The 124,554-nt window shown below is 41.6% G+C and overlaps 6 protein-coding genes across 7 annotated transcripts; 2 read left to right on the forward strand and 4 right to left on the reverse strand.

The window, feature by feature from the left end:
- Window positions 1-1,238: 1,238 nt before the first annotated feature.
- On the reverse strand, window positions 1,239-22,879 carry EIF4ENIF1 (eukaryotic translation initiation factor 4E nuclear import factor 1). Of its 2 annotated transcripts, XM_009813023.2 has the most exons (18): window positions 22,784-22,879; window positions 19,421-19,494; window positions 18,481-18,608; window positions 17,621-17,916; window positions 16,781-16,982; window positions 15,361-15,536; window positions 12,612-12,747; window positions 12,096-12,275; window positions 9,746-9,975; window positions 8,173-8,244; window positions 7,612-7,795; window positions 7,039-7,118; window positions 6,526-6,665; window positions 6,266-6,350; window positions 5,064-5,196; window positions 3,537-3,875; window positions 3,147-3,309; window positions 1,239-2,605 (listed from the first exon to the last, which is right to left on the reverse strand). In XM_009813023.2, exons 1-18 carry the CDS (start codon window positions 22,877-22,879, stop codon window positions 2,362-2,364), a joined length of 2,958 nt encoding a protein of 985 aa, XP_009811325.2. In that variant the 3' UTR covers window positions 1,239-2,361. The 2 variants fall into 2 exon arrangements, with proteins under 2 accessions (XP_009811325.2, XP_059683460.1); XM_059827477.1 differs by lacking the exons at window positions 16,781-16,982; window positions 17,621-17,916 and having other exon boundaries at window positions 9,782-9,975.
- A 3,923-nt stretch (window positions 22,880-26,802) lies between these two features.
- On the forward strand, window positions 26,803-55,735 carry SFI1 (SFI1 centrin binding protein). Its single transcript, XM_059827706.1, is given in 32 exon segments — window positions 26,803-26,853; window positions 26,856-26,901; window positions 28,915-28,949; window positions 28,952-29,136; window positions 30,166-30,237; window positions 32,476-32,583; window positions 32,883-32,977; window positions 34,546-34,663; window positions 34,942-35,044; window positions 35,632-35,788; window positions 36,578-36,739; window positions 37,184-37,254; window positions 38,319-38,411; window positions 38,790-38,887; window positions 42,617-42,698; window positions 43,610-43,788; window positions 44,029-44,104; window positions 44,881-44,976; window positions 45,401-45,477; window positions 46,147-46,249; window positions 46,752-46,848; window positions 47,518-47,678; window positions 48,114-48,188; window positions 48,484-48,558; window positions 48,924-49,100; window positions 49,948-50,081; window positions 51,031-51,126; window positions 52,286-52,547; window positions 53,250-53,397; window positions 54,067-54,190; window positions 54,890-54,989; window positions 55,534-55,735. Coding segments are annotated over 32 exon segments (3,564 nt in total). The 3' UTR covers window positions 55,642-55,735.
- A 263-nt stretch (window positions 55,736-55,998) lies between these two features.
- On the reverse strand, window positions 55,999-66,366 carry LOC104257574 (phosphatidylserine decarboxylase proenzyme, mitochondrial). Its single transcript, XM_059827689.1, has 7 exons — window positions 66,041-66,366; window positions 63,666-63,831; window positions 61,325-61,561; window positions 61,043-61,181; window positions 59,970-60,116; window positions 59,036-59,196; window positions 55,999-58,703 (listed from the first exon to the last, which is right to left on the reverse strand). Exons 1-7 carry the CDS (start codon window positions 66,235-66,237, stop codon window positions 58,479-58,481), a joined length of 1,272 nt encoding a protein of 423 aa, XP_059683672.1. The 5' UTR covers window positions 66,238-66,366; the 3' UTR covers window positions 55,999-58,478.
- Window positions 66,367-66,405: 39 nt separating this feature from the next.
- On the reverse strand, window positions 66,406-85,022 carry LOC132318914 (phosphatidylserine decarboxylase proenzyme, mitochondrial-like). The gene is made up of 4 exons (XM_059827909.1): window positions 84,973-85,022; window positions 81,378-81,472; window positions 75,979-76,154; window positions 66,406-66,457 (listed from the first exon to the last, which is right to left on the reverse strand). The coding sequence occupies exons 1-4, from the start codon at window positions 85,020-85,022 to the stop codon at window positions 66,443-66,445; spliced, it is 336 nt and encodes a 111-aa protein (XP_059683892.1). The 3' UTR covers window positions 66,406-66,442.
- Window positions 85,023-87,910: 2,888 nt separating this feature from the next.
- LOC104262025 (melanotransferrin-like) lies at window positions 87,911-104,722 on the forward strand. Its single transcript, XM_059827910.1, has 18 exons — window positions 87,911-87,962; window positions 90,428-90,591; window positions 91,712-91,811; window positions 92,894-93,070; window positions 93,559-93,721; window positions 93,822-93,886; window positions 94,554-94,711; window positions 95,800-95,986; window positions 96,148-96,296; window positions 96,520-96,610; window positions 96,920-96,988; window positions 97,286-97,468; window positions 97,759-97,915; window positions 98,650-98,732; window positions 99,977-100,161; window positions 100,556-100,742; window positions 101,766-101,924; window positions 104,571-104,722. Exons 1-18 carry the CDS (start codon window positions 87,911-87,913, stop codon window positions 104,720-104,722), a joined length of 2,481 nt encoding a protein of 826 aa, XP_059683893.1.
- PRR14L (proline rich 14 like) lies at window positions 103,896-117,535 on the reverse strand. Its single transcript, XM_059827657.1, has 6 exons — window positions 114,151-117,535; window positions 110,681-110,749; window positions 109,740-109,908; window positions 109,337-109,443; window positions 108,224-108,295; window positions 103,896-107,555 (listed from the first exon to the last, which is right to left on the reverse strand). Exons 1-6 carry the CDS (start codon window positions 117,504-117,506, stop codon window positions 107,279-107,281), a joined length of 4,050 nt encoding a protein of 1,349 aa, XP_059683640.1. The 5' UTR covers window positions 117,507-117,535; the 3' UTR covers window positions 103,896-107,278.
- Window positions 117,536-124,554: the final 7,019 nt, after the last annotated feature.

The raw sequence follows: 124,554 nt of genomic DNA on the forward strand, positions 1-124,554 counted from the left end.
GAAGTCAAGTAAGTTGCACAATAGAAGCAGGTTTCTATTAATACGCAATAGAACCACTGCTTTTAGAGCAAAAAGCTTACCAAATGCATTAGCCTCTAGCAGTTGCTCTCCTACAAAAAGGAAGTAGGGGTGTTTACTTCATGTGTCAAAAATGCTCCCTCTCATGTTACTACACATAGAAAAAGAGAAGTACAGTGATTTCAGACACCCATTCAAACACCAAATCCTTTCAACCGTGGTTGCTACTCAGCTTGGTAAGAAAGCATTTCCCCTAATATTTTTTCTAGCCTGGAAGCAGATTCCTGCAGAAGTGAGCTGAACTACTGCAGAGGAGCTCAGTTATCAGCCTAGATTGGAAGGGGTAGAAGCTATGAGCAGTGAACCTCATTCACCCTTTCTTTAGAGCTGGTTAGTGTTACAAGTTCTTCTAGTACACTGGAATCTCATTCCTTATGCTTAACCATGGCTGTACAAAACCATTTAAATACAGCAATTCCACTGTATGTCTTTAGTGAAGCCAGTTACCTTCAATACAGGCTGTTCTCCCCGCCCCCCCTGACCTGAGAAAATAAACTAAAGTTGAAATTTTCTGCAGGTTCAGCTCAAATCATGGTTTTAGCTTACACACAAGAACAATGCTAAAAATTAGTCAATATACCAAGACATTATAGTTCAGTTCAAGACCAGTTGATACAGACAGCTGGTAGAATCAACTTTATTTACAGAATGTTACTGGGAAAGTGTCAAGTTAAAAAAGTATGAAAACAATCTTACAAGGACAAGCTGGTGATTGCATGTTTTACACAGATTGTTTAAGGAACAACCACTAGAAGTATGGGTGACCCCCAACAGATTCCAGATTGGCGATTTCAGCTTGCTATTTCTGTACAACACTGTCTCGGCTGGACTGAAACAAACCCACCACAGCATGCTGGCAATTGTTATAATACAGTCAAGTGATTTTTTTTTTTCTGCTGCTGGTTTTGTATTCAGTGAGACCTAAGAAAGAGCAAGTCCGTGAGAATTCTGGTTTTGCTTTCACCTTTTTTAAAAGAGCACAATGGCCTAAGCTAGATAGAGGACATGACAGCAGTACTAGACTCAACACAAGTGAGAAAGTGAAGTGAGGAACCATGCAGTAGAAGGATGGAAGAGAACACTTAACTGTTCAGGAAAGTGAAACAGGCTTAAAAGGAACATAGTATTTTAAAACCAAATATACACAGTAAGATCACAAAACTACCCCATCCTCCCCCTTTCAAGCCACAGAACAAGACTCCAAAGGCAAGTTTCACAGTAACTGCATCAGTAGATGCACACTAGATTTAGGGCAGTTCTTGGGACTCCCTTCTATAAATAGAGCTGAAGGCAGTATAGAACATACCACAGCTATGACTGAGGAGTTGAAGGGTGAGGATTTAAAGGCTCCATTTTGATGACCTTTAGTAACTGGTTTGAAAGATTAAAACAAGGAAAATACTGCGGCTAAACAAGGACCAGCACCAGCCCTCTTGAAAGAGCTATGACCAGGAGGTACCTACAGTCTCTTTGCTTATGGCAGACTGAAGATCTGGCTTTATCATTACTGTACCAGGTCCCATCCTCAAGGCTGTTTGAAGACTAAACAATTCTCTCATTTGATGGCAAGAGTCATACACACAAGGAATCAGACCTTCGTTTTACAGACAGCAAGATGTGGGCTTTTTACTTTGACACTTTAGCTACACTGAGTGCACAGTATGTGACAGAAGAAGGTGAGAGAGACCTAGAAGAGATGAGCAGCAAGAAAGGCAAAGCAACTTCATCCTGTTCACTCACACTTAGGATATGCAACTTTAATCTTAAAGAAAGTCCCACATGTACAATGGAGAAAGATCCAAACCATAGGCACAACTAAAGCTCAACTGTTATCAGCTACTCTTATGTACAGCTGTATAGATTCAAAAAGGCTATTCTATGTGTATATATACAAAAGATTGTTTATACACAGGTCTGTACACAAGGGTCTATACATTTAGTTTTCTGCAGGAGGAATCCATAGCTGCTACCTCTACACTAGAGAATATCAGCACTTCATTCACATATCTTACAAAAACAAAAAATAGACACTTCCAGGATTAAACTGGCTTTGTCTTGCATCTAAATTTCTTCAGGCTTCACTATTCAAGCCATAATGGATCCTTTAGTCTTGATGCAGACATGAGACCAGGACAGGTGCCATGTGCTTTAGTCTCTCAAAAAGAAATTTTGCACAGAGTGCTAAAAATAAAAGCCCCAAAAAACAAACAGAGGTGAAGTCCTGACTATGGACATTTTTATCCAGTCTAAAGAATCACAAGTGTCCCACCCAGTGGTCACTGTTCACTGCCGGTATTCCAGTTCATCTACACTGATGACTTTGGATGGCATGGAAGGGAGAGGCTGCTGCAAGACATCTGAACCAAACCATTTTGCAAGGCCAATGGGAGAGCCACTTCTCTGGCTGGGGCGATGGTCAAGCTGCGTGTGCCCATGGGATAATCCAGTCCGAGACAGCACATTCTGAGGGGTTGTCTGCGCACCAGCGGGTGATCCCTGTGCTCCAGTGCCTGCAAAATGTAAAGCCATTAGAGGTGGAGTAATATGTTCACCCGACACAGAGATTTGCCCAGAGCTATCACCTGATAAGGCACATGAGCTGAGCGTGGCTTTTACTCATTCTATTAGTCCTGGGAAATCCAGGCCCCACATGTTTATTCTTCATTAGTACTCCCATGAACTGCTTGACACTACCAATCCTGGACACAGTATCATGCAGGTTTTAACTGGAAGACCAACTTCAAATAGCATTTTATTTGAGATAGGTGAGCAGCCTCTTACCCAGCAAGGAAGGACAGACTGCACACATCCTGCAAGGGGCAGATCTGTCAATAGCAACATTATCTTGAAACTGAACTCTTCGCTTGGACTTTCTTCTGGCATAAGAAAGCCTATAGTGGCCAAAACTGCTCTGATACTTGTAATTGCTAATCTTGTGTGGGTATCTAAACTACTAAAGTGGCTTCCTGTAAGCACAGTATACTGAAACAGGCCAACAGGTATAGTACCTGGAACAGGCTGGTCAGTGTTCTAAAATTCACACTCCTGTTCTATGTTTTAGCCTACCTGATCGTTGTAGTTGCTGTTGCATCATCGCTAGCTGCAAAGGTGTCCCAGAGCGTGGATTTAAGATGTGATGGCTGGCTGTTGGTAGTGGGTAAAAAGGTTGACCAAGTATGGGAGCAGATATTCCCTGCAAGTGAGAGAGGTCCACTCCAGGAGGAAGCATACCTGTTGAGCAAGAGCGAAGAAACTTCTTACCTAATAAGCAAAAGGAACTTAAAGCAAAACAAACATTTATATATTTAGATGGGTAGGAATTTATTACCTGGTTTTAAAAGTAAGTTTTGGTGTAATACACATTACCAGTAAGCAGTATCAATTTGTGCTGTTCCTAACACAAAGGCATTGTTACAAAGAACATGCATTAACTTCATGGAATAAAAAATATGGATTACCTGCTTGCAGTAGAGGAAGATGTTGCGGATGAACCCCCTGTGCCAGCATTCTCTGGACCAATCCTGGATGCAGTTGATGAGCAGGCCGTACAATTGGTACATGGGGAACAAGGGGTACTTGATGAACAGGACGAAGAAAAGGGCCTCCTGGTACTGGGGAGGCCATTGTAGGAGTCTTTCTACCAGTTGATTTAGGCCTGTAGTCTTGCTCTTTGGTGCAACGATTTGCTTGGGTAAGAGGTGTGGAACATGCAGAGCGTTGCAGTGCAGGTAGTTTGGTACCTAAGGTGGGCAAAGTTTCTTGATCTGCATTCTCCACAGAACTAGACAGTAGGTTATCTGTAGCTAGAATTGAATACAACTATTATAGTCCACAGCTAGAGATTACATCTAATGAAAATTAAAGCTAATCTGATAGCTAGGTTCCAGGACTAGCTGAACTGCAGTCGTATGTATTTAATAGTAAGCATCTGTCTTTCCTGGATGCTTTTGGCCAAATTATTTCAAAACAGTAATCATAAGGAATACGTTCCACAGAAATCCCTTGACAGCAACCTTAAATTAGGTCAGAATCAGCAGTAACTCCACCTTTAATTCTTATTTTTCCTCCTCCTTAGAAATTTTGACCTGGCAGCATGGATGAGTCAATCCCAAAGGAGACAGGAGGTACAGGGAGGGAACCTCCCTAGACAAGATTATAATTTGGAGTTGTACCAGATATCTAGCCCAATATGGTTTTTTGGTTTAGATGTGTCTGGGGGTTAGCAGCAGCCTTCTATGTCTGTCATCTGCTTAGGAAGATTTGGAACACTAAAGCACCTCAAGAAGCTACTTCCACAGACCATACAGGTCAGTTAGACAAGGTCTAAAATATCTTAGAGTCATCTGCTATCAGCTGAGGTAGCAGTAATAGTTGGAGTGCTAAAAGGAAAAAAGTTAACTGTATAATAGGGACTGCAAGCTACCTCTGTAGTTACCAGTATTGAAGTACAATGTCATGGCAATTAGGCACATTAGTCTTACTGGGTCAGGCAATCTGTATCGAGCATTTCCTTTTAATAGCCACTTACATCAGTTAGGGTGACAAAACACTTCCTTGATCTGCTACACTTACAAGAGCTTAATTGGTCTCAGCTTTGATTGTTCAGTTAAGGTGTCTCAAGAGAGCTGTAGTTGCTTGTATTCAATTACTGGTGTAAAGCAATATGGAAGCATTATGGTTAATATGCTTGTTCATCAAGACCAGTTGCAAAGAAATGGTTTTGGTCCAGGCCTCTTAGTGTCACTATTGCTCACAGACAGATAAAGAAAAAAATGGATTTAAACCCAGCACTGCTGGAATACTTCACTTGGAAGTGTATCCCCTCCATAGCTCTAATCCTTCCTCTTATTATAGGCTCCTTTCTACACCCTCCTCATCTCCACAAATCGGGAATGTCTAAAGTTAGCCTGGGCGTATTATGTGCTGAAGCTCTTTGACTCTATTCCAAATATCTTTTGTGTTTTATTTTAAAGGCATTACAATACCTTCATTTGGCCTCTGATTTTCATCTTTACCATCACTGACTTTCATTTTCCCAGAAACTGGCTCCTCTTTGCTTTTTTCCTTGCTCTCATACATCTTGCGAATCACCGAGGTAGGTGTAAAGGAAGGAGACAGCTGCAGAGAACATAGTAAGAAGCAATGCCTTACTCAGTGCTGATTATCTAGACCACACTATCTTAATTGTGGGTGGACACCGAATCTCACACATCCTTTCCATTTAAAGCTCTTTTCAATCAGCCACTGTGTGCCCATGATTTTACTTCACCTCGTTTCATAGCTTTATTCTATAGTTTTAAGTGCTTCTCTTTAGCTTTTGCCGAAGTCCAATACCTTTATTCAAACCAGCAGATGTTGTCAAAGTTAAATGTACCTTAACAGGTTTGAAACAAAATAGATGAGCTGTATTTAAGTTACAGCTGTTTCCTCTTTGCCATTCATTTAGAGCAGCAGCTCAACATGAGTTCCTACAGAGCTGCCTTATCTGTATTAACTCAGGGCTGACAGATCTGCATAAAACTATTACCTCATTTGTATTTTTCCCCCATTAAAAGTTACATAGCATGTGTGGAAGCCACTCATTTGGTATACACACAAAAGTACTTATTTGATTTAGCAGCTGATTGTGTTAGTCCTGAGCTGCAAGCAAGTACTTGACTGATTAATTGGAAAATTTAGATCAAAGCAACATTCTACATAGTGCTGAAGGCAGTGAGGCAACAGCTTGGCTTGAGATTTTATTTATTTTCAAGTGACCCTGACACTCCTAGGTAATATTTCTACCTACAGACACTTAGGTTAGGCACTTCATACCTGACAACCAGTGTTCTCTGAAGTGGCTAATGGCTTTCAGCACTTGCCTTCTGAAAACTTAGGTACCAAAATATGAGGGCCTGAGTTTTCAGTTATCTTCCTTTGGTTTCAGAAGACCAGGTTAGGGTAATATTAATGGTGCTTCTTCAGTTTTAAATAAGATAGTGTTTTAAAGGCTGTTTTCTAAAGTGAAGACATTCAGTTAAGTATGAAGGGTAATACATACTTTTATCACATGGCCACTGATAGAACATGAATGATTAACTCCTCTACAGCCTCCCTTTCTCCCATTGACTACACTTAATTGCTATAATCCAGTTACTGCAGACATTTTTACAGCTTTTCTTACAATCATTATACATTAGGTACTGACCATGCTAGTAATGGATGCTGTAGGGGCTGGAGAAGATGCATTCCCTCTGTGTCCTGGTGCAGGTGATTTAGTCACTCGCTGCTGCCTGTTAACAGATAAGAAGTTAGCTAAGAAGCAGCTCTACTCTTGGCACAGGATGGAAGGCAGGACTGCCAAGAACCAATACAAGCTTGAGTCACTAGTACTAGTATCTAGTGAAAGAAAATACATTAAAAATCATTTGACAGTGTACCCCTTGAATTCTGTAGTCAGATACTCACCTGTTTCTGTAGCCATCTCTGCTTTTGTCCATTTGTGGTTTACCAAAGCCATGCTGATAGAAGTTAGCTGCCTGTATGGCTAAGTCATGTGGTAATGCTAGTCCCTCTAACGCAGCTTGCTGTATTTCCAAGGGACTCATCTGAAGTAGAGTTGTATAAAGAAAACCACACAAATCAAAGCTTGTATTTGGTTGGGTGTTTAAGATACTGAAGATCTACTGCTATAGTTAGTAATGTCTTCACCAAGTGTCTCCCCACCAACAGCCATCTGTTTTATTGGCAGACAATTTTCAAGAAGTCTTCTACCTGAGGTACTCTAAGATGGGTCCAATTGCAATGAGGTTTTGAGATGCATTAAATTAGACTTTGCATCCTCAAACTCAGAGTGAACTTAATTAAATTAAGCATAACATCAGAATGAAACAGCTAAGTGCGTGTTTCCACCAGTTAGTTCTAGACCATGCAATATAAAAAGAGATTAATACGCTTTAAGCAAAAAGCATTTAATCTAACCTGTGCGGCAACTGGACTCATGGGCTTCCTTACACCTGGAAATGGATCACCAAGCAATTGCTGAGAACCTTGTCCAAAACCTAAACAACATTCAACAGTTGTATTTAAAAGGTTTAACAGTTTTTTTCTTTTTCAGTATGTACAGTACACATCCCTACATTAAACAATTCTACATGAATTAAGCATTGCTTGGGAAGACTCACAACTCATCCCTTTAAGTCAACACAGAGCTATGTCTCTTCCTTGTCACTAGGCTGGAGAGCCACAGGGAGGCTACTGGTAGTGTTCTGCAATACAAATGACCAAGTAGTCCCTGAAAATTGGCTTTTATACAGCAGCTGAGCACACACCAGAACTTACTGTGAGGTCTAGCTGATCTGTCAGACATCTACATTTTTTGGAGATTAATTTAACACTAGAGACTAGTAAGTAAAAAGGCATCTTGCACTCAAGAGGCAGACACGGACCTAGTTGCCCACCAAGTGCCAGGAAGTTTTTATTGTTCTGTAAAGCATTCTTTAAAACAAACTGAAGTAATAAAAAAAAAAAAAACTGTTTTGCAACCAGTCTCACCAATGGGTGAAGATATTCTATGGCGCAGGTAATCTGCGGAAGCAGCTCGAGTTGGAAACACAGGTGGAATAGGGGGAGAAGGTGCTCTCTGTGTCAGTAAAGAAGCTGCAGGTTCCAAACCACCTATCAGGCCACTTAAGACATTTGATGAAGCAGGTCTGGTAATGGGTGGACCAAGAAGTTCCTAGGAATAAGTAATGAAAGAATGTGCAGAATATCATCAATTTATACGAACGAGCTCATTTTACTACACTACAGGCTACACTATTTATAGCAAGTTAAAGAGACAAAGCGGTCTTGTGCAACTAGATACACCAATTCTGGATTGCCCTCAGAATTAGGCACTTAACCAGGCTTTTCATTTTCATGGTATTGCCCATGATTACAACTTGACAAGACATATTTCTAAGTAAACTGAACTAGTGACTAGTTCTCTTTCCTCTAAGAAGGAGATCAGTAGTCAGACATGACTAATTACCTTAAATGTCTTATTTTCAAATAATTTTTGTCTTCCTATTGGGGATGCCCTTTTAAGTACTTTCCCCCACCAGTAAGAAGTACCTGCAGAATATTCTTTGATAGAGGCTGGCCTGGCATCTCTGGAGGTGACATTAAGTGGCTCTCAAGGCTCTGCTAAGAAAATGAAAACATTATAAATTAGATGTAGATACAACAAGCATCAGACTCATGAAGGGACAAGCCACATTTGTCTCAGTGACAGAAATAATTTCACCTGTCCTGTTAGAATCATAGTTTATGCATCAGCCAAATAAAATTCCAGTAAAGTTAACGGCTGAGCTGGCTCACAGATCTTCCCCAGCTAAGAAAAAGCCTAGTGCTAGATTCCATACAGGTAGTTCAATGTACCTTATTCAAGTTTGAGTAAGATATATGAATTTATATAATTGTGTAAACTGGAGATGAAACATTGGGCCAAGTGCTCAACTGAAACTATGCACAAACTGAAAAGCATTCGTATATTGGAAAAAATATTTAAGATACTCTTCTATGCATCAGAATTACATGTCAAGGTAAAGGGACAGCCAGAAATGAGAGTCTCGATTTAAGCGTGAAATCAGTCTGCAAATTTCTCACAGGCCAAATTTACATTCTTCACTATCTTCTAGTGAAGTGGGATGAGGCCAAAAGTCCTTGGGTAGAGTGTGGCAAGAAAAACAGATGCTTTAGACTTACACAGTTAGAATTATTTTATGATGCCAGAAGTAGTTATTGATAGCTTCTGGGTCAAGCATACTGTTTAGCCAGTTGGTGGCAGGATGAAATTTCCTACTACAATCTCTTCAAGTCTAAAGCTTAGTATCATCTGTTGTTTAATATTAATCTTTCAGCTAACAAGTATTCAGTTTAGTTTTATCTTAGTACAAGTAATTTTAAAATCCAAGTTTAAAATATTAGATTGTGTACTGACATACCTCTATCAAAACAAAAGTCACTAAAGCAAGATGTCTGAGCTTCAGGTTAAGTGTTAGCTGTACCCATACTACAAGCATTTTAAACAGACATGCCTTTTAATATCAGCACGGAGGCAACCATTAAACTAACACTAGCAATTCTTCCATAAAGAGTGGACTGATGATACCTGTTATATAGACAGTACCTTTTCTACAGATGTATTTGTTTTTATTAAATAAGGTTCAGACAGGATGAATTCAAGTGTAGGAGAATCTTAGACACTAATCAAAGTGTCCTCTATAGTAGGCAACTCTTCATCATACAGGATCTTTTCTGGGGCAAGTATTTATAGTCTTCAAGTCCAGCTATGAATCAATTGGATTCGATATTCACATAGGTCCACTTTCAAGGTGACAATTATTAGGCTTCTCGCATAGCATTAGAGTTCTGGGGCTTTCAGAAACTTAACATGAGATCAACCCTGTGAACTCTAAACTGAACAAAGTCCCACTTTTAATTACTTTGGCTAGGGAAAAGTGACCAAAGCACCTCCCTTACATTTAGAATATTGTCGCTTGGAAGGGAAAGTAAGCCTATATTTAATATCATGTTACTGTATCCAGTCATGGCTCACATGTTATCAGAAGGGTCGTGTAAGGGGTTTCCAGTTCGTAACCCGTGTCTTAGAGCAGTTCAGAAGAGCCAGGTGTCTGCTACTTACATTGACTTTGGGCTGTGAAGGTAGAGTCCCACTTGCCTTCATACTGCTGACTAGTTTGTTAAATGCAGTCATATCTCCATCTTTCTTGATCTGTCTGGAGCCAGCGACATTCAGTGCTTCCTCCATTTGCTCAGCCATAAATGGAGTAGCAATTTTTCCCTCCTGATCCACTTTCAGTCCTTTTAGCCCAGCTTCGACTTCTTCCACTGAAAGTACAACTCCTGAATGTGCTGAGAAATACAGGAGAAATACTGGTAAAACCATGGTTCTCTGTTTACAAGTGAGCTAGTAATTCTTGTGCAGGTCTTGAATACAAGTCGTTTGAAAACAAGGAACAGCCAAAAACTTATCTTCTGATATTCACACTAGCTGCCAAACCATGTCTGACCTGTGTTTAGACTGATATTCTAATATCCAAATTAGGAGTATTGCCATGCTCAACTACAGACGTGTAAGATTCCACAAGAACCTGTTTAGGTTTCAACTGGTAAGTTCTTACTAGCTTTAACTTATCCTGCAAGACATGTTGTTACTACATGTTATGACTTCACCTGCTTTTAGTAGAGAATATTCATCTGAAAACCGAGCTTGTTCTTTTTCAATTAGGAAAGTTCCATTTACCTTATACTCCAGGAGACCAGATGGTCTTGCAGCCACAGTGTAAGCTATGTCAACTTGTCTGAAGCTATCACAAGCAGAGAGAATACATACCTGGAAAATTTAGATCCTTTGGAGACTCAGTTACACACTTAGTTTGGTGTGCATAAAGTTTGAAGTAGATTTTTTGCTCAGAAATTAAAGCCACTATAGAAAGATTTCACCGGCATAACCAGAATAAGGTACAAGCGTTAAACCGTACTTTTTTCCTGTGTATGCGTATATAACTATCTGTAAGTGCCTGACATCAAGGCTAGACATGCTTTATGGACCAGCTAATACACATCACAAGGTATAACACCTTAAGAGAAAAGGAAGAAGAGACAGGAGCATGCCATGGGTTGCTGTAGCAGATGTTGGCCCAAAGAAATAAGATTTACTGGAAATTTGGGCAAGAAGGTGGAGAAAAGAAACAATGATGCAGACATGCAGTATGGAACAGGAGGAAAAATATGGTGTTGGCAGAGAGGAATTGACCTGAAAACTCCACAACACTTTAAGAACTGTACAGCACTTTATGGGATTACAGAACCCACATCAGGTACTTTTGAGTGAATGGAAGCTTCCCCACAATTTTTTGTTCCTTCATCCTTGGTTTGTGAGGATCAAAGTGTAAAAAGCTTTTAGTAGGAAAGTCAGACTAAGCAGAACACAGAAAAGACTTGTAGCTCTATTTAAGTCAAATTAAGACAAAGTTCTCCACATGTTAACTGACACTCCCTATTCCCAGACTGGATGCTTAAGAGTATTTGCAGTGCTTGGATGCTTTCCTTCCTAGCTACTTCACACAAATCAGAGTAGCATTACTTTTTGTTCAGTCCAGTTTACACGGCAATACATGCTGCTTGCCAAAAAGAAACCAATTTGGAATTAGACCTTAAGACTTCAAAGAACACATGCATTTTGTACCCTCCATGCATGCTATGGACCCAAACATGCAAACCTTTAACTTGGACATGCCCTTGAATGTTAAGTTTAAAGTCAGCCCTGAGCTCTGTTTGGAACAGCTGATGCCAGCAAAAGTGAATTCTAACAGACTAAGTTCCCTGGAATCCCATGATTCTAGCCAAGTTAGCATAACTAAGACTAATCTGTTCCTATGTTGTAGCTCTATGTCAATTATTTAATTAATGCACTGAACAGCAAGCACAGACCTCTGTGCTTCAAGTGCTAGCAACAGTCTTGAGAAGTTCAAGTTTATAGTATGCACTTGAAAAAATTGACATCCTCAAGCCACTGTTCATCTTTTTAGATACTTATACGTAATGGATCAATGTGATCCATTATAGATGCTTGCAAGAATGACTTACACCTTAAGTTTTTGGTAAAGCCAGAGTTTCAATGCCACAGTTTCAGAGATGACATTACCAGTCTCCAGTGTGAAAAACTTACATAAATGCCACAGACAAAGCTAGAAACTCAGATCAAGACTTGCATCATCTTAACTTTTGATTATTACTGGCCAGTAAAGCAGTCTGATAGAGTCCTGATGTCATCCTATGGTTAGGATGAAAAGAATCAGTGATGATATTAACCCAACTGAGATCTGTTGAATATTGGGTTTTCTGTAGTGTAAGTAAACCTGTAATACTTCCTACTCCTGGAACTTGGCAGTTGAGGTTTCCAGAATACCAAGCCTCTTGCCTGAGATACTGCATCACAAGAACTCAACAATATCTGAAGAGGCACTTACTGCTCTCTCTAAGCTTTTCCTTGTTGGCTGAAAGACTTGAGAGAAGAGGTTTTAAGTCCACTTTGGCTTTCTGTAGCATTTCTAGGATGTCCACTTTGTTTTCAGAGTGGTCTTCCAATGGAATGGGAGCAAAGTAGTTTCCAGAGTTCTGGCCAGGGGAGAGAATGGCTTGCTCTAGACCTGAAACAGCAAAACCAGGAGCACTGCGACATCAGTTTACCAACCCAATGTCTCAAGATGAACATAACACTGGTAACCAACGTCATTATGTCACTGAAAAGTTATGCCTCACACCCCTTGCCCAAGATCAGCTGGAAAGTCATCAGGAGCATGATGAGAACATTTATAAAAAAAGAACTTACAGCTGCTTACTCCAAGAGCTTTCAGAAGAATGTCAAGTGCTTAAACTGTGGGAGAATTCACTATCCTAAAGCTTTATCTGCCATGTTCTTATTGAATGAGTAGGAAAGAATACGGAAGGAGGCTATCTGACCCAGCATTGTCTTATTGTCTTACCTGCTAGCCTCTCCAGTTCCTCATGTGGTGTAGATCTCAAGCTGCTTGACCGACTTCCAGAACGACTAGGATTAGAAAACCACCTGCTGAACCTGCTGGCAGACACTGAACCTTCCCCCAGCACATCCTCTATCATCTAGATTATGGGAGGAAAAAAAAAAGATAATCTTAACAGAAGCAAGATCAGCAACATCTTTGAGAAGCTTTACTGTGCAACCAAGATCCTTCTCCTACAGACCACTAGATGCTGCTCCCAGAGTTCAGAAGCTTTGAACTGCTTTTATTCCTTCCAATATGGCAGCATTTGTGTAGTCAGTTAGCATAACCCATCATACATCTTTTATTTATACCAAGTATTTGTTCAGAGTAAAACTAACTGAAACAGCATAATCAGATCATCTGAAGACCATTAACTATGCCATTTTAAAGTGGCTGTGCCAAAAAAAGTGAGAAGCATTTGCCACAAGGATTAAAACAAATTATAACAACTAGTAATTCTGACAGTCAGATGGCTCAAGGCTGGTCCCTATCACTGTACAGAAGGAGTACTCTGATCCACTGGATTTTCTGCAATCATGATTCAGTTCAGTCCCCACACTGGCCCAGGACAGTGCCTGGAAAGAAGTGCAAAGACTACTCCCTGACTTGTGAGGATCCCACAAGGGCTGGGGGAGGAGGCCAGTAGCTAAGGGCTACTTGCTTGCACTTCACATGCTGAACCATTCTGGGAATAAGAAGATGGTTGCATTCTTCAAGTCAACAGTCTGTGTCATCAGCAAAGTACTGGCAGCCAGCACCTTCTCTCTCCAGGCAGAACTGGGGTCACTAAGCAGTACTTCATAGAGTTAGTCTGTCAGAAAGCCCTACAGTTTATAGCAACTGCTCACTTCTTTGCTGATCATTACAAATATTTAAAAAACAGTGCATTATAAAATTTAACTCAAACTAAAGCTTCTACCATCTTGCAAGACAGCATCAAATTAAAAGCCTACTCAACAGGCACAGATGCAGTTTCACCATGCAGCACATTTACTTTTAGACAAAAGGAAGAACACCTTCTTTCTGCCAGAGAAGCTGTCTTCTCTGAAACAAGGGGCACTCAACACTATTTCCAACAGCAAAAACAAGATAGTATTGATCCATTTGGTTTTAATTGTTTGAATCTAACATGTTAGAAGAATTAAGACAGTTTTGTCAGGAAACGTACAAATTACTATAACACTTGTCACAGACATATCACCAATACAGATAAAGAATATTATGATACACTCTGGCTAGTCTGAAACTCACTTGTGTGACACATATCTGCTGGTGAAACTTTAGTGGGCAGATGGTATTTTGTGACTTGGGAATTCCCTGCTTTTGAAGGGAGTCACTTCTTGCAGATATGCTGAAAATGAGATTGTCAAGTCTAAAGACACATCATTTCTATCTTCTATAGAAAGAACAAACTCTCCACTACGTATTTGTTGAATTACTGCCACTGTATGATGAACCTTTTTAATGCAAGCAGCTTTTCCACATTAAAGACAGGTGAGGACTCTATTTTTTTAAACCTTAACATTTCTAAACTGTATATCAGGGTCTGTTTCTTTGCCATCAGAATATGATTAATTTTTTTAAAAAAACACATTTACCTTTCTACAACACTGAGCCTTTTCACTCAAATTCTATCTACTAGTCAGTTATACCATCTAGAATAGTCAAGAACAGCTTTTCTTCCTAATGATGGAGAGGTCAGAATAGAAACATCAGAAGTTTATGAATTAGGCCCATGCTTAGTCAGTACTTGATGGACCTGCTTACCCCTTCTTGTAGTAAAGAGGAAAAAGCATGCTAAGATACAGACCATTACCAGCTTTCAGACTAAAAACAGCGAACACCAACTATCCACTATTACCTCTAGAGATCAGATGTTCAAGAACTGTACACTACCAACAGAAGCACCAGAATCCCCATCAAATCATGGCTGGAGGTAAAAATCCACTATTGGAAGGAACTCGTGGTGCAACTGTCAGTCTTTCTTCATAGTCTTGTTACTAAGCTTCTAGGTATCAGCTACACAGAGTAGCTTGGGCTACACAGAGTATCTACTAGTCACATCAATAACATTGTTTAAAGATGTTTTTGACTGAATTAGTAGGCTGTTTTTTTTCCAACTCAGTAGTAATAGTTCTAAATAATGAAGTAACCACTATACAGAGGTTTAAGTAATAAAGACTCAAACCCTCTCAGACATACATCCTTTCAGGCACATTACTAGTATTGATAACAATGCAACTACATCTCAGAGACAGTATTCATCAGGTGTCTCCAGGCTTACTGCCCTCCAGGAAGCTTGCACAAAAATATCCATTTGCTGCAATTCCCAGACTTAGCTGCAAAAGGTTGTTTTCAGCTATACTAAGTTTGTCCAGCAAATCTTCTCTGAACATATCTATTATACTTCCAAAGAAGATCCATCCATGATACTGATTTTGAGTTTTCAAATAATGATCAAAAGAAAGAAAAAAAAATAGTCAGCTACTTTGCCTCATACACTTTCTTTGGAGATGGAGCCAGTCCCAGCGATAACATTTTTAGAAGTAACAACCTAACACTCCAAAGCTAAATCTCTGCAAATTAATCTTTGATTGACACAGTGCATAAAGCAACTTCCACAAAGCAAGAAGTTTTAGCTTTCACTGAATGCAGCAGCAGCAAAAATGCTTCTCATGAATACAGCCAGTCTTAAAAAGCAAAACCTCACCGAAGCCAGGCCAGGAACACTTTTATCCAAGTTAAAGAACTCATTGAAGTCAAACTCTCCTGGAGCTGGTTCTTGTAAAACGGCTTCCCTAGGAACTTCTTGATCAGCTGGAGTTTCATTGGCAAGGACAGTTTGCACTTCATCTTCTTCCGCCACTCCACCATTGCATTCTATCCCTTAAAAAGAAAATCAAGTGATTGCCGAGTCACTGAACTTGACCATTTCCTATAGGAACAGTGCATAACAGTCAGTGCATTTGCCTAGGAATTAGAAGCACAGGACCAAAGTAATCTAGCCACCTACGTGGTATTTCATCAGTTATATTGTGCTGGCTGCAGTCTGCCACAATAGAAACTAAGGCCCACTAGAACCCTAGCACAGTCTTAATTACAGACTAGAAGTTCTAGCTACTTCAAGGAAACAAGAACTGCCATTGAATCACGTGTAAACTGCATTCTGATCAACCCAGGAAGCACACAGAACAGATCAGGTGTTATGTCACACCAAGCAGATACAGCTGTTACAGTAGGTTAACAGCTGCTGCTCTTTTTCCATCGAGAATCCTTTAGCAGCTCCTGCTTTCTTCCTAGATAGCCCAAAAAGCAGACTCCCTGAAAGCTGGTACTTGACACATGTTTTCTTAATATTGGCAAGAGACAACAAATACTGCTCCTACTCCTCCAACAGGAGCAAAGCACGTGCCATATTAAAGACTCACCAAGCTTGCACAGGTGCTGCAAAAAAGCTGTGACATAACTACAAACCTAGTATGCTTGAAAGTGTACTACATTTTAGTTAAGTGAATCCACAACTAAACCTGTACTCCTTAGGTTTATCTTGTCCACCTACGGAATTTCTAGCATTAAGAAGTCATCTTCTCTCTTGCCTCAGAGAAGTTTATACTACAGCTTTTGCAGTGGTAATAATAGTGGTAGACTTGAAGTCCAATGACTGCAGACAAATTCAGATAGTTTCCAAACTCAGCTGAAAGCTATATTACTGGCAGCTGTATGTCCAAATCAGTGTTCCTAATGCTAGCATTACTATAACAAAAAATATTTCAAATACCTCAGAGCATTAGCTTAGCTTGAACCAAGCCTTTAGCAACAAGCAGGACAAGACCCTTTTAATAGCCTACAAATTCCTGATATCATTCAGCATCCATACAAGTTTCTTTTCCAGCCTCTCAGTCCTGTCTTTCTTTTGGAAAAACAGTATTTTATCACTCAAAGGTATTTGCAATCTGAAAGATCAATCATGGGCCTTACGTCTTGTGCTTCAGGATGACCAAAAGTTATGCAGTTTAAAATTGATAAACTACATTATTCTTTACATTTGCCTGGATCTATAAAAAGCACATCTATATCCAACAATATGCCATACAACAGACAAGCAAAGTTTTTGCTGAATTTGCCAATACCTTCTTTTAGCGAGGCTGTACGTCGCCGTGTGCGTTTTCTCCCTTTGTGGTCTTCCTCCAAAATTTTATCATCAAAGCCTGTGAGCTCAATGGTTTCAGACTGACTTGTCGGACCAGCAGAGAACCACTCAGGTTCCTCTTCAGTGTAAGAGTCATTCCTCCTTCGCTCCCCAAAGACACGTTTGCTGTCACCAAATTCCCTCTGAAGGGGGATAATAAAAACATTAACCATTAAATGCTGATTCATAAGATTCCTCCCTGACATCCAAAGCAAATGACCTTTTCACACCAGTTTTTTTTTTTAATTTAAATGCACACTCAGCATGCTCAGCAAGCTTTTAAATTTTAAGAACTTCACAGTTGAATTTCTGCTTTATTACACTGAAGGCTATTGGTCTGCAAGTGCCTATATAAACTCAGTTTTGTATCCTGAGAGGTAAGCTAGTGGTTCCTCCTTTTTTTTTCCTTAAAAATGCCTGAAAACATGGAAAGCTTCCACCTGCTGAGGTTAACGACAATGCTCACTGACAACTGCCAGGCCAAGAACTATGAACGAGCTATTAGACTTTTGAATATTTTACTATTAAGTCTACCAGAGGAGAGGTTTGTAAGGTACACAGTATTAGATGCATTCCAGTTGAGCTGTCAGAAGTATTGAAAACTAAGTTTTTGAAGTATTGAGTGCTCACCCTTTAAACCACGAAGGTACTTCTAAGAAGAAAGAGCCTACTTGCACGGAACACTCAGCTGGTGTATGCAGTTAACCTGTCCCTGTCGCTTTTAGTGCAAAGTGTCCAAAACCTCTGATTTACTATGCAATCAGGAAAAGAAAGAACAAACCCTGAAGCGTTTATCTTTGTAGTCCCTCTCACGATCTCGGTCTCTTGCATCTCTAGAATCACGTATGTCTTTTTCACCACCCCGGTGGTCTTTATCAAAGTTACGAGAAGAGATAATTCTTCCACTGCCAATCCTACGGCCACCAATAACACGGACACCATCATTCTCCTTTTCTAATGGGCTCCCTGATCGACGTGAGCTAATAGCTGCAGTTACATGACAGCCGCCTCCAAAACTTCGCCTTTGTGGACTTAAGACTACATCCAAGTCATCTTCTTTCACTCGCTCCCTTGGATCTACAAGTCAAAGATCACACAAAAAGCATTGAATTTAACGTCTTAGTAAATACAAGTTAGTTATTTGTATAACAGCCTTCTGTTCCATAGCCTTGCTGCTATCCCAGAGCTGTTTGAAAGAACACACTCATGATTTATTTTTGTGAAGCTAATCCAGCTGAGACCTCAGGAAGTGCAGAGGAAAAAAATTAAATATACAGTTGGATATTGAGGAATCATTGCTGTCTCCTAGGAAGTACCTCTTTTCCCACTATAGACTTAAGCACTCGGTCTTGAATTGCAGGGAAATTGACTCCTGCACTTGCATTATTACATACGTATTTACTATTATATAGCAAGAATAGTAAGCTATAACAACTGACTGCTACCTAAGTTTATTCTTAGATAAGTTACCAGAATAACAGGAACTAGACTATACTTGGAGCAACCAAGCTTTTCTTATTTTATGCAGTTGAACAATTTTCAGAGAGGCTTTGTTTAGTCTTACTTGTATCATCCCACAGGAAAGGTTTCACCAACAGCCTATGTTCAGTTTTGAGTTTTATGCTATAAGAATGCACTTACCAACTATCCTACGCATAAGAGAAGTCCGATCTGAATCCAAATCTTTTTTAAAGCTTTCCACTGGTGAAGTTCTTCCTGAACTCGGATATAGAGATGCATGCCACTTCTCTGGATCCCAGACACCATCACTACGAAAATAAAATTGCAGGATTGTTTACTACTTGTAGTCTAATAAATAATTCCTTATACTGCTGCTGAAAACCTAGAATTCACTGACTAGTAATTGGTACAAGTGAAACACATCTTTCATAGCCAAATTCTAAATCTTTGCCTTACTATACTTTATTACCTTATATGTGGTATTCTGAATCCCTTCTGTAACAGTAAGGAAGTATAATATCCAGCATCAGATTATAAAAGGGACAATATATGGACATATTGTCCCACTAGTTATTGCTGAAGTTTGCCTGGTACACTGAAAAATAGTTCAAGTAAATCAAATGCTGCTGTTCTTAAGCATTCATAAAATTTTACCTCAATCTCATACTTACCTGTACAATAAATTAATACTGTTGTTTAGCAAGCTTACAAACACAAGCCAAGAACACTGTCACCTTCATTTTTAAATGAGGTACACTGTCAACACGGGAGAGTAACCCATCAAGCAAGTCAGCTTGTTGCAACACGAACTAGTCAGTCTGTGCTATACAGCCACCTATAGCCTTGGTAGTTTTTCCTGCAAATCTGTAAGACTTGTGTTCTGTAAGTTGTTTTCTGCTGGATCTCACATTATAATCTTTGTTTAAAGCACAAAATCCCTAGTTAGAGCATTAAGCCTTTCCTAGTAGATTAGTACTTCTGAAAACATTGTCATACACTAAACTCTGGAGCACGTGTATCTTGCATCAACATAAGTACACTTCTTAGCTAAGAATTTTTTTCGAAACAGAAGTTTAAATTGCAAAAAATGTATATAGTTTTTGTATAATCAAGAAAATACCTGTCATATTTTTCAGAAAGACAAGAAGGTCTTTGTTTAGAGTAGGGACGCTCTTTAATATCCAGCAGTTCCTCCTAGAAAAAGGAAGAAGTTAGTTCCAATTCTCACCCAGACAAGCTTCAATTGACCCACCATATCTATTCCAGACTGCCTGTTCAATTTAGTGTTTTAATTTGACAACCAGTTTCCCAATATGTAGTTTCATTTCCTGTGAAATACTGTAGTGAAAAGTTGCCATTAGACAGCAAGTTTAAGTTATTCTACCAGTGGCCACTGAGCAAACACTTATCTGAAGTAGTAAGCCTTACTAAGTCAGGTTCAGTCCTCATTAACACTTGAAAGGCTGTTCACATCATACATGTTTACCTGTTCACTTCCCTGGACAATTCAACTTATAAGCAAGACAGACATCATTAATACTGGAGCTAGTAAGTTCAAGACGGAATCAAAATTGTTATGTTCAATGCTGTATATGATTCAGCAGGTAAAAAAGTAATACCGCAATACCAGTTACTAAGGTAGATCTGGAAATTCCAGACAAGCTTGCCATTTCTGACCACCACCAACTCCAAGATATCTAAATGTACATTATACAATTATGCACTCTACCCAACACCAATTCAATGCTGAATGATTACCTCAGTTTTCCCACTTTCTACCAGCTTTCAAATACAGTCCTTAGTTTACTATTGCACACCCCTGAGCAGTTAGTCATTTGAGGCAGACTAGTAATCAATCTACAGTCTCAGAGCAGTTTGCTACCTTTAAAAAACATTATTAATGGTGTGATCATCAGTGCTTTGAATCATCATTAACTCAGCTACAGTCAAGATGCACTTTTCTAGTTAAACTTACTCATTGTCCCTAGATTGCCTTTCTTCAATCTGCCTCACTCTCAGCTGTACTGAATTGATTCAGACCTGTGCAGAAATCAGTGGGCAACTAGAAGGATAGAGATCCTAACAGCAGACACCACACATCAGCCAAACTGAAGAAGGAAATCTCTTTACCTTTTTCCCCAGAATACAATATCCTCTAGAGCTTTTACATTATCCCCATGTGATTAAAATCAGTTCATTAGCTATGTGAGCTTGATACTTGAAAGTTTTCAGATAGCAGCTTGGTAGCTGGACAAAATCTTAATATGCATATATATATATGTATCCAAGCATCACCCTGTACTAGTCTTCAGCACAAAGAGTTCCATTAAAGGGAGGTAGACTGGCCTCTCTGCCCATAGCTTCCCAAAATAAACCTTGATGTCTGACAAACATCAGTGCTGTAACACTATCATAGCCTGATGATACATATCACAAGTATTAACAGCCCTGTTCATCACTAGACTTGAAATGGACTATTTTGCTGGCCACGAGAGGGAGTCTGTAGACTCTCAATCAGATCCTATTGCAATTCTTCCATTGAAGTGAGGAAAATCTGAATTGTTTCTTGGCTTTCACTCATTAGCTGTGCACCCTTGGAGCAACAGCTCCTAAAGAACTAGAGAAGACACAGCTTGGACTATATAACTATATCTCCTCTCATAACAGAGGGGATTAACACTGGCACTTCCAGAGTGTGTTTGAGGCTTCTTTTTTTAATCTACACACTAGTGCTTTTAAGTGTGTGTGGAATTGTGTTTTGCTGTTATTAAATAATTTTATTCAAACAGTTTAGAAGGATTCATAGTATGAACCAATTGTTTTTCCACCAGTAGTAAATGAATATAACTGTTAAAGGAAATCAGTCCCCTCTCCAAATCAGCAGCACATGTCCTGAAACAGTGTTCCTCCCATCCCTAATTAGCAGGGAATTGGATCACATGAAAATGGCTTACCATGTTGATTACACAAGCACCTTAAACCAGCTATATTTAAGACACTACTTGTAAAAACACCCTATGATGCAAGATATTTTAACACTGATTTCTGGTGTTTCTTGACTTTGGACTCCTTGGAAACCAACAGATAAAACAAGACTAGAGGCCTTCTGGCACCAATTCTGCAACTTCATCCTGATCAGAAACTACAGGTACTGTAATTAACAAAACCAAAGCTATAAATGCATCAGTTTCAGCATACAGCTACTACCAGCAGTAGCTGAATACTTCCCAAAGAAGTACACAGAATTTGGGGCTGCATTCAGTTACTCTTAAGAGGAGTTGAGCAAGACTGAGCCTGTAGAGATACTACTTTTCCAACAGCAAAAGTTTAAAGACAACTCCTCTCCTTCACTTTAGAGTTAACTGAATAACAAGGTCTGAACAATAGTATACTTTGCATCTTACAAGGTTAAGCGTACATCTTTTCTAAGAAGCTAGAGAGAACTAGAAAGCCATACTATTCCCATGTAAGTTTTGCCAATTCCAAAGTACTTGGCTCATTGTTGATGTCTAGTTAAAACAAGCTAGCCCTGCTATCTCAACAGAACAGAGCCACAATGATAATTTTTTTCTTTTACGAAAAACAACCTACTAGGAAGCTAAGAGTTCGGAATTCCTCAAGTAAGATAACACAGTCAGCAACAGTACACCATCTCACTCTGTTCCACACTTCAGGCCATTTGTTGCAAAGTATCTTAATAGATTTCCACAAAGCAATGACCACCTGTTCCCACAGCCTTCAGCAATGGGAAAATCAGCCACCATTAAAGACTCTAAAAGCATGTTTCAGCAGTGGTACCAAAACCCCAAACGAGATTTGAACCTTAAACCCCACAGCACATCAAACTCACTTAGTATTGAAAGAGTCTTTATTTGCAAGTTACTTAGTCATTGTTCTTCCACGCATACATATATTTAGGTATCACAGCTAAACAAAAGCATCTGTGTTAAAGTTTTAACACTAAGCATTGGTTGGATTCATGAGTGCTTAGGCTTCCAAGCAGCCAAATATGAGCAATTCCAAGTTTACAAAAGGCATCTTAGTAAACACATTAAAGCTCCTGACAAGACCTGGTGTGCTAGATGTTCCAAGGAAGTGGCATCTACCATAAGGAAACATTCTGGTCAACTTCTTAAAGGAACATTGCCGAAAGTAGAACTAGAACTATGAAGCGCAAGCGCTTGAGAAAGCTGGTAGAACAACATACTTCAGTCTATCATAATCTCTCCAGCACATGCTGCGAGGTGCTCAGATATTAAAATAAGGTGGTGGGAATCAAAAATGCATCAAGAACAGGATTGCACAACTACATCACATTTAACAAGCTGCTCGTTTTATACCATCTTGCAAAGCCTAATCCAGGCAAACGCTTTTCAGCCTTCACCTTACTGCTTCCCTCTCACAGAAGCCTCTACCCCCCACTCTACTTCTGTGACCAACAGCTCCACGCACAACTTTTAGGGGAAAGGGGAAGAGAGCTGACCTTTGTGTAGCGATGTGGGTATTTTGTTGTAATTCTGTTCAACTCCAGGAAAGCATCACCATTTTCAGTTTCTGTTATGCCTCCTCTTTTATCCATGATTGATTCAAAGCCTTTGACCACGGACCTAATCAAAACAAAACCGAGCCATCAGATTTCGAGACAGACGTTTCCAGCGGCTGCCGCTTTCCTTCCAGCCTAGGACTACTGGGTGCTCAGGCACACCGGATGAGGCACGCATGCCCTAACGGAGCCCTTCCTTCCACCAGCAGCTCGCCCCGCTCCGGCCGGCCGGCTCTCGCCGGAGCACTCCAGGCGCCCCGAGGCCCAGCCAGACCGCCCCACAACAGCCGCCCAGCTCCCGAGCGGCTTCAGCGCAACAAAGATCCCCCCGCGGGCACGACCGGCGGAAGAGGCGGCGAGCCTCAGGGCCCGGGGGGAGCGCGGCCGCCGGGACACCCCCCGCGGCGCCCGGAGGGGACGGGCGCCACTCGCGTGGCGGCGGGGGGCAGCGCGGCCCGCGGCGCGGCCGAGGCCCCGTCCCACAGCACCGGGGCGGCGGCGGGGCAGGTGACTCAGCGGATCCTCACCTGCACACCCCCCCCGGCCCCAGCCCCAGCCCCGCGCCCGGGTGGCGGTACTCACCGCGCCGGCGGCGGGTCTCCCGACGGCGCTCCGCTGAAGGCCTTACCGCCGCCCGCGGCGTTTCCTGCTCCCGGCCACCGGCTCCGCTTCGCCCCTGCCCGCCCTCCCGGCGGCGCCCTGCGCCGCGCTCGCCCCCCTTTCGCGCCACACGCGCACCGGGCCGGCGCCGTCCCCCGCCCGCCTCCGCTCGCGCGGCTCCGGCCCCCTCCGCGCTGGCTCGCGCGCCCGCTCCCGATTCGCCCGACTCTGTCTCTCCTCAGCCGCCGTAACCGGGGCCTTCCGCTACCCACCCCGCACCCATTTAATGGCCCGCGCGCAGGCGCGGCGGCGGGCGCGCGCACTGGGGCTCCCCCGCGCGGCGCCTGACTGGCAAAGGCGGGCGGCGGCGGGGCCGCGCTCCCCCCCGCCCCCCCGCCCCGTGTCTGGCGGCGAGTCCCCGCCGCAGGCCAGCCCGCCGAACCGTCGTCTCACCTTGCGAGCGCTGCGGTGGGTGAGGAAAGGCTCGGGGCGCCCCGAGGGCCCGCAGGCACTCGCGGCGGACAGCCCTGTGGGGGAGGCGGCCGCCGGGAGCAGCGGCGGCGGGACGTGGTGCGCGCCATGTGCCGGGCGCGGGGCACCGGGCGGCAGCGGGGCCGGGGCCGGGGCCGGGGCGGGCAGAGCCCGTGCCGCCGCAGGCCCGCGGCTGCGGGGAGGGCGCGGGGTGAAAGCAGGGCGGGAAGCGGCGGGGCGCGCGCGGCCCCCTCAGCGCTTCAGGCCGAGCCCGACACCGGCGGCGGGCGGCGCGGCTGACGGCTTCGTTAGCGCGTCCGTCGGGCTCTCCGCTTCCTCGTACCGCACGTCGGCACGGAGTCATTTACGGGCTCGGGGAAGTCTCCCCGTCAGCGCCCGCCTGCAGCCCAGCGCCTTCGCGTTCCCGCCGTGCGCGGCCCGTCCCCCGCGGGAGGGCGCGGGGCGGTCTGGCAGGGCCTCCCCCCGCTGCCGAGCCTGCCCGCGGCCCCTTCGCCTGGAGGCGGCGGCGGGGAGGTACAACGGGAACGCAGGCGGAAAATGCCGGTGCCCCGCGCCCGCCGCCCTCTCCGGGTGTATGTGGTTTAAAACGCCCTTTCACCTGTCTCCTGCCAGAAGTGAGATTTGGCATTTCCACGAGGCAGAAGGAGGGACGCGGCGTAGTGGGCAGAGCGGCTGATTCGGAGGCACTTGGGAAACCTTTCGGTTGTTGGCAATAGGGAGCAGAAGTTGTTTCCCACATCAGTTGAAGGAGTTTACTTGGTGAGCCCTGTCACTTGCTCCGTCTGCCTGCGGCGCTGTTGGGGAGCCGTGTCCCGGGCACCCACGTCCCCGGTATCGCACAGGCGCGCAGCGGAGTTTTCCAGACTCCAGTGGCGGAGAGGTCTGTGCAGGAGCGAGGCAGTACCTGCAGGATCTGGTGAACAAAATGTTTTCTTCCCTGGTCTCTAATGAAGTTGAATACCAGTATTAAAAACTGGTTGCCTGTGGAATGAAACAGAAATAAACGTTTCTTATTTTTTATTTAACTGACAAAGTGCTGTATTATAAATAAGGTAGCGTTGCAGCTATTGCGAAGTTTCTCCTAGCCAGTTTGCTTTTCAAATACACAGCGAGACTCGATAGCAAACGGCGGCCCACGAGCCTCTCGCTGAGCGGCCGTTACGAGATGCTGTAGGCACTGGCTGTGAGAGGCCCAGAGCCGTGTGGTGTTCCACTGCAGCTTTCGTGTGCATCGCTATTGTGAGCTGAAATACTGTTCTTGGTTCCTAAAGGCACATCTTTTGTAAGACCCTGGTTAGTGGACACTTGCAGCAGAAAAGCCCAGTGGCACAGAAATGGCAAAACACTTTGTTTTCCTCCACTCGCAGTGCAGCGTGAGCAGCGGGTCAGTGCCAGGGCACACTTAGCCCCTTTCCCGCTGCTCGGGACTGCGGTTTATACCTGAAGCCGACCAATATTTGTCCTGGCGATGGCTGCGCCCCCCGGGCAGCCCGAGGGCCCAAGGTCAGCGCGGCCTCGGCCGGCCCTTAACCGGCGCGGGGGCAGCGGCCCGACCGGGCAGCGCTCCCGCCGGGCCGCACGGCTCCCCGTCGCCGGGGGGCGCTGCGGCGCCGCGGCCGAGGGGAGGGGTGCGGGCGGGCGGCGCTCTGGCCCCTCTTCACGGTGGTGGGCGGGGCTTATCCTGCTGTCGCTGTGAGGGTGGGCAGAGGGCGGGCGGCGCGGCTCTGCGCGGGGGCCTGTGTCTCCCCTCCCCTCCCCTCCCTCAGGGCGCTCGGCCGCCTCTGCCCCTCCCGCGGCCTGCCGGCGGGGCTGGCGCTGCCGCTCGCCCCCCTTGGAGGCGGCTTGCGAGGGCGGCCGGAGCTGTGCAGGCGTCCGCTTGAGCAGGGACGTCTCGATTAGGGAGGGCAGAGCCCCCGGGCTGCCGCTGCTGCCCGCCGGCTTACGGGCGGCGCTGCGGGGCCGGGGCCGGGGCCCCGTGAAGCGCTGCCTTCGCCCAGCCGTTCCCGCAGCCGGCCGGTCCCGCGGGGGAGGCTGCGCCGCTTTGGCTGCGGGGCCCGCAGCGCCTTCAGCGGGGCGGGAGCCGTGCGTGGGGTGGCTGGGGAGGCGGGCACCGCGGCCGGGGCCTCCGGCGCCTCAGGGCAGGGTTCGAGCGGCACCGTGTGGTTCCTGAGGGCTGGTCCGTAAGCACGAAACGCGTTCAGGTTATAATTCCCCTCTGCCGAGAGGAATTTCCTGTAGGCAAACTCAGATTGGCTGCAGTAAGTTTTTGTTGGGTTTTTTTTCTGTCACACCTTAAACCTGGCTTACAGCAACGTCCACTTTGGCCCTCATGCTTACGAGGGGATTGCTGGTCGTAAGTCCAGGTGCTTTCACAGGGTCGTACTCTCCTCGAGACCTTTGGCAGGTGGAAGGTTCTGTGCATATAGAAGTTCTTGCTGGAGCCGGGTGGAATTCAGTGTTTTCTGTCTGCTTGTGAAGGGAGAGAAGCTTAGTGAAAAGGAGGCACTTTGATTAAGTACTGATTTTGTCACCCTTGATTATTAGTGTATTTCTAAATAGGGGAACATAACTTAGGGTCATCTTTTTAGAGCATCTTTCTAGCACAGTTTCATTTGGGTAGTCACAGTTGCCGTCTTAGGATTCAAACTGTTACGACTTTATTACCAATAAATTATGTCAGCACGCTATCGTTCGGGTCGGCAAGGCTGTGAGTGTGTAGGCAGATGCTTTTCATGTAAAACCTCTAGAATTGCATTACACTATTCGTATGCAGGTCGAGTGAGTGGAATTCCTGTCATTGTTAAGATACAGACTGCATTTAGCATAGATCATTTGATGTATTAATCACAAATAACGGGAATTAATTTATGCTTTGTCCAAAGCTAATATACAACGTTCCAGTGCAGAGAGTGCATTTGCTTACTGCAGACTTGGAACTATAGCAAAATGGAGATATCCAGAAGCAGGTAAGCAATAACAAGATGCTACCTTGTTAAAGACCTTAGCTGTAACTCATTTTTTTAATTATGACATCTTATGCATGGGACAAAAGAAAGTTGAGTTATGCTTGTATGAGGGCTTGTTAGTCTCTATAGAACATTAATATTCAGAAAGTGTTTCTCTTAAAAACAAAGCAAAAACCAACAAACAAATGCACACCCCCCAAATCCATCATGAAACACAACTTTACGTGGGTTAACATTATCATAATACCCAAATATAAAAATGATGTTCTTGAGGTTGAGGTATTAGACTGGAATGTAAGATATTTGGATATAGTAGTTGGCCTAAGCACAGATTTACTCTGTGGTGCTAGTCCGTTCTCTTATTCTTCCCATGCATTTGTTTTCTAACTTTACAAGGGGGAAATGATCCTTCTTTGACTCTTATTTTTTGTGGTTACTTGACATAAATTCTCATGGACAAGGGCTGTCATCACTACATATGTGTAGCACATACAGTGTTTCAAATTTAGGAATAATCTGTTAAAAATTACAAAATGTTGGAAAATCCTTAAGTATTCACATGCCTTAGACTTTAGTACAAAACTTTCACATGTTCTACCCGAGCTTGATTTTTTTGACCGCTTTGTGTTACATTGTCATTGTATACGGTCAGGCCAGGTTTACATTTGGAGCAGATTAGATGGTTTTAAAGGGAATTGGGCCTAATAGCCGTGTACAAGAACTAGTGCTGAAAGCTATTTTGCATAAATTTAAAACGCTTTTCTTCAAAAGTGCGTACAGTTGCCTTAACTGCACGTCTTGATGTGAACAGAATTCTTTTGTCTGCCGGACAGGCCCCAGCTCTTTCAGAAAACATTCAAATAATATTTTATAGGAGAACAAGAATTTATCTCTCTCGCATAAAATACAGGTCTTGTTTTCTTTCATTAGCTTTGTTTTAGCTCCTTGCAGCTTGCTGGAACAAGCCAAAAATACTGCATTTCCTCCTATGAGCTTTTGGGGGGTGGGGTGTTTGGGTTTTGGTTTTGTTGTTGTGGTGGTTTTTTTCCCCACAATGATTTGTTGTTAATACTGTGAGCGGTTATTCAGCTGAACTGCTGAAACTTACTGGTATGGATTGTTCCAATAACTTTGGAACCAACATTTTTTTCTGGCTGCAGCCATGTTTTTCCTAGCTCAGTTCAGGTGATTATTAGGGTGAGACTTTAGACTATCCTGTCCTCTTCTGTTGCCTGTTATGGAGTTCAAGAATGTGTTTGTGATTCTAATGTGCAAATTTTCAGGGTGGTGGCAGTATTTGTTTTGGGAAAGAAGCTTCAATACAACTGGTTCAGCAAGTTTTATCTGGTTAGGGTTTTTTTATCATTGTTTTCAGAAAATTACTGAGACAAAATACTCACAATTCATAAAAACATACTTGTTATTTTTCAGATTAGAACTACACGTGAAAGTAAACTGTATGATGGAAAAATATGCCTAATTTTCCTTTTTAATGATGAATATGTAAAAACAGAAAGGGATTTTTAATTTTTTTAAAGACACATTTAACTAAAATAGGAACAAAACTAGGAAAGAGTTCCTTGTAAAAGAACTGTATATGTAAGTGCATTTCATGTTAAAATGGAAAATTCTCACTTCAGTTCCCTAGTCATCGAGAATTTTTCAGCAATAGACAGAATACCTTGGTATGTTTGAGAATAAAAGGCAGAAAAACACATTCAAATCTTCTCTGTAAGAGCACACTGTATGTACACACATGGGAGGGGAAGCACAAATGCATTTTAGTGCCTTTTCATTTCAACTTTAGAGGAGAAAGGAATGATCTGTGATGTGATTGCACCAAAATGTCTTTCTGCTTGTCTTGGGGAAACGACTTTAAAATTCCAGATAGTGAAAAATGCCTGATAGAGAGGCAGGAAATGTGTTTTAACATCTTGTGTCTGTCAACTTCTATATGTGATTGTATACCTTTGTTACAAATTCATTTATTGAAATAATGCCACTTCTTTGCAGTTAATGTAGTTTTACACAAAATATTTCTTCTTGCCTTTTAAGTTCAAAATCTCTGAAGACGCATGAAATCCAACAACTACCTAGCTGTCAAAGGTGTGCAACTGGGCAATCTGTTGCTCCCCAATCTGCCAGACATCAATTTCAGGACAAAGGTCATGACAATCTGGATCAAGTTGGGTATACCTGGCATCAGAGAAGAAGGTTAAAAGAATTCCAAATGAGGTGATAAGTATAAACCATAATTTTCACTGAATGGAGCAGGGGGATCAGACCTGGAGAAGTCTGTTTTTAGTAGTATGAGCACAGGCTAAGGCAAAGGTTTTATTCACAGGCACACCCGACAGTTCTGAAGATGCCTTGTGGTAACTTGAGGACATGCATTGGCACAGTCAGATTTTGTACATTTTTGATTTTTTTAATGTAAAGTTAAAAAATAGCTATTTAACATTATGCTTTGATGGGGACTGCCAGGTGTAATGATTTAGTCTTGCCCTCTTCTTGTGTTTCTTTACTTCTTTTGTTTGTTGAAGGGATCTTGACAAAAGTGGGATGGTAATTGTTTAGAGATTAAAAGCCTAGTATTTGTTGAACAAGTGGGACTGATTTAGCAACTCAGACTTGCTGAAAGAGGGAGGTCCTGTTCATGGCTGTGTGCTTTAATTACCTTGTGCTGGCTTTGGTGCTTATTTGGGCTCTCTGTGAGCCAATTAACTCTTAAATCCATTTGGAAAAAAGGGTGATAATATTACAGTCACAGATTAGTGAGTTGAACTGGTACTTGGAGAAGCTTGGTGAGAAGCTGAACTGCTGTGGGGGGAGGTGGGAAGAAGGAAGATCTGGTTTCGGGGCTAAACATTAGATTGGCTCAAGTATCCTGGAAACAAGTTTGACTCAGCTGGTTGACTTAAGGGAAACAGTGGTATTATTGCTTCTAAATTACAAAAAGGCTCCCCAGTTAATCAGCAGCCTGCTCAATAGTATCACTGGGTGTAAGTGGGCTGCTTGGAAGCCATTTCAGCTGCCTAGGTTTCCTAAACAAGTATGTCCCAATTCAACTCCTGCAATGATGTGTAGGCCTCTATTAAGGCTCGATGACTAGTCCTGTTAAAGGTACTAATTTCATATATGCATTGATCTCTCTAAAACCAGACCCTTAGTTTTATTACTGAAACTAGTGTAAAAGTTCCTACTTCTACTGCTGCCTGGGAATTAACAGAGTACAAAGACAACTAACCTTTCCTTATATTCCAGATATCTAGCAAGGAAATTCTTCTATCTATGGGCAAAAAAGACATTTGGACAAGTTCTCCCTTCCAAAGTCAGGTAGATAAAAGTTCCAGAAGTCAAGGGTGGGGTTTTCTGGGTTTTTCTGTTGTTTTTTTGTTTGTTTTTCATATAGTTCAGTGCTGTATCATTGGGCTAAGAGAGTACTGGCTGCCAAGAAAATATTTGGATGTCTCTTGAGATCATTTGAAGGTTTCTTTGAATACCCTTCTTGCTCCTGCTTTTTGTTTGTTTTTAATAATCATGTTTAAGTTTTACTGACTAAATTCATAGGAATTGTGGTTGTCTTGATGAAGTTGAACTGCACAGGCATATAAATGATGGAGTACGATTGTCATATTTGCTTTAAATTTAACAATTTTTGAAAGTTATAACTAGAGATAGATCTTGAAATTCGGTTCATGTTGTTTGTGCTGCTCTTAATGTATATCTGTATATGCTTTGTATCTGTCTGACTTTGAAATACCTGTGGCAGATGATCCGTTTCTGTTGTTAGTGTTCTGTCAGCAACTGAAAACCAACACTTTGATACTCTTTTCTTGTTTTGCTTTAATTTGCGTGTTCATTCTTGTTTTACCACACCCTTGGGAACTGAAGCGGTTCCCAGTGGAAAGACCTGAATTTGTTACAGTCAGAATAAGATCAGGCCTTTAGTTCTCCAATTTCATTGTATTATATCAAATATATTCTAAGTCTGCCTTAGCTGGTAAATGGATGTTGTTCTGTGAACCTTAGCATTCTTGCTATCCCATACACTGAATTTGCACTACTTTGGCTGTGTGTAAATTCAGGACAATGATTTTTTTTTTTTTTTTAGGAGGATGGGTGGAAATACATCTTATAAAGTTGAGCAAGGAACATAAGCAATTGCCTTTTTAGATTTGAGTCCCCAGTTCTTCATAGCTTTTATTTGCAATGTTCTGTTAATGCACCAAGTCCAAAAAATTAACCTATAGCTCATTTCTTTTTTCTTTTTCTTTTCTGCTTGAGTGCTTGGAATGACTTAGCAACTTGGCTTGGGGTAGGTAGCTGTGAAATGCAACTTGTGAGAGGATTCATATGTGTTTCACTGAGGGACCTCTAGGTATTCTAGGCCTAATCCTGTTGTTACAGACATGACCAATTTCATCAAGCTAGTGGGATAGTTGTGATCAAAGGTTGTGAGTCTGGACTTGTGTGCTTTTTGTTTGTTAGCTTGTATGTTTTCCTGGGTTCTTCTATTTTCCTTCTCTCCATCACAAATACAAAGAGATGAGAAATTTTTTTGAAAGTATTCCTACTCCAGTTGATGAGACTTTCTGGTTCTTAGGCTGCGGCCCAGGTCTTCTTGACCACATGCAAAAAAATTTGAGAGAATATTTTAAAATAAAATTAATTTCTTGAAATAGCAATTATTATTATGACTGTTATTTTTTAGTTAGGTGATCAAAATCCGAATTCCCTCATTACACCCTCCTATATTTGATTTTTTAGTTGTTAACAATTCGCTGAAATGTACCATCGCTTCTTACGTGCTCAGGCGTGTTACTTAAATCTGGGTATAAAAGCAGAGACTGTTCTACTGGGGTTAAAGAATTTGAAGGTCATACGTGACTTGTGAATCCATTTCGTGCATGGCTTAGCATCCATTGGAAGGAGAATGTACATGAGCAGATGAACAGCTTTGTTTTTGGCACAGATGATGTGCAACTTGCTGAAGGAGTTCTTAAGCCTATTTAAGTATTCTTTGGGAAGATTTTAAATTTGGGATGACTTAAGATCAGCATGCTGTTTTTAAGAACGCAATGGAAATATCAAAGCATTATAAAATCTGAAGTAGCTTTTGTGTTTATTTCTATACATAAAAATATTTTGTGTTAAAATAACAAAGAGCAAAATTAGCAAGCAAAATACATGTATCATTATTTATCAACTGTTCTGGTTGTTAGAGTAAAATGCAGAACTGAGAGAACTGAGGATAAAAGATGCGAGTTGTTCATAGGACTAAAGTCAATGGGCACTCTGATGTTTCGCAAGTCAGTTAACAACATCTGCCTTTCCTTCCTTGGCTTTTTGTGAAGTATTTACAGTCAGTAAGCTGATTGCTTCTTGTCATACTTCAGAGTCTTGGAATAAAGTGTCACAGTAGGGTAGTGTTTTTTTAAAATGCAATTAAGTTATGTTAGGCTAATCAGACAAGACTGGAAAAGAGGTAGCATAATCTTCATTAAAACTGATTTGTGGTCAACCTGGAAACCTGTATGAAGTTTCCCACGTCCAAATCTTTCAACTGTTTAGATGCTTTTGTGACCAGAAGATTCTTCAAAAATCTTTTGGAGTCTGGAAGGAGTGGTGGACTGTTTGCAGAGAAAGGAAGCTCAGCCTCAGAGCGGACAGCCATTACAGGTTTGTGAAATGACTTCCTATTATTGTGCCTATATAGCAGTATCAGAAGTTTTCCTTAGCTTCTGAAAGAGTTATTAATACCAGTAAGCAAGTTACATCAACAGTTATCTCTAGGCCAAGAGCAATGTCTTCATTGCTTATTTTCATATTTTTCTTCCCCTCTTTTTTTTTTTTGTTGTTTTAGGATGAAGTAAGAATTTCCTATCCAATGGAACTTTAGAGTGCAACTGAACTTGAAAGAATTCTAATTCTACGCATTGGTAGCTATGTCACTGAATGGTGCTTTTCTCATTTTTCAGCCATTTACTCCATAATTTGATATTCAAGGCTTGGAGAGCCTATGTATGCCAGCAACAAGGGAAGAGGAACAAATATTATGTTGCAGAATCTCATGGTAAGTGAAGTGATGGTAACTACTTTTATTTGGGTGTAACTACCTTTATTTTGAGATGGGAGTTTCCAAGGGAAATACTTACATAGAATCTCTGTCCCGTGTGCATGTTTGCACATGGACCTCCCCCACCCTATGGAAGTGTAATGCTTTTAGGTACAGATGGTTGCCTGTCTAAAGCTGGCGGGGGGGGTTCCGTTAGATGCACTCCTGTATGGCTCTATAGTTACTTAGGGATGCCAGTGAATAAGCTTAAGGGCCTCTCCATCTGCTCTGGATTGTTACTTGTTTTTGGGCGGGTGGTTTGGTTTTTTTTTTGTTTGGGTTTTTTTTTACTTTATCACTATGTGTGTTCAAATAGGTATTTTTTCAATAGAGTGTGTTATTGGAATTCTCTATCAGCTGTGGCTATAGAAATTAGATAATAATTCCCTGTGGTATTAACTGCACATATTTTATCTGTATTCACTATTCCTTCCAGCTTGTGTCTTGCAATTGAAAAGAAGCCCAAGCTTTTGAAGTGCCCTCTGTCTTGTTGTATAGATTCTTTGTTCTGCAATGGATTTGTCCTAATGATGAAGTTGCCTATATTGGTTGCAACTTCCTTTGGTTTCAGGGTATATCTGTTTCCCTGAAGAGGAGGATGACCCTCTTTTAAAGATGATACTGTGGTTTTGTTCTGTCCTGATTTGGAAAATAAGTTAACTGGTTTCTTTGCATATGAATGTAGCCTCAGAACATTATATAGACTGGCACCTTTGGAAAGAAACTGATAGGCTACCTAGATTTCCTTTCTTACTGAGGCCAGAGTACTTACAGAAACAACTGTGTGTTACTTAGTCAAAAAGATAGAAAAGTGATCTCTTTTAAGGTAGGTTAATACTTGATTCACCTGATCACAAGGAAATCTTACAAAAAAAAAAAAGCGTGGTGGGTTTTTTTAGTGTAAGTGTGAAGTGGCATAAAATCAGTGATGTTTTTTCTAATACCTTTGCTTCAATAGTGTCAGTTCTGACAAGCCAGGCTGTTGTGAGGAGAAAGTGCAGTGCGCTGCATAAAGTGTTAAACTGGAATTTGTGACACCACTTCTGGTTTTAGCTGCGGGACCAGCCTGCTAAATAAACTTAACTTGTTTCTGGTTGATTTCTCTGCTTGTAATAGAGAGTAACTCTTGAAAAGCTACTGGTGAACCTGATGAACTTTTTTAAAATGAACCAAAGAAAATCCTGTCATTCTTACCCAATAAGGTTGTTACGCTGAATATTGTTATACAATTATATACCCTGTAAGCACTGAAGACAAAGCAGTGGCATTGTCTGATAATTCACGCTGCTCTGAACAAGTGGCATGATGCTGTCAGCATTTCAGAGATTCTTGTCAGTGGGACACCCTCAGCCAGGATGGATGGTCGAGGCTGAGGCTCTGGTGGCAGCTGTTTCAGGGTTTCCCACGAGGTGTCACTGCGGGTTGAGGGGATGGGAGGTTGGGGACAAGTGGTGTTACGGAGTGGTTAAAAAATGCCAGATTCTTACATGAACTTAAGATGCTGTAATTTTTTTTATTGTGCACAGCAAAGAAGCAAAAATTGCTCAGGACCTGGCAGCGTTGGCTGGTTTATGTTGATGTTCAAAGGACAAAACATGGGATGCGAACTGTGGCACTGGTATTCAGGGAAAAAAGCTGTTTGCGGTAAGAATGGAATGGAAACAGGCAGAGAGGCACTGACTACAAGGCCATAGGTTTTACTTGTGGTTTGTTATCTTTTCCTGCAGTGACTTTGTTCCAGGTTAAATTTTTATTTTTTTCTTCTTTTTGGTGTGTGTGTGTGTCTGAATTCTTCTGGTATGCTCATAGACTGTGAATTTAAAAGATTGTTGTTCACACCCTTTTCCAGAGAGAAGGTGGTGATTTTTTGCACCAAACTATGGAGCCTGCTTTTGAACATGTCTGTAACATTGTTTTGGCAGCGTATCATGGGCAGTGTGGAGAAGACGACACTACCAGAACTGCACTGGGCATAAAATGAGTATTTTGGCTCTGCAGCATTGGGCCCAGAGCCTGCAATTTCGAGTAAGTCCCAGGAGCTTCAGCTACTACCATTTCTCATGTTGAAGTTGCATGCACGTGTGACTAATATTCCAGATTAATCAAAAATAGGCCTTATACTCATTTGCTTTGCAAGTTGCAATGGAAGATGATTGGAAGAACGTATTAGGACATGAGGAAATGGAATGAAGCTGCGTGAGGGGAAGTTCAGATTGGACATTAGGAAAAGGTTCTTCACTGAGAGGGTGATTGGTCACTGGAATGGGCTCCCCAGGGAAGTGGTCACAGCACCAAGCCTCTCAGAGTTCAAGGAGCACCTGGGCGATACTCTTAGTCATATGATTTAGTTTTAGGTAGTCCTGCAAGGACCAGGGAGTTGGACTCGATGATCCTTATGGCTCCCTTCCAACTTGAGATATTCTATGACATTTCTTTGGCATTTGTTTTTGGGTTTTTCCCCCCCCCTTGTGGGGAGGAACCTCATTGCTCATGGCTTTCACCTTTAGATCTTCCATGGAATTTCCTATTGCCTGTGTGTTCTTCCTCTTCTCTTCTTTGTTCTACTTCCCCAATCTTGTCCTCTTGCCCTCCCTCCTCAATTGTTTTGTCAGGCTTGGTTGCAGTGGCGAGAGCTGTATTTATATAGCCAGAATGACAAGCAGAAGGAGACTAGGGCAGTAACTCACCATCGGCACTGGGAATTGAAGAGATGCATGGAAGCATGGCTAGGATACTTAAACCTCCACAGAGCAAAGAAACTTCAGAATGGTGAGTGAAGATTGTGAGTTAGGACAGAACAGGGCTCAGCCCCTTTGCTTAGGGCACAGTGATGTGTTTTTCTATTCTAGGAGATGCTGCAATGTTTTTGCTTGCTCAACAGATGATGAGATGCAACTTGGACTGTACACTGTTGCAGGCCTGGCTGGCTAAGGTTATATACTGAACTGTCAGGAAGATCACCTGCTTTCCATGTGATTTAAAAGAAAAAACTTTACAGTTCCTTTGACGGAAACTTGCACATTGCATATTATATTCTGACTGAGATACCTGGGAGAAGAATGTATTCAGGACTATTATCAGTCAATCCATGTGTGGATTTTCTTGATAATCAGACAAAACACAACTGGTACAGGATGGCAAAGATTATTACCATCAGTTCTTTTGTTTCTTCCCTTGAAGTCACTGGAATGAGTTCAGACATTTGTGTGAATTGCCTGTTGATCGGTGGTAGTGGAAAAGAATCCAGCTTGGATATCTGGGAACTAGTAACAGGAGCATGCTGAAATGTAAGCAAGCTTGTGTATGTTGAACAAGTGACACAGCGTCTTAGCTTCCCCTTCTTAAGTCATACAGTATGTTACTGCTTTAAAATTGCTTTTGTGATGAATAGGAAGAATATAGTCCATAGCTGATTGTTACTGTGAATTCTTACCACCGTTTTTCAGTGTTAGAGCTTCTGTCACTTCAGAACCAGCGGCTTAAATGTCATGGCCTCATCTGACATAAATGATCCCAGGATGGAACAAGGCATGAATAATTTGTGTGTTTGTTTTCTAGAGCTGGCCCAAGAGCATCATCGAAGCAGGATAGTCTGTCAGTATTTCTCTGATTGGCGGCTGTCATGGGAGTGCAGAAGAAGAATGCATGCTCACCAAAAGGACATGGAAAAACTAGCAGCAAGGATTGCCTTATGGAGAGTCTTTGCACACTGGAAGCATTGTATCCAATCTATATTTAGTCCCTAGCAGGGACAGATTAAAAGCATTCCCGTGGGGGCAAGATCTGGTTAATAAGCAGGAATGTTGTGCAGTAGTGTGGGTGGCAACAAACATGTTATCATTAAAAGATGTATGTAAGGCCATACTAACAATTAATAAAACTGTTGCAATTACAGTATGTTAGCCTGTTGACAGCTAAGAGCGTGCAGAAGATAATTTAAGGTGGGGGAGGAATTCCTTCCGTAACAGTGAATCAGAAGTGTATTGTGATAAGCCAGCAAAATCTAAAAACTTCACTGTAATCAAAACTTGTGCAGGTAATAGTGCTGGAAATTCAAATATTGAAGCAAATGTAGATGGAGATCTAGTGCCCCTCTGTGGGAGAAGATTGTGTATGTATCGGGATGGATGTTTCTGTGTAAAAGGTACTTTAACTCAGTGACAGATGTTGTACTATGTGTGGAAGAGACTCGACAGTGTGGGCTGGCTGAAAAACACTACAAGCATCATCTGTTGGTAAGAGCTCTGTTATGCGTCAGGTAGAAGAGGCTCTGGAGAGAATTTTAGTACTTCGGACTGGCAGTATGCCTTTAATTCTAACAGTGGTGTGTGGGTGTTAAGTGAGGGATGCACCATTTTCTGCCATGGTGAATTTGGATCAGGTTTCTAAATTCCAACTATTCTGGAATCTGCCGGTTGAATCCAAATGGGGAAACTGTGCTGCTCTCCAAAATAGTTATTCTTCCAATTGGGAAACTGGTGAAGTAGCAGATTAATCTTGACGGTATTGGGCTACCATGCTCCCTGGCCATTTCACCATGAGATTGCATTTTCCCTGATTTATTTTTTTTTCTTCTCACCTCTACCCCAAATGTTTCTGCTTACGCTGTTTTGCTACAAGAATTATTTTTTTTCCTGTGTAGTAATGGATACATGATGCTTTTCATAGGAGTCCAGTGATAGCTTATTGCATATGCAGGTAGTTGAAGGCTGTCTGAAAGGTGGGCACAAGCAAACCTCTAGCTTTTTCAGAACTGAATTATTTTCAAGTGTGGATCAGTACCAATCATCAAAAGAATGACAGTAAATCTGTTTGGATCGTAGATTGAAAACATTAGTGATTAAAGAGCACTTTAAGGAAGGATGTTCTTATAATGCTATTTACCATGTTCATCCCTGAATCAAGGTATTGTGGGATTGTACACCAAAAGACCTTGTGCAGAGGAGACCTTTTAAGGGAAGTGGATCTTTTCTATTTTCGATAAGGAGCAAGTTACAAGTTGAACTGAAGGAGGAGATAGATTGGGAAAGGACTTTGGTAGTGGTGTTCATAGCTGAATAAGGAGTTAGAGATCTTGCAATAAAACCCTAGGAAAGTGGAATGGAATTTTAGTTTAGTTGGAGAAGTGAGTTTGTGAGAGAAAATTGATGCATAGCTTTGATGACAAGTTTGTAAATCTTAGCTATTGCAAGGAGTAGCATCAAACATAGATTGTCTGTAAGGATCAGCCAGTTCTAAATTTATCAGTGCTTGCTGATTTGGATTACATGAAAGTTGTGTACATTTCTTGTTGTTACAGAAACTTGGGTTTAAGGGTCTTCGGCAGAATGTCATGAATGCCCATCTTCAGCGAATGAGAAAAAATCTGTCATACCGTCATCATCAAGTTACAGTGAGATTGGCTTTTTTTTATTCATGTGTTAGTTTTTCTTGATGTCCTATTGGCTTCTACTTTCACCCACAAAATACTTTTTTATTAAATCAGTGGCTTTGTTCCTAAATACTAACAGCCACAGAAAATCTCCTGTGTAAGTCAACTGTCAGTCTTAGATACATTATTTTAGTTTTCTGTTCTCCTGTGTTTATGGAGACTTTTTCTTTTACCAGAAAAATTCATAGCAGGTTATAAAACAATTTTGGTATATGAAGCAGTGCAGGAGGCAACCATTGCAGCATGCAGTTTCAGTAGGACATTTAATAACTTCTTTCATTGCATTCTTCTCCTCCCTCGATATCTATGTTTTTTCACGTCTTTGTTGTTTTGTTTCAGGTGCTGCAGAAGTTCTGGAGCCATTGGAAGTGCCGTTTGGAAGAGAAGGAGGAAGAACAGCAGCAGGCCTTAACATCAGTGGCTCATGCCCGTTATAGGTATGCAGAGAAGTATTAATACAAATTTGGGATGTGTGGGCCTCTTGTTCTCTTTTAAAATCTGGTAATACCTTTGGGGGCATGACCATCCTGATGCCAATTGCTCTTCTATTCTCTGAGTAATGGACAGTTTACCTCTGCTGCTTCTCTGTGAAATGTGAGAGGGCTCTGAGGCTTGTTTAGATTTAAGAGCTGGATGTATTGCTGGTAAGAGCAGTAGGTTGTAGCATGACCATGGACAAAACTCAAAACGCTTGCTGCTGCTTTACTGTGAGACAGAGCTGGGGGAGCTGATGGCTCACGTATGCTACCTCTGCTGCTAGAGGTACTCTAAGAGTGAAGGTAAGGCTTTTTTTGTAGAAGCTAAATTTATTTAGTCAACATAAGTCAACATTAACAAAGCAGCCAGAAGGCTTTTAAATTGGACCTGTGGAGTTTGCTGGGGAGTACATGTTTGTTATGACGAAGTTGAAAAGGTATATATTTGATTCTTATAGTTCCTCTGTCTGTTGGTTCTTAGTGCTGCTTTCAGTTGATTCCAAAATTGCAGGATGTGCAAATACCCTGTTGCCTTGGAACTTTCTTGAATTTTGGGTGAAGCCTAGCAGGAGACAAGGAAACCTCTACAGGACAGGTCTGTGCCACTTAGTACAGTGCTCAGATCCTGGGGCTAGAGTTGAGACTGAAAACACTTCAAGCACAATATTATGGTGTTGCTCTGAAGTGAAACCTGTTGAGATGTCACTATGTTAGTATATTAGTGCAACGAGCCACATAAAGTTGCTTGGTTTAAATTAGATGCAGGATAATAACGGAAGGAAGGGAAGCTTCATTCGGTCATGCAAGCTTATGTGTGATGTTCTTTATTAGCTTAGCAGAGCCTGCATTCAAAAAGGTATTTGATTTTACTGCAGCTCAGAGAACTACCTTGTGGCCTAATCAGTATCTTCCACTCAATAAAATTTCTGTCTCATTTCTTTTTATCCTCCCAGCAGAGTTTGCTTTAAGTATTAAAATTTTCTTCATTAAGAGAGGCTAATACTACAAGAGTGACTAATATACTTGGTACTGAGTTAGAGTTGATTCTTGTTTTATTTTCGGGGCATAATTACTGCACAAATCTCTCAAATTGCATGATGGCTTGGCAGCCGTATCACTTTGTTTTTGCTCAGAGATCACTGAAGAAATAATAATTACTACTCTGGTTACCTATCTTGCAGTCAGTTGCAGTATGTGCAGCTGGATTCAATATGAAACAAACAAGATGTGCCTGTAAGTTTTAATTTTGGCTCCAAGACCAGTGTGAAACTCACAGGAAAAGAACCTGGACCCACAATACCAGTTATGTTTCACAGCTTCAGTTGTGCCAAAATAAATCCATTACAACTGCTGGAGTTACTCTGATTTAAGTTTGCAATGTGCAATTGAGTGAAATTACTGGGAATCTTTCTTCTTTAGAGGTGCTTGGCATTTCTGTTTTCTGTTAAAGTAAATGGATGCAATGGGTTCTCATCACCTCTTAAAATTCAACCAGTAGCCTTTGTCTCAGGGTAATGATATATCTCACTAACTACTTTTACTGGCATGTTATGGAGGCACAGACATGTGCAGAAATTACAAGAGTGTGTACTTGTTCATTCTGGAGATCAGAGAGGGGGGAAATATTGATTGAAAGAGGAAAAAAAAGTGAGTATTTGCCTTTTTTGAGATGCCTTAAAGGCCTTGCCTGGGCTTGTATTCTTACCCATGGATTCAGTGCTGACCGTTCAGGTAGAGTTAAGATTTATGATGCTATTAAAGCCTTTTTCCCATTTTCCGTATTAGAATACTAACCAAAAAAAGTTTGCTTTCCTTGGGAAAGGGTATGTTTGGAAATAATGGTCTTACAATGAGTCCTCTCCTGGGACAATTCTTCCTGTGTAAGTTGAGAGAAAACAATGTTTTTTAACATTGAATCTTCTTTCCCAGTAGACTTGGGACCTTGCACCTTTCATTGGCAGAGGATGGTCACACCCTGTGTTCTAGCCTGATACTTCTCTGTCAACAGAAGCCTGGCTTCACTGTTAAAAAGCAAGCTGCAGAAAGTCTGTTTTGCCTTGGATATTGGCTTGCTTTTTGGGAGATTCACAGATAGATTTGGAGGGCAGGCTGAGTAATGAGGGCAGCTGCATTTCCACAAGCATTTCAGAGTTTTTCCAGCTGGTGTAAGAGTGCAGCTGTGGTGCATTAGCTTACCCTCTGGAGACAAGGAGAGAGAAAAGGCTCAAAGACTCAGGAGGTTAAGCTCAGTGAAGATGAGTTGCAGCATGCAACTGCTGCAATGTAACTTATGCCTCTCTCACCAGGGGAGGGATGAACAGATGGTTTGAAGGCTCTTGTTGGTTCTGTAGCCATACCTTGATTTCATGGGTCAGGAATGTTTTTGTGTGCAATCTTTTCTGTTTCTAAAGAGTATATATGAAGTCCTATTTCCTGAACTCAAAAGAACAAACGATAAGAAGTGTGTTCCTTGTTCAGAGGTCCAGGGCTGCTTTCCAGCCAGACCTAACTAAAACTTTCATGGCAGCTTGCCAGAACTCAGCTGCCCTGTTGGTCTCTGATGCACATATGTGCTGTCCCAAAGTCAGTGCCCCAATTGCTGTGTCTGGTGGTAAGATCTAGATGATATCCCAGAAGAGCCATCAATTGAGATTTGTGACTATCTACAGATCAAAGACACTCTTGCTGGTAACTACGCGTACCCTCCAGGAAGACTTACTTAACTCATGTTGTTTACCAACCTATAAACTTGTAATGAGCTCTAACAGCTACCTACCAAAAATTACCTGGTAAGAATCCAGAATATCTTTTAGGCCTGTTTAGACTAGAGAAGAGCTGAGACTTGCTGACATTCTAATTAGTACGCCCACATGACTGACTTCTGGAAATAACTGATGTAGTTTGAACTGTGTGCTATTTCCACTAGGCTGTAGCTCAGACTTCTGGACTAGGATGCTTCTACCATATGCTTGTTCTGTGAGAGAGATGTATAATGATCAATCACTAATATATATTAATTGCATTTTTGGGATACTATTTGGTAATGATTCTTGTGCATCTCTGGGGAGAAAGCAGACTAGCATGTATTATCTTCCTCTGGAGAGAGAGAGATGTTTTGATAATGAGGGCAACTAACCTCACCTTGTTCATAAAAGAAGGCTTCGATAGAATCCCTTCAGTGTTGACGTCAGACCACACTGTTCATTATTATTTGTTGTTATAACTTTTTTCAAGTCCTGTTACAATGTTTGTTTTGTGTTTAAATAAAAAAGGAGAGTAGGATTTTCAAAATATTTTCAAGGGAGGAGGGAGTGGACATATTTACAATGGAGAAGAAATAAAAGGTTATTATAATTTTTTCTTCGTGTGTGTTTATAAATAAAATTAGTTGGTCAGAAGTCAGAACAATCTTTTGAATGATCTGAATGAAAGCAGGAAGCTCTGATAACCTCAGAAAATTCATTAATCTTCTCATGCATTCTGGGTAAGATTTCAGGGGACAAATTGTCTGGTTTTAACCCAGAGAATAATGAGGACATACAGCTGCCTGATTTCCAAAGAAGGCTTGCATTATTTGAATAATCAAGTAACTGTTGAAGTTGTAGATGGATTGGTCTTTTGACATTCATAAAATCAATCTCTTCTGAAGGAATTCTCTCCTGTGCTGACATTCTCCCTTTTTGCTTGCAGGAGGGTGTTGATGAGACAGGTATTTGACACGTGGTTGCTGAATGCCTGCAAGCAGCGAGAATACCGAATGGGAGAGAAGAGGGTAAATGTCGCTCTTTTACCTGGCCTCATTTAGGAAATAGAGGGGATAATTTCTTAGTCACTGTCTGTGAAGATCAGTTAGTGTGAAATGGACTTGGGTGTTGTAAATTCCCTTTTCCCTGCGGGGGTGATCAAGTCAGGGGAAACAGATTACAACCAATATTTACTAATCACCTTTTTTAAGTTAAGCTGTTTATTAATAATAGAATCAAGCTGTTATTATTAGAGGATAACTATTCACACAGTTCATTCACTTATTCCCTCACACAGTAAATATGTATGTGCTCTCTTTCTCTCGCTGTTTCATAGTTACCTCGTTGAAACAGTAATAGTAATAAAGAGACAGCCCCAGCCTAATTAAGAAGTGCAGGGTTGTAGTGACAAACTAGTTGCTTCTAGGTAGGTGTCCATAAAGTCCCTTAAGGGGTTCTTCATTTCCAAAGATTTGTATATATAATCCTGTAGTCTTTATATATAGTAGCCACTGCTGCCTTTTATGTGGTCTGAGTGACACAACTCATAGTTGACGGTAGTGTGTGTGAGTGGCCTTGTGCAGATATGGCTGACGCTTGGTGTTCTGAGATTATCGGTTCTTGCGAATTCAACAGGACTGGCTCTGGAGCTTATCAGTTCTTGGGACTCTTTCACATGCTACTTATCAGCTTGCATTTTTCTTCTCTTTGTCCTGCTGTTTTCTGGTAACAGTTTATCCACATGCATATGGGTACCTGTAGAATATGTTCACATAAGCTTGCAGCAAAGGGGCTGTGATGTTGTGTCTGTTGCTTTTCAATGTGAGAAGAGGAGAATGCACATTGGACAGTTCTGTGCATGTCACCTTTAAGAAATTGTCTTCTGTTGTTTGTAACTGGCCTGTGTCATGAATTCTTTGCCACCTTCTTTCCATTATAGGCTGTACTTCATTTTGAAAGGCAACTATTGCATTGTTTCTGGTGCTTCTGGCGTAGAAGAACAGCTGCACATTTGGAGGAGCAAGAGGGCTTGGTTCGTGCAAGAGATCACTACAGTAGCCTGCTGCTGCTAAAGGCTTTCTGTCTGTGGAAGCAAAATACTCAGGAGAGAAGAACAGAGTAAGAAATTTTTTTTTAAAGGGAGAATTATTTGGATTGGTCCTGTGGTGGCCTACTTTTGACAAAGCAGCATTTAATTCACAATGATTCTGACTCCTTATTTGTGCTTTGGAATCTACTAGTTTGTCTTTCAGTAAATGACTTACTGAAAATAGCAAGTGTGGAATCAAGTCTGTGCTAGAGGGGTTCAGTAACAGGGATTGCATTGTAGGAGAAATGATTGAATTGTTTTTCTTATAGGAGGCTCAAGGAGATGCAAGCCTTAAGATTTCACTATTCAAAGTGTCTGCAGCAGACTTGGAACAAGTGGAGGGAGGTGAGAGAGTTAACAGATGGGGAAGAGCTTGAATACTTTTTGTTTATGTTCAGATTGCTTGTACCCATATGGCTAGAAATTAAATTGTTTATTTTAAACAATAGTCATTCCTAAGCTCTGCTCCCTTTCCAGGTGGATAAAAACCAGTTCAGTGTGGGCGGAACAGGAATTGTGCATGGAGGAGAGGGAATTCTTTGACTTCTTGTTCACTTGTCTAGGTATAGTGAGAATGGGACTATAGTTTAGGAGATTTACCTGAGGATGTAATCAGAGTTAGTGTAATGAAATTGTTCCTAGCCAGTACTGTGTATGTCTTTCTCAAAACTTTGCTTAAGTTAGAAGTTTGCAGCAAGACCGTGGTGTATGGTCTGTAGTTGTGTACAGATCATAGCAGGCCTTATCAGATGGTACTTCACTTTTATGCTGGCCCTCTTCCTTACCATGATGTGATGTACCAAATGTGCCTTGCAGCAATCTATGAGAAATGTCAGAGTGGACACTAGTCTGTTGGTCCAGAACTGTTAATTTGAGTGAATTGCCTCAGTCTTCAAGAGGATTCCGTAAAAGGGCAGGAAAAAAAAGCCTCAACTAGACCTCTTGGGGAATAGCAGAGTGCAGCACCGGTTTGAGTGAAAACCTGTTACAGCAAGATAAATGATTGATGTGTCCGCAGAGACTGGGGATGGTCCTTTTCCCTCTGCTCTGTGCCATTGCCTGTTTTTCCTCCATCACATGTATATATCTTTTTTTTTTTTCCCCCCCTCCCCTCCTTACAGTATGTGGGACATCAGCGTGAGAAATGGAGGAAGCTGGTGCAAGCAGACATGCATTATCAGCACACATTACTGGGCAAGACCTTGGCAGCCTGGAAGGTAGGAGGGAACATCCTTTTCTTTGAGGGACTTGTCTGTGTGTGCTTAAGTGTTTCAGTGAGAACTGAAGATCTGCCACACTGTTTCACTCTAGGCACTTACACACCAAGTGTGCAAGGTAGGATGGATGCTATTGTAGACGGCGTTGTATAAGATCTAGCATTGCTTTTTGGAGCAAAAGAACCAATGTAATCTTGTGGCTTTGGTGAAGTGTATATAATAGCTAGCATTAACTAGTGTGTAATGACTGTTCACCTCAGAAAAGCAGCATTTGATTTCAGTGGCTGTAACCTCATTATTTTTTTTCCCTATACTCTATTGCCGCTACTACTCTCTTAACCTGCTACTAAGAGTTTCCAGATAGCTCCTCTCTTCAGATGTTGGCAGTTGAAGGAAATTTTACCTCTCACTGCTTTTCTTGCAGAGTTACCAATGTAACATACAGAGCATTCAATACCAAGTAGCTGAAAAGGAGAAACAGCACAGTAAACTACTGCTGCGGTAAGCCTATGTTTCCTTGTGCAGCGTGAGAGAGAGGTGACTCCACTGTAGTCAAATCACTCTCTTTCACTGTCACCTTCGTAAATTTTTGGGTGTTCAGCGCTGGGAATTGACTCTGCCATGCATTGCTATTTCTGTGCAGGTCATCTAGCTAAAAGAAGTCAACCTCTTCCTGGATTGCCATCTGTTTTGCTTTAACTTTTTTTTATCTCTGTTTAGTCCCATGAGAGACAGCAGACAGCAAACTGTATCATTCCCTGCAGTGCATGGATTCTGACTGCTATGATATTAAAGTAGCCTGGAAGATGTAGAGGCTGTCTTGTGCTCTAGTGAGCAGAGAGATTAAAGATAATATCACTTCATATTGGTTGTAGTTGCTTTAGTTTTAATTACCTCGTTTGTTTTTTAATGCTATACAACTTGAGTCACTTGCAGAGCCTGGTTGACTCAGCTTAAGATGCTAGATTTAAGGCTGTGTTCTGTTTTAGCACTGCCTTCTCTTCAGCAGAGACCTGAAGGGGCAGAAGTTGATTTGTAAGACTGAGTTTATAAAGGTAGCCGGTTTTGGTTCCCCTGTGAGTGGGAGGGTGCCAAATGAACAAGTGAGAATCATTCTTAATGTTTTTTGTTGTTTTTTTTTTTTAATTTTTTATATATTTTTGCCTTCAGACAGCTTTTGTGTACATGGAGAGAAAATGCCCTTGCTCTTGTATGTGAAGCTAAGGCAACTACTCGGGCAGATGAGCACTACAGGAGAGCAATCCTGTCGAAGGTAGGGTCTGTATAGCAGATACCAAGGTCTAAGTACAGATGTTAGTTCAGGCAGGGGTCAGGTAATGCAATTAGAAGGACCAAAAACTTAATTTAAGAGCCACTACTAAGAAAGGTCTAAAAAGTGGGAGTCCTATCTTATTTTTACAGGCATCTTGGAAACTTGTCTCTGAGAGAGCTCATGGTTTTTCTTCTTCCTTTCTTTCTCCCCATTTCCTAAAAGGAAGGGAAAACCAGAAGTATGATACAGCATAGTAGTATTACCTGGGGGAGGCGGTGGACAGAAGGACAGAAAAGCAGAATGCCTTGAAAAATGCCAGGGGGACCCTCTGAAATACTGCTGTATTTAATATGTAGGAAATTTGCACTGTCTTGTTAAGCCTTATGTGAAAAATGAGATGGAAATGGTTTTGGTGCCAGCAATGTGGAGTACATTGCTTCCCCTTCCAAGAACATTGCAATGTCAGTCTGTATCCTGTCTCTTGTTTGCATTCTATCTTTAGGTGTTGCTACAGTGGAGATACGCTGCCTTGCTACAAGTGTGTTGCCGTCAGCGGAAGGTAACAGCTGTGATGGAGGCCCGAAAACATTTGGATATAGGTGAGCTGATGGAGATAGTAAACTCTCAAGAGACTTAGTTATCTGTGTATGATCCTTAGAAAGGCATGGCTTAGTAGGGCAGTCTTTTGTGTCATCTGGGCAGATGAAATGACTGGATGATCTATTAAGCCTACAAAGGATGTCCCCGTAGAATGGGGAATGACTTGGGACTCCAGTGATCTGCTGAAGGCTGCTTGTGTGACTTTTGCTTCTCTATTGGTTCTTTGTCTATATAGGGGATGGTAACACTTCCTTCCTCAAAGGAATTTTCCATTTCTAATTTTGAGAAGCTCAGATGTCTCTGTTTTGAGGGCAGCGCAAGTAATCTTATCAATTACTGCTTCAGTCTTTCTCTAGTAATTAATACAGAAAGGCCCTCAAACTCTGCAAGTGTTTTCATGGTACCAGCCACATTCTTGACATGAGGACTCTGAAGCACAGAGGGCAAATGATTTCCTAAAGATTATAAAGAAAGTCAATGGCAGCAGGGAAGACTTGCACGGCTCACTGTCTGTTACCTGAAGTGTTTCACGATCCTTCTTCCTAGTGCTGAGTATCGTCAGCCTTAAGTATTGCTAAAACAGTCTGGAAGAGTAGCTGATCACCTGATGCTCTCTGAGATTAATAGTCTCCTTTTGGTACACTAGCTAATTTATCTTCTCCTGACAGTGTGTTTACAGACCCTGTTTCTTCACTGGAAGGAATTAACTAGGCAGTCTCTGATGCTGAGGGCTCAGCAGCACAGGGCCGTGCAGCACCACCAGCAGCACCTACTCCAGAAGTACCTGGTGAAATGGAAGATGTATCATCAGCAGTGCCTTGGGAAAATGGTGAGAAGGATCAGCAACCTCCCCAGCCAGTGACACAAGGTGGGAAGTTATGGGTGTGGAGGAGCAGGCCGTGTCCCCTGGTGAAGAGAATAGTAGTCTTGGCTGAGGACTAGCATGACAGCCTTGTGCATTGAGGCGGAAGGAACATGCCTGTGTCTTGCCTGAAGAAGCTTTGACAGAACTGATAGACTTTACAAGAGATGACAATTGGGGCTTGCCATGTGTGGGATCATTTACTGTTAATGAAATCCTTGCTGGGCTCATAGGTATTTGCAAATGGGGTTACCCTGTAGGGCACTTAGATATTGAGGGTGGCCTCAACCGAACAAAGGGAGAGTGATAAAGGCTGTTCGGTACCTGTTCTGCTGTAGCAGCATTTAACTCAGATAAGTGGGGTTTGTCTGCAAGTGACTCACTGTTTTGGTTGCCTTACAGCTATTACAGAGACAGGGAGATCAGCTAATGACTCGTAGACTTTGTTCTGCTTCCTTCTCTTGCTGGAAGAAACAGGTAAGGAATTGTCCCCTGGGCAGGTATCTAGCTACTTGCTGTGATCCTTATCCCTTTTTTTCCTTCATATTCCATTTACACATGAGGATGAAAAAAATTTATTTAAGCATTTCCTGGATTTTTGGTTCCACTAGCGCAAGAGACACCTTGCCGTATACTAGGTGAACTGAGTAGGTTATTCTGCCATGGCTCCACCAGCACTTCCTGTTTGGTTGATGCTCTGGCTAGTGTTTTTGGTGTGGGACATATAAACTCCTAACATGGTTGCTATGTGATTTCCCCCCCCCCCCGATAGCTGTTGCAGCAGCGATGGGAAAAGCGGAAGACGGTGCAAGCATTGTGGCACTGGTCCCTTTCATTGCAAAGAAAGGTAAGAGCATGTGGGAGTCAGGGGCAGACAAGTGAATTTGCAGATGTGCAGATTTGACTGCAATCAGCAGAGTGCACATTGAATATCTGTTTCCTTTCATCTTTGGGGTGCTCTGTTATTTTAGGATGCTGGAAAACTGTCCCTAAATCCTCTTATCAGATTAAAAAATTTGCACGTGTTTTTCCCCATCCAGCCTCAGCTGACTTAAGTCCCTGCCCCTTTGTCCTTGTGGTAATGTGTTGCTGTTGCTGTAGCTCTGCCTGTTGCTATCCAGTGGAAGGGAAAGTGTTCCTGTCTGCAGGGGGAGTCCCTGGCCCGGAACCTGTCTTTGTAACACTCACAGCTATCTGCTGTTCATATTGTAGGTATTCGATGCTTGGCTCAGATTTGCCAATGGGCAACAGCGGAAGAAAGATTGCATTGAAAAAGCCACAGGAGTTTACCGCACTACTGTTCTGAGAGAAGATGTAACCCAGGTCTTGAGATGCACCGCTGGCATGAAACAGTTGGGGGCACAGCTCCAAGCCCACCGCCAGCTGAAGGTGAAAGAGACAAGTGATTGCTCAGATACATACGTACGTATGCACACACAGTAGATGAGAGCAGACCTGTCCTGGATGTATCTTGGAGCCCTACATCTCAGCTCTTGTTTGGATCTGACGTACACTTTTGCCTGTAGTTCAAAGCAAAACACCCTGTCCTTGCATTCAGCTGAGACTGGAACACTTTAGGCTTGTGTGGCTAGTTGGGAACCTTTCTTAATGAAGCTACTTCAAAACTGGCCAATTCTTACCGTAGACAATATAGCTAGATGAAACCTTTGCCTGTGGGTAAGGTCTGGGCTCTGAATTCTGTGCTGGAATGAAGAATTAGAAGCTGCATCTAATCCTGTCTTAGCTTTAGCACCACTTATACCTTAAAATATGGGTTAGTGCCACTTCTGCCTTTGAGTATCAGCCCAGCTGTGTGTGTGGAAAGGAAGATAGGGATGCCTGTATTGATTGCTCTTTTCCTGCTCCTAGGCAGCTTTCTCAGCTCTTTTCCAGGTTTTCAAGCCACTAGTTGTTCTGTTTGCTAATGTGCAGCCTGCCTTATTGCAGAAGTACCCAGCTAATTCTCTTTACCCAAACGTTACCACAGTGGAACTGCTAATTTAGCTTAGAGAGCTGGTATGGCTCTGAGAAATCTCAGTTCCTTTCTGCGGTGTTCTTCTCCCTGGGTGGTGTGCTGCTGCTTCCTACTCTCAGCCATCAAATGCTCTACTATTCTTTGTGTTGGCAGGCAGCCTACAACCTTCACCAGTCAGTGTATCGTTGTGCCATGCTGTGGAAACAGAAGGCTCTCTCCAAGAAATTAAATAAGCTTTGTTCTTTTCTGCCACCTCTGAAGAAGCAAGTGACATTTAAAATGCCTGATGTTAGCCCTGAGACAAGAGGACATTCAGCAGAGGAAGAGCCATGGCCTTCAAAATGCAGTTATCTACCATTTCACCTTGCTGATGGGGACTCAGTTCTCAGCGATCTGTGAGTGTAAAGCTCTAGTCCCTCTTGCATTTCTCTGTCATATATGTAGCTCTACGTATATGTAGTCTATCTGTCTGTGTCTCATTTTTGTCTTTCAAAGTTCTCACACTGATGACTGTTAGTTCCATGCAGTTTCCCAACTCTTTCTCTGACCCTGCATCATACAGCTGGCGTTGCAGTGTTACACAAGAGCTGCTGCATAATGCATACATCAGCCCACAAATAACGGAAGAATTTGTGACTTTATGCTTATATATCAGCGACAGGTAGAATCAGCTCAGCTATATACTTTACACTATGTGTTTCTCAGTATACAACTATGAATTCATGGAGCGTCGGTCATTTGTCATAGGAGCAGTTACACAGAGAAACATTTGAAAGATATATGTGGTGGGACTTTTACCATCATGCGAGCTTATCTTGCCCAAGTGACTAGAGCTGTCACTGAAGCTCTTCTTTTTTTTCACAGAAGTCATATATGGGGTCTGATGAAACGATGAACATCAAGATCCTGGCTGTGTAGAAACTGAACTTCTTGCCTCTTTCTTTCCCTTGGGGAAGCTATGCCTTAAAAAATTCTTACTTATTATGGGGCAATTGCAAGGAAGAATCTTCCATGAGGCTTCTCAGTCCAGGACAGGAGCCGTACAGGGAAATGAGGTGATAGCTTTGCATTTCTTTAAGCTAGCATGTGCCAAAAGTAGTTCTGCCTTGTTCAGTTCTGTCCCTTCCACTGCTCCTCGTGTTGGCACAATCATTCATATGGTAATTGCGACATTAGTACAGGTCGAAATTTAATCTTTAAAAGTTATTATTGCATGCAAGGGGAGTGTTGCAGAGCAGGGATGAATGATGGAATAGGACTGTTTCTTCAGCTGCAATGCTAGCTTACGCCAATTTAAAATAATCATGAATCTGGGGCATTATTGGTTCTGTTTGTTCTTTTCAGAAATGCTATTCGACAAGTAAGGTTACCACCACAGAGACCTGACTTCCTTCTGGAATCTCTAGAAAAGAAGGAACAGCTGGAACCTCCTTTTACTAGGTAGAAAATCTGTTTTTAAAAGTAAAGAAAAAGAGGGTGACTTACAGTGGGCCTTATGCTATGCTTATCCCCTCAAATCCCTTTACTGTCATAATACAGAACATTCAGTAATTATCGGACTGTGCATTGCTCTATATTATCAAAAGGCCATGGTGACCTTAAAAATGTCAGGTTTCTTATATGAAGTAGACAAGAATAATGGAACTTTCAAGCTAATTAAATAGCAACCAAGGCCTTTGTTTCATTAGTGAGAGATTTTGAGGGAAGGATAAGGCACATCACTTATTTCCAAAATTAATGGGCTTAGTTATTAAGTAAAGTTTCCTTTTCTGTCTGTCTTGCCACATAAACTCGGAAGTTTGAGTTGTGCAGGATGCTTTCTGGCTCATAGATCATATTTGTTCCACAACAGGTTTGGGGCTGGATTTAACTGATCTACTGGGGAATCTTTAATCATTCTGGTAATGCAGAGCCAGAACTGAATATTTCTCTCTTGGCTCAATCAACTTTGCTGCTATAAAAGGAGCTACTTCTTTATTTTTACTTTCCCCAAGCTGCTGAAATTGTTCAACTAAGCAGTGGTTTCACTGTCTTGAGTGTTCTGCTCTTGTTTTAGTTACGGTACCACTTCTTAGCCCTGAAAGTGAGGGAGCCAAAACTGCTTTTGCTGTAGAAGCTGAAATTGCTTCTAAGCAGATGTTTACAGTGAACTTTTCATGTGAAACTGTTCTGTAATTAGCTTTAGAGAAGGGAAGTATCTATCAATTTCCTGTCAAAACCTATCTGAGCTTGCTGCTTCTGCTCCCCTCTTTCTCTTGTCCCCAAACCAAAATAAGGCAGGATTTTGTTAATGTGTTGAATTCACAGCTCTAAAGAAATTCTTTCAGCCTGGATTAAGGTGGAGGATTTGGAGCAAGGCAGGTAGGAATAATGGAAACCTTAAATGCTTTTCTGCTTTTTTGGGGTTTTTTTAAACCATTGTGGTAGTTTTCTCTTTTTTTTTTTTTTTTTAAATTGGGGTTTCCCCTGCATAGTATAGCAGCTAACTGAAAAACTTTATGCAAGAGAATAACAAGATTCTCCCTTTTTTTGCACTGACTGCAAAGGACAGGACCAACAGGTTGCAATGTACAGGGACCTCATCCTTCTTCCTTTACAGATCAGAGGCACCCTTTCAGCAAACATCTGTGAACAAATGTTCTGCACAGACTGGGAACTTAATGCGAACACCTCAAATGGAACAAAGTACCTGTAAATGTTTATCTCAAATGGGCAATACCACTCATTCCTATCCATCTCTCACACATGCTGCTCTCCCGTCTGTACCACTGTGGACACATGATACGCACCGTGCGGTTCAGAGGCCAGAGCTATGGTCTCTGTCATCTTTCATGCCCCAAATGAAAGCTGGAGCAGAAATGGTGAGTGTATTGCTGAAGGAAAAAATAGTGTGCTTACTGGGCTACTGTCAACACACATGCTGCTTATTGCTGGTTTTTCCTGTGGCTCCTCTGGACTGCCCATCTGGTGGTTGAGCTATTCTTTTCTTGTTCTAGCTATCGTCTTAAAAGCTGGCCAAATTAACTGGCTCTGAATGCCCAAGAACTGTTTACCATCAGTCTGAAGCAGTATTTCACTAGCTGACCAATCCAGATGTGTGTTGTACTGTAATTCATGCCTTTTTTCCTGGTCTTGTGTCCCTCCTAGCAGGATGCTTTTCCTAGCAATTGACTTGAGTGCTGCTCTTTTATTAAGCATTCAGAGCACATAGTTTGCCAAGCAGATTACAGGGATTTAAGAATAACTCAGTTTAGTAGCAGTGGCTATGGCTGAGAGTTTCAAAAATTGAATTTACTTCCCCTGCCAGTAGGTGCTTGCATTTTAAACTCCTCTTTTCCACACAGAATGGGAGCTGTTACTCTTGGTGAAATATCTCTGTGCTAGAAATGGAAGAGCCCATTGCTTAAGCTCTGCTGCTTCTGTGGTATTTTATGAGAGGGGCTTAGCGACTATGGGGGATGTCTGAGTGGGAGTAGGGCTTAGTAGGTCAGGTGCATCCTACTTGTAGTGCTTACTCAAGAAAACCCTTTGAGGAAAAAACCAGTATCATTCTGACCTTGTAGAGAGGAGGTCAGCCTGTGAGTGGTCACAAAGGAGCCCATTCGCAAGACTCTCAGCAGGACTCTGTGGAGAAGAAGTTGCGACCAAACTTGCAGCCACATTTGGTGTCACCTGAAGACTTGGTGGGAAAATGGAGTCACCAAACTGCAGGTAGGTCCTCAGATCTAAACTGTAGCAGTTGTGTGTCCTCCTCCAATACATGCAAGACTGCAAGTCAACTCTGCAAAATGTAAGGGAGACAAGGCAGCCTTGTGTGCCTGCGTCAGGAGGTGAAGAATATCAGTTGGTAATAGTTTTATGGACTCTGCTGAATCAGGGTACTAAAGCCCTATTCTAGGGATTAAAGGATGGGAACTGCTAGGGGTGGGCTTCTTTTGGCAAGAATGTACTCAAGTGCTGGTGCATTCATGTATGCAAGGCTGAATGTACAGCAGAACTCGCTTCAGGAGGCAAGAATTCACCTAGTAAGGGTCTCTAGGTTTTCCCTGTATTTACAGTATTGTTGTAAAGGGGACCGGTGGTGTCGAAGCACCTCTCAGTATGGTGTTTTTAATGACATAAGGGCATGAAATTTGTGTTCTGCGGGACTGGACTTCCTACTTACTAGCCATTCACTAAAGCATTTATTTTTTTTGTATGTTTAAACTGAGTCTTGAGAGCTTGAAATGCTGTCAGGAGTCCTGCCTTCTCACTGTACCTGATCTTTTGGGTGAATAGGTACATGTCACAGGGTGACAAAATGTGTGAAAAGGACTCAGGGAGGGTTCCAGTGTTAGTCTGCTCTGCTTCCATTGCTTGTGCCTTGTATCTTCCATTCAGCTGAAAGGGAAGAAAGGGAGCACAGTTCCAGAGAAGAAATGGTGTTCCAGAGAAAGCTGGAAGTTGAACTCCGACACATCCAACAGCAGATGCAGTACTACTTCAGCAGGAAACAAGAACTCAAGTATGTTGCAAAGCCCCTTTAGCCAGCCTTTCTTCATGCTGTCAATACTGCATTTTTTGTATGTATCTACTTTGAAAATAACCAGTCTGTTCACAGCAGAACTGTGAATGAAACAGAAACTTTCTAGAGATTTTTATTTTCTCCTTTTAAGAGTTCACTTCAGGTGGGAGGGAGTACATATGCAACTACTTTTGTAGTCAGCAAGTGGTTTAATTATACCTTTGGCAGCCTTTGGAAAAAGCATGACAAAGGTATCATTGGGTGTAATCTGAAGGCAGTGCAAATGAACATGGCAGAGCAGCTGAAATTTAGCTTTTAGTTCTTTTATCATGAGGAGTGAAGACTTACCCTTTCCAACTGTCACTTAAAAATACGGCTGGGGTTTGACAACTTCTCTACTAGAACAAGAAGACATTTACAAAAATGCTTAAAAGAAAATGGGGCTTGGAGGGGATTCAACTGTCAGGAAAGGAAGAAATCGGGAACTAGGAGTGGGAAATGGAGACAACAGCTTTCAGACAAGATTTCTCTGCTTTCCAGCATCCTTTCTTTTTTCCTCTTTTTTTTTTAAGACTTGTATCATTCACTGGTTTGCGACAAAAAATTGGGTCTTATTGCAAGTATCAATTGCAAGTCTAAGTTGGCTTAGACTGTTGAGCTCCTAATTGGGATAAGAATCCTTCTAATCCTTTTTATCAGGTCCTGTCAGCAGCAGGCACAGATTCTACAGAAGTGGCTAGAAATGAGGATGCAACCAGAGGACCAAGATGGTATACAAGTTCAGGAAGAACTGGATCAGGTGTGTAAACAGCAAACAAATCAAAGTTAAGTAACTTTGCTATGCACTTAGCCTAAAGGCTCATGGTAGTTGTGAGGAACTGTATAGTAAGGTGTTATTAAAATGCCAACAGAAGGGAAACTTGTGATCAGAAGTGGCCTGTTGAGCAGAACAGACTGCTGTGTAGATACATCTTCCTATTTGTTCAGAAATGTAGCTCCAGCTCTAACAGACCTTTCTAAGGCTATTTCCAAGCTACATAGCAGGCTTCAGTAAATTCAGTCTCAAAATTTTTTCTGATGCCTCAAGACAGTGTAGCTAGGCTACAAGCCTGCATCTGCATTGCTCTGTCCCCATGTTCATCCAGCCATCTGTGTGGGCACTGCACCGTTACCTCTAAAGCTAGCCAGTACTTGGCTGTTCCCGAGTGACACAATCCTGTCACTTAATGGTTCTTAAGTGGGATAATAGAAAAGCTGCTAGAACTCATTCACTCTTCCTCTGTCAAAAAGACTAAATGCTGTCTTGCTGTACAAACAGCTTATGCAATTGTCTTCACTTTCAGTTGCAGGTGAGGATCAACACTCTCACCAAAGCACAACTAAAAGAGAGACATCATGTGCAGAACCTGGTTGCTCGCCTGCGTGATATCCAGATTGCTCTGGATATCTAATGCATCTGAAACAATTTTCCAGCTCACGGGTAGGACTTTTTGCCCCTTTCATAGCAGGGGAGGATGGAAGAGATGTATATGTTCTCTTAGTCTATGTATGGCATTTTGATTTTATAAATTAACTTAAATATTTTGCTTGGTTTTATTTTGTTACTGCAGCTGGTTAAAAACCAAACCAAACAGGAGCAAAACATACCTCATGCTGCACTTACAATACCTAGTTTAGGTTACCCTGACATTTCAGAAAGATAAGCAACGCTGATAAGACTCTTTATTTCAAAATGTTTGCAATTAAATGAATTAATGTCAGTAAGTCATACACTTTGACATACAAAAATACCGTGCTACTGATACAGTTGAAGAATTAAATGGATTCTCCATGCAGGAGAAATTCACAGCATTATCAGTACCCTCTAGGAACTTTGCTTTCACTTCCAGGGTGCATTGTTGACCACTGCATAACAAGTAATGTTTGTTAATCAGCTAGCTCTGCACAGTATTAAGACCACCATCACAAAAACAGCCACTTGCATGCTGAATCCTCTCCTTCTTAGATTTTTAACAAAGCAAACATCAGGTAACCTGTCGTCTATTACTAGGCCAACAGTAACCTTCAGATACTGTGGATAATGATGCTGAGTAGGAAGAAATTAAAGCTTAAAGGTGCTTTGGCTGTGTCTGGATGCCATAGGCCCCAGTGGAAAAGGGGAAAAAGATGCAGTTGTCTTTTCTCTCATCCACTGGAACAAATTTGCTTTCTACTGTTAACATGACGTTGAAGATTAGTCAAAAGGCTAGTCATTGCTTTATCCTCTTGAGGTTGATGTTTGCCTTAGTCTTTTCTCACTCTCAGTGGTTTAAAAAAGTGCACATTTCTATAACCTGTATACGGTAATATACTGCTGCAGGAGTAAACTTGCTAATGCCAAGAAGTTTAACAAGATAGGTGGCTGAGAGCCACTTCAAGCTTTCAAACTCCTCCCTGTGTAAAGTGAGGAAACATTGACTCTCGGAGCCAAATGAATTTTCTCCTGCTTGTCACCCAAGCAGCCACCATCATCGGAGTCATGGTTGGGCTACATCACTTAAGAGGCAGTTTATCATCCCTTCTTTCCTGATGACAAGCTAAGCATACAGGACTTGGCAAACTGGACATTTGTACAACAAAATTATATTCTATTGTTTTCTGCAGTGCATACAAAGAAGGTAAGTTTTTCTTTAGGAAATCAGAGCTGGTCAAAGCCTACCATCTCCTTGAAGTAGCAGAAAAAACACCCAAAGCTCAAGCAAGGAAGTAATATGAGAAATCTTTCAGAGAGTAGAAAGGCAGGTTTCATAAGCATGTCCACTCCCACCTCTGGACAGCAAAGTCAGTTCTAAATGTTTGAATGCCTGGACTTGAAACAGTTTATTCTCAAAAACAATTGATACATTGCTTTAAAACTCAGTTCCTCTTCTTCACTTTGGTGCCAGTTTCTGTTAGTGCCATGTAGTGCCACATTCAACAGATCCAAGGTGTTAGATTTTAACTCTTCTTGACATGAAGTTACAAAGAGGCTCTAATGTTTTGCTGTGGGATGAAGCTTCAGCACAGAGCTTTCAGCCCCCAGCACATTCCTAGCATTAAGTATGAGGGCAGAAGTCAGAGCAGGTGTGTGGGGTTTTTATATTTTGGATAAGATGAAATTGTTGCCAGTCCATTTTAGGATGGCCAGGTTGGCACCTGGGAGGCTACTTGGGATTGCTTCAAAGAAAGAGCTGTAATATTTTTCTACAGTCAGTGCATAGGGTATTTCACTCCGTGCAATAAAAATTGGTCCTGAAGTATCTGAAACTGTTCTGTAAGTAGAGGAATTAATTCTTCAAGAATTTAGTGACAAAGCAACAATGATGATGATACATAGCAGAAAGTAAAAAACATATTTTGGCTGCCATCTCATTGCATCACACAAGAAAAACATTCCCATGTCCTCTAACTCCTTAATCCAAGAGGTGAAGTAACTGTCTCTCATACAAACAAGATCTTTAAGGCCTGGAATAGCAAAATAAAACCACACAGCTTTGTCTGCTTGCTTGCTTTTTTTTTTTTTTTTTAAATCCCAAGATGACCAGTTTCATCCTATGGAATGTAGACACAGTGTTTTCAGGTTTAAAATACAGTGCAACGTCTATTTTTAAAGGGACAATGTCAGGTAAAAGAATTAAAGTTGTCCAACAGTAGAAAACCTGGATAAGTGTGATTTATTGTCTGTTGTACATCTTGCTTAGTTTGGACTGTGAAGCCATACTAGCCCATTTAACTGTTTGGTGCTCTATGCATTCACAGGCTGCCTTTATCTAGGAACTTCAGCAGAGTGTCTTAGAATAAAATAAATCGGAACCATTCGTTACTCAAGGTCTGAAAAAAAGATATTGCAGGTACAAGGTCTGACTGAACCTGTCACTGTCCCTTTAAATACAGCTAATCTCTACCTCCACCCTTCCCCATTGCACCTGCACAGCCTAGGAAGGCTTAAGAGAGACTTACAGGCTCTAAGAACATTATTCAGTGGCACATTGAGGGGAGAACATGAAAGACTACAGGCACAGGGTGGAACAGAAACTTCTATAGTCAAGATCTTCAAAGGCAGCTGTACCTGATACATACATGGTCATTGAATTCTCTTTCTGCATTCAGCAGCATGTAAATATAGACCAAATACTCTCAAGTTTAACATAGCAGTGACATCTGTTTTCCTCACCCAGGTCCAGCTGAGTGATACATACATGTTAAGTGAAACACTCAGTGGTGTAGTAAGAGTCCCTTTGTATAGAAAGCCTTCTTGCTGAGAGAGTTTCTATAGAGAGCCCAGCGCTTCTCCAAAGCGGATTTTCTGTCCGGCTTTGAGGTGGAATTTGAAGTCCTTGGGTGCCTCGAAGATCAGTACAATCGTAGAACCTAAGTTAAATTCCCCTAAATGTTCTCCTTTCCTCATGGGGATTCCCTCCTTGTTGTTGTTAGATATGAAGCTGAAGTCATTGTAGGAACCTTTAGAGTAACGTGGACTGTTGGTATGCAAGTCCTGTACAGAGAAGGAAGACACTGTTACTTAAGCGTTTCAGTACTCTGTGTTCATTAGCACAGCTGTAGACTGTGGCTATCCAGGCATTTTCAATGCAGGAACATACTTAGAATTCAAAAGTGCAACAGGAATATTAAACAGTCTATACTGGAGATGACTCCCTTTAAATCAGTCTTAGAATATACTAAGTCAGTGTGGAATATCAATATTGTGAAACACTGTAATTTCAGGGTAATAAGATTCTTAAAATTTTTTTTTGTAATTTTCTTTTATTATACTGTACCAACCTCACCCATCAAACCCAGAAAGCTGTCTACTACTATCTTGCTCACCTGGTCAAAGTAGATGCGGATAGAGCCCACGTTTGTTGCTCCTACAGCTGTTAAAGAGAAAAAGCCGTGTTTCCAGTCACCTGTAAGGACAACCCGTTCATTGTGGCAGAACAGTTCTTTGATCCAGCGAGCAACTCCAGGATTCACAGACATCAGAGAGCCTGCAATAGTGTGAAAATAGTCAAGTTGTCTGTTTTGTAGCAGTACTGTAATGCCATCTAAATGGTTAATTGTCATCTGATACGCCCTTAAGAGAGGGTAAGGACAAAGGCGGAGTTAGTCCCTTGTCTCTGCCATGATAGATAGGATTGAAAGAAGCCTTCTAATAAGCACGTAAGATCCATCTAACAAAAGGCTACAGGCTACTAAAAGGAAGCTAAAGAAACGTTTTACAGCTTAAGAACAGGTTTCACTGGTTAACTATCCAGTGCATGAGAGCAGCCCCTTCCAGTTCTCTTTGGTAAATGCATACAAGTGGTTACTAAAAGTGTGGCTGAAACCCAAGTAGCTAGCTAGAACTGACCAGGAAATACTAATAATACAAATCAGTTAAAAAATGAAGTTTATTACAGAAGAACCTCACAGATTTAAATCCCTACATAGTCCTTACAGTAATTTAGCAAGATTTAGCAATTTCAGTTGCAAACTGAACAAGTTGTGGTTGGGAACAAGTCAGGTGAGCATGCATCAACAGTTATTTCAAAGAATTAAAACAGCTTGAATACAGTATTGCAGTTTTTGCCATTTATGTGATTTGTTCTGCTAAACTATACTACCATAAAACCCATTACCATTTGTGACAAATCACTTTTGTCCCATTATCCATCACGAAACTGTACAACTGCTCCACTAGCGTGTCCCGTCCAGCAATGGCCCATACCAGTGCTTCCCTCCATAGCCGCTCTGCATTTGTTTTCTAGGAACAGAAACCTACCTGGGAAATGACGTCGGTGTGACACTCTCCAGTCAGTGGGTGAGTGGAAGCAGTGATAATCCCCTGGTGCAAGGTAGATTACACAATGATAGAGCTCATTTCCCTCCTTTGTGACTAGTTGTTGCTGAAAAGAGTTACCAGGTGGGGCTGCAAAGAAACCATGGAAAGAAAGGGGTTAAAGATACTCTTCATGCAGTCAGTCACCTACCATAGCCGAGCAGTCTACATTAGAACCAGTAGTAACAGCAGAGGACTAAATCTAGTCCACATGTATTGTTGAGACTACAAATAGATACACTTCGTCTAGGAATCCAGTATTTCAAAGTGTTCTTTTCCCTTTACAACAAAATGAGATCCTGTATTGTTTTAATAATTTTGGAAATACCTTAATTTTGGAGTTTGCCCTTCCCTAAACAGAAGAGCAGAAACTGAAATGCAGTGAAGCAGAATTTTTCTTAAAACTACCCTTTCAAGAACAGAATCTGTGAATAGTCCCTAGTTTTCTAAAATACATTAGTTGAATTTGTGCCCATGTTGAAAATAACCCTACTGTTTGCAGAACTCAGTCTCTCCAGTCCCCTTGCCAGTTTAGCACAATGTGTTGCTTTCATCAAAACTCAAGGCCTTGGAGACAGTGCTGGAGGTGCAGCAGAGCAGTAATAGCACAACTCCTCAGAAGTATAGTGCTTGAGCATAAATCTTGTTACTGAGTAGCTTATACAATTTTTGCTAACCAGGTGCTTGGGCACGTTTCAGTCTGACAGCAGGAGTGCTGCAGCCTCAGTATAGTAGCAGATCTTGGAGTCAATTGTAGGAACCAAGCAATTAAATTCAGATAATCAGAATGAACCAGGCAAGACACTATATAAAGCTGTTGGTGAGAAAGAGAAGAACTGCAACAGTGACAGGTTTATCCCCAAATAAAACAAAACAAAAATCAGACCTGCTTTTGTTCCTGACAATGCATGAAAGGGGCGGGGGGGAAAAACCAAACACGTAAGCTCTTTTCTCATGATCTCTGAGAACACTGAAAGAGCAGAGCAGAATAAATGCAGAACTGATGCAGAACTCACCCTGGCTAAAATGCAGTTCCTCTGTGGAAATGCGAGGTCCCAAGAAAGACTCCAGAGAATAAGTAACCCCTTTTACTTGCTCCACTTCACAGTTTTTCACCTGTCCGAAATTAAGGATCTTTCCATCAGAGGGACTAATCTACAGCGAAGAGAAAACAAATTAAACACATTAGGAGTTCATTCATTCCTCATAAAGGAGACACGTTCCTTTGGGGGGGGGGGTGTGTGGAGCTGAAGGGAAGCTGGTAGTGTAGCATAAAGCCTTCATTTCCTTTTACTCACCACACTGTGCAAACAGCAGACTGGGCGCGCTTGCGGTTTCAGCTTCCTGCGGAAGAATTCGCTGAGGTTTCTATAGTGATGCAGATCTTCAACAGCTGCCTCCTTCATGTTCACTCCAAATGTCCAGATGTACAGGCTGTAAACAGGCTTCCGGAGCCATGTAGGCAGCTCCACCTGGTTCAGGCGACCCCAGGCTCGCGAGAGCAGTCGAGTTGGTACTGATTTGTACAGAGCCACCTACAGAAAGAATTGTACCACGTCAGTCAGTTCTTCCCACTGATGGGCTTTCTCTTACTTCTCCCCATAAACCAGAAAGGATTAAACTGTTCCTGTTAACAGCTCCCTTGAATTCAGTGGGTTACACCACACACAAAGTAGCCTTTAAGTCGGGGGGGTGGGGTGGGGGGGTAGGGAATAAAATCAACACTGCACTTCATCCTCACTCCCTCCATTCTGATGAGAGCAGATGAGGGACAGGGTGAAACTTACTATAACCTTATACTGAAGCCAGAAACTCCACTCCCCTGTGGGCTTACGCTCCACATTCAAGTTAGTGGAAACTGCCCAATGTAAGGCTTACAGAGAAAAAGACATTTCACATATTCTAGTAGAACACTCACCAGAAGGGTTTAACATTACCAATGTATTCATTTTTGTGAATAACCAAATGAAAATTGACTGAAAAATAATTTCTCAGTGTTTGACGACGTGCTTCTCAGATGCATCTTACTAATGAGGGCGTTTTCCACATCCCAGTATTGTACTGCTTTAATGGTACTTCTACAATCGAAGAAACATACCCATGTGGATGCAGCTACACTGGTATAAACTTACGCCAGCCTTTCTCCTTCTCTCACAACAAAGGGAGTCGCTAATTGAAAGAGTAAAGTGCCTTTATTCCTGTAGAAATACACCTTTGGACTTAAACCAAAGCATAAGTTTTAGTAGCAAGAAAAACAAATGAACCACAGTTGGCGAGAGGAATATGCTGGTGATGTATCTGGACAGATGACAGCATCTTGCTCTTGGTCATTCCAGCAGGTAACTCTTCGGGGGTTTGTGGTACTTAGTATCAGCCAAAGAGCTGGTATGACCATGATGTAATCAGGGGGTTGGGGGTGTGTGGACCAAGGGAACTGAACCCTCTGAAACCAGTTTTGCAAAAGAAGTAATTATCTCCTGAATCTGGTACAATTTTTTTAAACAGTGCAGCTCAGCTACATTTAACTCCCAACTAAAAGTTTGGGTTTTCTTCTTAGTGAGAGTCATCATATATTCTCAATATTAATCATATCCTTCGTAATTAAGTCTTGCAAAATACAGCCATAAACACAAACAGAAGCACACACTGGCTGAGAGCCTGTCCAGCCTACCAAATACAGTGAATTAAGATTTCAGTCACAAATCGCCATCCTGCACCACATTAAAATACAGTGATATTTCAGAAAGAAAACACCAACCTAGTCTTACTTCAGATCAAAACTTCTGAATCAACAGCACCTTAGGTAATATAAGCTGAAGTACTGACAAAAAAAATGTTTAGCCATTTTATTTGACATGCCTTATACAGTGTTAATTTCTAAAATCAATTTTGCTCAGTTTTCCACAAACACTGAGAATATGCAGTTACAACTGTAGAATCACAAGAATTGTCAAAGTGATATTCCCTAGTAGCCCCTTCTCTTCAAAAGAGCCTGGTTTTCAAGCTGATGGGATCAAACATAACAGCTGCTCAATGAAACTGAACTTAAGAATGGCAATTTTGTTGCAGTTTTCAATCAAAATATTTGTGTGGTTGTTGCATTCTGAAATTGCATGGTCTGTGTCAAGAACAACCATGTGCAAGGCCTCCTCCACCTTGCTCTCAACAGTGGCAGAGCAGAGATTTGCATATCATTTGGACAGGCTGGGTTACAAATGCTCAATGAACTTGAGGAACAAACCCCCTCTCTGCAAAAATGACAAAAAGCAAGAGACCATGTCAATGTGGCCAGGAAAGGGAACCAGAGAAGCGGTTTGGTCTGCCTTATCCCAGCCCCGCTACTTTGAGTGACTGAATTAATTCAAAAGTCGCTGGTGATTTTCCTTGGGTAGACCTTTGACTGTTAGAGGACAAAAGTTCTCGGCTACTGAAAAAAATCACTTGTCTGTGAAGCGATTAGTCAACACAATTATGAACAGTAAAAACTAAAGGGAAACACGAATTGCATCTCTCTGCTTTCATACTAGTGATCATCAGCCTGTTCTGTATTAAGGATCTCTCCACCCAGTTGCTGCCAGCTCCCTTCGATATAAAACAGCTAACATACACGAAGCGCAAGAGAGACCTGCTCGCACTTACCCTGCTCATAGGCCTCCATCCCACTCTGGTCAAGGGTTTAAGAGCACCGAAAGGCAGAAGGTAATAGAGAATAGTCAGAGGCCAAGAACGGAGTTTCAGAGCAGGCCTAGACATACAGCTTAGCTGGCCCAACCTTCGCCTCAGGGCCAGCTGGGGAAATTGCAACCTGAAAGATTACATACACAACATAAGAGGGTCAGCCATCTCAGCTTCAGAACCACCAGCTTCTGACAGCTGGGTATGATTTATTCCTGCTAATCTTCACTTAAACATTGACTCTGCAAGTCTTCAGTCCTTTATTTTGGTCAGTTCTTCCCCTTTCCAAAACAGAAAACCAGTTTACCTCAAAAATAAGGAAGAGAAATCCTCTGTCCAAAAAATGGTGCTCACTCTCACAGGTCACGTTTTATGAATGACACCCTCAAAAATTAAAGGCAAGATCACTTGTAGGTGACATTTGAAAACAAAGTCACAGCTGGTTCATCCAACTAACAACATAACATGATAGTTTACAGTGGAAATAACAAAGAACAAAGGTTCTTCTTCCAAATACCAGAAGATTACATCCCCAGAAAACGTTTCTTGTGACTGCTCCAGCTGTTGGACAGCCACAGTGGAGAGCAAACAATATTCTGAAAGCTAGGAATCTGTGATGCTGGGACTTCACTAAGAATTGTATGGAGGGGCAATATTAAGGAAAGAAGTGATACTCTGATGAAAGAAATCCTTGAACCCTAAGAAACTGAGATCCCTTAGAGAGTTCATGTGTTGAAGGCATCTTGACTAGATTGTGCCTTGGAGTCAAATTTACACAGACCTCTTGGTCATTCACAAACTTCGGGAAACTAGCACTTACTTGAGAAACAACAGGAGTAGCACTCCCGAGTTAATGAATACAATTTTCAGATAACTGATTCCAAAAGACATCTTTCCAGGTCCTAAAACCTTCACTGGGTACCCTGGTTCTGAACAGAGAACGTGTGGACAAAGCCAATACTGCTAGTGCTGTGGGATGATCTAGTCTCTATAGCTCAATAACCAACTCCTCTGCCTCATAACCAACTGCATCTATGATTTTTTTTGTGATGTAGATGTCCCGCCTGAGAGCAAACTTATTTTGCACAAATGGCCATGGGCAGAAGTTGAACTTGTAACTCACCGAGAGAAAAGCTGCTCATCTTATTAGCAGAGGACATCATGGGCCTCAGTTCAGACCCTTGCAGGAGGTCTGGATGAGAGACCTTTCAGGTCCCCATTTACTTATTTGGCTTCTACTCGTGAAGAAAACACTGGCATTTCTGAGGTCACATTATCAAATGAAAGTCTGCCTACCTGAGGGCAAAATATTCAAGTCCTCTAGGCACTGACTTAAATCCTGGCTAAGAGACTGCTCTCCCCACACTGCTGAAGGCAGTATGCCTGCAACCAGGATACAGCCATGTGCGCACACAAACTGGAAGTGGTACGGTCTGGCTGCTCTGAACAGCCCTCTCTCTCACTAGATTATATGATATGAAGGATGAACTATAAAAAACTGTGTATGTCTTTCCAAGATGGAAAGAAGCTGGGAAATTAAAAGGAAATTTTCTTGCCAACATATTCTTTGCAAAACTTGGATCAGAATTAAAATATCATGCAGGCAGGTACAACTGTCACCACTTTGGGATGCAAGATGGTGCTTTTGGCTCAAGAGATTCTTTTCTGCAGTGAACACAACTTCTTTCCCCCCAAGAATTAATAAATAAAAACCAGATAATTATCTGTGTGCCACAATGCAAGGGAAAAAAAACCCAAAAAACCCTGAGGAGATCAAGTGCTGTCTCAGCAGAGGTAAAGCCGGCTTTCTCAGCAGGAGGTGGGACTGACTCAATACTGGAATAAGAAGGGACACTTCACATTCTTCCTTCCATCCTTACCACCCACCAGCCCATGGTTTGCTCCAGGGCTGGTGGGCCGGGAGCCGGGCTGCCAGCATAAAGCACGGAGGTCCCACTCCCCCTCCTGCTGCTCTCCCCCCCTTCACTGCAGTCGCTCATGGACCAATCCCTGCAGAGCTGCATCCTGGCAGCTCGCTCCAGAGCCCCTGGGCTTCTTGCTGCCTTGGCCTGGTTTCAGAGCAGTCCCTCACTAATTTTTCTATTCTCCTAGTGATGGAGAGGAGGAAGGAAAGGAATGAAAGCCTCCTCATTCCCCTTGTCATCTAACAGCATGCCCTTCTCCGCCAATTCAATGCATAAGGAGCTTTATAGTAATTAGGCCAAACAAAAGCTTTGCAGATGGCTGTCGCTCCTTCTGCCCAGAAACCCTCCCATCTTCCCTCCCTCGTTTCTCCCTTCAGTCACCATTCCTGCAAAGCAGAAAATACTGAACAGTACCTGAAACGAGTTCTCCTATTTGGTGTACCACCGGCAGAGCCAGCCGGGCCTGGACTCTCCAGTGGCGGGTGCTGGTCCCCGGCACAGCTGCTGCTGCTGCCGTTTCCTGAACGCAGCCTCCGGACATGAATTTTAACTTTGTGGAGGTTGTAGCAAGAGGGTGGAGGGTTAGATAAAGCTTTATAGCATCTCACCATTTCCCTGTGTGCAGATCTGGTCCCTGCAGGGTGTTTGACTGACACATCGTCAGGGTGACGGTTGATTGCAAGGCTCAGTCTTTTTTCCTCTACCTCTCTTTCTTTTGCTTGCTGCGGCACTGGAGAGAGGACACGGCGTCACACTTCCTAATTCTCCCGCTGGTTTGTCTCTGGATTCCCCCTCTGTTTCCCACTTGAATCTCTGCTACGAGGGTTGCAGCTATTGCAAACAAACAGGCATTGTGTCATATTTCAACATCCCACTACAAAGCCGACTCTGCACAAGATAAAAACGAGCTGTCCGTATAAGCAGTCCTTGCTTCTCGCTAGTCAGGGTGGCCATTGAAACTCAACTCTCCAAAAAACACCCTGCAGTCTCAGGCTGCTGGGCAGCGATGCACTCCAGTCAGATGAGCAGCCAGCTGGCCTTGCACAGCTAACCCCAGAGCCAGCCCGAATCCGAGGCTGGGAGGAGGAGTGGGGTGGAGAAGAGGAGGAGATAATTCCCAGCTTCAATTCTGCAGTGCAGCTGCTGCTGCTAAAAGAGCTCGGGACTGCTGGGCACTAAAAATCCTTTCCTTCTCTTAATGTCCAGCTTGCAAAGAAGAAAAGAGAAAGGAAAGGAATGTCTTTCTATTTTACAATCTTTGCCAGACACCAACATCCATCTCCTGAAGTCTCTTTCCACCTCAAAAGACTCACATAGGGAGCAGGTAAAGGATATTCTTCTAAAAATACCCAGATACATAATGAAATAAGCCAGTTTTAGGGCCAGCTTGTGGTTGGGGTGTCAAAGAAGTGTTAACATGTCTATCATGTGACTCTCGGTACTATGACAGTTTTTATGTCCAGTAGAACTAAAATACGAAACTTGAGTACAGAAAGCTGTTTCGGTTTTGTTTTTTAAAGACAAAAAGCTGCAGTATTTCTATCTGAGCATTCTGAATATACATAGAGGGAAATTTCCCTCTTTGACCCTGCAGACCACATCTCCAACGTACATTTTCTGCATCTCCTGTTGACTGGATTTGGATTGGACCCCTGGTTCAGAAAGCAGAAGTCAGCTAGCCACATCTCTCACCTCAAGATTAAGCCAAATACCCAGAACAGTTTAGGGGCTAACTCTCTAGTGGCTGTCCATTTCATTTACATTTTCTGTTGAAGTCTGGGTTTTAAAAAAAAAAAAAATCTAAAAAATTTCCTTGTTTCCAAAGCTCTCTAAGCACCATGAAAGCTGTATGCCTAACAGAGGAGATCAGAAAGAGCACTGGTGCTCTGATGTGAGGGAAAGGGTTGTATTGTATTAGGGATAAGGCAGAAGTGGGAGGGCCAGCAGGAAAACCTAGCATTAACTAGCTAATGGCATCCCACTCAGGCCTTGAAAAGAAAGTAGTCTAGCAAGAATTGTGCATTTTGATTGGCCTTCAACTCTAAATATTACAGATATTCCCTAGAAACACCTCTAGATTCCCTGCATTAGAGTATTTTTTTCAGGAAGAAAACTGCTATATGGTATTCTATATCTCAGGAAGTTCCAAGACCTGCGTGTATGTTGTTGTTTGAGCTGAACTTTAACTGCATATTTTAAAAAAATCCAGTTAATTGAGAGAAGGTAAACTTAAGATCAACTGAAAGCACGCAAAACATACTCCTTCCTCTCTGAGCCCTGTGCCAACTTCTTTTGTTTTCCTATTTAAAATATCGTTCAGTCTTTCTCTGGCTGGCACAAGAAACTCCCACACAACAAAAATGAAGCCATCTGTATAGTAAAGTGATGAAAGTAGTTACCCAAATCCCATCAAACTTCAAAGAAAAGCAACGAAGAGCACAGGGGAGCTATTTCTCTTGATTTGCCACGAACATTAGAAATTACCACTATTAAATACTAAATTTTAAATAGAAACAAGTGAAATTGACAATATCATTTCAAAAGGCACTTCATCAGACCAAAATGAAAATCATTTTCACACTGAACACACATCTTCACAAAACTGCGGAGAGTTCATTCGTTCGTTCGGCACCGGCAAAGCCAGGCAGGAGCAGGCAGAGCACCCCAACCCGCAGCACCTGGCCGTGCCCAGCTCCCGCAGGCCAGGCTGGCACCCTGCTCCCCGGTCTAAGGTCTAATCTCCTCCTTTCAGGACCTTCACCTATGCATGACTTTGCAGAAAGACAACAGAGCAAACAGAAGCCTTATCTACATTTTCTTCAGCACTCTTCCCTTAAGGGAAGTAAACCCACAAGCTCTTTCAGTAGAAATTCAACCTTATCCCCCAAAACATTTTCAAGAAATTTTTATATTCTAGATTGAACAAGCCTGATTCTATGAAAGCATGGAACAAGTTAAAGAGCACACCCGCTCCCTAAAAACAAAAGGACATTGAAATGTTCGACAGCCCAATGCAGCGGGAACTACCACCCTTCAGTTCAAAACAAAAAACATGGTGCAAGCGAAATTCCTCTCCAGGAACGGAGAAATATTGGTCTTAGAAGCTTTTTTCTTCCACTTCTTAAAAACACTGAGTTCAGATGAGTAAGACCACCTGCGTTTCTCTTAAGTTCTGTTCTACTGACCTCATTACGTTCACCAAGATGCAAATACCCGAGTCCTGCTTAAACGCTGACATATATGGCAAGTTGCCATCCCTGTTGCGGCTGCCCCAGAAGCAATCTACAGTTCCTACAGTGTAAGAAGACTGAAATGAAAAATCCACCCTGAGCTTACCTACTTTCTGTGGGGAAAGGAACAAGAACTGGTGATCAACCAGCCCGTGACAGAGGAACTCATATAATGGCATCTCAATAGTGGGACTCATCGTGATACAGGCAGTGCCACAAAGCCTGTGTTATTAGCTTAGACAAGAATCTTACGATTGTTGGTTTGTAGGAGGTTGGACATCAGCACCAAACTCCCCCTCCGCCCCTGTCTGAACTCACCCAGAATCCATGTTAGGTAAATAAAAGCAGCAGTTATCAGCAGGTATAAATCCCTAGAGAATTATTATCTAATAGAGAACTGCTAATCTGCCAGCTATGCAACACCATTCTGCTCTGTCAGCTCAAACAAGCATCAAATCTGGTGACCCCATTTAACTACTTGTCTTTTCACTATTACCTCAAGCCCTTCCCTCAAGTTTTAAAAAACAACACAGCAAGGCATTTGCAAGAAAGACTAAGATGCAACTGAGCTTCAAACCTGCAGTCTCAGTTTTAAATCATAAGCATGAATCATTAGGGTTGGAATGTGCTAGTCTGAGTGCTCAAAGCCCTCTGGTCACACTTTCTACATTTGGTAACAGTACTACCATTTAAAAAATGCACCGTATGCTTCCAAATGCTGTATTCTATTTAAGTGCCAGCAAAAATAAGGTCTTGCTATCAGGGGAAGAGGTACTCAGTGACCGTTTGTTAAAGGCTCCATTCCTTTCCCAGCAGTATCTGTTTAATTTCAGACTGCTCCCACCCAACCTTCTCCGGAGCCAGCCCAGCAAAAGAAACACTGGATGCTCCACACCCAGACAGGAACTCCTGGACTCGAGAGCAGAAGACGGCTGCTCTCATGCTGCTGGGGAGCCTGAGTGCAGAGTTAGCCTCTGCCAAGGCCACATGATTTTTGAGTAGCACTCGGGCGGGAGGAGTTGGCCAACTTCACCGCTTTCCCCAGATTTACTGGTACTGGCTAGTGAAATGTACCATGCTACTACACTTTATCCACCCTTAATTTCTAAAATTCTTTACTGTTCATATCAAGAAGGCTTTCTGTATTTTTTCTTAATTTATTAAAGAAAAAAAACTTTTGATAATTTTAATTTAATTTTACATTGCTGTTTTAGTTGCATTCTATAAAGAAAAGAAGAAAAAGTGGTATTTTAAGCTAGCCATAAAAGGTTGGGTGTTTTTTTAAACTTAAACCCGAATTCTGTGCAAAAAGCCCGTTATATAGTCTCAAAGAGCTCTTCCGTGAAGCAAGGAAAAAAGTTTTATTTACTTTGGCAAAGTGACATGAGAACTGACGACACCTTAAATACGCTGAATTATTTTACTCTCTTGTAGTTACATTTTGCATTGCACGTTTAAAAAAAAGCACATATATTTTAGCTTAAGATACCTGTAAAGCCACCTCTCTGTTCTGTAAGGAGCCTCTAACGGGGGCAAGCACATATATTTTAGCTTAAGATACCTGTAAAGCCACCTCTCTGTTCTGTAAGGAGCCTCTAACGGGGGCACAAACCCCCTCGCATCTTCCCAACAAAGCAGAACCCTGCGGAAGCTGAGCAAAGCTGCCGGCGGCTCCTCCGGCCCCGCCTGCCGCGGAGGAAGGTACCGCGGGGACTCTGATCTCCCACGACGCTGGTCCCAGAGGCTGATTGTTTAAATCTGCTACGAGGTTACTCATCAGGGAGTCGAGACTCTGGAACACCCCTCCCGGGACTCCCAGCAAGCCGGAGACCAGCGACTCATTGCCCGCGGTGGCCAGACCGCGCGCTCCCGCCCCCCAAGCCCAGAAGCCCTGACCTCATGCCGGTCCGCAGCGCCGGCGGCCGGGCGCGGTCTCCTCCTGCCCGGCTTTTTGCCTTCCCCGCCCCGCCCTTTTAAAGCGGTTTTCAGGCACGTGAACAAAGCGGCGGACCGCAGAGCCCACCAGCGCGCCGCCGGCCGCGGCTCTCCCGCCCCCGGACCCCCGCGGCGCTCCGCGCCGCCGTGCCCGGCCCAGCGGGGGGCTGTGCCCGGCCCAGCGGGGGGCTCCGTCCGGCCCGGCCAGGCTCCGCGGGCCCCTTCTCGGGGGGGCTCCACCCGCACCCCCTCCCCGGCAGGCCCCCACCTACCTCCCGGCGGTCGCGGCACGGCCCGCCCGGGCAGGGGACAGCGCCGGCCCCGCAGCCGCCCCGCGCTCCCGCCCGCTCCCCGCCGCTGGCGATGCCGGCGCCGGCCGGTCCTCGCCTTAAGGAAGCGGCGCAGGGCAGGCGGCCCTCCCCCGCCTCGCCTCCCAGCCACTGGCGCTCCAAAGCGGCTGCCTTCCCGCAGGGCCCCGGCCCCCTTCGGAGGAGGAGCCAGGGCGGGAGGCACGAAAAGGAAGAGAAACCGGAGGGGACCGGAACACGGCGACAACGCTGTCCCGCCCGGCCGCGGCCCGGCAGCACCCCGGGGCGGGGCGGGGCGGGGGTCCGCAGCCCGGCGGGCTGGGCCTCGGGCGCTCCGCGGGAGAAGGGGCCTGCCCAGGGAGGCCCCCAGGCGCTGCCCGGCGGGGTGCCGGACGCCCCCGGCGAGCGAGGAGGCCCCTGATCGCCGCTCCGGTTCCCAAGGAGCCAGCGGCCGAGGCGACAGGGAAGGCGACCGCGGCAGGGAACAGCGCGCTGTGTGCGGCCCCGCTTCCCCGGAGGCTGGGTGGTGTCTCGGTGCGTTAACGCGAGCCGACACAGGCGTTCTCGGCCAAAGCAAGAAAGTCCACTGCAGCCTCATCGAGTGCTCCTGAAACGCTCAGACAGATTGCTCCGTAATCCCAGCAAGATGCTCAGGAAGTTGTACGAGATAGAACAGACTCACACAGGCAAAAAGCCATCTCACCGGTCAGATTACAAAAATACTGATTTTACTCGGTTCAGTTTTCCAGGGCAGCTGAGAAAAACATTTACACCATCACACCCTTCACACATTTGGATGCTGTTGAAATGTCACCCCTCTTAACATTTCCTGACCATCTCTGTCACGTGCATCGGGCCACTCTAGAAGAAATTTTTTTTGTAATTGCATGTTTGCTCAAATAAAACTCTAAACATCAGAACGTGGCAGCAAGAATGAAGAGTAAGAGACCAACCAGCTGGAGATTATAGTTCATTCTTCCAAAGCTGGATTAGAAAAAAAAATAAATCAGAGATTTTTCCATTATTAGCTCTTTCCTGAACTTGATACACACCTCCTTCCATAGCACTAAATGTGTCTCCTCTGGGCCAAGAAAAGCACCTTGTGTCTTGTACTGCCAAAATAGCATCCAGTATCCTCTGTTACACAAACACGAGGGGGTTTTAGTATCAATAGGAAAGACTGCGTTGTTCTTACCTCTGAAAATCAAGATCTTAAACCTGTATTCAAGCACTTCCTCACTGATTTAAGTTGTTTTTAAAAACTGTGGCCCATCCGACCAGGACAGAACTGTGTATTAACCTGTCACCTGTATTATCAGATGTCACTACAGCTCACTTCCCTTAAAGGTTCACTGTGTTTTTCCTGGTACACGTCACTCCAACAAACACTGCTTTTTGCTTACACGAAACAGAACAAACTATGGAAGCAAAGGACAGCTACAAGAAGTTCCTCTCCCTGGAGAAAAACTCTTGTTCATCTGGTCACTCTGTTCATCCAAACTCACTCTCTGGCCAAGGTTTCCCTGAGTAATCCTTTGATCCTATGTCAACACTGCCCCGGTGCCCAGGTGAGAAGAGGCAAAATGCCTCTGGTTAGCATATGAATGGCATGCTATGCATGCAGATCCCAGCCAGGAAACGTTCTGTGACAGCAAGGATTTAAAACGATAAGCTTCCATCCATCTGATAAATATCTACCTGTCTGCCTCCAAGCCCTCTGCTTTACCTCATCTAATTAAATGAAAGCTGATCCTCACTGGTATTCACAGCAGGAGACACACTAAGGCGTTAATCGGCTCAAGCTATTAGCTACATAATGTCTCTTAAGAAAATTACAGGAAGAAAAGGCCTATGCTAAAGAAACAATAGTTTCATCTTTCCCTGTGGAAAAACTTAAGGGACACTTGATTTAAACCAGATTCTTTTTTTCCCCCCAATCTTTTACAAAGTTTGAGCAAAACAGAAACATACAGGAGTATACTCTTTTTTAATTCCATCAAAACCTATGCATACTTCTATGATGATACCAGTATGTACCTCTGCAACAGGGAGAGATTCCCTGCTTGCATAACATGATAATGATTACCTATTTCGTATCTTCTGCTCAGAAGCAAGGAAACCTGCCTCACACACAGAGCTGTCAGGTGGAAGATGGTGCTTGTTCTCACATGAACACGGGGTTGGTACTGTGGAATCAGAACTTGCAGGCTCGGCACTGAGGGCATGTGCAGCCGTTTCTTGTGCTGTATTACTCTTTCAAAGCCCATTCAATCGCACTTGGTCTCTTTTCACCTACGCAAAGGCCTATTCTGCTCTAAAAACAAGACGACACCCCTTTTTTTCCACACTCCTAAATGTGCTTCCAGTGATGCAAAAAACCAGAATAATGGAAAATGATAGGTCAGCAAAAAAGACACTCCACTTTCCAATAAAAAGGAACAATGCAGCTCTTATTTTTCTTGAATCCTTCATTGTTTGGAAATTTTCTTGCAACGTCTGAACACAGTTTCTCTTCTTCCTCATAACCATCAAGCTTCCTTTCCCTCCCACAGAAGCATTCAACAGAACTTAAGCATATCAGGAAGGACTAGGAAACTTTGCTAGTGTCTCCTACTAGTATCTGCTGCATTTGGAGCCCTGCTTATCTTTGCAATTCTGTGTGTGACTCCCCACTGCAGAAAACAAATCCTTTAGAGCTGTTACATCAAAAGCAATACTCTTAGCTTCACCAAATAATAACCATCAGATAATAACAAACCAGCATATCGGTATAATGAAAGAAAGCAAATTTAAGAAGGGAATTACCCAATTTCATACCTAAAAGTATGAACAATAACAAAAGACCATTTGTTTTCAATTATCAAAACTGAACTGACACGGCCTTTTTAAAGAAACACTCCATGGACACTTACCAGTTCTTTTTTAATCAGCACATAAAACCTGTTTGAAATAAGCTTCAGCAGGAAAAGAATATACAGAAGACAGATTTACAGTCAAATTTCTCAGGAGCTATCACAGCCTGAGCCATGAGCATCTACACTGTCCGGATCATACCCGATCTGGGTCACTAGTAAAAATGAATTTAGGGATTCCAGCCTAGACCCCCACAGGCATGTGGCCAAACCACTCACAAACTGGCAGCGTGCTCAGGAATGCAAAGAAAGGGGATGCTAAAGGTCATACTGAAGCATCTCCTACACAGTCCTACAACCCGAGAGTTTTTAACTCCTTGCCTTCAGAAATGGCACTGAAGCAGACACTCACCTGGCTGTTGGAAGAATACCACATATACTTTAAACTGTCTAACATGGAGTTGTACAATATATTTAATATTCCAAAGGAGATACAGCTGTTACAGGACATTACAAAACGTTTCTTGCTTCAATGCTGCAATGGGTATTTGACCTATGAATCTGATATACATATTGCAATTCCACATTAATTTCTAAACTACTTGGAATCCAGAAGGAAAAGGCAAAAATCCCTCAGGATCAGCAAGAGCTGTTACAGACCTAGATGTTACCTACGAAAAAAGGTCTTGCTATATATTCACAAAGAAAACAGGCAGATTTTTATTAACTAGGTATTAACACTGTCTCAGCTTTCTTGTAAAGTATAAGGCATGAAGGCATAGAGGAAGTAAGCGAAGTGTCAGAAGTTGCACAGATTGAGCAGCTAGTGAGAAGGTAAACCCTACAACTACTGCACAAGCTGTACCCAAAGCTAGAACTACTAGGACAAAAAAACCCCTCAGCACTGAATGCTTTTTGAATTTTATAATATGTAATTTTAGTCTCGCCTATTTTGATTTCTGTATTTAATTCAGTAAATAGCATAATGTGCTTAAGTTGCTACCTTGCAATGCAAGGTGAGGAAAATGAGAAAATGCATTGCACTAAGCAGAGCCACAGCTCCATCAGTTCCTGCAGATGCATGCCTTATGCTCTCTCAGGAGCACAGCTGGATAGTAGGTTGAAGATGAGTCTGCATCGTGCCTTGGCAGTGATGAAGGCCAACAGCATAGAGGAGCAGAACCCAAGGGAGGGTCATTCCCTTTTACTTTGTGCATGTTAGACCACATTTGGAATACTGCGTCCAGTTTTCTTAGGATCAAGAAAGATGTTGATAGACTTGAGCATGTCCAGTGAAGGGCCAGCAGCATGGTCAAAGGGTTGTAGCACATGATCCATGAGGATGGGCTGAGGGTACTGGGCTTGTTTAGCCTGGAGAAGACTTAGGAGGGACTTAACAACAGCCTCCCAACATCCAAGAAGAGGTTACTGAGCCGATGGAACCAGGCTCTTTACTGGGGGATTTGGAGAGACAACAGCCATAAATTGCAACAGGGAAGGTTCTAACTGGATATACGGAAAATAGTTTTCACTACGAGGATAATTAAGCATTAGAACAGGCTGCCCAGAGACTCTGTTGAATCTCTGTTCTTGGAAATTTTTAAGACCCAAGTGGACAAAGCCCTGAGTAACCCGGTCTGAATTCAGTGTTGGCCCTGCTTTAAGCAGGAGGTTGGACTACATGACTTCCGGCTGAATGATTTAACGCCTACCAAACATCTTTTTATTCAAAATACATAATATAATCACTTGATTAACTATCCCCTCTACCTCCTATTTGACAAGTATTTAAAAAAAATAAAGTGTCAGCCATACTAAAAGATGGAGGAGACGCCAGCAATTCCTAATGTATCATTATGTTGACTTCAGCCAAAATTATAGTTACTTAAGCGACAGAAACTTTTGTTCCACAATTCGTCAAAAATGCATCAGCAGTAGAGGACAAATGAAACATTCCCTTGGTGGAATGAAAGCAATGGAGCTTTGCATCAAACGTGGCAGAAGCAAAATTGCCCCAAGTTTCTTACCTCCCACTCACTTGCAAGCTTCACAGGCACCTCTATGCCCCTCTTCTCCAGCTGTTCCAACTTGTAATCCTCGTATTTTCTGTATCCTGCATATCCCCCACCTGTAGCTACCAGAACATGGAAGGGGCGCAGGCGGAAGACCTGTCCTACTGGAGCAGTATGAAGCTTCTTCCTGTCTGCAACAGAAAAACCCAGACTTCAGGAAAGAGAACAATTACACAGTAAAGAAAAAGCTATGATGTACAGCAAGGGATGTCAGCTTAGGTGATGAAATTGTGATCAGAAATCTACGATACAGAAGGTATGTATAGATTCTCCTAAGTACTCCAGTTATTGCAGCTTACCAAGTTACTGAAACTCAGCTGACGAACACTAACTGGTCATCTGTGTTTTTAACCTCATCCCCCTCCCCACCGCCCCACAGCCTTCCAACATTCTTCCCCCAAAAATATATAAAATGAGCTGCCTGAAAGCACTATCATACTTTCCAGCTATGAGATCTTCTATGTTGTTACTCTACAGAATAATCAGTTGCTGGGGAACAATCTGTAGTACTGTGAAGCTTCATGCTTCTCAGTCATTACAGCTTTCATTATAGTTAGGGAATCCCCAAATTGTACAGCTAACTGTAAGAGGGAAGGAAATGATGACCTGCTTTATTGTAGGTTTGGTAAACAGGATAATAGGCACATTTCTGCTGTAATACAGGTCACCACACGGAAAAAAACCTGACATCTAGTATTACATCTATTTCTTACTGAGAACTACCAAGCTTCTCCTGCATAACACAAGCCTTGCATGTCACCTGTGAGATACAAGTACACTGCGCTGCCACTAAGCAGCAGGACAGCCACACAGGGCAATCACAGGGGTGGGAAGTATTTCCCTTGCAAAATCTTCAAAGAAAACAAATATGTTCAGGCATAATGGGCTAAGTAAGTATTAGTCTGGGCTGCTTCTATCTGTCACTCTGAAGGTTCTCAGCAGTAAGTGTAAGTCACTACCTGACAGAGAAAATGCCCAAAGGAATTAATTCTTGGACACTGATTGGTGTTATTTCCACAACAATCATTAACATGGATGAGCTGGAATCAAAAACAATGGACTATATCTTGTTCCATCAATGTCAGGCTTAGGGTTTGACTATGAAAGGATGCATTAACAACCAAAGGAATTCAGTAAACACCAAATCTATTTCTAGGCACACACAGAGACAACGCATAATGGCTTAGCAATCTGGGAAGCTTTAGTTCTAAGTAGTAGAGTGATTAGAAGCATTCAGCTATTCTTCATCCGTGATGCTGTGAAAAAATACCCAATAAAAGTAATTCTTGCTCACATTTTGTTTTACAAAAATAATATTTTTGCTCATTTCTTTCCTACATGTGTGATTTAAAACATTGTTCAAATTTTGTATCTTAAAATGCATCATAATATGAAAACAGTTTTATTCTTACTGGAAAAAAAACCCCAACAAACAAACAAGGCAGCCACTACAGTTACAGTTAAGATTCTAGAAAATATTCTACCGTAAAGAACAACGCTCAATAAAGGACAGGGATCATTTAGAACAGCTAAATATTTATTTATAATGTATTTTATTTATTTTGAGTTTACAAAGCCTCTACAACCTTTCAACTTCACATCACTATTTCAATAGAAGCATCTGCGCAGAGACCAACAATACTTGTTAGCCCTAAAGCCTTTAACTCCCTTCCCACCACATCTTTGGTTCTAAGTTAGCAAAGCTGCTCAGGTATTTCACCAGAGCTTAGCAAATTCCCAAACGAAATCCCCTCAGTGGGAACAGCTCTTTCTGGTTTGTACCCAGGGAGAGGCTGTTTCACTTCAAGAGCCTCTATTGATTACACCGATGTGAACGTTTCTCTTCCTGTGCTAGAGACCAAACCATTTGATGTTCCACAAGCCACAGCAAACACAATTTAATTTGTTGATAAATGATTTGAAGAGTTGACTTTTCCCCATCTCCAGCATTAATGCAACAGCACTTCTCTAACTGGTATCCAAAACGCGGTCATTGGCAAAGACACCCAACACGCCGTTGTTAAGCTTTTTTTGCCCTGACAAAATAAAATTCCACACCTTTTAGACGTGAATGAAATCCACACAACAAATGTACAAATTCCAAAACAAAGCGATAAGTTACTGATTCTGGCAACAATAGCATGCTCAGGCAGTTGGTGCTGTTTAGAGATTTCAGCTGAACATCATGTTCTCTAATGATACTAACACTACTGCAGCTTTCTGGCAAGCAGCATGAGAACATGAGGAAAGCTCATGTCTTGACACGAGCCAGCAGAAATAAGTCCAGGACAAGAGGAAAAAGGCATAGGACTTTTAACATACTGTAACATACTTCTGGATGCTTTGAACCCTAGATCTGAGCTCCTCACAGCTAAGGCTAACCTGTTTCAGGTTTCTCTTAAACACTGAGTGTGTTCAGCAAATGAGAATAAAAAGAAAGTAACCGTTTCCTTCTCTGGAATGGATGAAAAAGACTCATTCCCTCAGAAACATTAAAAAAACGCAGGATGAGAAAGCAAACTGCATAACCAAAGCCATGATCTTGCAATCAGATGCAATGATACAAATACTGCTTTATTACTCTGACCAAATTAAGAATTTCTCCTAGGAAAGGATACAAACGCTTAGAGGAAGCCGTTATAAGGGGCAGAGATAAAACTAAAGAGTTATCTTCTCTTCTAATGATATCATTTGCAAGTCATCTAGATTTAAATCCAAACCAGAATCTGAAATTTCAATGGATTAGAAAATGGCTGGCTAAAAAGTTAATTTGTTCAAAACTCAAAGCTAATTTCAAATGACCTTTTCTTCCATGTGATCAACAATTTTGCATTACGTGTCTCAGCTTCCTAGATTTTTTTTTCTGTAAGGATAACTTGTATTTCTAGACAACGAAGAGCTGCTGTTTCTATTAATCTGTGTAAGCATGTTTTTCAATAATGAAATATCCATATATGACATGCTAGACAAAGGATTTGGACAGGCAAGTTAACCCAAAGAAATGATTATAGAAAATAGGATCAACACCTCAGCTGGCAAGGAAACAAAAATTGAAAACTGTATGCAGTTGTTATACTAATATATGACCACATATGTGCTACAAGTTTACAAACAAATAGTTATTAAAAACAAGAAATAGCATTTGATCTTCACAGCATTAACCAGCTAGAGTAACTTCAAGTGCATCATTTTAATCAGTTCTTAAACATTTCATGTAAACCTACTTCGATTTCCTGATTTATTACAGTTACAAGTATAGATTGAAATATAAAAGGATAATTATACCTTTTCTTTCTTACAGGCCTGTTAAACTGCTGAAGTCTGAATTCCTCAGACTTCTCACGGTGAATAGCTGATAAGAGTTGCACTACAAAGCAGGTAATACAGTTCAACAGTTTTCAACAAACTCCCAGCTGGTATGTGCTGTTACTTTCTTATTATCCATTATATATTAAGCTTGATGTTGCCGTTCTCAGTCAGTCACTTCATGTCTAGCATTATTTCACTGGCTTTCATGTTGACAACAGCTATAATTTTAGCTGTCAGGCTCGTTATTCATAGCTATGCTATTACAGAGATTCTCTCAGCCAACATCCATGCAGACTCTTTCACATCACCTTCACGACATCGTCCAGCAAAATAAAGATACAAGCATGCCTGGCCTGCTACTTCGCTGTGCTGTCCTGCTAGGAACACTCTAGAGCAACAGAACACTTAAAAAATTTCGCAGGACATGCAAAACTATTAAACTGATGTAAAAAAGTTTCAAATTTCGAAATGAAGGAGAATGATACAACGTAGGTGTGGGAAATACACGAACTATTGGCTCAGCAAGTTCATTAAAGTGGGGGGGGTTTAATATAAAAACACTGTCCTAACATCAATCTCTCTGCTAAATTGTAGCATGTCTTTACAAAAGTTATTTTTCAACTGTAGCCTCCTCAGAAAACTAAGTAACGTGCAGAAGTTAATTAAGAAAAATAAACCTATGTTTAATGGGTTTTAATTTGCTATACAGAGTTCATCTTCACTGGAAAAATTTTAGATGTTTGGAGAAGTTTAAAAGCTACATGTAAAGAGATTCCATTATATATGCTCTTCCCCAGAGTCCTTCTTCCTCTAGCACCCATTATTAGTATCACAGTCTATCTGATTAAATTTGCTTTACAAAATATTCTACTTCCTTCAGTTGTTGAGAGTAGGGAGTACAGGGAAACATGAAATCCCTCATTTTGCATACAGCTGACCTGAAGCCAAGAAAGTGACACTGTTGTTAAATGACTAGTTCCTGGTTTATGGCATGTTGTTAAGTTGTCCAGAAATGCTCACAGGGGAAAAACTTGATTCATTAGTATGCTGAGATGGATGTGATATGAGAAAGGTGCATTTGTATTGTGTTTACATACAATAAGGCACGTACGAAGGATGCAGAGCTGCCCAGCTATTGTAACGTTTAAACATACTAATTAAATAGCAACCTTGTCAAAAAACATATATTGCCAAGGAAGGTGGAAACAGATCCTAATAGAAATTTCCCTGGGGGGGGCGGGGGGGGGAGGGAAGAGAGAGAAAATAGAATCATAGCAGCCATTCACTTTATTAACCTAGCTCCTTTTCTGCTGGCCCTGTTACACAGGTTTCTTCAGAAGTGATAATCCCAGTGAAAAGGATGATTGTCGAAGTATGAAAGAAGCTTAAAAAAAGGCTAATACCCTTAAGGGGGTACATTAAAAGAGACCATTAGGGCAGCAGATGTCACAATGACAAAGCAAGCCAGTTACTTTCTGATAAAAACACAGAGGTATAGCAGAGTGTGAGAGTGAACAAAAATAATGAGGAAAAACCCCAGAAAATAAACATAGCATCTAAACCGCTCTCCAGATTTGTGTCTCTGCAAGGCTCCTATAAAATCATTGTGGAACAGATGGCACTTCTAAAAGGACAGAGAAGAAGCTTTCAACCATGGCTAGGGAAGCTACTTGTCTAAAATGCTCCTCTTTTTAAAGGAAATTATTTCTGGGCTTTTTTTTTTTTAATTTTTTATTGCTACAACATTTGATATCCAAGTATTCCAAAATAGCTGACAAACAATGAATAACACCTCATAAGGAATTTTATGAAATAGGTAAATACACTTCTTTTACTCTCTGGAAAACAAGACACCAAAGGAGTGAAGCATAATTTGCAAGCTTGTTTCCACCGAAATGCCATTAATTGAATAGGTCTCTGATGCTGGACTCCCATTTCTGCTTTAATCTCAGGAACTTCATATTCACCAATATGTGACTGTAATTTGCTTAACTTTGAGTAACCCTGAATTTAAAAACACTGGGTACATACAAGCCTTCACTTACCACTGAAAAATGTCCTAGAAGGTGGCTGCTTCCACAGGACTCCAGTTCTAACACGCAGGTTCTCATGTATAAGGAAGTTCCACCCAGTCAGCAAACTGCAAATACAACAAATGAGAAACAGTTTAATAATGCAAATGTAAGCAGTTCAATGTACTGATAATCTTATAATCAGAAACTGAATAACATAGGAGGAAAAGCCTCCTGAAAGTATCATAAAATTTTCACCGAGCCTGTTCCCTCTGGCCTATTTCTTCCCCAAAAAAACCAAAACTAAAAATCCAGCTGCTGACAATCCAACTGCTCCTGCAGATATTTATTTAATGTTGCATCTATTTTATCTTTTCTTTTTCTTACCAAATATTGACATAATGTTCCTCTTCAGCTTAATTCTATTGTAACAGTGATATTCCTCTGAGTATTGTATGTGCCGAAATTGGCAATAGCCCTCTTCAAGCAACTAGTTATGTTGTCATGATGTATCATATCTTGGCCTGTTTGGAGTTCTAAAATGTTTGTGATTGTGAATACAATCTGAGTCTTTTTAAAAAAGCAAGCTAATATCATCTATTTCCATCTTGTTTTATGCACTGCCCTGGCGTACATGTTTAGTGATCTATTTGTTACTTTTTTTTTTTTTTTTTAAATAGGCGATTCTAGAACTGATGAGGGTTACTACTCTCTAAATCTGCTTCCAGTTTAACATAGACCAATTTGATCCAACAGCATGCAAACAACTCCTTTAAGGTCAATAAATTCCTTGTATTTTGCTGGGGAAAACAAAAATGTTTAAAACAGGATTTCTCTACTTACAGGGAACATATATAGCACAAGCTTCATTATCTTCTGTAACAACACAGCTAACATGTATTTACTTCCATCCAAAGAAAATGTTTATAATCGGCAAAGCTGAATTCAGACATGCTGATCAAACCAAATTCTGCTTGCAAATGTAATGGTAAATTTTGTAATGAACCTCCTACAACAGCAGCTACCCCAAAAGACACTAACGAATTGGGTTCATGTACCTCCTTCCTCACCATGCTGGCGGGGAGGAGGAGTACGTAGAATAGTTACGGTTTCTGTGAAGAAGTAATGTCATTTATTAGACCAACTGATACAGCTGGAAAAGTAAAACGGCTGCCAGGCACAGAAGCTCTTCTTTAGAATTTGTCTTACCACTCTGTACACTGGTGAACTGTAATGCGAGCGGTTCTGCCACTCTGAAAACACATGAAATAGACTTATAACTGGCCAAAGCAGGGAAAAGGTTCAAACAGGATTTTTCATATGTTTAATATATGATATTTCACTTCATGTTTCTAATAAATCTGAAAAGGATCCATCCAATTGTACGAGAACTACCCCTGTTCAAAGTCTGTAGATAAGCACGTTTAGACAAGTACTTGAGGATGGCAACACCCACTCTGCTGTTAGAGGGTGACAGGCCCCAGCCGGGGCAGGAGAGAGGCAGTGTTCTCACACCAGCAGGCTCAGTCCCTCAGGAAGAACCAGGTCTGGCAGGTCTTTGTGCAACCCACTCATTTCCCGGCATGTCTTCATTTGGCCCTCTGACCTTTCATCTGCTCTTCATCAGATACACACTGAGTACAGAATTACTTCATGAGCTTACAAGCTACTGCATCATTTAGGATGATTCAATTCCAGGAAGTGATTATTAAGAATTTTAAGAATTAATTTCAGGTGTCTACTGAGTTACATATAGACGTTATCTCTTTAGAAAAGGAGTCTACAAATAGCAGATTTCTTGTCTAGAAATCACATAATGATACTAGTAGACACTCGCTAACAATATTTTAATGTTAGTCAAGGACAAATAGCTGTAGTTTTCACTTATCCCCACAACACGGTGTCAGTAATATTTCACTCTGCCCTTCCGCTTCATGGTCTTTACTAAAACCACTGTATGAACCCAAATGTGACAGGACAGTCCCTCCCCAAAACATAGATTCCTGTAACCAGGTGCTAAACATGCCACGCTGCTGCATCATCTCCCAGGATATTATTTTCCTTAGCAAGACAGAAAAAGCATCCCACACTGCTGCAGAACCCGTATGTTTTACATAGCAACATGATGTAATTTTATAATGAACAACGAGGTCAGGTGATCCGCTTGGGTCATACACCAGACCTACACTAATCTGCGGTATTACAAGGCCTGCTTTACAACATATTAAAACACCTGGGATAAAAGGAGTACTTGCCCATCAGCAAGCTGGGAGTCTGTGGGCTACTTCTAAGGGGTCGAAAAACTAAGAACTAATCCAGTTAGCATTAGACTTAAAGTTATCAGAAAAGTTTTAGAACCCTAAAAAGTTAGGGGGAAAAAATATTAAAACTTAGTTACAGCCTAAAGCACTAGTATTCTCAAGACATACATTAGTCTTGATACAGAATGACCTAAGAATAAAAAATGCACAGCCAGAACAAAACTAGCTGCGCTGGCGTCACAGGAGCATCCAGGAGCTGTTCATGTTGCCAAGGCAGCACAGGGCATACCGGGATTGGTACTTCAGCAGACAGATCATCACGGAGGAAGGACGCAACAATTAACTGCAGACCCTAAGCTCTTAACAAAATTGGTTCTGGTGTCCAACATGGGAAAACCAGCCTCCTCCTTACTCTGAAATCTCTCTAAAAATAGGTAGAGATGGCGAGACTAAATAGTTTACTGTCAGCCTCACCTTCCCTGCTCCCGAGAGCCTGACCTTGAGGGGTACAAGTATGCAGGAGAGCGTTGGCCTCCTGCCTCTGCCACCCGACTGGAGGCTGTTGGAGCGGGAACTGCCGGGACCCCATGTTAACTGCAGCCCCTCGGCGACTTCGGCTGTCGCGGGGCGAGGGACAACGCGCCCCTGCCAGGCACCGAGGCCGGACGGTAACAGCGTGCCCTGGGCACGGGGGGCTTTCTCCAGGGTTTGAGAGAGCAGGCGAAGTAAGGGGATTGCGTGTTCTGCCTAAGAACACAGGATTGTGTCCTACAAACAGTGTTCTTAACACCGTTTCGTTGCTGTGACAAGCACAAGCTTCAAGAGACTATCCCCTGTAAACGACTGCCGGGTTCCCGCGCGGTGCTTCTCCTCACAGCTCCTGCCCCGCGTTACGTAACCTCGGGGGCAGCAGCCGCCCCATCTAACAATTCCTCCTGAGCGCTTAGACACTGACAGCCATGGCTATGAAACTGAGTTAAAATTATACAAGGCCGCACGCTTTTCTTTCTTAAAAAACAATGTAAAACCTTCATCTTGCTTTCCAGCTCGGAGGAGGCGGACAAGACTCCTTGCACATGCCCAGGGGACAGGGCCGAGGCACCAGACACAACCGCTTTTCACCCCGCCGGGGAAACGTCAGCCAACGAGGCAGCCGGAGAGGAGGGGGCGGCTGCGGCCCCCGGCCGGGGGGAGGCCGGGCCACCGCCCGGCTCCTCCTCACGCCCCCCGCCCCGGGGTGCCGGCTGTCAGAGAGCAGCCGCCGCTTCGCCCCCAGCTCTGCCGAGGCCGGGCAGCCCCAGCCCCAGTCCCTTCGCCGCCGAGCGGCGGGGGGCAGCGCGGTGCCGCCCCGCCTGCCGTGCCCGTACCTGCTCCGCCGCAGCACAGCCACGCCGCCCCGCGCCACGGCCGCCGCCATCTTCCCGCGCCGCCGCCGCGTCCTCTGTTGCGTCCCGCGCGTGAGGGCGGGAGACGGGCGGGGGGCGGGGCCAGGCGGCGGCGACCGGGGGGCGGGGCCGGCGCGGCTGAGGGGAGAGCGGGGCCGGGGCGGGGGGTGGTGTGAGGGGACGGGGGCGCTCCCGGGCGGCGCGGGGTGGAGGGGGCCGTTACCTGAAGGAATACGGTGTGTTGGGATGGGACCATTCCTCAGGGAAAATAGGGAATGGGGACCGGGTACGAGGCTGTTCCCCAAAGGGGGATGTGGGATGTGGTGAGGGCTGTTCTCTGGGGGGTGTGGTGCGAGGACAGGGCCGTCCCTGAGGCAATGTGGTGTGGGGACGGGGCTGTCCCTGAGACGACATGATGTGGGCACAGGGCCGTTTCCCGGGGGATGTAGTGTGGGGACAGGGCTGTCCCTGAGGGTTTGTGGTATGGGGACAAGGCTGCTCCACAAAGGGGGTATGGTATCGAGGAGGTATGGTTTGAGGAGAGGACTGCTTCTTGGGGAGTTGAGGATGAGGCGGTTGGGGTTCAGCTGCTTCCCAGCATGGCTGTTGAGGGGCAGGTAAGTCCTTGACCACAGATAGGGAGCACCGGGGGTGTCAGGGCAGGGATTTTACTCGGGGGGACATGGCATAGGACAGGCACAATGCTGTTCCTGCAAGTGAGGTGTCGGGCAGCGTAGTGCGGTAACATCTGGTCCTACTCTGGTGTCCCTTGCCTGGATCCTAGCAGCACAGAGGTGATGTTACAGAGATTATTTGGTTTCCACCCTCTTAGATGCATCCTTAGATGCATAGATGCTACATTACTGGGAAGTAGCTAATTACCATTTTCAGACGGTGGTAGGGGAGTAGTTTCATAGGATGAATCAGTAGGAAAAGAATTCCAGAGTCCTGCTGCTGTGTTTCCACATCCTCCGTGCTTTAGGACATGGTCCTCTTGGCTGACGTGATTACCTTGCATTTGTGATTAATGTTTGTTTGTTCTCCTGACTAGGCCTAAATCAAGTGTACAACATCTTCATGTCATTCTGCTTTTTTCACAGCACCACAGACAGCAGCATAGTATCTATATAAGTATCTTAGACGTATAGAGGAAAGCCTTTTATTTTTAAATATGTAAAATTTGAGCAGAGATCCAGATGCAGCCCTCATGTAATAGCAATAATATTAGCTGACTGAGTTGTTGGAATGTACATATATCCTGAGCTAATATAATGGTAAGATTGGCAGGAAGTAAAACCTCAGAGCAGGTGGGATTTGATCCTGTTAGGTGCTTTGCTACAAGCATTGCAAGAGCCATTAGCTTTGATGTCTAAATGCACCGTGCTGATGGGCCTGAACGACAAGTTTCCCCAGAAGTGATTCAGGAGTGATTCAGAGGTTAAGGTGTAGTTAAATGAAACACGCTTGTTTATTGTGTATATTAACTGACATTGACTGAACTCATTAATGCTCTGTCCTGATCTAATCTTTCTCCCTGGAATTAAAAGTAAATGTGTGGACCTTTAACTATTTTAAAATCACTTTTATAATACATTTTGTTCTTACATTTGTTTTTTTTTTGAAACGTCTGATAATGTATTGTATCGAAAGATTATGTTATCTGCACTCGCTGAGGAATAAAACATACTTCCCAAAGGGTACTGAGCTGTGCTAGGCCTGTGCAGGGGAACCAAGTCAAAGGGTGGGGATAATACCACAGTTGTTCTCTTAGCAAACGAGAGAATGAGATCTTAGGGCTTGAGAACATTTGTTCAGGAAGTGCAGGAAGTAGTCAGAAATGTAACTCCTTCTGTGATGGGATTAGTGGGAGACATAACACCTCAACAAATGTTGCAGATCTAGTGAGGGAACTATGTGAATGCAAAAGAAGCAAGTGGGGAATAAGGACTGTGAATTACTAGGGAATGGGACATAAGGCAACAAAATAACTCTGTGAAAAGTACTGGCAAAAATACATGAAACAGAGAAAGTACTAAGAAAATCCATAAGATGAAGAAGGAAAACAAAACTAGGAAAAAGACTTTCTTTCTCCAGGACTTTTGGAATAGTCAATTCTTTCCTGAACAGGAAAGATGAAACCATATTAGCAATATTTTATGCATCATCACATCAGTTCAATATGCACACTTCTGCTTTTATATATATATATATATATATGTATTTTTTTCCCTGCTGTTGAATTAATGATGTTAATCATGGCTGCTGTAGAGTAATTAAGAGGTAATACTCCAGGCTAAGTGTTAGAAAACAGGGAAATAAGCCAGCTTGGATTAGACTGCTGTGATCGAATGGAATGAAGAGAATCAAGAAAGTCGACAGTGTCACAGTTCTGTTCTAAATTCTTAGGGAGGCATGGGATACTTTTTGTTTAAAATTACTCAATAGGTAAACCACTGTCAGGTGAAAAAATAAGGTAAGAAGGACCCTTACAATATTCTGTAGAGAGACATGTTCAATAGTTTGGACAATTCACTCTCCTTTAGATACCTTTTTTGTAAGATAGGTGTAAGTCTTACCTACTTCCTGAAGGCATATCAGTGCCTTTTGAAACAGGAGAAGCACAATTTATTTCAAAAGCAGAGGCTTACATTTCTTCCTATGTCTGTTCATAACAGAGCAGAAAACGCACGGATATTTTCCATCTGTGGATAGGAATAGGACACTGTCCCTTTCTCCTTTGCATAAAAGGATATACCATCCTCTGACCGTTTGGTTTTTTTCTTAAATCTTGGTTTATCCTTGTTGATGCCTAAAACCCCTTTGTTATCTTCCAGAAGCTGTGGTCATCACTGTGGAATTCCTGGTATGAGAAGGCAGAGCGTCAGGGTAGAGAGAGGATCCTTGCTGAACTGCTGTAATCATGAAGACAGTGATTTTAATTGTCCTAATCATCTTCACTTTGCTGTCTTCAGGTAAGGCTGTTGCAGAGAGGGAAAGAGAAAGGTGACCTCTGGATGGGTTACCAGGATACAAACTCTAACATATGCTTTGGTTTTGTTTTCTTCTGTGCAAAGAAATTGCAGCTAGAACTGTGCCTGTGATTTCCATTTGCCTGTATTTTTCCTGTTTGATCATTGGCAGATGGTGACCCTGTTAGTTTTGAAGCAGCTTGATACACTAGTTTCTTAGCAATTCAGTGACGGTTTGTTTTCTTTGAATAGCTGAGATCTGCATACTCATTAATGCTGTCAAAATGAATCAGTGTATTTCAAGCTGCTCCCTTCTAAGACCACAACGAGTTGTTTTTGGAATTGTGCTGAATTAACGTCAAAATGAGTGGAGTACTGATGTCTGATGCTATGCTCAAAGAAATAAAAACTTCAATGTTTTAATTGCAAACTTTATTTATTCCAGGAAATATTTTTTTTTAATATTAAGAGATCGCCAGAGAGCCGAATGCTTAAACATCTGGAAATGACAACGTTAGAGATGTCGTAGTGTTTTCTGTGCATTCAGTCCTGGTTTTCATTACATGGTATAAGATTCTCTCAAGTTACATAACTGCTTGCTATTTTTATAGAGAATAATAACTTTTTTTCTCCTTAAATGCATAGTATCTTCTTGAGATGTATATGGTGATATATTTCAGAGTAGAAGGCATTTAGTAGGAGAGTTACAAAATAAGTCATAGTACATCCAAGGTGGAATAATTGGAGCCTAAAGCAAAAGAGAAAATTTTGTTGACATGTCTGGACTACTTAGGATGTAGCTTCATAGTCAGTTTAAACCAACAAAACCCCCGACTTCCCTTGGAAAAGGAGGTTTCACCTTCTCCTTCACTTCTAATTGCATCTTCTTTCTTTCTGCTGGCACTGTTTTGTTTTGTTTTTTACTTAGTTTTCAGCTGGAAAAAGATCTGGCAACTGAATAGTTCAGTTCTGCTGCAAATTTATAGAGTGTTCCTGTGCAGGTTATTTAATCTCTTTGTTTAGCATCCAGAAATGAAGATCATTCTTACTAACTTCCTGCTTGGAAGAGGTAGGATTGTAAGGATTTTGTTGTTAATGCTTATTCAATACTCCATTCAACGTAGTACATGATTCTTCACTGTCAATAACCAAATTGTCCCTAGTTTCTGTCTTTCATGGTGGATGTTGTCATGGAAAATAAACCTCTCTATCTAGAGGGAAGTGCAGCAAGTTACTTGTCATTGCTGAGGCAACACTGAGATAGTACATTGTTTAAAAACAGAAGAAAGTCCAAGTCACAGAATTCAAATAGTCCCAGATCCTCATTTCCTGGATTGAAGGATTTGGTTTACTCTATTATAAAGTAGCATTTAATTGTGAATTTCTTCCAACTTAAAATTTTCATACTTCTCTGATCTAAGGTTTTCTGACCCTGGAGCTCTGATGTGGGTCTTATTATTTAAAATCAGGTAGTCCCTCTCTGGAAAGAAAATGGGGAGGAAGTACAGTTCTAACAAAGCATGGCACTCGGTGGGAAATGCTGTTCTAACAAAGCATGTAGCTCAGTGTTGTGAGGCAGCTGGGACTTGGAACACCAGTTATTGTCTGTTTAAAAAACAACAATCCCCTCTATAAAGAATAATTCAACAAAGCTAAAGCAACCTGATCCCCTACCAACATCCTCCCTCCATACTTCTTGTTCTTTTGCAGGCTTAGTTGTGACTCTAGAACTTTGTAACAGAAATATTAAGATGGGTATGGATAAATTATGCATGGGAATATGTGTGTATGAAAGCATCAGAGGAAACAACAGAGCAAAGGTTAAAAGAATGGCCTGTATTGATAACCAAGGAGACAATTGACAGCAATAAAACTGATAAACCCTGGGGAATGCATTGTTTACATCAAGAGTAGAAGGTCTGTGCTCTGATAAGGTCGCATCACAGTTGACTTGTTAGGAGAAAAACTGCAGTCTGATAACAGAAAGATGGTAACAAGGTTACCCTACATTGCAAGTGCCATTCCTTTTCTTGCTGTCCCAACAGGAAAACAGACCATAGCCATAAAGATGTCCTTGCCTCATTTTGGGTGGCAACCTTGCTTAAAATTCATGGAGGAAGAAGCAATGAAGATTCTGAGGCAAAAGATCATGCCATAATAATTGTTGATTCTTGAAAAATCTTGAAAAAAAATAGTTTGTTGCTGCCAGTCAAGAGAACACAAAGGGACATAGTAAAGATTCAACAGCAAACATTCATTATCCTCCATGTTGGGCAAAAGTGATCTTGGTCAGATTGCTTGGGCACCTCTTGGGTCCCTGTAAGTATGTGGATATGTGAGTGTGAGTGAGCAGAATCAACTTAGTTGTGAAGTTAAATAAAATAAAATAACTCCCTCCTCATAAGGTCTTAAACTGAGTTTTTTTTCACCAAATTGTACAAATCTTGACTTCTTTTTTGATCCTACAGGGAAGAAATTCCGATGGTGCACCCTTTCTGACCTAGAACAGAGAAAGTGTGCTGAACTGTCCAAAGCACTTATGGCTGTGCTGCCCCTTGCTACTGTCAATTCGTTTGCTAGGATTTCTTGCATCAGAGCCCACAATACATATGACTGCATTGATAAAATCAGGGTGAGTTTACAGAGGTTTTTAAAACTGATTTTGAGTCCAATTCCTCTTTTGAAGTAGTAACTGGTAAACAGAATCCATGGGAGAATAAAATGATACTGAAATGATGGTATTCCGTATAGACAAAGTACATGGTAGCTTGAGAGGCAAGCATTAAAACCCATGAGCATTCTGTTAGATGTACTGTTTTACCCCAGCTAATGTCCTTGCAATCTCCAGGAAATAAGTAAAAAGCTGCTTGGAAATAAATGGACAAAATCAAACTACTAAGTTAAAACTTGCTCAGAGCATTCCCCTTGCTTGTGGGTTTTGGTCCTACTCTGACTATAATCAGTATTTCCTCTTCCCTTTCTTCCCTGCTATTTTTAGCCCCTAGTTAGTCTTTTCTGAAGTAAAAAGCAAAGCCTTTTTTCATTAATTTAAATAAAATTAGACATCAGACCATTTTTAAGTGTAAGCTCTTGTAATTGACCAGTTCTGAAATGAAATTTTCATAATGCTGTATGCTTTGAAAAAAATCACTAATGGAAAAAGAAGATAAGCATTTGCTGTAGAATAATTTCATTAACATACCTGAAACTTGATTGGGATAGAAAATTTCAGTTTGCATTTTCATTCAGTCCTAGTTGCCTTCAATGGAGTCCAAATCTGACTTGGAAAACAAAACAAAGAAAAACTTTCTTGTTGATTCAGGAAATAATTTATTTTGTGTTTTCATTCAGTCCTGCAACCTTTAATAGACTTCTATTCTACTTTCCGGGTTATGGAAAGATTATAGCTAGGAAAACTCTGAGAAGGATTTGGGGTCTTGGGGGAGCAGTAGGAGGAAATAGGTGTTGCCTTTTTATTCACTTGGCATCAGAATTGTGTTTTTGGAATGGAAGGCCCAAAGAAGAGGTGAGAAAGGATGTTACTGGAAAAGAACTGGTATTTTTTGAAGGTAACTCAGCCTTCTTTTCTAACATTTCACCATGCTTAGTAGCAGGGACTCAATTAAAAACAAGGCAAGTGCTTGTAAAAATCACTGGTTGCTACTTCTCAGGCAGGAACTCTGCTCTTGAAGCTGCTCTGTTTGTTTCCCTGCAAACACACTTGTTTTGAGTGTTTTGCTGTTGTTTTTAAGGTGAATAAAGCAGATGCTGCCTCCTTGGATGCTGGAGATGTTTACTCTGCTGTAAAGCTGTATGGTTTGACAGTGGTGGCGAAGGAGATCTATGATCAAGGTAGGTACATAAAGCAAAAGAATAAGCTGTACTGCTGATTTGGCTAATAAATTGCTGTGCAGTGAAAGGCAAAGCTCAAGAATTCTTGAAAAAAAGCCTATATGTTTTCATTAACTTTATAGAGGTATGGAGGTGACTCACAACTGTTCCTAAAATATTTAGTGATGATGAATAATATACCAGTGGTGTTTTGTATCTAGTAGCCTTTCTGCCTTTGGCACTGTCACTATGACAAATTGTCTGTATCTACCCCTGCCCGCAGCACTACTGCACTGGAGTTCTACCTCTTGTAGGGAATAAGCAGGGTTTTATTCCATCTGTGTCAATTCTTATATCATGCTCTTGACTAGTGTAACTGAAGATTTACTAGTGGTTCTTTAAGAGATTAGCTTCTCTCAGGAATTAATTCTCTCCTTCTCACCCAAAAGAGACAAGAATATAACTTGGAGAATCTTGTTATGGTAAGATTCCTCTTCATTCCTGGCAGATCTGAACAGTCTGTGCAATGAATGATTTATAAGGCAAGAATAAATAAGTCTGAGCCAAAATCAAGCATACAGTAGAAAATACTTGTGGGACACGAATCTGAGAAGGAAGCCAAATTAGCAGATGTATGTAGGAAGAAACTAATAAGGGGACAGTATGAGAACAGAATTGAATTTTGTTTTGGCTGAAGAACCATGAAATCATAGTGGAATTGATATGTTTCAGGTGGTAAGTATGTTCTGACAATAAGACAGAGGAGTTCTTTCCATTACAATACCTAAACAGTGTGATACAAATGTTTAAAATTCTTGAGAAGCAATTGCATTGGATGATGAAGCTGCATGTAAAATTCATGTAAGCCTTTCCCACCAGATTTTTACATTCTTGCATTGCACATCATTTGCATTGCTCAGTTTGGCAAGGTGCCATGTAGCCAGTATATGGTAAAGTTCCTGGCATGAGTTAATATGTTTCATATGCCTAAGATTTTTTTTTTCCTTAGTCATGTTCACAGAAGTAGTTGAACTCTGGTACACAGACGGAAGCTGCAGAATTGGGATTTAGTTATTTCTGTTACATATTTTGTCCTATCGCAGGAAATTGTGTGTTTGCTGTGGCCATTGCCAAACGAGGAACTCTGGATATCCAGAGGCTACGAGGTGCGCGCAGCTGCCACAATGGAGCCAGATGGACATCAGGCTGGAATATTCCACTTGGCTTTCTCCTTGCAAGAAATGATCTTTCCTGGGATGAGGCGCAACCTCTGAGCCAAGGTGGGTGATAGGAGCCATAGGGCTCTGTCTCTGCCCTCAGCAAAAGTGAGTGAAATGCAGGCAGATGTAGAATGAACTGAGCTATGTGGAAACTGAAGGGCTTTGTGGATGAGCTATCCTCTTGGAGTGTTTTAGATGCTGTCTCTTAGCTCTCTTCAGAACTTTTCTAGTGATCTCAAAACAGCAGAATTGTTACCAAAACAGGAAATCTTTGTGTTCTGTATGCAACAGGGAACAAATCTTTGCAATGTCTAGCCAGCACAAGGATGGTTTCAAGCAAGCAAAATTTGATCACTCTGTTGCCAGCAAATGTTTCAAATTTGAAGTTCAGACAATGAAGCTGCATTTGCTGTTTTATTTATTTATTTTTTAAAAGCACCATAGCCCTAATTATGCCCATGATATGTTTGGTCCCTTTTCTTTCTTCCATTTTTTTCCATTTGACTTTTTTTTCTTTCTTTTTGGTTTTTTCCCCTCTACATTTGCAGTAATCAGTGAGTATTTCAATGCAAGTTGCATCCCTGGGGTTGGTGTTGCTGCTCCTCGACTGTGTGCTCTCTGCCAAGGACAAAAATCCTATGTCAGAGACAAGAACCACTTCTGTGAGACAAGCAGTAATGAACCCTTCTATGACTCTGAGGGAGCCTTCAGGTGAGCTCTGTGACACTGAATTTACCTTCAGGGAAAAAGAACTTGTGAGGGGGGAAAAGCCAGGTGACATGTTAATAGGATGGCATTTGTCTTCCTGCAGGTGCTTGAAGGATGGAGTGGCAGATGTTGCCTTTTTAGATCATCTAACAATTATGGGTGCCACGGGTAATCCTAAAATCTCTGGTTCCTTTTAACCTCTGTCCTGCATGGGAGTTTGGGGGGTATGCCTGTATTTTTGTTGTTTCCAGGGAAAATTCAATCCCTGCAAGCTGTTCAGTGGTATTTCTTGGTTCTCCACACAAGTCAGAAGGAAACAGAAAAGGAACGAGTAAGTGAGCAATAATGGCTCACAGGAGATTCTTAGAATGGGAGCAGTCAGATGTGTTTATACAGGTGATTTCTTTAGCCTAAAGTCTCTGACGCAGCTGTCAGTATTTGCATTGTCTGAGTTATAAGATTCCTTTTAAAATTCAGTGTATTGAGCTGCTAGAATGTGCAGTTCCCGTATAACTGTTTTGTAATTTTAAACTCAGTCAAACTCTGTATCAAAGTTTTTGAAGGTGGTTAGCAGTAGCATTTGCAGGTAAGTGTTTTTAAACAAACATATTTACAGGGGTACAGTTAGAGTATTTTGGATTACCTCTGGGTGACGTCCCTCTCTTTGTTAAGAGAAGAGCATATCAAACACAACTTTCCCAGGTGTGCTTGGTGCACTGTGCTGCTTGCATAATCTTTGAGCAACCTCCTCTGAAAAATGTTTTACTTTGCATCTCAATGCCTGCTGCCAAGTCATGTCTCACTTCGTAGATTCATGAGTGTTCTGTTGTTTCAGAGTCAGAACAACAGGAATATGAACTCTTGTGTCCTGATGGGACTACAGCTGAGCTGACTGAATACAGCACCTGTAACTTGGGCAAGGGGCCTGGCCGTGGCATCATCACCCGCCACAACTTCCAGAAGATCACCAACAAATTTCTTACCATGATCCAAGTGAGTGGATATTATAAGCTGTGTATCTCCAGACACAGGCTTTTCTTCCACCTTTGTGTGGAGATTACCACCCAGTTTGCCTTCTTTCTTGAAAAATTTATGGTTAGTGTGAAAAAGGACTAAAAATCGGTTGTACTGGGGAGGGATCCTGGATTGGCTTCTGGAAGAAGGTTTTACTTCTCTCTAAAGTGTTCTTCTATAGAAGGCTGGGGATAAATAAGTAAAGAAGGGGAAGATGCCATAAAACCCCAACTGGAAAATGGCTAATGGTGTTCATCCTGCCCTGGAACTTAAGTGAATTCTTATGTAGCTGAGGGAGGCGCATAGGTTCAGGCAGGTTCACCTTTGTTCCTCTCTTTTTCTCAACTTATAAATAGTATCTGTTACCTTGACGTCCAGGAATCTTTTTGAAGCTGAATGTGAAATGCATATTTAAATGCAAATTTAAAGAATTTATGAAGCTATCCGGCCCTTAAAATAGTCCAGCAGACAGTGAATAATTCAACCCAGTGGGCTGGGTTGTGCTGTCATGTGGACTCTGGCAGATAGCGGTTGTACAAAATCTCTTCTTTATTGAAAGATCTTCCTATGCCTTTGTCAGTGCACTTACTAACACATATCTTAGCTGTGCACGTATCTTGGCTATGCAGCAGTGTTCCTAGTACAATTCTCAGTGCTTTCTTCTCTTCCAGTGCCATCAGGCTGAACAGAGCTACTTTGCACATGGTACTTTCCCATCATAAAGCACAAGATATCTTGCACCCCTTTACTGCACTGATATTTATCACAAATGTTTCTCACTCAGCTGTACTCCCTCAGTTGCCTTTCCAGGGTAGGAGACATTGAGCACAGCCCAATAAATTGGAATAACTAAGACTGGAAAAAATTCTTCAACAAAGTGAATCATATAATGCTTCTAGGACTGGGACCATCCACTCACTGCAGTACCTGTGGGCTTGGTCCCAGTCTGATGGAACCCTGAGTGCTATGTTACAAACCATTGATATGAAGGGAGGGGAGGATAAGGCTGCCTGTTACTGGAAGGATGAGCAGATTTGTTGCAATTAAAAGTGTTGTTCTTGTCCTAGCGCCTCTTTGGGCGAAAAGGAAAGGAAAGAGCCAAGTTTGAACTCTTCACTTCAGCACCCTTCGGGGGAAAGAACCTGCTGTTCCGGGATGCCACTCAGCACCTGCAGCTTCTTGAGGAGCAGCTAGAGATTGCCTATGTCCTTGGTCTGGATTATGTAGCTCTCCTTAAGGGACTTGGCCACGAAGGTGAGAAGCCTTCCAGAGGACTCTAGCTAAGGAAAGGGAAGAAAAAGTTCTCTTTCTGTATTATTCCTCTGTACCAGGCACAAGTGCATAGACCTAAATGTCCCCTTAGCAAAGAACAGATTGGTGCATAGGTGACATGATCTCACTTCCTTCTAATGCAGGGAGCTCTTTGGACAACAGTGTTGTGCGCTGGTGCTGCATCAGTGATGCTGAGCTTCGCAAATGTGAGGAATGGGCACTGAGCATCAAATCCGACCCATTAGTCTGTGTCCAAGCAACTTCCATGACCAAATGCATTGAAATGATCAAGGTAGGAGACTCCCTTTGATCAGAGTATACGATAAGACCGCACAGGGTGTGTATGTCCTTGTCTGAGCTGAACAAGAGAAAAACCAGCCTGTACACTAGAGAAACCAGTGCGAATGAGAGGGAATTTATGCAGGGGAATTTCCAGCCAGCAGGGAAGTACAGTTGCTTTGTTACACAATTCATGCAAATCCTGTTTTTGTTGTTTTCTATAATGCTGTTGGCAGAGTAGTGAGGCTGATGCAGTCACCCTGGATGCAACACACGTCTACATTGCAGGGAAGTGTGGATTGGTTCCTGTAGCTGCAGAATGTTATGGTATGTTCTCATGTGACCTTAGCATAAGGGAGGGAATCAAAAAAGTACCATTAAAAATATAGATAAATTTCCACAGTTTGTGATGTTTTGTGATGGAAGCAGGAATCAATATATATGTCCAAATACTCTTCCCAGCTGTTCCACTAACTGGGTCTAGCATTTGGTCTGGCTGTTAATTATGTCTCTTCTGTAAAAAAGACAGACGTGCTGACATGGCTCAAGAGGATTGCAAGGTTTTTGATGCGGTGCTGCCATGTAATAGGAATGACAGCAGTCACAAGATCCTTAATGGTTGTCTCTCCTCTCCAGGGGGAGATTGTGCCCCAGCTGCTAAGAGCACGGAGGAAGCAGGGAAACTAATTCATCTTAAGCACAAAGGTAACAGGATAACTTTGAGAAGGCAAAAGGTTTAGATTTTCCTGATACTGCCTCTAGGATTTATGTAGGAATGTATTTGCATGTTGGTTTGGGAAAGAAATTGCTGTGCATGTTCAGTAGGAGCTTTACAGATAATGCCAGGCAGCTAGGACAATAGCTTTGTGGCTAAGCAAAGAATGCAGGTCCTTTACTGTAATTGAAGATACCGTGACAGGATGAGGGAGGGAAGAGGGGGGCTGTGCCTGTCTGGAATACTTAATTGCCTTGGTATAACTGGTTGTTGTCATTGTTTTACAGCACTGCCACCAGTTTATGCTGTTGCCCTAGCTAAGAAAAATGCCAAACAGATTAACATCCGTAACCTTAGGGGAAGGCGATCCTGCCACAGTCACCTGTATAGTCCTGGAGGATGGTTACTTCCTTCCAGATACACAGTGGGAGCTTTGGAGAGTTATACTGAGAACTGTGACATTGCCTCTGGTAAGGGCTGTGCTGGCTTATCTATCTGCTGACTAGACCATGGAAATCTGAAGCCTCAATTTGAGAGTAAAATGGAGACGGGGCCATGAGGATTTGACCAACAGGTGATGATTGCAGTCTCAGAGGGTGTTGAAGCAGCTCTCCCTCCTACCTGACTATGTATGATTCTTCACACTATTTAGCCCTCTTCTTGCTAGCTATTAGGATGGAATTCCATTCCTGTCTTTTCCCATGCATGAAGAGGCTTTGGAATACCTTGCCCTAATCTCACCTCAGTTTTCTCTACGCAGTTTATCAGAATTACTTTTGGAAGGGCTGCATGCCAGGAGCAGATGGAAACCTGTGCAAGGTGTGCATTGGAGACAGTGAGGTGGAAGGGGCTCGAGTATCTAGCAGATGTGCTGCAAGTCACAACGAACGTTACTATGGCAATATGGGAGCACTCAGGTAAGCCTCTTCTCAGAGTCAGAAATGCAGACAATAGCCAGAGTTGGCGTATTATTTTGCTCATGGTTTTCTTTGGAGGTTTTTTTTTTTTTGTGTTAAGCAGCTGGCTGTATAAACTTTTGCTAGCATGTATTTTGTTTTGGTTGCAGTTGCTATGGGATGTTCAGCTGATTGGTGATTTAAAACAGTCATGAAACATTTCCAGAGCAAGACAATGCTTCCAAACATGTAAGACTTAGAGCATTGGTACTGGCTCATTAAAGAGAAGGGATGAAAGATAGTTAGAAGGTCAGAGAGCAGAGGTGATGTGGTAAGAAGCAGTGTAAGGTACAGAGGTAATTAAATAGACTGGAGATACTAAAAAAACCATAGTTGAAGCAGAGGCAGAGAAGAGTATTAAAGGTGAAGGCACTCTTATAGAATATATATAATGCATTTAGTTGAATTACATTCTCTTTCCTGGCTAGGCGCAGGTGAGGCTGCATGGAGATTGTGCCACAACTTCGACTTGGGAGCTGCTTTAAGGGATGAAAGGGATTGTCTTATCAAATATGTGAATACTGTCCACCAAGGTCTATACTGACATCACTAACTTGGTCTACCTAAACACCAAGTAGTTACAGATGAGGGGAATACTTCCAGCTACTCCTGGTTTAGCTTCAGATGACTGTCCAAACGTCAGTCATTGTGTAGTGGCTGTCTCTGATAACTTCTTGGGTTTTTTCTTGCACTAGGTGCCTAGTTGGCAATCCCAGTGGAAGAAGCTTCGGAGATGTCGCTTTCCTGGAACACTCTAACCTACTCCAGAACATAAAGAGTGAGATGCAGATATTATCTTTTCCTTTGAGAATGTTCATTAGCGTCAGTTATTCCCACACAGTGACCATCACTCACGAGGATCAGCTCTTACAGGTTTAATCTAGGTCCATGAAGTTGTGTTTGTGCCTGGAAAATTGCAAGAACCTTCCTGCATGTAGGTGTTCCAGTAAAGCTCAAAATTCAGATACTGTTCAGTTTTAGAAAGGAAAGAGGAAGAATCACTGAGTGCAAAGATCAAGGTGTCTGTTGGGGGGAGTAATCATCCTTGGAGACTGCACTAATTTTTGGAAAGCTCAAAGCTTTAAAAAGCAAGTGACTTTCTCCCATAGGCAGCCATAGCACATGTACCTGTTGTTTTTAATCAGACTTTCAAGAATGAAAGTGGCAGATGAGGGCATTGCTGTGGGCTGTTTGTGCTGGGAGATGTTCTATGGCTTCATCCTGACACATCCTGACACAGCAGCTTACTCATGTTGTTTCACGGGCACTTATGGAATAAACAGTCCAAATAGCTTAATAGGTAAAAATACTGCAAATTATTTTGCCTTTCACAGTTTCGGAAACAACATTGTTACTACACTGTGAAATGTTTAAAATCCTCTGGGAAATACTGATTTTTGCAACAGGCTACCAATTGGATTTTGTTGATGAAAATGGTTTGGTTACCGTAGCTTAAATTCCCTTAATTTCTTAAATTATGCCTACCGCTCTAGAAGCAAAAATATGCTGCCTTTTTATAGAAGTGACGAGAAAGGGAACGCCCATTTTGTTCAGCCTGATAAAGCACACTGAAATTCTAATTTAGGCAATTTCAGTAACAGAAGAGACTTTTCTAAGAGAGGAATCTCTCTAAAATCAAGTGGAGGTATAAGGGCCTGGAAACCCACAGGAATCCATACAGCGATGAGCAGTTTGTTTGGGGATGCAAAGGACATGCAGGCTGAGTTGCTTTCTTTTCAGAAAGCCATCTGATTACAGATGAAGATGAGGCATGATAAGCTGTTTGTATGCCTTGATGTTACTCTAGTTTTTAGTCGATAGGTGCAGCTTAAGTTCACTGACCTGTTTCCTCAGTGAAAACACTACCCTGGTCCTAATAAATGACCACATAACATGCTGCATTTGTTTTGAATATATTGACTAAACTTCTTCCTCTCAGTTTTTAACATTTTGTATAAGATTCACCCTGTCTTCTGCTTTCATTTTTTAAAAGGATTTGCTTTCACTTCATCTTCTTTTCAGATCTGGACAGCTCTGGTTGGGCAAAAGGTTATACCCCTATTGACTTTGAACTCTTGTGTCCGGATGGAACGCGTGCTGCAGTCACAGAATGGGCAGGCTGTAACCTTGGCCCCATTCCCCCCAGCACAGTCATGACTCGACCAGTCACTGTCACTAAAATCTATGACTTCCTAATGAAATCCCAGGTAAGGCAGATAACAGGGAAAAAGTTAGCATGTTATCACTTGTTATGTACTGCTGAAAACCCTTTCAAGATCAAAAGCTTTATATACTAAATACATAAATTGCCTTCAGGTACAATATGCAAGAATTAAGAATGTGCATAGGAGATTGAGAAAATAATTATTTGGATTCTCTAAAGGGGCATTTTGGCACCAGGTGCCATTCTGCAGTGCTCATACTTTCGCTGAGAAATAAGCCACTGCACAACTGCATCATTTTGTACAAATAAGGACAGTTCTAGGAAATAAGGAAAGTGGAACCTTTTTTTTTGCTAGATCTTGCTATAAAACTGAGGATCACCAGCTTAACCTTGCAATTTATGATCCAAGCTGTGGAACTTACTTCTCTTCTGTTTAGGAATATCTGGGAAGCAAACTGGATTCTGAATTCCATCTCTTTCAGTCATGGAAGTATGGTGAAAGTGATCTGCTTTTCAAAGATACTACTCAATACCTTGTTCATGCAAGTCACATGAGCTATCAGGAAATTCTTGGAGTGTCTTTCTTTCAACTGGCAGAATCAGTGTTTAATTGTACACCTGCAGGTAAAGTCAAGTTCTTAATTTTGAGTTAGAGAAAAATGCAAAGCAGGAAGCCTTCCGTGCAGAGCTATTGCCCTTTTGTTTAGACTGAATGGAGAAGTATGTTCTACATAATCCTGTTAGTAATGATTTTCCAGGGAGTACTGTGTTTGGAGCTCCTTCAGAGCCTCTTACAACTCCTATCCAAAAGCACTGAAACAGGAGCTCTGCAGGAACAGAATAACCAATACATTTTAGAGCAAATATGAGGTTATTAAAATAGGACTGTTTTACTCCCACTCTGAAATTTTTCCCTTCAATTCCAAAGATCAGTTCTGGGGAAAGGGAATATAATGTTCGTTTGGATATGCCAAACTTGGGGAAAAGATAGGAAATTTTATATTTAATTCTTGAATTAACCTCAAAGTAAGTTAAATAATTTCCTTTTTAAAAAGAGTGCACTGGAGAACTCAAGATCAAAACCTTTATAAACTTAAGGGATGGCTTTTTCATTATTTTCCACTGAAAACTGTATGAAGTTTAGCTATCACTAAAACTGAAACTGTCTATGAGCCAGGGTCAAGCTGTTTTGGGATCTGAAAATCTGTATTGAAGTAAATGAAGATTACACAGTAAGTTAGACTTGTGTGAGTCTAAGTTGTTAAAGAAATTAAATTCAAAAGTGGAATTTTACCTCTATTTGCTGTTTTAGTGAATAGTATCTGAAGAATTAGTTATTTTTAAAGCTGATAGCATCTTTAAGTGTATATTTTCTTACTGGTTTGTAGGCATCTTAGACTTCTGCAAACAGGATATCTGTGCATCCTCATTGAACTGACAGCTAATACAGAGGCTTTGCAAGGCACATACATCACCATCGATGTTGAAAACAAGGAAATATGCAAGTCCAACCTTTCCAAAGCAATCAGCAAGGAAACAGTAATCTCTAGAAACGTATGCGGAATACTTTTTTTTTTTAAAAAAAAGCAAATTTTATGTTTATGATAATGTAATACTAATCGTATGTCACCCCTTTCTTGTTTGGAGCATGGCATCATGGGGAACAGCACAGGCTAGTCTGCATAACGTACAGCACGGAACTAGGATCAGCAATTCTGTACAACTGCTATGGAGAAATCAGCATTTTTGTGGAAATAGCAGGGCCAATACCATGGACTAAAATACAGACTGTTATGAGTGGCACAGGTTAGTTAGTAGCAGTTTGCTTTGCTTGTCTTACAAACTGTTTCCTTGCAAAAAAAAAAAAAATCAACTCACATTTTGGTAGTTGCAGCATTGTCCTCCTGTATCTGTGATTTTGGTTGCAACTGGATAATTCTTGCTGAATACACATATATGCTATAGGTTGTGTATGTAATTGCTGTCAGAATGAGTAGTCCTTTCTGCTTTTAACTGGGAAGAATGTATTTGCTTTTTTAACCAAGGGGTTATACTAGTAAATAAAAAAAATTTTCTCTCACAAGTTAATGTATTAAGGCATCTAATAGCCAGCAGAACTGGATGCTTGCAGCCTTAAGGTGAAGGAAAGCAATGGATATTCATCCTTGTCAAAAACTCCACCATTACTTTACAGTACTTTGACACTTTGAATCTATGATTCTATGAAGTGTCAAAATATGATTTATCAATTAAACAGCATTGGTTTTATGAGCAGAAACTGTCTGAACATGATAGGAAGCCTTTTGAACAGAATGTATCATGTATTAGTTTTGCCTGTTAGGGGATAAAGATGTAGAGTGGATGGCTCTTCATGGGCAGGGCTCATTGCAGTTTGCGAGAGTGTTATCACCTTCTGCTCCCATGCACCCTGAATTAGGCAAGGTTAAGATTTTTAATTAAAAAAAAAATTTAAGAAATCCTTCACCCAAAACTTTCCAGTCCTCGCTACATACATTGCAGTTGTATTAACCTCAGCTAGCAATAAATGACATGCAACTAGTGAAGACAGGCCAGCTGCAATAAAGTCAATGTATCTGCTATATAAAGGAAAAAACATAAAAAAAACCCCCTCCACCAAAAACAACAAAGCGAGGCAGCAGTACTCAGTTGTAAAATACACTAAGAATACCTGGTTTTAAACAGTTTGTTCCATGCCTAGCTTGTCTTCCCTGTTGTTTGCCTTAGTCACCCCTCTCCTCCCCCATTTCTCTTCCTGAGAAAGAAAAAATTTGCACTCTGACCAGCAGCAAGGGTTTTAGATTCAGTGCATCTTAGCCAAGACTATTCTCTTTCTCATTTATCCCATTGTTTGACATTGACTAATCAAACAAGAGAGAGAGGATGCAAGTCCAAACTCATCTACCTTTCAGATAAAAAGTGGAAAGGTAAATGGTGAATGAAGCAAATCCCTGTATGGGAACAGAGCAAAATCCTTATACACTGTGTTGCAGCCAGCAAGCTGTAGCCCTGAAGAAGTGGAGAACAGCAGGATGCTTGTTTATGTCTGAGGTGCTCCCTTCCTTTCTTTACTGGAGCTTACATGCCATCTGTGGGACCCCTGTAACACTGCACTTTTGTCAGAGAAGGGAGTTACGAGAACAGAGTGAAGAAATACATCTGCCAGCTTAGTTTTGCCAAGAGCAGCATGGAGCTGAATAGCAGTAAATGGAAAATCTGGGTTATACACAAGATTTTATGGGTTGGAGGGGAGGGGGAGTTCTCTGGCATGGCCATTACAGATGCCTAGTAGGCCTTTTTGGTGTTCCTATGCTTCAGCTTTGGTTTAAAAGCACCAGTCTGATGCCTTGCACAGACTGTAGTACATGAACCACCGGCCTGCTCCAGCTTTGAATGTCTCGGTTCTGAACCTAGCAGGAACTGTGCTGTCTGGCTCCTGCTACTCTACTACCTTAAGAGATGGATGCTGTCTCAACACTATGAATAGTAGCTCAGATCATGCTTAAAATCCCGGAGGTCTGTTTCTGTTCCTGTTAAAAGTATGGCTACGGATGAATGAACACTAGAATTGCGGCTCCATGCCTCACCAACAGCCTGCCCAGTTACTTAAAGGTGTTAATCTCTTTGAAGATTTGACCTCTTCCCCCCATGTCCACAAGACAGATATATCGTGCATATTTACTGATACAAGCCTAAAGAAGGCCTTAAAAAACCTGAATGGTTCTCAGAAAAAATTTATTTCCATAAATTAAAAACACACACAAAAGAAACAGTAAAATTTTAGAGTCACACAATATTGAACAGAAACAAAATGCCAAGAGCATGACGGAGGCTAATGGCACAAATGTACAAATTCTCACTGAGCTATTTGTTAAGTTGATAGCATCATACAGACTTTTAATCCACAGTTACCATCCATATTCTAGAAGAGCACCTGGAACACAATATACCAAAGGCCCACCTCAAATCAAATACAATAAATGAGAACTGCTTGCAGAAAATCATATCCAGCAAGCATCAGAACTCAAATCTATGCAGCCACAAGGCCAGCCAGGCAAATGCTATAACATATATTAAGTAACTTTAGCTGCTCCAACTGTAGTATGATGAAAATAAGATATTTTGTTTGTTTGTTTTTGGAAAGTGATCTTTCTACCTCCCATAATCAGCAAATTTAGCGAAGAGCTGCCTGGCTCTGCAAAACTTACTACTAAGAGACAGTACATGGCAAAAGCTTTGCAATTCTTCTCGAGCTGCTCTAGTCACCATTCTGTGAGCAGTATGTACAGTCTTTCCATGATGATAAAAAAAAATCCTCACTGGAGTGGGTTCACTTTATGAAAAGGCAAGTGTACATAACTTCCAACTAGGGAAGTATGCAAGACCCCAAAAGATGCATCCTCTATACTTTTTTCTTTCAATTATCTGGGACAGAAGGAGCTCAGAGTGGCAAATGCCTAGCTTTTGCACAGTCATCACTCCCAGTGAACAAGCAGCTGCCACAAGGAACAAGGCTGTTCCATGAGTGCTGTAAACAGGAACAGAGGTGGGAAAGGAAACAAGAAAAAGTGCACAAGTACGACTGACATCTGTATGCTGGAGGTGGGGAAGAGATGCTTTGTCTCAATTAGCTTACATCTCTATCATCATACAAACACTAAACCAAAACAGTATAATGGTGTATATTTGGGTTTGCACAAACTGAGGTCTGGGATAAGCTAGGCAACTGCAACATCATTTTGTAATTTCTCAAATTATTGTAAACAAAAAAGAATGGAGTGTCTTCTTTGCTCTGCTCTCTCTGCTGTAGCTGTTAAAAAGAAAGCTAAGAAACATTACGTCAAAGCAATTAGAAACAGGGCAGAGCAGGGAAGCAGATGGAAAAAAACCCCAAACAAAAACAAAAAACAACCCCAAAAACCACACAACCCAAAGGAAAAACCCAACACATTCCATGTCTTGAAGCACATTAGAGGTCTGAACTTTGCCTGGACCCAAATTTCCTCCCTCCCCACCCATATCCTTGTTTCCTTAAAAGCCCCAGTAAGATTACAGCTCAACTGCGTCACAGCACCAGAAGCCTCCCATATTAATAGAAGGTGAATGAATGCTGTGTAACAATCCCATTCTATAGCATAAACCCATAAAAATATATATCTCATTCTTGCTACAGCTTCCAACCAGTCAATAATTGGGCTAATAAACCAGTATAGGGAAAGTTTCAAACATTTTTTAAAAGGCAGTCAAGCTTTATTTTTTAGGGATCTTTTTATAAAAATAAAGAGGATCAATTAAAATGTTCTACAGCAGCCCAAATAGGTTAACCAGACCTTGCTGCTGAAATAGTATGTCAATATCTTCAAAGTTTGCCTGCCTTGTTATTTTACCCTCAAACCCCAAAACCCACTGTGTGCACTCCTCTTTTCTTCAGTCTTCCTGATTAAACATAATTAGTTTCCAAAGTAAACTTCTAGGAATCCTGGCACATAAGCTGGGATCAAAACAAGCCCAGATTACATTTCTTTCAAGACACACACAGTGTAATAATCCTCTTCCATCTCTCTACTTTCAAAGCTCTGGAATTCAACAGATTGCTTGTTAATTTTTAGTTTTCTGTTCGGTCAGTAACAGAAGTGGCATAGCAACAGAAGATAATGGTGGTATTTTCAGTCCTGCATTTATTGGGACCTTTATTAAAAATACCCACCCACTAGGTATTTACTCATTTTGAAGGTAAATAGAAACTCTATTATATGGGTAGGTAAATAAGAAAGTGCAAGTTTCAAGTGACAAGTGAAAGAAAGAACAGACTAATTAAATTTGAGCATCCCAGCAATGACTACTTTGCCTGAATAACTTCTATAGGCACTAAACATCAGAAATTACCTGAACAGCAGCTAGCATTCATTTTGAATTATGCTTCAAGTAAGTTTAACAGAAGTTATCCCAGAAGGGAGCTCTCTTCCCTCAAAAGGTATAGCTGAGAAATTGCCCAGTGCTGCATCAGATAATTACAAATGGCCTTACATAATGAAAAAAAAAGTAATTTCCCCATGCTAGGAGTCTCTTTGTACAGCACTAGCTATTATGTACAACAGTGCTGTGCAAAGACTATCTAATTATGAGCTACATGAATTGTAAATCTAAAATGGTAAAAAAACCCCTTCAAGATGGAAAAAAACCCTATTTTCTTGTTGGCATTACAATTAAGTTGATTTTTTTTACTGTCATTAAAATAACTTAAAAATGAGTCTTAAAGATTTTGCTGGTGTTCCCTGCATACAGCAGCTCAGCTCAGCTAACTAAAAACCTCTAGTTACATATCCTGCAGCTTAACATCCTCGTGGGCTAATTACCTTTTCCTCTGGAGAAGAGGCTGGCATCAGCCAAGTAGTTAAAAACTCTACTATTTGGGAAAAATTAGTACTGGGCATAATTTTTTCTTAAAATATTACCTTTTTTTGAGCTCAATCATGTTAAAAGGTGTCCTCATGCAGCAAATAAAGAAACATATACAAAGTGCAAGTTATTTAAAGTCTAGTTATGTGGGGCTTCTGCTGCCTGAAGCCAGGAAGGGCACAGAAACTTGGAAAGAACCTTCTAAGTAAACAGAAGGAAGAAACAATTGAAAGCAAACCCAGACAGCTACTTTTAATTATTAAAAAGTTAGTGGTATATCAAGAATGTGTTTGCTAGAATTCATCTTTATCAAACACCATCTCTCTTCTGTCAGGTTGTTCAAAATAGCCATTACAGTAACAACAGCAGACTCAAATGTGCAAATGATCTGGAGTACAGATTTCTAGCATCACTGAAGGTGCACTACTTCCTCTTTCACACTCCTACTCTACCCCCAAAAGGTGTTTAAACATAATTAAACATTAGCAATAATTTCCAGAGGTTGGGGAAGGAATGGTAAATTGTATGTGGCTGTGTTACACTCAAAACAGGGACCTAAAAGAATCCCTCCAGCATTTTAAAGTAAAATAAAATAGCACCTTAAAGAGGGCCACAGCCAAAAACTGATCATCAGATATTAGAACAGAGTGGTAGAGTAATGTATGAAGAAGTCAGTAGATTTCTCGCAACAGGACTAAAATACTAAAGGAGCTGATTGGACCATTTTCAGCTAAATGGCTCCCTCAGATGCTAGAGGCCTGCTCCTGCTCGGCCTCCTTTGCAAAAAAGGCTTCAAGGTCCATTAGCTTCTGAGTCAGAAGAGCATCTAACTCTGCGCTCTCTAGCGCAGCTTTTTTTGCTCGGGTGAAACTACCCACTGCTTTGATTTTGCTTCGTGTCTTCCTTTTCCGGGGAAGAGTAAAGTCCTGAAACTCCAGAATCCGCTTTCTCTTCTGCTGGCTGACAGAGATCAAGCGTCCATTTTTCTCCTTGGGCTCTTCAAAGATTGTTTCCAAGCTCCTGGTAAAAACAAAGGATAGAACACACGAATACTCAAGAAGCAGTTAAGGACAGAGAGATTGGTGGATTTCATAATGCAAGTAAACACATTTTTACAGTCCCTCCACACCTCTTGTAATGTATACCCTCCTTCCTACAACTGCACACTACTGCTAGCTGAATAATTTGTTATTGGTGCTTACACATTTGGGTTGAATCTCTTTCTATCCATATTTCAAAGCACAATTACAGAATCTTGATTTTATACAATAAATAGATTTGAACATTAAAATATGTAGCAGTCTTGATAATCATGCTATACTTGATGACAAGCAGTTATTCTTACTATCTTAAAGAATATTTAGTTGCCTTTGAATTTTGAAAAAGTAAGTACTGTACTTGGATGGAGGCTGGAATGAATAAGCAGATGAAAAAAATATACAAATCCATACTTTAACAGCTGCAAATTCTTAGTTCACAATCTATTTCATTGCTTTCCATCCAAATAGTGAAATACACTATTTTTGAATTAACTTTCTCTACCACTTTAAACTACAGCAATTAAAAAAACCCCTAAAAACCACTGTATCTCCCTCTTAGCTTTCAGACACCTTTAATCTTCTCTCTCTCTCTCTCTGCCTAAGTAATTTACATTTATCTTAGTTTTCTCATTAGGAAACAGAACCAACCTGGCTGGAGGAGGGGACTTATAGTTCTTGTTTGTGTAAATTTCTTCTAAACTAAATTCTTTCTTCTTAAGCCTGAAAAAGTAATGAACAAATCAACCAAGAAAGAATTATTTCAAAACTACCTCTCTTCACAACAAGCAGATTTATTAGAAGCAAGTATGGTTTATGTTCTATGCTTAAATGCTAACTAATTATGCTTTAACTTAAAATGTAGATTTAGATTCTAATTGGGGATAGGGAGGAATGAAACATGAGGTCGTTAAGTACCTAATTTCATACAGTGTTTTTATAAGGTCTGGGTCAAGACTTGCCATTTCTGCAGAGGTCAATGTTCTTTCTAGTATTCTATGATGTTTCAAAATAATGATGCTCAAAAGAAGAAAGGGAAATCCCTTCACAGGTCACTTTTGTGCAGAAGCTAAGAAAAGACTTACAGTTTAGCAGATTAACATTTCATCTCTTGACACTGATTTTAAAAGTTAGTTATTGACACCTAATTAGCCAGCTGATCTCTAAAGAAATCAGATTTCCTTTGTCAAAGTTGGCACTTCTGTTTAAGACAGAAGTGAACGAAATACTAGATGAGTGATTGGAAAAGCTTTATCAATATCTGGCACTGTGATTACCCACGTTTACACTGAACTCATGTTTCCCTAAGATCATATAACAAAGAAGGGACTGTGAAGAACTCCAACATAATTTGCATCAACAGAACTTCCTAATGGATCACTTCATCTCACTGTGCATTGTAGAATGACTTATTTTCAATGTATGTTTATCAATATGAACGTCTTCAGAAAATCATTCCATTGCAGCTTAGTTTTTCATGTTTTGCCTAAAACCCAGTCAGTAGTTCATACCCAGTAGTCCTTTATATTTTCTCACTTGAAAAAAAGTTACGTTCAAAGACCAATTTCTTTCTTCAGCCTTTTATACCATTGATACAGCTGTGTCAATCTTTTCTTATGACGGAAGTAAACATCGGACATCATTCAATTGGGAGTGTACAAAACAGTGGTGGTAAGAGAAGCATTTATTGAAATGATTACATTATTATGCAGGGAATGTAAGCAACAGAAGCTAGTATGAGTCCATTTAAAAGACACTGCTCACCTTTTTGGTTTGGGTAGTCCCATTGGAGTAAGGTTAGGGTCCGGCTTAGGAACTGTTTTCCTGATTCGGATCTGAGAGACTTTCTTTGGCCTCTCTTCTGGCTCAGTCTTAAGAAAGAAAAAAGAAAAAGAAGAAGAAAAAAGTTAAAATGAAGGAAATAATGACCACGCTAGTGAACACAATTCCCTTTTATGTTGAGTATACATTATCTATAGAATAAACATCCCTCTTTATTTTGTCACCTTCTTTCTGCTTGAACAAAAGAAAGCAGCAGCACAGACTAGGACTAACAGCCTGTTTTCTCTCCTCATCTTTAACAGTTACTAGACAATATTCATCAGCAGCAGCTTCAAGTTCTGGGGAACCAAGAGTCTGAGATATCTAAAATCTAAAATGAACTCACTTTTTTCAGTTCTGTGTCATCTTGGGATCTAAGACAGGCTGGAACAGAAGCATCAGCTTCATCAAGGGCATGGACCTGAGGCTCCGATGCTAAAAGCCTGGGGGGAGATGGCGATGATTCTGGAAGTGAGCAAGACTTTGGTAACGGAAGAGGGAACGAAGCTTCCAGACTGTAACAGAGGAAGAAGGGAACATATGTAGATTAATACCCAATTTATGCTGCAACAGCATTCCATGCTCTCAGGTGATGTTCCTAAACTGCAATATGGGCACAAAAAGCAATGCAGTTCACAGAAATTGCCCAAGTGAACACTTTCTCCGGTACATACATACAGCCAAAACCTGCTGCAGCCCGCATTGATACTGAAACAAACTAAACTGCCAGTGTATTTGAACATGTAATTTTAAACCCACTCTTTTCGTACAGTTGAACAGGTTACAGCTCTATTTAGTAACTACTGATAGAAAGTGATTAATCTTCCTTTTCTGCCAGCAAATTTCTTTGACACAACTATTAATTTATTACTTTTTGCTTACAGATAAATTTAAAAGATAGCTTTTATATCTGCCATCCCAACACTGAAAAAGAACAGAAGGAAGTTTCAGCACCTAACATCCAGTTGCTCAGACAGAAAGAACATATATCGAAGTAAGGAGACAAACTTCTGTAGTTTCACATATTAATTTTATAGTAAGTGGAACAACACGGTTGAAAGTAACAGAATTGTTCTGTGCAATGATCTACATGGTGTTTGCATTAACGCCCCTCCACACTTCTCCATTACATGATCCAGTCAGTTTACTTCACTAACATTTTAATCAGAAAGCTATTCTTGAAGTGAACTGCCAGAAGCTGAAACCCAAAAAGACGTAAGCAATGTCTTTCTGAGAAAGCTTATGATCCCACTACTCAGAATAAATATCGATGTCCAAGAGACTCACCGTATCTCATGACATGCAGTCTGTAGTGCTTCCATACTCTGTACAGGTAAGTGTGGTAACATGGCATAGCTGGTTCAAAAGAAGAATGAAAAAAAACCAAAAAAAGAAAGACAGAAATTAGGTCTAAAAAAGACGAGAGAAAAATTGTTAGTATAAACTGGACTGTAAGACAAAAAAATGCTAGTATCAGGAATGAGAGTGAAAGACTAAAATGATGCAAGAGCAAGCCACATCTGCCATTTAGTCCACTAAATTTCACTGACAGCTTATTAGGGAAATAGTCCCACTTTCACTTAAAAATGGTAGTGATGAGAAAAGTACAGAAAGAGAAGGAGACAGTATTAGCCTGAAAGTTGTAGTTATTTCTACAAAAGTCTATATTCCTCATTCAAAACCCCCAGTTTTTAAAATTAAAGTAACCAAAATCCTTGAAGGATTTGGCTACTAAATAAAAAAGTGCATAGCAGCAACAGTAACAGGTGAAAGGAAGGATTTGCTTAAGATTAACTCCCTGTTGTCTCTAACTCCCACAATCTTACTTGAATATTCTTAATCGATTGGAATAACCAAAGGCCTTTCCATAAGGGTTGGTAATTACCATAATTCTATGGCATAAAAGTCAGCACAGCAGCTCTAAGTCCTTTAATATTAAGCTTTTTTTTTGTGCCCACACTATTAATAGCAAGGAAAAAAAAAAAATCAGTTGGGACAGCTTTTATTACATTAAACAGCAAATCTTGTACTTGCTGTTCTCCCAAAGTAACAGCTAAATGTACTTCACTATTCTAAAGCAAAGAAGTTACAGCCAGACTGCAATGCTACAGAAAAAAATGCAAATCAACCATGCTGGCAGCACAGATAAGTCCAAACGTAAAGAGGCCAGAAAGACCCATTTTTTGTGTTTGTCATTTCATATCGGAACTATAACATGTTGTTTCTCTCAATGTTCCACTCACTATCCCAACACTACTGGAACCCACATCAATAGTGCATCAGAGTCCTCCATGCTAGAGGCAGACCTTACTGTTTTATGCAATAATAACAATAAAAAATTACAGGGAGTGAAAAAACACACTAGGCATTTTGAATCCAAATGAGCATTAATTAGAAAAAAGATTTCACTTAAAAATGCTTTATTACTGGCAGTGGAAGTGACAGAAGAAGATTTTTAGACAGGAGAACTACTCTAGTTCCTTGTTTTCCTGGTTATTAAAAACACTAACAATGAATGAAATAATTTAAAGAGGACAAATCTCTTCCAGAGGAAAATGGCCTGCAGAGAACTTGGATACACTTTTTAATTTTTCTGATTTTTAACGATCTTAATGAAAACAGGCAAAGATTTTTGTCATACTGGGAGCTGAAAATGCTTTTATATTGCACCAAACATACTTCTTGTATTTATATAACAAACATTTATTTCATAGGAGATTTTTTGGGTTTGAGTATACACAAATTTAAGAGAGATTTACTGAATTATTCTTCTGTCACTGTTCCTGTTAATATCTTTAAAAAAAAGAATAATTATTAGTTGATGAGAACAGGCTATCAATTTTCAGCAAAATGGAATCTAAAATGATGTTAAATATTTAAAATGTTAGGTTTTGTTCTTTACGTTGTTTTATAGCCAAACCTTTAATATTAATTTTTGCTTAACTGTTTTAGGAATAGAATTTATTTGCTGCACTTCTTTAAACTTCCGCAAACATTCTTTTCAACTCACTGCATGCTACAGTAAGTTCACTTTAAAGAAAATCTGAGCGGGGCAGAAGAATTAAGGCTACCTCATACACATATTTGTAAGAGATTTTAGAGAAAAAACAAACTGAGTTTTAGACTATTTTAGCTTTGGATTATTTTTCAGTTGAAGTGATAAGGTTTGATTTGGCTTATCTCCCTTTGGGATAAAAATCACTCTTAGTAAAACATTTTGTTTTCAAATTACCCTTTATGTCAAGGAAGTACCTCCTCTTAAACTTTAGCTAATTGGATCTACTGTAACAAGCTGCCTAGGAGTCTGTAGGCTGAAGCATGGGAGAAAACCTGAAAGCATAAGTCAGCTGTGATCTCCCAGTCCAAGGATAACATGCCTCAACAATACAAAATAATAAATTCACCTCATACATAGAAATAAGTTTTAGAAAGTAAAGTGTTTGCTTTGTTGTTAAAGAATGGCAACAATGTCTTATTTTTAATTTTAGTGCTCAAACTGTAGTTTACTGGTATGATTACTTCCAGAGTACTAATTTGTACACTGGAAAATTCAGCCTGATATATTGACTTGTATGGAATGAAAAAGCATACAGGTCCACTAGGATGTGCTGCGAAGTTGTCTCTATGTCATTATTCAACTTCATTCTTTTAGTGCAGACAGCTCCCACAATGGAGTAGTACTTTCATAAGCTTACTCACACCTTTGGTAGACATTAGAATTTATACTAACAAGTGATATACTTAAACTTTTATATATGTTCTCTATTTATACAAAGCAAAATGCAGCATTAGTTACCTGGCAAGATTTTTGGATATACATATGTCAAGCTATGTCATAATTTCTCTAGAGACTGCCATATTAAACAAAAGAATTTATGAAATGGACTTTTCTACAGTGCTCATGAGCCTATACTCTGTCCAGGAATCTCAAGACTATAAAATCAGGGACTGAACTGCCCCATGTCACTGAGGCATAAAAGGCAAAACTTTTGCTCAAGAGCATGCAAAAATCCTGTAACAGAGCTAGGAACCTCTTCTCTCATTCTGTTTCTTAGTAAAAAGATCTCAAATGCGAATAGCAAAGTTAAACTAAATATGCGGAGTAGATTTCAGTCCTCTTCCCACTCATAATGAGAATGACACACACACCAAAATTCATTACCAACCTGAACTGAAGTTACATTTGCTTGTGCCATCAATACATCGGGCACATACTATCAAAAGGCACAATATACATAAAGAGGTTTCAATTAGAAACAGTCACGGAATACATTAAAAATTTAAGAGAATGCCACCCCCCACCCCTTAGGATTCTTCCTAATCTGATATTGAGCATTTTACAGTGGTTCCAAGTGGCACTTGTGGCTCAGACCTCTGAAAAAAAACTTTCCTACCTCAGAAATCCAGTTGTTCTGCAGTCACTCTGCATAGACCTAATGAAGTAGCTCACCTTTCTGCATTAAATATTCTGATGCATGGTGTGTATATTTTGCAAGGGAGAAGAAAATAGAGTTAGCCATTCTGCCAAAACAGGATAGTATTAAAGAAGTGAAGGCAAATATATTTAAATTCAGCTAAGAGACTGTTCCGTAGGGAAGAATCTTCCATGTTGAGCCATTTTTGGAGCAGAATGTGTAGATTTGGAACAGGGGAAACTGACCCTCCAACGCAAGCTGCAATTACCCTCTCCCTCCCAAAAAGGAGCAAGTACATACCCTATACATATTTAATCTCAGAAATAAGCTGATGGGTTTTACCTGTTCTCGATGCCCACACTTGGCTGCCACTTGCAGTGACTGGAATGGAGAGGAGTGATTTCGGAGGGACGGGCAGAAGGACCATGCTGACTCCATATGGATAGTACCCTGCCCAATGAGTATGGCAATGAAGAGACGAGGTCATCTGATACAGAAGTTGGATACCTTGCCCCTTTCAAACCCTGCGCGAATTGTGATATAAATAGTCTCTGGATGGTAGGAATATGACTGGTTAAGTTTCTTCTTCTTGTCCAAATCCTGTAACATCCAGGGGAAGAAAGTGCTAACACTGTGTGAAGTCCAAGCATGGAGCAACCTCCTCTTCTTTCAGCTACGGCATTTCTTCCATGGTCAGGATGAAGGGCAACAGCCTCTGGGGTTGTTACAGAGCGAGAGGAATGCAGCTCATTATCTAGACTGGAATTTTCTGTGAGAGCTGTTGTATCTGAACAGCTCTGAGACAGGAGAAAAGAGAAAGTCCACTGTGAAGGCGGCGCTGACATCTCTCCCCAAACCGGTCTGTGATGTACAGAGTGCTGGAATGTAATCCCTGTGAGGTCTGTCACATGACTGGAGTCCAATTTTATGTGAAAACAAATTGGGAAAACTGGGGTATCCAAGAAAGAGGTTGGAGGCTTGTGGCTCAAGTCTGAAAAAAGTATTTTGGTAGATTCTACAGGATAAAGTGCCAAAGGCTGAAAGCTGAACATCTTGGTGCACCAACTGTCAGCCCAGCGTGAGTGTAAGTTCCTGTTAATGCAAGAAAAGACTTCCAATAGATTTTTAGATCTACGTTGGCTGTACCTCTCAGCCACTGGAAGAATTTCAGAAGAACATGGCAGAGGTTCTAAGTTACGGATGCTTTCGGCCGGTGCCAGGAGTTGGCTAGCTATTGCAGACAGCTTGCTCAACAACGCTAGTTCTTTGGTACATTTTCTAAATTTCAAGCTGTTCAACAAACTGCACCTCTTGGCCCTCTGCCTTGGCATGTGCACAAATCTCATGGCTGTTTCCGTTTCCATTGTCGGTGGAAAGTACAAAGATTTGAGAAGTGTGTTTTCCTGCTTAGGGAATATTTCTGGGGGAATCTCAAAAAAAGGTGAACTTTTAATTTTTTTGCTTTTTCTTACAGGTTTCAGCTGATATGATGTGGGAACTTTTTTGCATGTCCTTCCAGGCTGTCTTTTTAATGGAAGAGGTCCTCTTAGTTTATTTGCAGTTCCAAAGGCACCAGGGATTTCATCATACCCTAAATTAAGGTTCAGGTTTTCCATTTCTGAATCCTGAGTCTTCAAAAACTGTGAACTAATAATATCTGTGGTAATCTTTGGCCTTTTGACTTCTTGTAAAGTGCTACATAGTTTATTTTCACTGCTTCTGACAGCAAAAATCTCCTCTGAAGGACCTTCAAACTCTGCATTTCTTGATGTCACCAACTCATTTGAAGAGCTGCATAAGATTTCAGAACTGTGCAACATACTTGGTTGCAGTGTGATTTTTGCTTTCTCTTGATATTCTGGCTTCTGTCCTTGTTCTGCCTTATTTGGCAGATGTATTTCCATCTTCTGATACTTCTTCTTGCGTTTAAGTACTTGACATTTCTCTATTTGATCAAGTCTCTCTGAACCTAAAGCCTCATTTTCCCTGCAAACTGAATGAGTTGGTATAGTGTCCTGTCCATCTGCAATCTCCTTTACATTATCTTTGCTCTGTGCATTTAATTTGTAAGGCACACATATTTCACTGCAAACCACACAGTTTGAGGATGATTCTCTGCAACTGTTTGATAGTATACTCATACATGGATAAAATGTGGGTGTTGTATTATATTGCAATTCTGGTGAAGTTTCTGCATCAGACGCATCTTCAGCTTGACTGTCACGCACAGTTTCTGGAAGTAGACTGGTACCTGCTAAGTTTGTGAGCTTTGTAGCATTTTTTCTTTCTTCTGAAAGATTATTTAGGTTAGAACTTGGGATTTCTTCCAAAACCTTTCCATAATTCTCAGTACTGAGAGGGATTACTTTACTACCAGAATCTCTTGAATATTCTAACAAGGCCCATAGACAATCTTCTCCATCAACAAAAGAATCTATGGGCAACTTTTTTCTAGGGGCTACTTCTCTTCCCATCTTCTCTTCTACACATGTGTTCTTAAACTTCTCTCCACAGTAAGTACTTTTTGGCAAAGTCATATCCACGTCTTTTACGGTTAGCATGCCATGCCCCTCATCTCTCAGACTTTCTTTGCTGTGTGCACAAACTCTTGAGCCTTTTTCACCATTCAGAAAGTCAGATGCAGTTTCATTCTCTGAAGATGGATTCTCAGTACTGCTGGCTTTTCTCTTAACAGACATTGTTACAGAAAGAGGTTTTGTCACTGAAGAATCTTTGTTAAAAACTTTGACTGAAGACAAACCACGACTGTCTATTTGTGTATTCTCAGATGACATACACAGCTTTTCTTTCTCAGGCAGAGAGATTCCCAAATTCAGAGCTGATGGTGTTTCTGAATCCGCCTGAATCTCATTAAAAGATTCTTGGATGTCAAACTTTCCAAAATTGGATGGACCAATACCCTTTTGAGCATCAGTTTCTTTACCAGGCTCAAACGTTAACCGCAGGCAAGAGTTATTTAAGGTAGATTTTATTCTCAGAGGTTTTTTGTTTTCTGTCTCTGAAAGCACATTCATATTTTCTGGCTTATATGACAGGCTCCCATGAATTGATGAGAAGGGTAAAAATTGGGCACTAACTGTATTTTCCTGGTCCTCCACCAACCACTTCATCTTTGGCGAAGATTGCTGCATTTTGTTCCCTACAAACACTAGCTCTGCTTTCTCTTTTGCACATTTGATAAAGCAAGCATGCTGTGAGCAATGTGATTTGCTATCAGAAAAGCTTTCTTCAAGAGTTCCTTTATCTTCTCTTTCACATCTGTTCTCATGTTCTCTTAGTTCGATTGTATTCTCCTCAATTAGATCACGGATGAAGCCCACGTACCCTGAACAGTCTTCATTTCTCACACCATGTAAAGAGTCCAGATGCACTGCATTTTCTTTGAGAGTTCCTTGAAAACTGTCTTCTCTTACATATTTATGAACTAACAGAGGCAGGTTGTCACCTTTTTTTAACAGTATCTCTTCACTTTGACTTGAGCCAATTGATGTTTTGGTTTCTTCCACAGAATTAGCCGCAGTCTGTAAGCCAGTGTTTGGTTGTTTGTTTAAACTTTCTAAATGTTGCTTGCTGCCTGGAACTGGGCCATCAAACTCACTCTGACATGCAAGACACTGATCTTCCATTGGACGAAGGGTCTCTTCTCTTTGGCTAGCATGTCGTGCTTGAATATTCATGTTGTTGAGTAACGGACACGTATTACTGATTGAAGCACTATACTCAGAGGGATTAGCTGTGAATGATGACACTTCTTTCTTCTCATATGTGCCTAGTTCTCTCTTCTTTGGGCCTAATGGAGAGTTGCAAAATCCAGAATTATGAACACAGGGTTTTTTGTTGAAATATCTGACTAATAGCTGTTCACTAGTCTTATTTCTCCGATTGCCTTCTGGAGCCTTTGGAGAATCCACAGTTCTTATTTTATCTAATTCATCTGTGTGGAGAGCACACGTGCTGATTTGTTCTTTTGCCTCATCCCCATCACAAACAATTTCACTGCCATCTGTTACTTTACAGAGATCAAATTTTTTCACAACCTCCACATTCTTACTTGAAATCTCGTCTCCTACCAAGGTAGCAATAGACTTCTGTGCAGCATAAGCTGAGCAAAACATGTTTTTTGCTGTGGAAATGTCACTTATCCCATTAAAATCTACACCTCTGTTGCCCCAGTCATCTTCACAAGGAAGAGATCCACATGCCAAAGGGAAGTGTGCTTCTGGAAAGATGATTGCCTTTTTACTATTATATCCACCTGAAGCTTCTCTTTCCAAATTATAATTTTCTTCAATCTTCTTATCAACCTCAACATTAAAAGAATGACTGTTTGGGAGAACATCATCTACATGTGTACTCCCTGATAAAATACAGGAAGTACTGGCAGCTGTACACTGGTCTTTTATGCTCTGATTATTACAATTCCACGTGTCACTATGCTCATTTTCTAAACCAGTGACCACACTCTCTATATTTCCCACTGAAGACTTCATGTTCTTTTGGGAAATTTTGCTTGTCATATTAGGGTTATGAAAAGTCCTGGAATTGTCTTTATGAAGCACAGTTTCAGCAACTTGTTCCCCTCTTGTTCCAGAAGCACCAATTGATTCTTTTCCAGATAGATTATCCCGAGCCTTGTCCCTGCTTGAAACTTCATTAGCAGTACAAGGAGGACACTCATTACGATGAGGTTCACTTGATTTTTGTGCAACAGGAGGTAGAGGTACATTTAGTGTATAAATCAAATTAGTTTCTTTGCCAGTGGACAAACTGTCATTACTATTAGCTTCTGTAGCTTCAAATAAACTGCCAGCCAACTGTTCTGACGTTGTATTACTCTCAGATTCCTTTTCAAGCAGTTGTGCCTCAGGTGAATCTTTTTCTAGCTTGGTACTAAGATCCAGACAGCTGTGGCTACCAGGAGGAGAAATTTTACTGGAGGTATTATAAAAGCGTATGTCTGTCTGTCCAATTTCATGGGATGCAATGTTGCTCATTTCCATCAACAGACTATTTTCTTTTAGATCATCCTTGCATAGATCACTGACAGAGAATTGCCACTGGTCCTTTTTCAACTTATCACCTTCTGATGAGACCATTTTTAATTTTTCTTTTGAGAACTCCTCAGGAGATGAAGCAACAGAACTAAAAACTGAAGAATGACAATGCTCAGAATTAGCACCCTCTTGAGCTTCAGGCCAGCTACCAACTTCAATGTTATCTCCCACAGCAATTTTTCTCCGGACTTCAGCAGCCTCTTCAAATTCAGAGCTGTATGATTTGCCTATACTAGCCCTTACTTCCCTGTGATCAATTTTAGCACTAGATAATCCTTCGGTTCTGACCACCGAGACCTGTTCTACTAGCATGGATGTAGAGGCTTCATTTTCTACAAACCCAGTTCCATGATCATAATGAGTCTGACTTTCGATGTTTTTGGGAACATACTTTTTGGGGGTTTCATTGATAATTCCATGGACTGCAGTACTATTGTTTTCTAGTGGCATATTTCTAAAGTCCAGATAACAGATGCTTTTCAGAACCGAACATAAAACTTCAGAACTTTTTGTAGAGAGTGTTCTACACCTTTCTACCGATGACAACCTATGAGGTTCATTACGTTTAGATACCGGCCCAGTACAGAAGTCATGAGCATTGTTTTCTTCATTCTGCTGATAAGTCTGACAATTAGCAAGTGATGTACTGAATTCATTAACAGGATTTTGTCTGGGTAACTTTTCTTCTCTAGTCTCCAAAACAGATACAACATTACCCGCTGTTCTGAATGGCATGGCAGTATGGGCTTTCAACCCATTATATTCATTTGGTTCTTGTGGACGCTCTGTGGCTGATTCAATGTCAGTGACTTTTAAAGGCTCTAAAAAATCTAACATGCTGGCTTCTGAAACCCCAGCTCTGGCCATGACTGTGTCTATGTCTGGGCATTCATTGCCCTCAGGTGGAAGACCTTTACTCATTCTGTCATTCCTGTATCCTGCTTTACTAAATATCCTAGTCCCATCAGCCTTCATACCTTGTACTTCTTCAGTGAGCTTTAGCAGAGTTTCAGCTGTCACCTGAACATTTGCTTGGTTTTCTTCTGCATAAGAAAAAATAAAGCAAATCAGAACCATTTACTAAATTTAGAAGTCATTCAGCTTACAAAGTTCCTTTTAGTATTGTACACAATCTTGTGTAAAGTGATGGTTACCAAAATGTTTTTGCAAGTGAGAACTGATGCTAGCGATTCTACTACAAGCCTTTAGAAGAAAAAACAAACTACCCCACCACAAACCTAATGTAACAAATGCAATCCTTTTCAATATGGACATTCCTCATGAGCAGCAGGCATCCAAAGACCTGTATTTTTCAGATTCCTCTAATACCGAGCTAGGTACAATGCAGGTCCTATAACTCAATACATATGAAGTCATAGCCAACATCATAATGCTTATTAATAATATCAAAGCTCAACATAGCTGGGTACTTTATCTGCTCTACCCTAGAAATATGGCTGTGCATTGAGCAGCCATTTCTATTTCTTCCTCCTTGAAGGTGTTTTTGCTAGTAAGTCATCCATAGAAGACAATGTGTATCTCACTATGTCTAAGCAATTATGATTATTAATAAACTTCTTGGTAAAATAATGAAAAAGCTGCTAATTAAAAAAATTGCAGTTACTGTAGAATATCTTCATATTCAAAACTTTACAGGGAACGTATTTGCTCAGACTTCTGCAGATCTTTTTCATATTTTCTACTAAGGACCAAGACTAGATGGCATTCTTCAACTAAGTACAAGTTTTGTTTAAGAGAGCATGGAGGGAGAAAGAAAATAATTACTAGATACAGGCAAAGTGACCAAAGTGTTTGGAGCTAGAAGATTACAGATCATAATGAAATTAAGAATTAGTTTTGTTGTCCTCTTCCTTTGGATTCTGCACTTTTTATTTTTTTAAAAGATTATAAAATGAATGATTCATACTTTTTCACATCTTTGCTATTACTGCTCTCATATAATCCAGCTTTGAAACATAAGGATAAGCAAAACATCTGCTATTAACACCACCTTCTGCTTTGGGGTAGATAAGTATTTGAATTAAATAATGAAAACACGTCTCACACATAAAAGGTCTTCAGGAAAGTACACATGCTGTCAGGAAAAAGCAGAGGATTAAGTTTTCATATTGTTCTAGCTATGCAGGGTAATAATTTCTACCATAAAGCAAAATAAATGAGCTATCCTACAATAACTCATCAATTTTAAATCAACCAAAAGTAAACTGGGAGAGAAGCAGGGGGTAGATAGGGATGTACAACTAATGTATGCACCTGTGTTCTTCGGAGATCCCGCTATTTCAGTGCAACAGGTTCTTGAAGACTTCACCTCATGCTGGTTTAAGTGAAGGTCCTCCTGAAACAAGACAGAAGTATCAGTGGAGATTGACTGATTTTCTGAAACGTTTAGCAAGTTTCAGGGACCGTACCTGCTCCGCTAGGTTAGTTCTGAATACGAAAACCACCAAGAAACCTCAGAACATATCAGTCCTCGCACAGCAGCAGCCTTGCATTGCAAGCGGTTCGCACAAGCACTGGTCATTCCTTTCTGATCCTATCAATCACTATCATCTCAGCATTAAACAATGATGCATCCAGAAAAGATTTGTGTTTAGCAGCAATGAAGACCTGCCATGCAAGCAGCTAAAATGTAAGCGGCTTAAAGTGCAAATTGTCGCAAATTTGAATCAGAAGAGTAATCCAGTCTCCAAGTCTATCTCACATCCCCAAACCATCACTGCATACCTCTGGTACGATGCATGCTTTTTCTGATCTTTATTAGAACCTGCCTTCTACCACTCCTGCCCTTGGCTCAAAAGCACACAAACCCAGGAACAGACGACCTAGGTCTACTTGCAAAAAAACCCAAGCCAAACCAAACCAAAACCCCACAACCGAACTACCTGCATTTTGAAATATGTGAAAATTCATCTTGGATAACTGAATGACTATGGAAAATTTAATTAATTTTGTTTTCACAAACTTTCAAATAGATCAAACATATCAAAATCCAGAGGTAAAACCACAAAGTGTTTTAGTATTATGCAACATCCAGTAATTAGTGTGAAACACGCACCTATGCATCTTATCCAGATATTTCCTTGCTGGTATGTGTTCAGTCACAATACGGTTTTTCTCCCCTATCTTCTTTTGGTGTGTGTGAAAATTATTTACAAACTAAAGAAAACTGATCAAGAAAGTCACTAAAAATCTCTATTTTTAAATAGAGAGTTTTGAGACACTTCAGTTTTTTATAGAGTATTTTTTGGCACATTTTTCAGCAGCCTTTGCCTAGAAATAACATTTTTATCATCAGTGTTTGCTAGAGGGGAGGAAAAAAAAAAGCCATGACCATGTGAGTCTCTTGTTTTGAAGGAGGAAACTAACAGTGATCTCCTCTCTAATTACAAACAATAATTCTAAAAATGAAGAATAATCTTTATTTTTAGATTAAAAACTGAAATACTAAACTGGAGCTCCCTGTAGCATTATAATACTATGCCCAGACTGAAATAACTACTATTTAGTGGTTAGTACCTTGACTGGGGATGACGGTACTGGCAGAAAATGCTATACTCACAAAACATGGATACTGGAGCTTTTTAAACTGTTTCTCTTCTCCTTTTTAGTCACCAGTCAGTTTTGTTCTTCATTCTGTTACATACTTGCCTCACACCATTCCAACAGTATTTAAGAAAGTGAAAAGCTTGATATTTTAAAGTACTGTTGGTCTACTGAAGTATAGTCTAATTTTTCACTGGACCCATGATAATCCAAATAATGACACACGTGCCAGAAGACACAAATCGGAAACCCCATGGACAAAGTCCTCTGCCTAGTCACTCTATCCTTAAATCCAAACTATCACACAGGGATGAATTTCTGCATTTGCTTACTTGTTTTGACCAGCTTTCTGCAGGAGTTAAAGCACAGCATTCAGCATGATACGCCTCAGCATCTTGTGCCTCTTTGTCTTCTTTCTGGTATCCATCCCTAGAACAGTCTAGTTTCCTGAAGTTTCTTTTTTTATTGTTTTCATCCTCTTCAAGGTCTCCAGCCTTTAGTAATTCTTTAGTAAGGGATTCTACTGGCCCATGAGAAATCACCTTGACCATATCATCCAAATCCTTTGTCTTCTGGCAAAAGTTTTCTACTCCAGAAGTCCTACGATGCTCAGCTGACAGACTGTCGCTACGTGCTAGCACAGGCCTTGATGCATCAGATTTTGCATCTAATCCAACATTAGGCTCCGATACAGCCATAAGTTCAGTGGGGATGCTCTCTGGCAGTCCAGTGTACAATTCCTCTGTTACAGCAGACACAGAAGAATCAAGGAGAGATTCCACCCCAGATGACAGCATCAGGGCAGCTGAAGATCGGTTGTCCTGAGCTTTTCACAGTTTACCCTAAAAACAAAACCAATGTTAAATCAACACATGTAAGAGTAATCTCTAGATTAAAAGGAAAAGCTTCATTCTTCAAGATTCAAGCATACATGTTTAAGAAAGATACTTCCCAGTAACTTTTTAAGAAAGGAGCTGAGAAACGTTCGAGTATCTACGCAAATCCTTCATTAACACAAGAAGAGAGTATGGACAAATAGATATTCCCAACCCTCATTTTCACATTCAAATGTCTCCCTGCAGATATACCCTCATCTTCTGGAAAACCTGAAGAGAGACTATAAAGCAAATTGCGAGGGCTTGTATTAGACATCCTACTCCTTAGCTAAAACTAAAGCATCAGTTGTTTTCCTGTGATCTTCTTAAGTTTCTAATCTTTGGGAAAAACCCCCCAACTTCTCTTCATACATTTTCTGCCTTGAAGGAACACTTTCTAAGCCATTGTCCATCACAAGCTGTGCCTCGTAGCTTCTCTGGTATAAGCACCTGCCGCGCCGTACGTAGGATGCATGGTGCCAGCCCTGCTTTCCCACAGAGCCCTGGCGCCGGTGTGGGGATCCTCTTCAGCCCAGAACCAAAGGCACTGCTCCCCGGCAACCTGTCACAGTGAAGAGGAGTTCCAACCGACCTGACACAAGGGCTGTCAGCATAAGGAATGTGAAAATGCTCCGTTCTCTTCGCTCCAGAAGACAGGTGCATAAACAGGAATGCAGGTTTTTACAGAAGCATCACCACTCAGTTCACAAAACCACGGGCTTAGGAGTCGAGCCTCGATCTCCCCTGAGCAAGACCAGCCGGTAAGGGAACGGGCTGCACCTGGGCCAGCCTTCCGGCAGTGCTCGGGGCCGGCTGTCTCGGGGCCGGCTCGCCTTTCTAGCGATGCTGACCGGCTCCAGCCACGGCGCGGGCCGCCCCGCGGGAGCGCCGGCCGCGGGCAGGGCCGGGAGCGCTCCTTTGTTCGGAGCGCTGCAGCCGCGCGGAGGGACTCAGCCCCACCGCCTTCTTCCGAGGCAGAAGCCCCCGCTTCGACACCGGACAGCTGCGGCCGACGGGAGGCCAGATCCGCGACGCCCGTCCCTGGTGGTCTGCACCCGCCCCGAGGCAGCGCACCGGAGGAGGCCGCCGCTCCCGGTAATTATGCAACCGCCGGTGCCCGGCGGCTCCGCCGCTGCCTCCCCCGGTTAGCACGGTCGGCCCCGCAGAGCCCCCGCCGCGCCGCGCCCGGGCAGGGCAGGGCCGGGCCTCTTGGCAGTGCCTCGCCCGGGGGC

This window comes from Gavia stellata, chromosome 21 (assembly GCF_030936135.1).
Source record: "Gavia stellata isolate bGavSte3 chromosome 21, bGavSte3.hap2, whole genome shotgun sequence".
NCBI lineage: Eukaryota > Metazoa > Chordata > Aves > Gaviiformes > Gaviidae > Gavia > Gavia stellata.

What these genes read in the sequence shown, in the direction of transcription:
- EIF4ENIF1 (XM_009813023.2), bottom strand. Translation starts at nt 22,879, where the DNA reads ATGGATAAAAGAGGAGGCATAACAGAAACTGAAAATGGTGATGCTTTC. An exon ending in TCTTATGCGTAGGATAGTTG is followed by an intron (nt 17,917 to 18,480) that starts GTAAGTGCATTC and finishes TTTGACTTGTAG; the next exon opens with ATCCAAGGGAGCGAGTGAAA. An exon ending in TGAGTCCAGTTGCCGCACAG is followed by an intron (nt 6,666 to 7,038) that starts GTTAGATTAAAT and finishes ACTCTACTTCAG; the next exon opens with ATGAGTCCCTTGGAAATACA.
- LOC104257574 (XM_059827689.1), bottom strand. Translation starts at nt 66,237, where the DNA reads ATGGTGAGATGCTATAAAGCTTTATCTAACCCTCCACCCTCTTGCTAC. An exon ending in GATGGAGGCCTATGAGCAGG is followed by an intron (nt 61,562 to 63,665) that starts GTAAGTGCGAGC and finishes TTCTTTCTGTAG; the next exon opens with GTGGCTCTGTACAAATCAGT. An exon ending in ACACCGACGTCATTTCCCAG is followed by an intron (nt 59,197 to 59,969) that starts GTAGGTTTCTGT and finishes ACACTATTGCAG; the next exon opens with GCTCTCTGATGTCTGTGAAT.
- LOC132318914 (XM_059827909.1), bottom strand. Translation starts at nt 85,022, where the DNA reads ATGGCGGCGGCCGTGGCGCGGGGCGGCGTGGCTGTGCTGCGGCGGAGC. An exon ending in GCTGTGCTGCGGCGGAGCAG is followed by an intron (nt 81,473 to 84,972) that starts GTACGGGCACGG and finishes TTGTATTTGCAG; the next exon opens with TTTGCTGACTGGGTGGAACT. An exon ending in TTCTAGGACATTTTTCAGTG is followed by an intron (nt 76,155 to 81,377) that starts GTAAGTGAAGGC and finishes TTTCTGTTGCAG; the next exon opens with ACAGGAAGAAGCTTCATACT.
- LOC104262025 (XM_059827910.1), top strand. Translation starts at nt 87,911, where the DNA reads ATGAAGACAGTGATTTTAATTGTCCTAATCATCTTCACTTTGCTGTCT. An exon ending in AATGCATTGAAATGATCAAG is followed by an intron (nt 96,297 to 96,519) that starts GTAGGAGACTCC and finishes TGCTGTTGGCAG; the next exon opens with AGTAGTGAGGCTGATGCAGT. An exon ending in TGTAGCTGCAGAATGTTATG is followed by an intron (nt 96,611 to 96,919) that starts GTATGTTCTCAT and finishes TCTCCTCTCCAG; the next exon opens with GGGGAGATTGTGCCCCAGCT.
- PRR14L (XM_059827657.1), bottom strand. Translation starts at nt 117,506, where the DNA reads ATGAATATTCAAGCACGACATGCTAGCCAAAGAGAAGAGACCCTTCGT. An exon ending in ACTGCATGTCATGAGATACG is followed by an intron (nt 109,909 to 110,680) that starts GTGAGTCTCTTG and finishes CCTCTGTTACAG; the next exon opens with TCTGGAAGCTTCGTTCCCTC. An exon ending in AAGTCCCCTCCTCCAGCCAG is followed by an intron (nt 107,556 to 108,223) that starts GTTGGTTCTGTT and finishes TGTTTTTACCAG; the next exon opens with GAGCTTGGAAACAATCTTTG.